This window comes from Pinus tabuliformis, chromosome 5_2 (genome assembly GCF_031772625.1).
Source record: "Pinus tabuliformis cultivar Carrire ecotype Pingquan chromosome 5_2, CPIR1, whole genome shotgun sequence".
NCBI classification, from domain to species: domain Eukaryota; kingdom Viridiplantae; phylum Streptophyta; class Pinopsida; order Pinales; family Pinaceae; genus Pinus; species Pinus tabuliformis.
The window spans coordinates 232,786,026-232,930,204 of record NC_142306.1 but is presented as its reverse complement, the minus strand read 5'-3'; the positions used below and the strand labels follow the sequence as shown (position 1 = coordinate 232,930,204).

At 37.9% G+C, this 144,179-nt stretch overlaps 1 long non-coding RNA gene across 1 annotated transcript; it reads right to left on the bottom strand.

The window, feature by feature from the left end:
* Positions 1–59,565: 59,565 nt before the first annotated feature.
* Positions 59,566–137,251, bottom strand: LOC149158388 (uncharacterized). The gene is made up of 3 exons (XR_016262035.1): positions 137,187–137,251; positions 108,238–108,376; positions 59,566–59,835 (listed from the first exon to the last, which is right to left on the bottom strand). It is a non-coding gene; the product is annotated as an uncharacterized LOC149158388 (long non-coding RNA).
* Between the last annotated feature and the right edge of the window lie 6,928 nt (positions 137,252–144,179).

Genomic DNA, 144,179 nt, shown 5'->3' with positions numbered 1-144,179 from the left:
GCACCCAAAGGCACAAAAGAAGACACCAAAGCTTGATAATGGAGTTCGTCCAATTCGGACTACATCTCTAGGCCCAGCTCAACAATGGGGAGGCCTTTATATTCAATGGCATGAAAGAATAGAATTACAATCATCAACTGTATATAAGAGGCTTATACCTCCAATCTGAAAGATGGTTGTGAAATGGATGCCTGAGATGGAGAGGTAAGCAGCACCAATGCGTCCATAGCAATGAAGGGGCTGGAGTCATGTAAAACTGTCCAAAACAAACAAATATGCGCTCTCGACCTCCTGCCAAATGAAACAGCGCGTTGCAAAATGCCTCCCCCCGCTCTTTCCATCGATCGTGTTTTTGTAATGTGTTTTTGGACAGAATCCCCTTTAAATCGGGGCTGTCTGGTTCACAATGGAGGCTGGTGGCATGGAAGGATCGGTGGGCGTAACCGCCTCTCAAAATGGCCTCCGATCGTTGAAATGAAAAATACCATAAAATCCCGAGAAACACTAAAATCTGGTGGAAAAACCATTTAACCGGACCTCAAAACTGGTTAAATCGGGCATATATCCCTTATCGGGTCCCAGCCCAAGGTCGCAATCGGCATATTGGTGTCTCTAAAGTCTTGTAACTGGGGAAATGCCGGAAATCACATCGGCATCCCACTCATATATCGCCCCTGTGTCCTGATAACAATCCTGCTGATCGTTCTATTGTCGATCACTCCGCCTGCGCCGATACCGCCGACATATATGTGTAGATGGCATTCCTCCGACCTAATGCCCTCCGATCCACTGATTTGATTTAATTGGAGATCAACGCTGGGGGGTTCCACTGTGCCTTTCTTAAGTCCACCTCCATGAATCCTCCGATTTCGATTTTGCCTTTAAGGCTTAAAACCCATTTTTAAAGGGAAATCCTCATTTTCTTAAGGAACATAGCATCCTTCTTTTTGTGATAACTTCATCATCCAGACTCAGATTGAAGTACCGTTCGTGTCGTTGGAATCAGGATGACGAGATCTACACTCTGCTCTTGAGTTAACTTCATTCTGAGCACTTTGATTTTGAGTTTTTCCATGCCATTGTATCTAAAGATCCACCTGGATCAATCATTCCCATTGAGGAGCTTTTGGACCGCCAAAAGCTTTTCATTAGTCAATTGTCAAGTGAGGGATTTTTTCCCTCACTTTCTCTTTCTCCATCCACCTAGATTTGCTAGGGTGCATTCCCTTGAAACCAACTCGAAGGTATTCTACATCTCCTTGCCATGAATTCCTGGTTCTTCTATCGAGGATGATGTCTTCGGGAAACTCATCGAGATATTCTGGTGCAAAATCATTGACTGTAGGAATTGTGCCCACCTCATCAGTGTCCATGATTAACAGTGGTTCATACAGCTTTAGGTTCTCCACAGCCACTACTGAGTACATCTGCATATATATCGACAAGTCAAGACGAAGGGCATTGTTCCCAATCTTCTCCAAAATGGTGAATGGTCCATACCGGATTGGTCGCAAATTATTTCCTTCTCCCTTCATCCTGTCTTTGCTGATGTGGAACCACACTTTGTCACCCACTTGGAATTGATGGTCGACTCGATGTTTATCATGTCGAGCCTTGTAACGAGCTTTAATTTTCTCCAACTGCTCTTGTACTGCTTGGTGAATCAATTAGATTCGCTAAATGAACTGCTAAGCTTTGTCCCTATCATTACGTCCACTGGAGCCATCTTCCCTTCCAAAGACCATATCAAAAGGGTCCTTTGGTAGGTAACCAAAACATGTCTTGAATGGTGAACGCTGTGTAGATGAATGCACTGCTTGGTTGTAGGAATGTTGTACATAGGGGAGATGCTCATCCCACAACTTGGGATGTTTCCCACAATGGCCTCGTAATGAGTGTACCACGGTACGGTTTACAACCTCTGTCTGTCCATCAGTCTGCGGGTGAAATGCCGTGCTTATTTTCAATTTGGTGGCCATCATCCTCCACAAGCTGGTCCAGAACTCTCCAAGAAAGTGAGAGTCCCGATCTGACACAATTGACATGGTAATCCAAAGTGGATCCAAACATGCTGAAAGAAAAGAGAAGCAGTGTGCTCTGCAGTAATCTGCTTTTTACAAGGCATAAGAATACACATCTTGCTAAAACGGTCAACGACGACATACAAATAGTCGTGACCCTTCCTAAACAAAGGTAAACCTCCTACAAAGTTCATTGACACACTTTCCCATGGACGACTCAGAATAGGGAGTGGTGTGTAGAGCCAAAGTTTGCTATTAGAGGGCTTTGAAACAGAACACATCACACAATCCTTTACATAGCGAGTCACAATGTTTTTCATATGATGCCAAAAACAAAATCTTTGTACATAACATAAATTCTTTTCGACACCAAAGTGTCCAAACACGAGAGGTGTGGGCCTCTTGAATTACATGTACTCTTTCCCCTGTGGGAATACACAGTTTACCAAGATGATACAACAATTTCCCCTGCAAGTGATAGTTGTCCACCTGTGAGCCATGGGTTAGTTTTGCATAAACCTCCTTAAAGTCATCATCGTTAGCATATTGTTTAGCATAACTCTCAAAAGATAATGAAGCATTATGCAAAATAACAGAAGCAGAAATAGGAGGGCAAGATAGCATATCGGCCACTTTATTGCTAGTGCCCTTCTTATACTTTCTTACCAGATGAAACTATTGACGAAATCCCATCCACCTAAAATGACGAGATTGCTACAACTTAGTTTGTGACTGAAGGTACTGCAAGCGCTGATGATCTGTATGGATGATGGTCTCCTTGCCGATCAGGTAGTGTTTCCACTTTTTCACACTCTGCGCCAAGGCATAAAGTTCCTTGTCATAGGTGGGATAGTTTATCACAACTTGAGAAAATTTCTTAGAATGGTAACAAATTGGCTTCTTTTGCTGCATCAGTATATCTCCCATGGCATAACCGCTAGCATCGGTTTCGATCTCAAATGGCTGTTGGAGATCGGGTAAGGCTAAGACTGGCGCAATGCTGATCTTTTCCTTCAATGTTTCGAAGGATTTCTGCTGTCTTCCTCCCCATTGGAAGACCTATTTCACACTTGTCAAGGTGTGCAAAGGCATTGCAATAACAGAGAAATTATTAATAAATCTCCTCCAATACTGGACTGCGCCTAAAAAGCTACGGACCTCGGTTACACTAGTAGGCTTAGGCCAATTTACAATTGGTTCAACTTTAGAGGGATCAATTTTTAATTGACCATGACCAACCATATGACTTAGGTAACCCAAAGGGGTTTTCCCAAACTCACACTTTGGCAATTTTACAAAGAGTTTTTCCTTTTTCAGCACATCAAGCATTCTCTTTACATGACACACATGTTTAGACCAACTCTTACTAAAGACCAATATATCATCTAAATATACAAGAACAAAATCATTAATGAAACGCTGAAATATATCATTCATAACCCACATAAAGGTGGCTGGAGTGTTGCAAAGCCTGAATGGCATCACCATCCATTTGAACAACCCCTGCTTGGTTTTGAAAGCGGTTTTCCACACGTTCTGCTCCGCAATTCTGACCTAGTGATAGCCACTGCGCAAATCCAACTTTGTGAAATAAACAACACTTTTCAATTGGTCTAATAAATCATCTATGCGTGAGAGGGGATAGAGATTTTTCACTGTTATCTTATTGAGCGCGTGGTAATCCACGCACATCCTCTAGTTTCCGTATTTCTTTGGCACTAAAACAATCGGTGAATCGCACGGAGAGGTGCTTGGCCTGATGACGCCTTGATCCAGCAATTCCTGCACTTGTCTCTTGATTTCTTCCATTTCAATCGTCGACATCCTGTACATGCCAATATTTGGTAGAGGGGCATCATGTTGTAGATAGATTTCATGTTGGATTTCCCTCTTCGGAGGTAATCCCTTCGGTTCCTGAAACAACTCCTCATATTTATAAATCAATTCAGTCAATTCCTGTTTATGTTCCCGATCGCAGCTCTGGAATGCATCCGCGAGTTTCGCCTCTTTCTCCCTTGCAACCATAAGCATGCATCCTTTACTGGAATTCACTAGTCTTTTCATTTGTCCAACGCTTACAAGGCTGGCATTAATTTTATTTTGATGAGCCCTCACTATATATTTTATCCCATCCTTGGTGATTTGATATTTGTTCTTGTGACAGAAAAGGACTGCCTTTCTATCATATAGGTATGGGCTGCCTAACACCATGCCACAGATATCCAATGGTATTACATCCAACTCTACTTCGTCTACTAGCTTAGACGCAATCCCAAAATTAACCTTTCATTGCTGGGTTACATTCAATTTCGCTTTATCATGTATCCATCCCAGCAGGTAAGGTTTCGGGTGTGATTTTGTCTCTAAGCCAAGCTTCTTTACCAGGGATTTTGCAATTAAGTTTGCTTGGGACCCCGTATCAAATAGAGTTTCAAATTTGGTATGATTTACTACAACTCTGATATGAAATAATTCAATCCTTTTTCGATCATTCAAAATGGACATCTACAAAACTAGTTCCTTCATGAGATTTAGAATTAACAGGAGGTGTAAGAGTACCTTTTGTTCCTGCTGCTATGATCAGCGCTTCATCTCCTGAATCCGATCGAAGGTCTTGCTGTGCCGCTGCCACTGTTTTTTGCTTCCCTTTTCCTCCATACTTCTTTGGATGCTTTTCTAGGTGCTACTTCCAAAAGTGATCGTCATCGCGGCCTTCTTTCTTGCATTGATTGCAATAAGTCCACTCTCCTTCTCTGGATGTTGCTGTTTTCTTCTCCTTCCCTTTCCATTTCGTTTTGGATTTTCCATTGGGAGGTTTGAACGGTGGCTTTCTGGACTGATCATCTCTTTCATTCTTTCCCCTGTTCTCAATATGAATTTCTTTTACACTAGCTGCGTCAATAGTGGTTGGTTCAAACAACAATAATGAATGCCTAATATAGCTATGCAATGAGCCTATATACTTTGTCACAACTTCAGGTGTATCAAGTGCAATACCCAAATTCAGTGCTTGCTTCCTAAATTCTTCTGTAAAACTCTAAACATCCTGGCCTTTGCCTTGCCTTAAATCTTGCCAATTCATCAAAGCTTTTTGCTTGTATCCTAGGGGATAAAACTGTTCCTTTAATGCAGAAGTGAAATCAGGCCATGAGGAAAAGAGCTTACCCACCTTCTTACTGCTCTGCAATTTGCTCTCCCACCAAACGAGAGCGGTACTACTTAGCCGTAGAGAGGCCAGCTGGATCTTTGCCTCGTCCTCCATGATCTACTGAATCCTGCAGTAGACCTCAATCTTCCTAATCCAATTATTAATCTTTTCTGCATTACTTTCACCATTAAACATAGGAAGATCAAATTTAACATCCAATTTAAAGAAGGGTTTCTTGGATGCATCCTTTAAATTTCTACGATTATGGTGGTGAGAGGAAGAAGAACCTTCACTCCAAGAAGGAGAAGGAGGGGGTTCTTCTCCACCATCCCCATGTGATGAACCTTTTCCTTCTGGGTTCCTCTCTTCTGCTTTCTCCAGCCTTAAACCAGTTGACTGATATTCTCTGCCATTGAAGAAAGTCTTTCTGAAATTACGCTCCCCTTCAATTATGAGCTTCATCTTCAGCCATGTTTCTTCTCAGAGGTGAACACCTTGCCTCTGGATCAAAAGGTTCTAGTTCCCCTTTGCCTTTTTGAAGCCTTTTTCTTGTTAGCATGAAAACATGCAATTCACATCTAAAAAGCGCTGCTCTGATACCACTTGATCTAGGATACTTTCGCTTGTAGATGTATGGAAAGAATCACATGCAAAATTGTAGCTTAACACCGAAATTTAATGTACACTCAAGAAAAGAAGAAGAAAGCACACAAAGGCACAAAAGAAGACACCAAAGCTTGATACAGAGTTTTTCCAATTCGGACTACGTCTTCGAGCCTAACTCAACAATGGGGAGGCCTTTATTCAATGGCATGCAAGAATAGAATTACAATCATCAACTGTATACAAGAGGCTTATACCTCCAATCTGAAATATGGCTGTGAAATGGATACCAAGTAGCACTAATGCATCCGTAGCAATGAAGGGGCTGGAATCATGTAAAACTGTCCAAAACAGACAAATATGCTCTATTGGTGTCCTGCCAAACGAAACAATGTGCTGCAAAATGCCTCCTCCCGTGCTTTCATCGATCGTGTTTTTATAATGGGTTTTTGGATAGAATCCCATTTAAATCGGGGCTATCTGGTTCACAATGGAGGCCGGTGGCATGGAAGGATCGGTGGGCGTAACTGCCTCTTAAAATGGCCTCTGATCGTTGAAATGAACAATACCATAAAATCTCAAGAAACACTAAAATCTGGCGAAAAAACCATTTACCCGGACCTCAAAACTGGTTAAATCGGGCATATATCCCTTATCGGGTCCAAGCTCGAGGTGGCAATCGGCATATTGGTGTCTCTAAAGTCCTGTAACTGGGGAAATGCCGATCGCCGATATCGGCGTCGGCCGATCACATCGGCATCCAGCTCATATATCGCCCCTGTGTCCCAATAACGATCCCATCAATCGTTTTATTGCCGATTGCTCCGCCTGCGCCGATACCGCCGACATATATGTGTAGATGGTCTTCCTCCGACCCACTGCCCTCCAATCTGCTGATCTGATTTAATCGGGGATCGACGCTGGAGGGTTCCACTGCTCCTTTCTTAAGTCCACTTCCATGAATCCTCCGATTGCGATTTTTCCTTTAAGGCTTAAAACCCATTTTTAAAGGAAAATCCTCATTTTCTTAAGGAACATAGCATCCTTCTTTTTGCGATAACTTCATCATCCGGACTCGGATTTAAGTGTCGTTCACGCCGTTGGAATAAGGATGACGAGATATACACTCTGCTCCTGAGTTGACTTAATTTTCAGCACTTTGATTATGAGTTTTTCCATGCCATTGTATCTAAAGATCCACGTAGGTCACTAACCCTCGAACCCCCAAACTTGTTCAGGCCTAGGACCACATTCAGGCCTTTGGGCCATTAATTGCAACAACCATTCCTGAACTTTCCGACCCCTGATTTGGCTTAGACCCCACCACGTGTGCGCTAATTATTCTTATAAAGTTAACTCATGTAATTTAATATATAAATATTGCATGCCCCAAAGGGCCCCACACTAATGAATTATGATTAGAAATAATTAAATAATTAAGATACTAGTGATTGCCCCATTTCGACTTACTTGATATGAACAATTAAGATATATAAATAAACACGAACTTCAGGGCTTTTCCCTTATCTGATCAATCAGAGGAAAAACAACAAAGCTCCGGTCCATTTTCTATTATGTTTAGGAGCAAGGGATTTATCCCTAATTTAAACGCACTTAAGACTGCTTGAATCTCAACCCTTCTAAGTTATCAACAAATCATTATTAGACAGAGCGCACAAAGAACAACAAACATACATGGAAATTAAATACTTTTAAGGGTGTAATTATATAACAAGTATCAACATGCATTAAATCACACACTTAACGTATTTTAACAATACTAAACAAGTACAACAATGTTTGAATTTAGCATGCAATCCAAGCATGAAGCCAACTTAGAATTATGGAGCCTTGCATGGCCACATGCAACATATTATCTTTGTGCATTAAATATCAAGACACCTTTCTTATAATCACAAGTCATAATACTAAATTTAATTCATAGCACATTCAAGGCAGTTTTAGGCATGTTGCATTCATGCATCAATATCCTACAACCATGCAAGATTAATACCGAGCTATACATTAATTTCATAAAGAACCATTCAACAAGTTCACAACTCATAATCTATCAACACTTATTTGAAAGTATGTATAATGATGAATGAAACTAAAGGTGGGACCTCTATTTTGCACCCAACCATAGATTAATTGCATCCAATATTACTTATACCTGTCACCCCCGAGCTAGATGCACAATTCAAAGGGCTTTTCCTTCAGCAACTCCATGCTTAGTTCTAGGAGCATGTGAATTTTACATATACATGTGGTTTATCATCTAGGCAAGCACTGCAGAAATTTCACATGTTTGGGTGGTTTATCAGTTGTGAAAAGCACTCCGAGAGTGGTTTATTGACCCTCTCAACAAGCACCCTCTTGCCTTGTGGTTTATCAACCCTTCAACAAGCGCCTTGAGTGGTTTATCAACCCTCTATCAAGAACCCATCACCCATCTCCTAAGACTCTTTCCTTGAGCTTCTCAAGCTTGGACACACATAGTCCACAACTTCGCCACTGGGGAATTCCATTCCCTTAGCCTTAGTAGGCCAGACTGTTGAGAAATCTATAGGACTACAACTAAGATGATCTCTCTTAAACTTGATAACAACTTGTGATGTCTTTTTACTTTTCTTTAATTATTAGCTTCTTATCTTATGATTATGTTGTTCTTATCATAAAAATACTACAAAAAGAAAAAGATCAGAAGTACATAAGAACACAGGATGTAGGCTGCAAGCTAGGGCCAAAACCTCTGCATATGAGAGGAAAAACCACAAATCCATTCTCTTCTTATAGATTCTTCAAATGACGAATTCCAAGTCCTTTAGACCAAGACCAAGACCAAGCTAGACCTTCTTGATGATGTGATCCTTCTATCCAAGTCAAACCCAGTCAAATCTCTTCCAACCACATAACTTCAACTCCCAACTACAATATTTTGGCCTCGGTTGCAGGTTTGAAATTTTAGGCCCCTGCAACAACTACTGCTTCCACACGTGAGCAATTCTAGGGCTTCTAAATCTTCCTTTGATCTTCGCTTGGGTTGCTTCTCCTTCTAGGGCTTGTAGGTGACTTAATAGTCCTTTCTTCGACCTTCTTCCTGTATTTTCCTCAACTTCGACCTTGCAACATCAAAACCCTAGCCTTCCTTCTTTGCATATGTGAGATATAGGGAGAGAAATAACCCAAACCTTCATCCTTCGTCCTTCTTCCTTCTTCACTAGCCTTCTTCTGCTTCTCCTTCGCTTAGATGATGAGAAGTGAGTGAGTGTACATAGGAGGTCGATTTCCCTCCTATATATAGGATTCCAAGGAGGACAACATGCCGTAATGAGGCTGACTTCTCAGTTTCCAGGCCGACTTGGCCTTGGAGGGTATTTCAACACTTTTAAATATAAAAATAATTCTTTTGACATGTTACAATGTGCCCAATGGGGTCTTCTTCATATGACAATGACTCTATTGAATTCTTGGCCCTAGGACAAAACCTAGAAGCACTTAATGGGTGTTTGGCTTCTAAATAAAATGACCTTGAGCATGAAATCCATGTTACAAAAAATAACAATAATAATTTTATTTAATTTTACAATATACAAGAATTAATAGTACATTTCATATCTTATGAAGACTGAACCTAGTTACACATTTCAACACAGACTAGTGCTCAACCAACATTCAAAAATTTCTTTCTCAATGCAAAATTCCCATTCCTTCCAACATAGGACTAACAAGAGACAAACCCTCTCTTGTTGATCAAGTCCCTTTTAATATTTTTTTTTTGTTCCTTCGAGTTCCCAAGGGAATGTTTTTTTTCTTCTATTCTAGATCTTTCTTGCTAGTTGGATATTTAATTAAGAAATGTTTCCAATTGTCACCACTTGGATTCATCTTCTTCTTCTCTCTTAGATCATGGATATGTTGTCTCAAAATTTACACTATTCAATTAAGTTTATAATCATGCATAGTCAGAGTACAATTACATTACAAAAATCATGGGGAGCATACTAGGGGTATTGCAGGATCATTGTTAACCCTCTTAAGGTGGACGCTATTGTCAATCTGCCTCTTCCTGCATTGTTATTCAAGTTGATAGTTTTCAAGGAAAAATAAACTTTTTATGTCAATTCATTGCCAACTATGTTGAGGTCATAAAGGGTTTTATGTGCCTTCTTAAAAAGGATACACCATTTGTATGGGATGACCAAGCACAATGATCTTTTTATGCCTTGAAACATGCCTTGACGTTATCCCTAGGACTAAGCCCTCCTAACTATAGTTAGGACTTCATACTATATCTCACAACCTTTGATTCAACCCTTGAAATTGTTATTTTCCAATAGGATGAGGACCGCCACGAGCACATCATCTACTACATTAGTAGAGCATTAATAGCGGTGGAACTTAGCTATCCATACATTGAAAAGTTGGCTCTTATTGTTTTCTTCGTTATCCAATAGATTAAACATTACATTCTCTTGTGTAAGACCATTGTAGTCACTGGTTCCAACCCCATGTGCCATTTTCTTAGTTAAAAAGTGGTTGGGGGAAAGCACTCTAAATGGATAGTCATCTTGCACGAATTTGATCTCAAGTTTGTAGCCATGAAATCCTTGAAATATTTGGTTTTCTCAGAAATGTTATTTGACCTTCCACATGATTCTAACAAAACAAAGGTTACTAATTCCTTTCCTAATGAATCTTTGTTCCTCATTAGCACATCTAATCCTTGGTAAGGGGGTTAGCTTTCTCTATCTCCAGACTCAACAGTTCCAACCTTATTTGTCCTATGATTATCGTCAGTGCTTACGTCACAACTCCAAACAATACATCATCGTTGATGTACCCTTTATCACCATGGGAATGATTTGGTGTTATGCCGATGTCGCACTCACGAAGAGGCTAAACACGTTGCAAGGAAATGTAGAGCTTCTCTTGAAGTTATGCATTGTATGTTAAAATCCTTGATTTCAAGGACTTGACAAATGAGGCTTAGATTTTTAAGAATTATGTATATTGATTTGTTAGACTGGGATGATTGTAATCCTATACATTGTAATGTGTTTACTCTTATATTGACCCCATTAATCTATGTTGCAACAATGTTAATTAGATTTTTTTCCCTAGGGAAAAATTGAAATTTTCTATTATAGATGGAAAATTACATGCTGTAGATGCTAGTGGAATATGCTATACGGGTGACCATAGTCATCAAACTAGTATAAGTCTGTACATGTTACCCAAGTAGGGTGTACCTTCATATATCAGTATGTGTTTACAAAAAAATATTACAAAATTTCAAAATAGGTTATGTTATGTGAAATTTCTGATTATTGGTGTCGTGAAAAACAAAGATAGATTAGGGCCTATCAGCCCTTTGCTGCATCTGTTCTATATAAGGACTGTGGTAGTACTGGTAGGTATTTGTTCATGTATCATCCATTCACCTCTTGGTTGGTGCGCTGCCTCTTTTGAAAGCTGATCCACAGATTTGTTGCGCTCCCTGTAAATATGAGTACATGAAATCTGCTCAAATTGTGATTTTAAAGACAATGGATCATCCAAAATGTTCTTGAGTGAATGAACATGGCATGCAAATGTGCAGTTGAACCAATTTATGACAATCTTGGAGTCCCCAAAAACCAGTGATTGTCTATAGTTTTGGTTAAGTGCGAAATATAAAATATGGCGAAGCGATATGAGCTCAGCATAATTGTTTGTGCCTACCCCCAAGCCCATACAAATGTGGAAAAAATGTGAATCAGATAGATGGAGAAGGAGACCACCCCCACACCCTTGTTCTTGTGCTGAGCCATCAAAGTAGGCCCAGGGATGAGCATGATTTATTACTACAGGGGTGATAGATCGAGTCGATGTGGGAAGGTCCTCTTCTGGGATTTAGTTATAACAATTGCAAATTTTCAAGGTAATAAGAGGCAACCTGATTTGCATGCTTTTGAAAATGATATTGTTTCTACATAACCAGATATTCCAACACAGAATCAAAGGGAGGTTTTGGATTTTCATTGTGGGTGTTGTAGTCCACCAATTGTTCCATGCTTCCTTAATACAGTTCCCTTCCCATCGTAGGCTGATGTTTAGCATGGACAACACCTGTTCCCATGTTTGATGTGTGATAGTGCAGGTTAGAAATAAGTGCTCATTTGATTCCTCCTCCTGGCAGCATAAAACACACCAAGATGGACCCAGGAAAGATCTTTTCATAAGGTTTGTGCCAGTAGGATTCTTGTCCATGATCATATTCCACATGAATAGGCGCATGCGGGGTGGTGCCTTAAGTTTCCAGATCAATTGCCACTAGATTTCTAGAATATTGGGCTTATGAGCAGTGTGGATGATGGGGTAGCCATCCTTAGGTGTGTATGCCCCGTGCTTTGCCGGAGCTCAAATCAATTCATGCTTGTCATCCCTTAATTGCACATGTGATTTAGTTAATGAAGTTGTGTAATGCCTCCACTCCTGACTCCATCGATCCAGGATATCGAGATTAAATGCAGTCATCAAAGCTTGTTGAAATATAGTAGAATTCCCTCGATCCACTATGTGAGCTATAGTAACAATGCCTATGTTGTTAAGGAAAGCATTCAGTTTAGGGGGTAAGATGTACATGTTGCTGCATCCAATCCATGGATCAACCCCAATATGAACTGTTGTACCATTTCCAATTCGCCATGTAAGCCCACTCCTGATAGTGGGGAGAGTTTTTATGTCTTCTTTTCAAATAACCGAAATTCCTTGCTTGTTCCAAGATGGTAGTCGGACCCAATCCATGATATTCTGTGGCCAGATATATTTATGAGTGACAACTTCTGTCCATAAGCTTTTGGACTTCAAGAGTAGCCAACCCAATTTGGCAGCCAGTGCATGTGTGAAAGCCAAGAGATCCTTAAGGTCCCATCCCCCCCATATTTTAGGGACAACAATTCAGCTCCATTTGACCCAAGCAAAGGGTTTACCTTCCTTATGCCCCTTCCATAAGAAATTGCAACATATCCTTTATATCCTAGAGAGAATTCCTTGAGGAATCCAGGCTAGAGACACCCAACAGACTGGGGTTGCTTCGAGAATAGATTTAATAAGCACCAGGTGCCCTGCCCTAGACAAGAGCCGATGGCTCCAATTGTTCATCTTTTTTCCACCTTAGCTACCAACTAGGTCTAGTCAACAAATTTGTAACCATGAGGATTTATGTGGAAGCCCAGACAGTTCAATCCATCCTCCATCTGTAGACTCTAGTAGGGGAATATTTGATATGCATAACGAAGTTCCTATGGAGAGAGAGCCAAAAAAGTGATGGTGGATTTTGGTCGGTTGATTTCCATATCGGTGGCAGTACAAAACAATCAAAGAACCTCATCCAGATTGTTGAAATCTTGTATGCCTTCATTGAGGAAAATAAGAACATCATCCATGAAAAGGAGATGAGTAAGAATGCATTGGTCTATGATCTTGAGGCCTTGTAGCCTGCCATCCCTTCTTTCAAAAGAGATTAGTCTGCTTAAACCTTCCATGAAAATCAGGAAGAGAAGAGGGGAGACTGGGCATCCCTGTCGGAGTCCCCTCTGTACATGGAAGAAATGGGAAGCAGATCCATTTATGAGGACACTTAAAGAGACAGATGTAACGCAACACATAATCCATCGAATGAAGGAGGAAGGGAAGTCGAGGTGAGTTAAAATCATTCTAATGTATAACCAATTGACACGGTCAAAAGCCTTTGAGAGATTAATTTTAAGAATGGAACCTTTTAGATTCTTCAACTTGATAAAATGTAGGGCTTCCTAGGTAGTGCCTATGGCTTCACGGATTTGACGGTTGTGGAGAAAGGCGAATTGTTCAGAGGATATGTTATCGGATAAAATCATCTTGATACGGTTAACAATGATCTTAGCGATAATCTTGTACAGGCAGTTGCAGAGGGAGATGGGCTGAAAATCACAAAAGGATTGGGGGTAGTTTGATCTAGGGATAAGGGCAATGAATGTAGTGTTAATGGTGATGAGCCTCATAAATGGGTATTATATGGGCTCATTTTAACTCCTAACCTAGTCAAATCAACCATTCTATTAGCTTATTGTATGATTTTCTGATTATATTTATGCTTATAGAGTGAGTTGAGTTAGTTATGATGCCATGTGGTCTAACATGTATTTAATGCAGATTATTGATGGATTTCGAGGTCAAAGTCAAGGATCCATTGGTCAAATGGCAGCAATAACTTGAATTAGACAGAGGAGAGGACTTATAGGAGGGAATCCCCCTCATTTATTACTCCTTACTTCGAATTCCCCTTCATTTAGATCGGAGTACAAGCAGCCGAATCATGCACTAGAAGGCAGCCGAGCAAGTGGAGGATGACTGATAGTTATCTCGAGTTTTTGGAGTCAAGCTTCCCTAATTTTAAGGAAGCTATTGGTAGCTTCAGATGTATAAGTAGAGAGGCCTAGGGCCTCACTAGGGTCATATTTCTTTTTCTTATGTAAACTCTGTTCAAATTTCGAGCTTATTAGTTTGTGACAGTTTTATGTAATCTTGCTATTGTTTTGATAATGAAGATGGAATCCTTTTTGAACTAGCACTGAGTTACCTCAGAGGGCTGAAGCTCTTGGGTTAGGGCCCAATCCAAGCAGCCAATCTTCTCTTTAATTGTATTTGTATGCTTTACTTTAGTTTGTAGATTAATTTGCTGTTAGATGTATTTTTCTTTTATGGTTAAGAATAGGTTGCTTTTGGTGATTTAGTAGTTTGCTTTCATTTTTGCTTTTTGTAGCAGGTTAAGCAGTGATCAGAAAAGATCCAAAATGATAGCAACAGTGCCTTGGCCTCTCTTCCTCCCTCTAGGACCATGATTTGAGGCAAAGAGTCTCTTGCTGCCCCAAAAACATAGATTTTCCTCATTCATAGGACTTCTAGTGTTTGCAGCTCTCTAGTAGGTTGATAGTCCAGTTTTGCTTTGCTTTAGATCTTCTTCATCAAGTTCATTTCTTGATTTACAATAGTCCTCTTTCATGCTTTCCTTTCTTGCAGCATTTCCCAGCATTCCCTTCTATGCATCATAGTTTAGGCCATTTTAATGCAAAACTCTGTTTTTCCTAGAATGCATTCATTTCAATAATCGCTTGATTTTCTTGGTTTCTATGCAGTAGATCTATTCCATCAGTAGGCCAGCTTACCAACAATCACACCCTCCATTTGGTCCATGCCCTATAGGTCTCCCAAACCTCACCTCAATTCTGCCCCAGTTTCCTGCATTTTTCATAGAACTTCTCCCTCTCTCCTTGAGCAAACTCAATCATCTTTCTCTCTCCCGGTGATTCATGGTGGACCTTAGGCGCCTTAACACCTCATTCCAACCTTCATCCACCTTTTCCACCCATTCTCACACCATCAAAACAACGAAAATTTCTCTCCACCTCCTCTTGTAGGCTTCCTGTAGTTTCCTTGTTTTCCTCCTGTAGTTTCCCTGTGTCTTCCTGTAGGCCTTATTTTGAAGGCCGAGTGTGGGAAAATCCTCTAGAAGGCCACCTAAGACCTCCTAGGAGCCATCCACACCATCCTACATCATCCCAAGCTCCAAAACCACCCTCTAATGCCACTTGTTCGCCACACACAATAAATTAGATGTATGTTAAATTCACATAAAAACACATAAAAATCCAAAAATATGTTTTTTTCTTATTTAATTCTAGAAATAACATGGTTAGATGTTGTTTACTTCCTTGAGTAGGTAATGGCATTTCCTTCATGGTTTTCATAGTGTTTTTGGCAAAAGTAGAATTAGCTTGTTAATTAGGGTTTACTAGGTTTTGCTTTACATTCCAGTCTTTCTCCTTTATGCAATTAGAATAGCATCTGTAGAGTAATCTTTCTTTTCTTTCATCATACATAGAGCTTCTTCTGAAATCTATAGAAGTTGGCTTGAGCTCCTAGTGATCTTGCGTCGACTGACCAAGTGACAACGTGCAGTGAGAACTAGTACTTGTGCATACAACACCGACGCTTCCAAGTTTGTTGTGAACTACTGGGTTGATAAAAATAAAGTTGGCAGCCTAGTAGTTGCAACATTCTTGCTACAATACTGGTGCTCACCAATTTTTGGTGCCGTTGCCAGGGAAGCGTTAGAGTATTATGTGATTACTGCTTTCTTCTATTTCCTATTGCAACATTATGCTAATAGTTTATTTCGGCAAAAGTAGACTAGTCATTTTTCTTCTTTCAAGTTCTGCATTTCATTGCTTTCCTTTTCAATTCTGCAAATTCCATTTCAGCAAAAGTAGACTAATCATTTCTTTTCTTTCAGCTCTGCATTTCCTTGCTTTCCTTTTCAATTCTGCAAATTTCTATTCAGCAAGTTCATTTCAGCTAGTTGCAATTTGTTTTGTTCAATCACAATTTCAGTTTTTGCAGGTACTTTCAGTGTGGGGAAAAAGAAACAAAAACCAACCAAAAATATTTCCTTTCATGCCTCGTAGGAATAGAGATAACTCAAGAAATTTTTTTCCCAACACCCCCACTGCTTCACACAGCCAACCTTCTCTCTTCTTTGGTGGCTGTGATCAAGAAGAACCCTTAGGTGAATAGCTAGACATATTTGAAGAACCTATAGGGGAAGAAGAAGAAAACATTCCTCTGGAGCCAATGGATGAAAACAGAAATGCTAGGGGAAATGGAGAAAGAATAGAGGGTACCTTTCCCATTCGGGAGACCAATGGGGACACCAAAATGAAAAATATAAGTCCTTCAGCCCTACCTCACTTCCATGGCCTGACTACAGAAGATCCTGACACCTTCTTGTTTGAGTTTGCTGTCATTTGTCGAACTTATGACTATGCAGAAGACGAGCAAAAGTTGAAATTGTTCCCTTCTACTCTCAAGGATGCAACATTGCGCTGGTTCATGGGATTACCTGGCAATATCATCACAACTTGGGCTTAGATGCAGAAAGCCTTTAACAACAAGTATCGAGACTATTGTAGGACAAAAGATACTAAAGAAGAAATCTTCTGAATGACCATGGGAAGTGATGAGTCCCTGGAAGACTATGAAGAGAGGTTCCAGCTTAATTACAAAAGGGCCGGGTGTACACTTGACCCTGAGTCTCTGAAGTTGGTCCTGCTTAGGGGAATTCGGGAAGACCTTTTAGACACCCTCCATCTACTGGCTGGGGGAGACATCTACCAACTACCCTATGAGGATATAAAGACTGTTTTTAGAAACCATTCTAGAGCAGCTAGAAAGAAAAGTAGGGGGAGTCAACCCATAGCCAGTGCCTCTTCTTCCAATTCATCCATTAAAGGTGAAATTGGGAATATGCTAGAAGACTTCAAGAGTGAGATGTTGCAGACTCTTGCCATGCAAATGGATACCTTACATATCAAAAGAAAACAAGAGGAAGTAGAGAGGGCTTTGGCCATTTTTTGTCCTAGATGCACCAGGAGGCATCCTAGGAATGAATTCCCATTGAAATCTATAGAGGTTTGTTCAGTCTGTGAAGAAAATCATTCTACAGATAAGTGCCCTTTCTTGCCCGGACTTAAAGCTGTATACCAAAGGGCCGAAGGAGACACTGAATGTATCTATTACATAAACCAAAGGAGGCCACATGGACCTAGACCATACCAGCAAGGGATGCAAGGGACATCTCAGGCATACTACAACCCCAACCACGTCACCTCCATACCTTCTTGGGGCCACCCTACTCATCCTTCCCGGTCCACGCCTCCTCCTTGGTCCTTCGCATCTCAATATCATGCCCACTCATTCATTTCAACCCTATACTCAGCCGCAACCTCAGTGGAATGCACCTCATCAGGGGTGGAGGCCCCAATACAACTCTCTTCCTGCTCTTCTACCTCCACCACTTGCCCAACCACAACCGTTACCTTCTGCTCCACCAAGGCAACCCCAAATGCCTGCCCAGCCAAATCCAAACTCGAATAATAGACTAGCTCAATAAGTGTATAGCGGGGAACCATCATGCCCAACTTATGCTGTGGAGATTCAAGAAATTAACTTGCGATCTGGGAAAGTTTTCCCAGATAGCCAGCCTCCACCTAGGGAGGTTGAGGAAGATAAACAGGAAAGTGAACCTAAAGCAAATCCACCCTTTCCTGAGAGACTATCCATGACAATCCAACCTACCCTAGAAGAGACTGAACTCCTAGGAGAATTGAAACATTTATGTGTGAAGATACCACTTCTCCAAGCCATAAAAGATGTACTTATCTACAATAGGCTGATCAAAGAGAAGTGCTTTAGGCATCCAGGAAGGCACAAGAGAGATGCCCCAACTATCAATGTCATAGGACAACTGTCCGACTTGATGTTGGGGCAGATAATCTGTCCAAAATATCTGGATCCTGGAAGCCCAGTGGTTGATGTCCACATCAATGGCACTATGGTCCCACATACCTTGATCAGTATTGGAGCTGCCATTAATGTGATGACAAAAGACACAATGCTCAAACTTAACCTCTAGGTCTCCTTGAGGAAGACCACAACAATGCTGTAGCTAGCAGACCGCTCCACCGTGACCCTTGAGGGGATTGTGGAAGATGTGATGGTCTCCTTTGATTCTTGGGAGTAACCTGCTGATTTCTTAGTTCTCTAGCCAAACGCAAATCTCATTGGGTATCCTCTCATTCCGGGAAGACCCTGGTTGGCTACAACCAATGCCTACATCAGCTGCCGAGCTGGGAACATGATCATAAAGAACAGGCACATGTCCAAACAGTTAACTCTATATCCTCCTGCCCAACCCCTGCTAGAACATGATATACCTCTCTGGTTGGAGGAGGAGGATGAGGATGAAGTTTATTCTGCACCACTTTGTGCATTAGAACTCGCCATGGGGGGAAAATCGCAAGATGAGGATGATATGATTGAAAATTTGATTCAGAATCTATCTCCCAGTGCACCACCATTAAAAGACATAGTAAGAGAAACTCAAAACAACCCCTCAACTGATCTCTGTGTGGCCGAACCTATTTCTCTTCGTGTCAAAAATATAGAGTTCGGCCCAGAAATAACATTGAAAATCAATCCATCCCTATCTGCTTCCCAAGAGAAGGAGCTATGCAACCTACTGAGAAAACATCTAGATGCCTTCGCCTGGAGTTATAAGGAGATGAAGGGAGTGCACCCTTCAGTGTGTAATCATCATATATACATCAAGGAAGATTGCAAGCTAGTCAGGCAGCCTCAAAGGAGGATGAACCCAACACTTAAAGATATTGTTAAGGAAGAACTGCAGAAATGGCTTGATGCAGGGTTCATCTATCCCATCTTCGACAGTGAATGGGTCTCTCCTTTGGTGCTAGTGCCAAAGAAAAATGGTAATTAGAGAATCTGTGTTGATTATCGGGAATTGAACAAAGCCACTAAAAAGGACCATTTTCCTTTACCTTTCATAGATCAAGTGTTAGACGGTTTGGTAGGGAAAAAGTTTCTCTTTCCTAGATGGGTTTAGCAGGTACAATTAGATTCAAATCAGCTCAGAAGACCAAGATAAGATCACTTTCACTTGTCCTTGGGGTACCTTTGCATACCTGGTCCTTCCTTTTGGTTTGTGCAACACTCCAACCACTTTCCAAAGAGCAGTATTGAGTATATTTTCTGAACTAGTTCATGATGCAGTAGAAATATACATGGATGATTTTACTCCTTATGGCTCTGACTTTCAGGAAGCTTTATCTAACCTAGGAAAAGTTCTGGATAAGTGTATTGAGATGAACCTGTCGCTCAGTCTAGAAAAACGTGAATTCTTGATGACTGAAGGGACTGTGCTAGGTCATGCAATATCTCAACAAGGATTGCATTTGGACCCCAACAAAATTGCCATCATCCAAAGGGTCCCACCTCCTCAAAAGGTGAGAGATGTTAGAAGCTTCCTAGGCTTAGCTGGATATTACAGGAGATTCATTAAAGACTTCAACAAGATAGCCTCTCCTTTTTTTGGTCTCCTAGGCAAAGATGTTGAGTTCATATGGTTGGAAAACTGTTAAGAAGCCCTAGATACCTTGAAGAGCAAGCTAGTGACTGCCCCAATTCTCAAAGGCCCAAACTGGGCCCTACCGTTTCACATTCACACAGATGCCTCGAACAAACCAATAGGAGCAGCCTTAGGACAAATTGATGAAAATTTACCTAATGCCATATACTTTATAAGAAAAAACTTGTCAAACGCAAAGTTAAACTATACAGTGACCGAGAAGGAACTCCTAGCTGTCGTGCATTCCTTAAACAAATTTAGACATTATATCACAGGCTATCAAACCTTTGTGCACACTAATCATGCTGCAATTAGATATTTAATAAACAAACCAGATGTAAATGCTCGCATTATTAGATGGTTGCTTTTACTGTAGTAGTTTGATTTGACCATTATTGATAAGCCTGGTAAAGAGAATGTTGTTGCTGACTTATTGTCTAGAGTAAATTTGCCTATAGGTGAAGAAGGAATGGTGGATGACCAAATGCCAGATGAACACCTATTTGCTATATGAGTACTCTCTCCATGGTTTGCTGATACAACAAACTACTTGGTTTCAACATAGTTCCCACCACACCTATCCTCAAAGAGAAGAGAAAGATAGTAAGGAAAAATGCCCCTTTCACCTGGATTGGAGGCAATCTCTTCAAACTCGGCCCAGATCAGATCTTGAGAAGATGTGTCAGGGAGGAGGAAGTCTTTGACATCCTCCTGACCTGTCATGACGGGCCTTGTGGAAGTCATTTTGTAGCAAAAAGAACCGCCTTTAAGATATTGCAAGCATGCTACTACTGGCCCACTCTTCATCAGGATGTGAGGAGATATACAAGCCAGTGTGCTTGTTGTCAGAGGATGGGGAAACCACTCCAAGGGATGAAATGCCCATGCAACCTAAAGTGACTTTTGAGCCATTTGAGAAGTGGGGCATGGACTTTGTGGGGCGTATCAACTCCCCTTCAAAGCAGAAGCAGTACATCATTGTGTGCACCGACTACCTGACAAAATGGGTAGAGACAAAAGCAATCAAAGCAGTGAAAGAGGAAAAAGTAGCTGAGTTTTTGAGGGAAAACATATTCTACAAGTTCGGGTATCCGAGAGAGTTCGTCACAGACCAAGGCAGCCAGTTCACTTCTAACCTGATTGAAGACCTGCTCACACATCATAAGATCAAGCACAGGACTTCGACTCCTTACCATCCACAAGCCAATGGGCAAGTGGAGGTCACTAACAGAGCATTGGAAGGGATCATAACCAAGGTAGTGAGCAGTAGCAGAAAAGACTGGGCGAACAAATTAGTTGAGGCCACTTGGGCCTACAACACAACATGGAAGACCACCATCAGGTTCACACCCTATGAACTGGTTTATGGGAAGAAGGCTTTGCTATCAATAGGATTTGAATTCAATACCCTAAGGATGGCAGCTCAGCTGGACCTAGACCTCAGCCATGCATAGAAAGAGATATTACTTCAGCGCAATGGATTGGATGAATATAGATTGCAGACCCTTCTCCATACAGAGGTAGTTCAGCTTCAGAGAAAGATATGGCATGACAAAAACATCAGGGAGAAATAATTCCAAGAGGGAGATTGGGCACTACTCTATGATTCAAGATACAAGGATTTCAAAGGCAAGCTGAGGACAAGATGGATGGGACCCTACTCTGTGGAGAAATGCAATGACAATGGTTCAGTTCTGATCAGAACCATTGATGATGAAGCCATCCCCATGCTTGTCAATGGATATCGGTTGAAAGTCTACAAGAAACCCCTCTCCAAGCGAAAGTTTATTGAAGATTTGAATAAAACAGTGATGGTAGTGGAGCATGGCTGAGCTTCCACTTCACCCACTCACTAAAGAAAAGAAAAAATAAAAAATAAGGACTCAAGTGAAAACCTCCATGAGGCATTTGAGTCCCATCATTGGGTTGAAAACCTCTTTTGAGGCGGCCTAATGATATAAAAAAAAAAGGAAAAAGAATAAGATACCTGGGTGAAAACCTCCCTTGGAGGCGCCCAGGGCAGGCAATTAAGGTGAAAACCTCTTTGAGGTGCTCTAGTTGTTTTCAAAAAAAGAAAAGAAAAGAAAAGAAAAGAAAAGAAAAGAAAAGAAAAAATGAATATTTATTGAATTGTAGGTTTGCAGGAGGACTATAGGGAGCAGAAGAAGGTGCCAAGGGAACCCTGACATTCATACCAACACCCATCTCATCTTCTCCACACCTTCCTCCATCATTTTTGGCATCTCTTTCACCCCATTGCACCTTTTTCTTCCAAAACTGTGTTTTCTACAGGAGGCTCTTGTAGGAATTACAGAGAGCCAAAAGTGTCTATAGAAGGCAGTTTGAGGGACCAGGAGAGCTTCATGAGAAACTTTTCATCCCTCTTACCACCTTCAAGCCTTCTTGCCATCATTTCCAAGCCTGCATCACACCCCAAGCATCATTTTTTCCCTATCCAAGAAAAAACACAGGAAAAAATAGTTTTCCAATATTGAAAAAAAAAATAAAAAAAGGGAAAAGGCACCAATAACCTTACCTGAAGCTTACCTATTATCCCTCCATCATTCATGACACCTCTGGCATTATTCTTGAGCTCCAAGCATAGGGAAAAGCTAAAGTTTCCAGGGGAGAAGCAGCTACAGGAGTTCCTGTAGCAACTGATCCCATAGAAGTGCAGCACCAGCAGCAAGAGAGTGCACACATGAAGGTTGAAAAGGCACATGAAGCTTAGCTCTAGCAAGAGAAGAACCTGCACAAGCACACAACCACACATCAGCCAACAGAGAAAGCATGCATAAAGGGAAATGAAGACATGCAGCAGAGAGCCACAACACCTGACAACAAATACACTCGGATCACAGGTAAGTAACTAAGTCACTCCTCTATTTGCATTTGTGTAATTAAGAGTCATATGAAGGCAACGAGATGGCTGAGATTGAATGAGGGAAAGGTGGCTAGTTAAATTGGCCACCTTCATTTAGTTGACTCCGCTGATATGAGATGTCACCCACACATGCGCACAGTCAACTCAAGCACAAGATGCCAAGGACAGGTAGTGGGAGGAAGTGTGAACTCCGATGCAATAATGAGGGATGATTATGAGGAGGGGCCATGATGACCAAGCAGGTGGGGACCAACGGTCTGAATATGGCCAACGTACACCTTGCCAGCTAAACACTCATAACAAAAAATAGCCATAAAAAGCAATGAACACTCCTCCCCGTGCATTCTCACCACCTTTTCTTCATTTTATCCTCGTAACTCAGCCACAACAGTCTTCTTGTGCCCCCACAGCCTCGTAACCACCATCCTCCATCGATTTCCTCCCTATCTTTTCTCTCGGCGTTTTCTACAGGAGCACCTACAGGAAATCTACAGGAGGGACAACGGGCTTCTACAGGAGGGGCAGTGAGTCATTTTGAAGGGAGAAAACACAATTTTTAGCACGAATTTCAGTCTGAAGAGGTAGGGTTCATGCATGCCCCCTGTTGAATATCAATATATGAAAGAAGTGGTCTCAATTTGAGGATGAAATAAGTCTTTAGGAGGGCAGAAAATACATAAAAATTTTCTGTTTATTAAAAAAAAAACACAGTCTCCTTTGTTTTTTTTTATTTTTCTCAACCACCTCCATATTTGGGTTTTAAAAAAGTACAGGCAGTATGATAGGAGGGTTTATGAGAAAGGAGCCCACTAACTCCACTAGGCTCCATGCACATCCTCAAGTGGTGGACATATTCACAAGGGCAAACTGGATGAATTTCTTTGAGAAATTTCGAGGGTTTGATGATGAAATTGCCCAAGAATTTTCTCTCTCTCTGGTCCCTCACACAAGAACTCATGCTACTGTAACCATTAGAGGCCTCTCCATGGAAATAACCCCTGAATTCATCAGTAGGGTCACTACCCTTCCTCTTGGGCTGCCTTGGAGTAAAGATGAGAAACCAATTGGCCAGGTTGCCAAGAAGAAATTTTTCCAAAATAATGAAACCCCTGTTGAAGATAAAAATGGAATTAGAAGGGCTAGTATACCATATCCCTGGGATGAGGTTAGCTACCAAGTAATCAAATACATTTCCTGTGAGGGGAGGCACAACATTGTCTATGGATATCATTTCAGAATCCTCCATGACTTGAGGTATGGCATGGATACTCTAGCACCTCAAAAGCTCAGTATCCCTTACTTTCTCCTTCAGTCCCTCATTGACTCCAGCACCAAGGTACAAGCAGGAAATTCAGGGCAGTTAGCTCACCATGGCTTAATCAAAATCCTAGTAGAGGAAGCCCTCCATACCTTTACACTCCCTATAGCATGGGAAGTTTTCCAAAATATGACAGCTAAGGATGACATAAAAGCATTAACCTATGATGTCAGTCCTACTAGTAGTGAGGAGGAAGAACAATAAGGAGGAGAAGATGAAGCCAATGGTGACATAACAAAGCAAGAAAGGAAGGAGGAAGGAAAAGAAACAGAGGAGGGAAAAGTTGAAGAGACAGAAAAAGAGACAGAAGAAGGAGAAAAAGAGGCAGAGAAGGCAGAGCAAGGAGAAGAGTCCCCTGAGACTTTGGAAAGAGAGGCAACAACTGCCCTCACTGCCCTCAGTACACCAGTCAAGCCAAAGCAAAAGAGGAAAAGACAGACCTCCATGTATTTCAGGGCAAGGAAGAGCACAAGAATTAAAACAGGCAAACCTCAGCCCTCTTCAAAAGTTCCCATTACCATTGAAGATTCACCATCTGCCAAGGTGAAAGAATCTCCTTCCAAGACACCTATAACATATGAAAGGGGGACTCCAAGATCTTCTACATGGAAGGGAAAGGCAGTACTACAGGACCCAAAACCAGACCTATAGGAGGCTGAAACAGTCCTACAAGAGACACTGTCCAAACTACAGGAGACCCAAAAGCTTGAGGAAAGGATAGGAGGATAGCCAGAGGTGAAAGAGGAAGCACAAGGGCTACAAGAACCTGACCCCAACCTAGTCTGGCCTCCTATTACAATCTACTTGAGGGAGGCAGGATAATCCCATAGAAATTTGCAATTCCACTATTTTTCGAATTGGAGAAAGAAAGAGTGAGAACACATAGGTGGATGCAGATAGCCAAATCCAAAGGAGTTGATGATGTTGGCCATATGGGAAACAAACTCAGGGAAATGGGCAGAGAATTAAGTGCTCTCAGAGATAGAGAAGCCATCACAAGAAGCCACCTTGAAAACGAGAATGAAATCCTATGGAGGCAGCTGCAAGAGAAAGAGACTCAGGAGGCATACATGGGCAGCTTATCCATGGAAGCATTACAATGCAGAACGCCAGCCAAATCTGATGGCCTCTATCTGAAAGACCAATGGCTTTAATTCCAAATAAAGACTTTGGCACAAAGAGGCACGATGCCTTTCCAAGTCTACAAGCAGTTCATGGACCTGTCTGACCAAAGCACCTCGGAGGATAAAGTAAAGATGGCAGAGTTCTACCTACACAACATGGCCCTCATAGACATGAATGTGTGGGACCCCAATGCCAAGCTAGGGCACCTGCAATTAATGGCCATGGCCTTATGGATGAACCATGAAGAATTGATGGCAACAGAAATGAAAATATTGATGATAAAAGAGCAGAATGAGCCATTAATGATAAGAGTTAAGCCATCAGTTCTTATGGCACTCATCATCACGCACAACCTACTTGCTAATGACTCTCAGATTTCCCCTAAATATCTAACCAATCAGGCACAAGCCATTGCACACTTTGAAGATATGCAAAGGCTACTTGGGGATGACTGTGCCATACATGCATGAGAAGATGGAACACCTTACCTCAAAGTTTGCAGATCAGGGAATATCATTCCCCCATGAGGTTGAAGGAGGCATTGAAAAGAGTGCTAATGTACGAGCACTCCATGCAAAGGCTGAAGGTCAATTGGATTGGCCTCAAACTGAGCCCTCCACTCCTATTAGGCATTCTGGAAGGCAGAATAGAAGAAGAAGAGGAGGAGCAGTGGAAGGACATAGACAGAAAGGCAAGATTTTATGGAGAACACGAGCAGACCACAACAGAGGCCTGGGATGCTAGGGAGGCCACCAGGGCCATAAACGATGAGGAGGTTGACTAGGTTTCTCAGAGGATGAGCAACACCCTTAGTAAGGGGGTGATGATGAGCCTCATAAATGGGTAATTATATGGGCTCATTTTACCTCCTAACCTAGTCAAATCAACCATTCTCTTAGCTTATTGTATGATTTTCTGATTATATTTATGCTTATAGAGTGAGTTGAGTTAGTTATGATGCCATGTGGTCTAACATGTATTTAATGTAGATTATTGATGGATTTCGAGGTCAAAGTCAAGGATCTAGTGGTCAAATGGCAGTAATAACTTGAAGTAGACAGAGGAAAGGACTTATAGGAGGGAATCCCCCTCGTTTATTACTCCTTACTTCTAATTCCCCTTCATTCAGTTCAGAGTACAAGCAACCGAATCATGCACTAGAAGGCAGCTGAGAAAGTGGAGGATGACTGATAGTTATCTCGAGTTTTGGGAGCCAAGCCTCCCTGATTTTAAGGAAGCTATTGGTAGCTTCAGATGTATAAGTAGAGAGGCCTAGGGCCTCACTAGGGTCAGATTTTTTTTGCTTATGTAAACTCTGCTCAAATTTCGAGCTTATTATTTTGTGACAGTTTTATGTAATCTTGCTATTGTTTTGATAATGAAGATGGAATCCTTTTTGAGCTAGCATTGAGTTACCTCAAAGGGCTGAAGCTCTTGGGTTAGGGCCCAATCCAAGCAGCCAAGCTTCTCTTTACTTGTATTTGTATGCTTTACTTTAGTTTGTAGATTAATTTGCTGTTAGATGTATTTTTCTTTTATGGTTAAGAATAGGTTGCTTTTGGTGATTTAGTAGTTTGCTTTCATTTTTGCTTTTTGTAGCAGGTTAAGCAGTGATTAGAAAAGATTCAAAAGGCTATAAACAGTGCCTTGGCCTCTCTTTCTTCCTTTGGGACAATGATTTGAGGCAAAGACTCTCTTGCTACCCCAAAAACACAGATTTTCCTCATTCATAGGACTTCTAGTGTTTGTAGCTCTCTAGTAGGTTGATAGTCCAGTTTTGCTTTGCTTTAGATCTTCTTCATCAAGTTCATTTCCTGATTTACAATAGTCCTCTAGCATGCTTTCCTTTCTTGCAACATTTCCCAGCATTCCCTTCTATGCATCATAGTTTAGGCCATTTTAATGCAAAACTCTGTTTTTCCTAGAATGCATTCATTTCAATAATCGCTTGATTTTCTTGGTTTCTATGCAGCAGATCTCTTCCAACAGTAGGTCAACTTACCAACAATCACACTCTCCATTTGGTCCATGTCCTATAGGTCTCCCAAACGTCACCTCAATTCTGCCCTAGTTTCCTACATTTTTCATAGAAATTCTCCCTCTCTCCTTGAGCAAACCCAATCATCTTTCTCTCTCTTGGTGATTCATGGTGGACCTTAGGTGCCCTAACACCTCATTCTAACCTTCGTCCACCTTTTCCACCCACTCTGACACCCTCAAAATAGTAGAAATATCTCTCGCCCTCCTCCTGTAGGCCTTATTTTAAAGGCCGAGTGTGAGAAAAGCCTCCAAAAGGCCACCTAATACCTCCTAGGACCCATCCACACCATCCTACATCATCCCAAGCTCCAAAACCACCCTCTAATGCCACCTGTTCGCCACACACAATAAATTAGATGTATGTTAAATTCACATAAAAACACATAAAAATCCAAAAATATGTTTTTTGCTTATTTACTTCCAGAAATAGCATGGTTAGATGTTGTTTACTTCCTTGAGTAGGTAATGGCATTTCCTTCATGGTTTTCATAGTGTTTTTGGAAAAAGTAGAATTAGCTTGTTAATTAGGGTTTACTAGGTTTTGCTTTACATTCCAGTCTTTCTCCTTTCTGCAATTAGAATAACATCTGTAGAGTAATCTTTCTTTTCTTTCATCATACATAGAGCTTCTTCTGAAATCTATAGAAGTTGGCTTGAGCTCCTAGTGATCTTGCGCCGGCTGACCAAGTGACAACCTACAATGAGAACTAGTACTTGTGCATACAACACCGATGCTTTTAAGTTTGTTACGAACTACCGAGTTGATAAAAGTAAAGTTGGCAGCCTAGGAGTTGCAGCATTTTTGCTGCAATACTGGTGCTCACCAAATGGCCTCATACAGTCTCCCAAATTTTCTGCATTCCTCGATTACCTTGAGAAGATCCGGGCCAACGGTATTGAAGAAGGATGTATAGAACTCCACCAACCATCCATCTAGCCTCAAAATTTTATCCTTCTTGAACCATTTCAAAGTGCTCTCCAATTCCACCATTGATATAGGTTTGATAAGATCCTCCACAGAGTCAGGATCCACAAATATAGGGAAATGCCCAACAATTCGAATAATTTCTGCAAGTGTTGCTCCACGGGGAGCTTTAAAGAGCTTGCTAAAGTGAGTATTCCCCAAATGTGCCAGCTGATGAAAATATTGAACCATCTGCCCCTGTTCAGTTGGCATCTGCCATATGGTATTGCTGGCTCTCCTCCCTTTGGAAAAGTTATGAAAGAACTTTGTGTTGTCATCCCCTGCTTGCAGCTAGATAGCTCGGCTTCTGAGTCTCCATGTCTCTTCCCGATCCAATAGGATCCTGGATCTCTGGGCCTCCAAACCCGTCAATGTGGCCTTTGCTTCAATGGTGGTATAACCTCTGCCATGTTCATCAGTTAGATTGTCAATCTGGCGCTCAATGTCACTAAGGGTCTGTTCATCCCTGACCTTTTTGTCTTTTTCCCAATTTATGGAGAGTCTTTTAAGAGTCACTAGGTTCCGACAGAAACCTTCCGCCACACAGTGATCATTTGGTAGTGGGCGGGCTCTCAAAAACTCAGTAACTAATATGTGATATCAGGTCCTTTAACCAGGTCACATTAAATTTAAAAGGGGACCTGGGCATCTGTGATGATCCAGCCAGTTCTAAAAAGCTGGGGGAAGGATTCTAGATCCCACCAAAGCCCACCCACAACCTGTAATTTATGAAGGATGCTAACAGATCTTCATGAATGAGAAAACGATCCAATCTTTTGCCAAGAGCATCATCTCTAATCCTTCTGTTGTGCCAGGTGGGAAATTTTTTATTCATATGGATATCAATTAGGTGGTGCTGCTATGATAGTAGTTCTAGTTGGTCAGAAAGGGGGTCCAACTATGAGTGATGAACCTAGGATTATTCATGGCCAATTGTGAAATTTAAGTCTCCTCCTAAAATGGTAACGCTGTTGATCAGGGAGAGACCTAAGAGCCTGTGCCAGAAGTCTAGTCTATTGTGATTTGGAGCATATATATTAACAATGCGAATATTCCTGCCCAACTCCGTGGAGAATATGTCCATCCTGAGGAACCCATGGCCACCCCAAGCAGAGATAGGTTTAATGGAATGAGAGTTAACACCCAAAGTGATACCCCCCGATTGCCACAAGACATCTAAAGCATGAAAGCTCCATCCAAGATTCAGAGAATGAAGGATCCGGGTAATTTTATCAGCCACACCTAGGGTCTCTTGGAGAAAGATTATATCACAAGGTTTTGAATACAAAAGCCTCTTTAGTGCTAATTATTTGGAGGGACTAGCTAAACCCTTGCAATTAAAGGATATCCACTTCATGGGGGAACCCTAGCTAGGGTTTCCTAAGCTCTAAGTACCCTTTCATGGTGTTTTGTCTCCCAAGGGCCACATTGACCCTTGCTAGCTTGATAGCTTTAGAAATTTTGGAGGGTCGCCCCTAGGAGGGTTTGGTTTCCACAGTCGAAGATGAGATGCCTAATCCAATCGATTCAGGAAGTGCTGGGATATGAGAATGGAGGTTATATGAATACGATCAGGTGGAGATGGAGGGCGCAGATGGATCAGACTGTCCCGAAGAAACCACGATAGGTGGGGTGGTGGAAAATATAGCCAGAGGAGGGTCAAGTGAACAGTTGATAGGGGTGGAAATCATACAAGGGATGGGTGCAAATGTAGATAGAGAATGCAAGAAATTATTAAATTGCATAACAGAGGAAAAAAATGGAGGCACTGTACTCATGGATGGAGCGGCCGCCGCAACATTCTGGGATCTAGTCATCGGTGTGGAAATAGGCAGAACTTGGACTGAACAAGTTGGCCGAGCAATGTCCCCAACCGTATCCATCAAACTGACCAGACATGAAGGCTGATCTTCTAATTGAGGTTCATCAGAATGAATATGCTTCTTTCCCTTAGAAGATGGTGGAGATGGTAGCGGTATGAGCGGACATTCTTTATACAAATGCCCCACCTTGTGACATCTCCGGCACCAAAAGGGGACTCCTTCGTAATCAAGGATTTTCTTGTGTGAAAAATGTCTCCAGTGGAGGGTGATCTTCTCCTCCAATCCTTCCCTTGTATCAAGATGGACTAGGATTCGCGCTATGGACATGATGCCTGAAGATTCATATGTCTTGTCATGTTCTAGATAAGTTCCAGGGCATTGCTTATGCGGATGAAAACATCCTTCGACCAAAAGTGCATTGGAAACCCTAGAAGATGAAACATATCGACATTGCACCAAGTTGTTCCCTTTTTGGGTCGAAAAGGGGACTCCACCATTTTCACAGGACTGGGGCAAGTTCAATGCGCCAAAAACGCTAGAGGATCCAGTCTATGTACTCCTCCCTGTTGAATTTGAGAGCAAATCACCTACGAGTAAGGACAGTAATCGAGGGAAATTCGTTGAGGAGTGAACCCCAAATTTCCATGGTCTAGAGATGCAGATGCTCCTTGGATTAGTTTCTCCCTTGGACTCATCCCACTAGAACTCTATTGGCCGTGTATACAACCTCACCCATCGTAAGATCTTCTCATAGCGTGAGGTTAATGTCCTTGTTTTTAGCCTTTACACACCTCCCTTTCTTGACTTTGTTTGATCCTTGAGCTGTCGGATAGGCCTGGAAAGGACCCTTGCTGCCCTGTTGTGCCGCTTGAGGGGAATGAGGGGTGCTCTTAGGGTTGGGTACAGGAGTACTGAAACAACCCGAGGGTATGGGGAAAGAGAGTGGAGAACAATTAGGGTTAGGGTTGGTGATACTAGCCAGAGGGGAGAAACAGGGGGATGATATCACAGGCCGTGTGATTCTGGTAGAGGAGGGGGTGCCAGTGGGCGCAGTAGGGAGAGGGAGATTAGGGAGCGAGAAATCGAAAGTGGGGGAAGGTGGGATGCAGGCCGCAATAAGGTTGAAGATTGCAGGGGAGAGCAGAGGGAAATCCAGGCCTGAAGATGCGTCTAGGGATGCTAAATCAGGTAGGTGGGGCACAGATGGCCCAGGGCGGTCTGAGACAGGTATCAGTGTAGACAGCGGGCGAAGCGGCGAGCAGAAAGAGCCAAATCCTAACACAGCACGTGGGCGTGACCAAATCCCCTCGTAGGGATTTGGGTCAGCTGAATAGTCGACAACATCCGGTTCCATTTTGGCAGTCACGACAAGAGTCAATGGAGATGTAACGACTAAGAGTAAAGGGAGGACCCTGACTACACACTGTAATGGGGGGAGTCTGCAGGCAAAAATGGGTGCAAAGTGAAAGTGACTGCAGAGAGTCCACAAGGGTTACCCTAGACCCTGAGGCATGCCATCATGGAGGATTGAAGCCATCGTCCAAAAAAAATCATCATTGGTTATTCTACATTGTATTTCTAGAAAGGCATTATATTAGGCACAATAGCAGGAAGCCAAAGACATAAACAATTAACATTCCCATAATAATTTAACATATTTTAGAGGTGTGGGATAAAAAATAGGCTGAGGTCTAACTAGAAGTTGTGCAGTATGGTGGAACCATGTTCGAATATCATAAAATATACAAGTAGGAAAATAAACTTCTCAAACATCTCAAAGTAGTGTAATGATCATGTTAATTAGATTTATTGAAACTTAAGTTACATAAACTAAATTGACTTGGTGATATACTATTGAAATGGAGTTGGGGTTAATAGGTAAGATGCATCATAACACCGTGTGTTCCTATGTACCAACAAGGAAGTTATTGGTTGTGGATTTCTTTTTTTCTCTAGCCATAACCTTAAGCGAACCATTGGTATTCAGTAAAGTATCATTGTAATTAATTGGAGTTGGGGTTAATAGGTAAGATGTAACATAACACCTTGTGTTCCTATGTACGAACAAGGAAGTTATTGGTTGTGGATTTATTTATTCTCTATCCATAACCTTAGGCGAACCCCCACTGGTATTCAATAAAGTATTATTGTAATTATTTGGGCTTTCTTCTGTATTCAACTGGAAATGGTAAACAATTCATCGATTCCTTGGGCCTTGATTTAATAGATATGATGATAATAAAATAATACCATGTCAGATTTTCTTATACATATGAGGTTGTGGTAATTTGGTTTAGTGGTGGGGTTTACCAAATTATGGGCTAACCAAACAAAGTGGTACAACCAAATGTGCATAATAACAATTCAACTAGTACATGCTGCGAGATATGCAGAGCGTAGACCCAAATAAACCCGAGTTCAATCTAGTAAACCCTCAACACAACTCAAAAGTAAATCCTAAACTTTGTAATCAAAATTTTCATCAACCATCTCACTATAAGGATACCTCACTATTTAGAAGCTATCAAAGATCCCCTGACTTGTGTAGCATACAAAGGAGTTAATAAGCATAATATCGTGTCAATACTAGTTCAATGTTGGGTTACATTTGCTTGGGAATTAGAATGCAATGCTAATGGTATGTTTAACACTAGGGATACTCCATTCCAATCCTAGATATGCAAAGGTATTATATTAACTTTATAACTATTTGACGCCTATACCATGGTTGTACATTTACCACAACTGAATACAAAAATGTATGAAGTAATAACCAAGGAAAAAAATTGTGAATCTCATCAAGCTCCATAGTTGTTTAGACGTGGATTGTGTTGTGCAATGGGGAAAGGGACAACCCTATTCTGAAGAGATATCAATGATTGTGAGATACATAGTGACCTTTTGCCTCTAGGCACTAATTTATTACATTTTTTAATGACATAAATTTATTTCCTCATACCAGAAACTGTACCATGCTTAGTTTCCAAACTCCTATAAGTATCCTTGGTTTCTATTTGCTTAGTAACCTTCTCAATGATGTAATTGTCCAAGCTTAATATATTTCCTTACGCTCTTGTGATAACTATGGTGGTTGAGCACTTAAGTAGGCTCCTCGTACCTTTTATATTTCTTGGGGTATTTTTACATCAAAATTTATATAAGGGTTAATTAAACCATTATGGGTAGCTAAATGAGACATTGGTAGGCCATGAGTCACAATTGACCTAGGTAGAGAATTGATTCCCTAATGCGCATAATTAGATCTTTACTTGAAAAATCCACTTCCTTTCCGACACATCAATTGGACTATTGATGGGAGTAGAAGATAGTTCTCGTTAGATGATAGTAACCATAATGAGGCAAGAGACATATTCCTCACCATTAGGATTTGGGAATCCTTCATTGTCTATTAATCTCAATCTTAACTCTTGATTTCGTGGGGTCAATGGTTCTTAGCTTGAGTGGTTGAAATGGTGGTTTTCCATCCCATCCACCTGGGTTCAAGTCTCTAGTGAAATGTCCCGTCATAGTAAGGCTGAATGATAGGCGTCTCGTTGGAGTCTGGGATATCAAATCTAGTTTCTGATGGTCTCCTAAGGATATGTATTATTTATGTGCACGGTTGATGAAACTCCTTTGCCAGTTCAGAATGTATGCATTGATATTCATTGGGTTCTAATAAATAGTCCCTAAGGAATAAGTATAAGATATTGTTGTTATAAATTGTGCAAGAACTAAATCAACTATTGTAAATATGACATATTTTCTAAATTCCTTGCTCGATACCTTGCCTTAGTTGCTCCTATGCAGATGATCTCGTCTATCACCAATTGATCCATTGGTCCATTAACCCATGGGTAGTGCTATCTCCTTTGATTATAGACTCATATCGAAATAAAATATCACTTCTAACATAATATATTGCCTCTTTGGCAGTCTTGTCAGCACCTATTGATGCTGATAAAAAATTCTATCCCAATATTCACTCCCCTTATTTCACATGACTCAATGTCAAGTTTCCTTTCCAAAAGGCCATCTTAGAGGTCATGGATTCAATTCATAAGCCAAGTATGATATACCTCATGATGCCTCTTTTCTCCCTAATTTGGAAATGGCAGAGCTTGGAAAACAAAATCTTGAATCAAGCTAGGGAACATTTCTTAGGACATCTAAGGAAGTGCCACCCTTCTATTTCTAGTATCAAAATCGCCAACAAATTGTCTAATCCAAACCCCCCTATCAATGCGTCTCTTGATCCTCCATTGTTTCTTGATATTTATCATCAAGGAGTTGTACTAAATCATGAGACCACTTACTTAGTATGTCCTTGAGTAGTTTTCTTTAATGATATGATTCTAGGATTTCATTGAAATGAACAATGTTTAAGAACATGGAAATTTTATTATGTGTGGCGTGGCCTTGACATGGTGTGCCATATGATGTTAAAATTGACCCATGAGTTCATACACATTCATAAGAATCCTTGACATATGCCTAGTAGTGGGAACTACATCACATAATTGATTAGAATGTGTTGTGCCTTGTACATATGTATTTTAGTTTTGGTTTCAATTGTGTCATGCGAGCAATTTTTTTTTTGAGTGTGGGTTGTTTTGGTTCTATGCTTATCATGCTTGGTGCTTGATTTGCATTTGTTAGACACATACTCCTTGTCATAGGCACACCCATGGTAAAACCAATAGGTTACATACATTAGCCCTCTAGCTATGATGACATTTGTCACAAATTTGAGCATTTATATAAGCATGCATGTCCACAAAACATGGATTTTAAATCACATCATTTCAAATCATATAGAATACACTAAAATCAAAATAGAGAGTACATCATATCCAAAAATTCAAAAAATAAAATTAAAAAACAAACAATAAAATATATATGGTCTTGTTCCTACTTGATCCATGTTTAATTTCTTTCACTATATGATTTAACCATGGTTTTAATCTTCCTAGATGGTTTTTACAGGATAGGATGGCATTTTTATTGTGACATCCACTGGATCATAGGTGCATTTTATTTACCTTTTCATATAGGGGTAGGTATTTCTTGTATCTCTCCTTGCATTATTGACCATCTACATCATTTTATAGTATATCGAGTCTGATCTTGTTAAGTTGCAACGTTTCCCTCTTATTATTTGCATGCTATATCTTTAGCAGTAGAGCCTACTCTTCATGGATACTCTAAAATAACACCTAATTTTCGTTTTGGTGTCCATGTTGCAACTTTATCTAGGCTCAAGGTTCCTTCTATAAATATTCCATGACATGAATTGAACCTCATTTTTCTGTCTTCTAATCGATTCTGGCCATATCCCATGGAGGGTCCTAATCATATTAATGTTTCTTTACAATTGCCAATGTTTATTGCTACTACTATCTTATGCATATTGCTTAGCTACTATTTTCCCTCGCTTTGCTTACCACCATTTCAATCATATTTGACTCATTTCCATTTGCATGCTCACTTTCCTTTGCTTGGTGACGTTACCTTTCCTGAAGACTATTGCGATGAGTGGATTTACCTTGAAAACATTTTTGCTTCATCTTACTTAGAGAAATTTCACTAGCTCATAAATATAAGCTTTTTATCTATACCACTCATTTCTCTTGGACAAGTTTCCTTTGTGTTCTTCTCATGCTCATTAAAAATGAAAGATGACGATCTTACTCTTTTCCATCTCTCTCGATTTTAATGAGAAGGATACCAAACACATTTATACCTCTTCCTCAGCCTCATTAAAACATCATGAAGAGAGGTCCTATCAAGTATAATGTTATCTCTTTTTCAGGTTCATTAAAGCTGAAGAAAAAAGACACTATCGAGTGTACTTGTTTTTATATTTCATGCTCTTCAATCTATGAGGGAGATGTAGAAAGGAGGGGGGAAATTTTAAGTAATCCATTTCAAGAGAAAAATAATGACAACATCAGTCACATCACCCTTGAACATGTCACTTTTATGCATCATTATCCTATAGATGGTTTGTAACTTGCTTATGATCCGTACCATGTATATGAGTTTTTTACTCCTTTGGCAGGTTACTCTTCTAGTCATTATGGAATGTGCTTCATTGCCTTATGCTGTTTTTTTAAGATATCATGTAGTGCTCATTGTTGGTAAGTCTATTTTTTTTATGCCACTATATGTTCAAAGGAAGTATAAACCTAAATTAGCCATTTATAGTCCTCATTGACCTTTTGTGTTGAGTGTCTCTTTGTCATTTGTACTTAGTGGTCTCATTTTTCACATCATATCTTGGTATGTTTCATGGATATTTATGAGGGATATATTAAAGGGTCTTCTCTTATTGATGTCAACTCATTATCTAGGAGTGGGGTCTAAATACCAATAATACCTTAGAGGTTGCAGTCCTTAGTGGCAGGTTTCCTTGTGATTGACAATGGGTTTTCCTCATTGATACTTGATCGATTTAATCCATGAGTTTTTGAAATTAGCTTATTTATTCATGCTCAATGGATTGTGCTAGGTATCTTGGAGTGCACTTTCGTCATTGGTGGGTTGCCTTGTGTTTGTTAACAATATACCTTAATGACTGGTAATTAGGTGATTTATATCTTGCTCGACATGATCTCATTTATTTGCATAATGTAGATTCATATCATCAGGGTTGGGACAAAGAACTTTGGCTTAGGGACATCTCATTCTTATTTGATACCCATCCCAAGATGCGATGGAGTATGTGCCATATCATGTACTTGGAGGACTACTCCAGGGCACCTTTCCTTGATGTGTTTGATGTCCCACTGATGTATACTATGACATATATTCACAATGTTTTTTTTTTGGCTATGATCTCTTTATTGATGGCATGGATCTACTATTTATTCATTGCCATGTAATAGAATTTCATGTTATGGATCCACAATCTATAGTTTTGGCAACCATGTTTAGCTATCTCCTATACTAAGCATGGGTATTCCTCCCTCAGGAATGATCTATATATGATTGAGTATTGAATGTTTGGTAGGCCCTAATTGGTTCCTTGGATCTTGAATCCCTCGGACCCTTTCCTGACACACCATATTGTAACGTATTTCAACCATCAGTTATTGGTGACTGTGAGAGAATAGGGTACACAGTCCCACCGATACATGCGAATATGGGATTTGATTACGTGTAAGGTGGCACACTTGTAAGGTGAACAATTTTGATAATCTTCACAACTACAAGTGATATATGCACGATGATACCCATGTGCATAATATTTTAACAATTGCGGTGTTCATGCAATTGTTTAAGACATAGATGTGCAGACACCCACATAATTGTAATTGGTACAATTGCGTGGGTCCCCACGATTGTTGTAGGTACAATCACAATGATCTAATAGTTAGATGATTTTAGCTTTTTTTGACTCCTCTGTTCATGTAGATGGCGATTCATTAGCGTGAATGCGACTATGCAGAGATTCATGATGCAACAATAGACAATCCATAGGCATGAGCATACCTAGCACGATGGGGCCCGCTATAATACTTCTACTACCCATCAATCCACTCACATGAAGAGCTCTTATGATTTATGATAGGGATGTGGTCGCTGTAGCAAGAGTTATTTGACGTGCAAGGAAATGAAGTCATAATATCCATTGCAGTGGATATCTATTGAGTTATCCATTAAGTTATTCGATGTGAAAGTAAATGAACTCATAGGGGCATCTTATGGGTGGTAGAGGGAGATAAGGTGGTGCTCCAACACTACCTCTTCCCTAGATGTTGTATGTATTGATGTACCAGGGCAAGCACCCATTATGAGGATGCTCCCCATATTTTTGCTATTGCTCATTTTTTATGACAATAGCCCATGGATGTATGTAAATTGTATAGTTGATATATATGTTATCTATATTTGTGTGTGGGTGTGTGTGTGTGATGATTTTTTTGGCTCACATGATGTGTCGTATGATATGTTTATGTTTATTGATGTTATGATATGATGGATCTTTATTATTCCATGTATGTGTGACATGATTCTAGATGAAGTTTGTATGGTTAATGCGACGGTTTCCAGTATCACTGCTACACTTGTACATGTTGTTTTCTGATGTTGATCATGTCCTGACTATTGAAATTGTAACTAGGGTCGATCTTAATAAATATCATTTTACTTATAAAATATATATTTTATGTAAAAACACAAGAAGAAAAAATATTTTTACTTTTTAATATGTTCTTCATGCTTTGTTTTGGTCAAAATAAAATTTAAAAGGGAATGTTCTTCGTGACCCTTGTAAAAGAAGTAAATTTGAAATTTTGGAAGTGTCATTTGTCCCTCCATTTTTCCAAGTCGGCCCTCCAAGGAACAAGTCGACTTAGCCCTCAAGAGACACCCCTTCGCATGTATGGAAGGCTATAAATATCCCATGAGGTTCCTCCTAAAGCACACTTCAAATTGACTAATATATCTCTTTCTGTGGTAAGGCAAGGAGTTCAAAATATCTATCTCTGTGGCACAGAAATAATTCCAAAATATCTATCTCCATAGTAAGGAGTCTAAATTATCTCCCTATGGAAAGAAAAAAGTTGGAAACATATGTCTCTGTGCGGAAGGATGAGATTACCTCTCTGTGGTATGAAGTTCTGTCTCTGTGAAAACTATATATCCAAAATCCTATCTTTTTGGAAGCTACATGTATGAGGGTCTATCTCTGTGGAAGCCATACAATTTGAAGTTCTATCTTTGGGAAAAGATAAAATCAAAATTTCCATCTCTGGGAAGACATACAAGTCTGAATTTCTCTCTATCTACGGAAGCATCAAAATCCTGAGTTTATGGTTCTTCGTGGTTCGATATTTTGGCTCTCTGTAGTATATGAAATTATTCCTTCTTGTGGAAGCATCAAATGTCTGAGTTTCTTGCTCTGTGATCAAGCATGAAGATGCTCTTGTCTTTGTGCTAAGAGAAGAATTATTTGGCTGACTTGGTATATGAGGGATTAGCTATCATGCTTCTACTGGTCAGTTTGTATATGACTTATATAACGCTCATTTTGATATGATTTTATAAGGAAAGGATTTATTGGTTTTCCCCTTTATGGGTTTTGCCCTGGTCATTGACCTAAAATTTTGGTGTCTCTTTGTGTATTGTGATATCCATTTTCTTGTACTTGAATGGTTAAATTAATATTTGCTTGATGACACAACTAAATGAAGTGAATACCTAAAAGAAAAACAAATATATTAGTCACAAGTAATTACCATGATCAGAAATTCAACTTGCAATTAAATTTCAATATGGTATCTGAGCTAGTTTTGAAGGAGTTTTCCGGGGTTAGAATCCAAAGTACATATTGATGGGACAAATTCTCTATGATTTATCTTCGTGACAATTTTTTGCGTCCAAATTTGTCTAAGGGATGAGAAAAAATATCTGAGCATTTTTAATCAAGTCATTAACCTATTGAAGTAGTACAAATTGCATCTCTATGTTTCATGTAAGTTAAGTTTGTGGCATAATCTGAGTCTCTATCACTTTTGAAGAAGATCAAGACATAACTCAAGAAGGAAGATGGATCTACCTCTGTAATTGAAGCCAAGTCTACATAAAAATTAATGTAGAAATAGTTGAATTCGTGTGGTAGATCAACATCTAATGATATCAAACTTATCTATGCTATCATAATTATGTCTATAACCATGATCAAGTTCTATGAAACAAATCTGAATTCTATCTATGGTATTGCCATGAATATGTGGTATTGATTAGTGCATAATGATGATCCGAGAATATGGTATAATCTATTAATTTCAGATATTTCAAGACTCTTCTCTCTATGGATCAAGATTCAAGCATTCAATGAAGAAAATAATATCTGAGCTACATTAGTGTTGCAAACAATGCAAAATTTCATCATCTCTATGGTATAGAAAGGAAACAAATTCGAGCTACACTATGTTAAAGTCCGAGTTTATGGAAGAGTTACTAGGTGACAGTTTGAGGTTTGTCATTTCTATTCGAATTCTAAGGAAATGTTTGAAGTTTTTGCAGAGATTGAGCCTCCTCTATGTAATATCTCTGTAGACAATGCATGTATGAATTGTATGATCCAAGCTCCTTATCCAAGCTCCTTGATGATGATTAAGGATGGAAGTATCTAAGAAATCATGATGAAATAGAGCCTCAGTAAAAATATCATTATTCCAAATTCCAAACTTCCATGGACATTGGTGTTTAAAGTTCGAAATGTGGAAGAAATAGTTTGAGCCAAGGTATGCAGTAGGTTTGAGCTCGAGCATATTTCAATATTGTTTATAGAAACTAAAATAAAATAATTTTCAAATATCTAGCGCATCCAAATAAAATATAAAGGTGTGATTAAGTAAAAACAAATGAGATTGCAAGGAGTCAGCCTAATACCTCTTTGAAGGAACCTGAAGAAATTGTGATTGCACCAAGCACAAGTAAGGTTAAAGTACAAGAGGTGCATATAATCTTTTGTTCTTATAAATTGTAAGTCAATTTGAAAGTGATCATGCAACAAATGACTCCTAAGTTCATCAAAGGATGATCTTAGAAATCTATGTCAAGTATATTGCATGGAATGCTAAGTATACAAGGAAATAACATGAAGTGTAAGCTAACGATCTTGTGCTCCTTTGAAAGATATCAATGTATTATAAAAGGGTTTGTATAGATATATTGTTTAAGAGGCTGTGTCATCTCTCTTGAGGACAAAATACATAATCAATATGTTAGGTTCTACTCACATAAGTATTCAGATCCTTTCCTTGCATACGTTGACTAAGTTTTTGTGATCGAAATTAAAATGAAACATCAATGCTTGTCAATGGAATTTCTAGGGTTTGTAGCTAACATATTAGTATACATATAAAACTTGTAATTTGGAAGTCTTGAGGATCATAAATATTGAAGAATCTAGGGTTTGTAAACCTTACCCAAAAATTGAACTAAGAAAACCCTAGGACTAATCATTTCTATTGAAAGAAGGAGCTCTAGGTTTTGGGAGAGACATAAATGACATCATGATTAAGAATAAGGATGGTACAATTACAGGAAGTCCAAGATTAAGAGGGAGTTGATTCTCTCTTCAAAAATATAAGTATTTTATAACTCTTCTCTTTTACTATTGTTATTACCTTTGTAGTCTCTTGCCTATGATCTAGATTGGATCATTATATTCTTTTGTCATCCATCTCAATGTATTTGGAGTGGAAAAAGTGGAGGAATCAGCTCACGAGACCATTTTTACCGGTGAGACCCAGTTTCACAAAATGGGGTTTGAAACCTTCTAGGAGCATTTTGAGGCACCACATGATGATTTTTGGGGGAAAAAATTTGCTGCTTTAGTGCAATGCCATTCCATGATATTCTACACAAATATATTTCCAACGGTGCATGAAGTGTGCCAATCGAAGTTTGTATGCAAAATTTATGCCACTCAGAAGTTGACCTTCCTATTTTCACACCTATAGCTCGGGAGGATTTCACGTCAACACCCATTATTCATGGAAAAGGGGCTAACCATGTGATTATGATGTAAAATACTCTAGAAGAGTCGATATTGTAACTCTAGTTAAGAGTTGATGTAGTCAAAATTAACTGCTAGTAGGCTATTAGGTTGTGTTATAACCGGGCCACTAGGAGGAAGAGACATTCCATTCTTTCGAGAGCATTTTGTTCCATAGATGAGAAAAGATAGCTAGGAGAGATAGGAGGTAGAGCAAATAGAGAGGATATTTACACTTTAGTAGCCCACGGGCCACATGCATTACTTCTTTGTACTTGTACCCATATTTCCAGATAGAGAGAGAGCGAAGCGACCTCACCTTCTAGCTAGGTTTTCTTCCGAAAGGGTTTCCTAGAGAGCATATCTTGTGTATTATATGTGAGTGTGAGCTTATTTTTTCATTCCCTAATTTTCTGCATAATTTCCATCCACTTTCATGCACTAATTACAGTTAAATCTACATATATTAAAGTTTAATAAAACTGCAATAGTGTAAAATATTAGATTTTTAATATATTATTATCAAATCTGTTGTGACGAATTGTCCAGTGGAATACCCACAATAATTTACAGATCATTTGGTATCGAAGCAAGTTTCTTTGGGTATTTTTTGGAGATTGCAGGGATCGATATTGGCGAGGCTGAAAATTGTAAAAACCAAATCATGGCCGACAAATCTGTAAACAAACCTTGTGATCCTGCAGAGGTGAGGTTTACGTGGTTGGAACAAAAAATCACATATATCAATCACAATGTGAGTCTCCTCATGACGACCTTGAGTATAAAGTTGGGGATATTTGGAGAAGATGAGGGTTCGAATGTAGAGGACAAACCAGAATGAGGATTAAAATATTGGGGAGAAACAAAGAACCAATCGAAGAAAGGACCCGAAAAAGATCAACCCAGTCTGAGTGCCGTGAACCAATCATAGTCCTTGTTTAAAATGGAAGCAAAATTCGATATCAAATCATACCACGACGAGATCAACGCTCTGAAGCTGAACCACTGGAAGTTTATTTCAGTGTGAATTAGATCGAGGAAGGGCAAAATATCTCATTTGTGTGGTTGAAATTAGAGGTATATGCACTAACTTGGTGGGAGAGCCACACAAAAACCCTGAGGTTGGAGGGAGAACCTCAAGTGACTAAGTGAGAGGATTTCATAACCATCATTAAGTCACAATTTTATCCCATTGGGTATGTGGAGGACCCGTGGATCCGGTGGCATTACTTCAGGTAAAAGCCGAGCCAAAGCGTGCAGGAGTACACCACATAAATCAGGAAGGTGGCTATAATGTTGGGTATCTCTCCAAAGAACCCAAATGTACTCCTCAAGTATTTAGGGTGTCTGCACTGCCATCTGTGTGAGAAAGTGATGCTTTTCAAGCCTAAATCGATGGATGAGGCTTATGTACAAGCACAATACCTGGAAGACATAGGCCTAGAGAGAGTGCAATCAAGTAGATTGAAGAAGAAGGAGAAAAAATATGCTTCTAAGGAGAGAAAGAAGAAAAAAAAATGGGGAAAGATAAGAAGATGACAACCACAACACACCATTGCAAATATCCTAGCAACCACTGTAACATTGATGGCCATACAGAGGAAAAATGCTGGAAGTTGCATCCAGAGCTAAACCCTAAGAACAAGAAGAAGAATCTCATGGGCACTTATTTGAGCAACCAAGTTGAAAGAAAATTGGATGTGGATGACAAGATCGTCAATATGTCAATACTGAAGGAGGTGACTATGAGTAGCCTTCAACAAGAGGAAGAGAAATAAATGACCAAACTCTTCCATATAAATATATAGGTCAAGAAGACAAAGATTGATGCTCTATTTGACTCAGGATCACAGGCGAATATCATTGTAACAAATCTAGTCAAGAAGTTGGGGCTTGAAGTTCTTGATCATCCAAACCCATATCCATTGGGATGGGTAAAGAAAGATGCAGAGTTGAAGGTAAAAAAATAGTGTAAAATTAGATTTGCTGTCAGTGATGATTTTATTGATGAAGAATACCTAGATATGGTTCCCCTTGATGTATGTGGAGTTGTGTTTGGGAGTCTATACATGTACATGCGTGATGCAATATTCATGAGGAGAGCCAACAAGTATCAGATCATCAAGGATGGAAAATCGTTCATCATCAATGCGCACAAAGGCAAGTCGAAAATCTCATTGGTAAGTGCTAACCAAGCCAAGAAATTGACCAGTTCCAACAAGAAATATGTTTTATTGTTTTTAAGAGAAAGATAGTCTGAAGGGGAGTCAATAAGAGGCAAGGCATCCCTAGAGGGGTGTACTAAGTAACAAAAACAACAATTGGAGGAGTTGTTACAAGCATATAAGGACATGTTCCAAGAGCATAAGGGTTACCTACTCGTCCTTGGGAAAACATTTCCATGGACTTTGCGGGAGGTTTACCGACAACCAGGAAGGGACATGACTATCTGTTCATGGTATTTGATAGGTTGAACAAGATGTGTGTTCTGATGCCTTGTAAAAACACCATCATCGGGAAAGAAGCAACAAACTTGTTCTTTGGACAGGTCTAGGTGCACTATACCAAGGAGAATCATTTAAAACAGGTATACAAGATTTCTTAGTGCATTCTAGACTACATTGTGGGATAAGATGGACACAAAGTTGAAGAGATCTAAAACATTCCATCCAGAGATAGATGGGCATACATAAGTAGTCAACAGGAATTTGGTGAAACTTCTGAGGGGATACAACCAGAAGCATCTGAAGACCTGGGATGGAAATTTGGTATATATATAACATTCTTACAATGGAGTAGTCCACACTTCTACATGAAAGTCCCCATTTGAGACTTGTTTTGGATATTTTCCACCTTCACCTTTGGATATTGCATATGGACAACAAGGAGGAGTGAGGGAAGATCTTACAGGAGATGCTTTGAGGGCTGACAAATTTATAGAGAATATTAGGCAGATCTATCTATAGGTACAAGAAACACTACATAAGTCATAGGAGAAGTATAAGTCCAGACATGATCAACACATAATAGAGAAGTCATTCAAGGTTGGAGACAAAGTATGGTTATAGTTGAACAAGGAGAGGTTGCAAGGGCATGGTTAGAAAATCAAGACTCTGAGGCATGGTCCCTTTGAGATACTGAAAAAGGTGGGTGATAATGCCTATCAACTCATTTTACCACCATATATGCGCATTTAATCAATTGTGAATGTAGAGAATTTGAAACTCTATGAGCCTTCCATGCTAGATCAGGAAGAGGAACAAGTACTACCTTTTGTGGAGGATTTGGCACCAGATGCTGAGGAAGAGTTGACAAAAGATACAATTTTACAGAAGAGGTCCATTACTACAAGACATGGCAGCATGACCTTTGGCAGATTGGATTGAAGAGACAACTTCTAGGAAAAGCTAAATGGTACCCCAGAGAGAAAGTGGAGGAAAAATTTCCTCACCTCATTTAGTAGAAGCTTTAGGGGACCATAAGCCTCCCAAATTAAGGAGGTGTGATCCAGATTGGATCATTATATTTTTTTGTCATCCATCTTGATGCATTTGGAGTATAAAAAGTGGATGAATCAACTCATGGGACCATTTTTACTTATGAGACCCAGTTTTGAAAAATGAGGTAAGAAACCTTCTGGGAGCATTTTGAGGCATCAAATGATGTTTTTTGGGGTTAAAAATTTGTCTCTTTAGCTCAAAACTATTTAATGCGATTCTACACACAAAGATCTTTCCAGTGACGCATGAAGTGTGTCAATTAGAGTCCATATGCAAAAGTTATGCCACTCAGAAGTTGGCCTTCCTGTTTTCACACCCATAGTTTAGGAGGATGCCGCGTTAGCCCCCATTATTCATGGAAAAGGGGCTAGCCATGTGATTATGATGTAAAAGACTCTATATTGTAATTCTTGTTAAGAGTTGATGTAGTCAAAATTAACCACTAGTAGGCTATCAGGCTGTGTTATAACCAATCCACTAGGAGGAAGAGGCCTTCCATTCTTTCGAGAGAATTTTGTTCCATAACTGAGAAAAGGTAGCCAAGAGAGATAGAAAGTAGAGCACACATAGAGGATATGTTCACTGTAGCAACCCACGTGCCATATGAATTACTTCTTTGTACTTGCAGCCATATTTCCAGATAGAGAAAGAGAGCAAAGTGACCTCACCTTCTAGCTAGGGTTTACCCCGAAAGGGTGTTTCCCAGAGAGCATATCTTGTTTCTTACATGTGTATGTGATATTATTTTGTCGTTCTCTACTTTTTAGCATAATTTCCATTCACATGCATGTACTAATTACAATTAAATCTACAAATCTTAAAGTTTAATAAAACTGTACTAGTATAGAATATCAAATTTTTAATATATTATTATCAGATCTGTTGTGATGAACTGTCCAGTGGAATATCCATGACAATTTACGGATCAATCTATGTACTTTTATTAATTGTATTTGTTCTTCCATAGCCTATTAGTAGTCATTACAGGTCAATAGCAAGGGGTTAGGATTTGACAACAGATGAAAGAGTTGGAAGAACATAGTAAAGCAAGAGGACGTTCTTGAATATTGGAGGAGAAGGCAGAAATTAAGAAATAATATGCATTAGAAGGAAACATGAAATTAAGAAGGTTCTCCTAGTAAGAGGGAGAGGATCATGATAAGACATTTGTTTAAGTTGGAAAAACTACTCTTGGATTTGGTGAACACCTCATGATTAAAGAATGTTAGGGTTCAAGAGAAATAAATATAACAATCAAGAAACACACATTCAAACCATGTACACCATGATTATTTGGAAAACCCCAATTGGGGAAGAAACCAACCAACGATAGATCTATTATTGCCCTTGGCTAAAACACAGCCAAGCTGGCCAACAACCTGAGCTTTCATCGCTCAACCATGGCTCCCTACAATGGAGAATACACAAGCCTTTTAAGGGTTTCAGCTACATGTAATACCATAAGTGACCAATACTAGGTGCCCAAAACCACAACTGTTAACCATAACTATTGACATAACCTCAACTCCACCATAGGGTCAAGTTTATCTAACAATCCCCCCTTTAAACATGAATTTGGGTTTTCCTTGGCCAAATCTAGCCAAATCTGCCAAGTGAGCCAACCACGACTCACCTCCAGGCCCTACCCAGTCAATGTCAGGGTATTTGGTAATCTCACAAGCTGTCCTAGTTCAACATGCTTCATCATATGACCACATGCATCCCCATATCACTTAAGTGGACATTCAGACTTTACCAGTGATTTACTGGGGTACGCATGCCTTACCAGGTCTTACAGTCGTATACCCATTTACATGAAAATTTTCATTTTATTTTTATTTTTAGTAACAATAAATGATTCTCCCTTACAATAGTTCAGGCATTCATCAGTTTTATATGGGCCTCCTTAGTTACATAACTACTATTTTGGTATAAAACTAAATTGTCAATAACTAATACAATTTTACCCAAATTTACATTAATTAGTTGTCAATTTCCAACAAACCCCACCTTGACGACAACTTTCCTAATCCCTTGACAATGCCCATTCATCATCTCTTCTACAAGCCAAGAGAAGCTAAACACCATCGCAACTTCTCTACTGTAACTGGCTTTGTGAATATGTCTGCACAATTCTCTCGTGTATGGACCTTTTGAAGAGCTACTTTTCCGCCATCGATCACATGTCTCAAAAAATGATACGTTACATCAATGTGCTTGGTTCTGCTGTGATAAGCATGATTTGTAGATAAGTGAATAGCACTTTGACTGTCACAAAGTACATTCACTTTCTCCTACATCCTTCCAATCTCATCAAGTAGACCCTTTAACCAGATTGCTTCTTTACTGGCATCTGAAGCAGCTATATATTCTGTTTCGGTAGTGGACAACACAACTATTTCTTGAAGCTTTGACATACAACTAATTGCTCCACCTGCAAGAGTAAAGACATAACCTATAGTAGATATTCTTTTGTCCAAATCGCCTGCATAATCAACATCTACATATCCACAGAATGATCCTTGACTACCATTAAAGATGATGCAATGGTCACTTGTGCCTCTTAGATATCGAAGCACCCATTTCACTGCTCTCCAATGTTCTTCACCTGGATTTGCCATGAACCTGCTGACAAATCCAACTGCATGTGAAATGTCAGGGCTTGTAGATGCCATCACATACATTAAGTTGCCTACAACATTTTCATATGGTACATGAGACATATACTGCTTTTCTTCATCAGTTCTAGGACTCAAAACCAAAGAAAGCTTAAAATGGGAAGCTAATGGAACATTAACAGGTTTCACATTGTTCATACAGAACTTTTCAAATACTTTCTCCATGTACTTCTACTGTGATAACCAAAGCTTACCATTTTTCCTGTCTCTGTGTATCTCCATGCCCAAGATATGTTTTGCTGCTCCAAGATCCTTCATATCAAACGTCCTAGAGAGCTGAGCCTTTAACCTAGTGCTCTCTTCCATGCTTTTGCTTGCAATAAGCATATCATCAACATACAAAGCTAAGATAATGAATATGCCATTGAAACTCTTGAAGTATACACAATGATCATACTCACTTCTAATAAAGTTCTGGCTCACCATGAAGGAGTCAAACTTCTTGTACCATTGTTTGGGAGACTGCCTCAGACCATACAATGATTTCCTGAGCTTGCAAACTAATCTTCTGTTGCAACCTTGTACAAAACCTTCTGGTTGTTCCATATATAACTCTTCATTCAAATCACCATGTAGAAAAGCTGTTTTAACATCTAACTATTCTAACTGAAGGTTAAGTAATGTAGTTAGTTCCAACACTGTACGAATAGAAACAAGTTTTACAACTGGTGAAAAAATCTGATGAAAGTCGATACCTTCAACCTGAGAATACCCTTTTGCTACCAGTCTCGCCTTATACCTTTCGATACTTCCATCAACTTTCTGTTTCAGTTTGAAGACCCATTTGCATCCAACAACACTTCAAGAAGTTCTACAAGATCCCAGGTATTGTTCTTGGCTAAGGAATCCATTTCTTCTTCCATAGCCGTTTTCCATTTTTCACTATCCGTATCATCTACTACTTCCTGATTACAAGAAGTTTCCCCATATTCAGTAATCAAAGCAAAAAATGAAGCATAATCTTCATACCTTTTGGGAGTTTTTCTTTCCCTTGTAGACCTTCTTAGAGTGACTAGTTGCTGAACTGGTTCAGAAACTTCAACAGCTTCCTTTGTATCTTCAACACCTTTTTCTCCAAAAGTCTCTTCTTCCTTTTGACTATCACCGAAAGGTCTAGCTTCCAACTGAATTTGTTGATTTGGCGATACCTGTTCCTGTTCAATTATTTCAACATTTGATTGTAAAAAAGAAGATTCATCAAATGTTAAATCTCTACTAATGAATATCTTCTACGATGTAGGATCCCACAACCTGTATCCTTTCACTGCATAGTCATACCCAACAAAGACATAACATTTCGATTTTGGATTTAATTTTGTACACTGATTTTTAGGATTAAGAGCATAAGCATCACAACCAAATATCCTTAAATGTGAATAATCACAAGATTGACCTGACCAAACTTCTTTAGGAATTTTACAATTAATTGCTACTGAAGGTGATCTGTTAACTAAATAACAAGCAGTGGATACTGCTTCCGCCCACAACTCCTTTTGCAGGTTAGCATTACTGATCATGCTTCTGGCTCTTTCCATAAGAGTCCGATTCATACGTTCAGCAACACCATTTTGTTGAGGAGTATAAAAAATATTTTTGTGTTTAACAATTCCTTCATCCTTATAGTATTGTTCAAATTCTATTGAAGTAAAGTCACCACCATTGTTAGTTCTTAAACATTTAATTGATTTCCCTGTTCTTTTCTCTACCATTGCTTTAAATTGTTTAAAGATATTGAATACATCAACTTTCTTTTTTAGCATAAATACCCAAACTTTACGGGAGAAATCATCAATTAATGTTAAAAAATATAGAGCACCTCCATATGATACAATAGGAGGTGGTCCCCACAGATCAGAATGAATACAGTCTAAACTGTCTTTACTATTATGATTTCTAGTTTTAAATCTTTGTTTACATTGTTTTCCATACACACAACATTTACAGAAATCCAACTTCAAAGATTTTAGATCAGGAAGTGATTTACATTTCATCAGTACTTGAAGACCTTTCTCGCTCATGTGACCCAATCGCTGATGCCATAGGCGAGTACCTTCTTCTTATTTTTCTGACACAATCACTGCTTCACTGACTTGAGTACTTCCTTTGAGTTTGTAAATATTTCCAACCTTTTCTTCTTTTATAACAACTAGGGCGCCTTTAGAGACTTTCAACACTCCATTCTGACCTGTAAACTTATAACCATACGAATCCAACACTCCCAAAGAAATCAAAATTTTCTTCAATTTAGGTACATGTCTAACACTAGTTAATGTTCTAACTGTGTTATCATACATTTTAATCATGATATTTCCCATCCCAATAGTCTGACATGATACATTATTACCCATAAACACAGAACTACCATTTACATCTTCATATGAAGTAAACCAATTTCTGTGTGGACACATGTGATGAGAAGCACCAGAGTCTAACAACCAACTTTCAAAACCCTGAGAGACATTACATACAGGTAAAGTTTCATCTATCATACATAATTCTTTTGTAGATAAAACTTCATCTGTCATACCTGAATCAACCTGATTTGCTTCCTTCTTCAGGTTATCAGACTCTTTTCGTTTCCAACAATCTTTCTTAAGGTGTCCAATTTTGTTGCAGTGCCAACATTTTGCCTTACACTTCTTTCCCTTTGATTTAGATCTAGAAGACCCCCTTGTTTTTTCTCCTCTTTCCTTTGACCGTCCTCTAGCTATCATGGCTTCTGGTGCAGCTGTTTCAATACTGGATTTCCTTCGTACTTCTTCAGACAAGAGAGCTCCCACAACTGATTCAAATTTCAAAGAATCAGCGGTGCTCAAACTGATTAAAGTTACAAAGTGGTCCCATGAATAAGGCAGAGAACAAAACAAGGTCATAGCTTTGTCTTCTTCCTGAATTTTAACTTCCATATATGATAATTGGCATATAAGTGTATTAAAAACATTTAAATGCTCTGCAACTTTTGAACCCTCCTTCATTCAAAGACTGTACAATTGTCTTTCCAAATAAATTCTATTGGTTAACGACTTTGTCATATATATTTTTTCCATTTTTTCCCATAAGCCTGAAGCTGTACTCTCTTCAACAATGTTGAAGAGAACTTCATCCGCCAGGCATAACTTAATGCCACTGAGAGCTCGGGCATCCAAGTCCTCCTAGTCCGAATCTTTCATGCTAGCAGGTTTCTTATTTGCCCTGTCCAAAGCTTTGTACAACCCTTGTTGCACCAGCCAATCCCTAACTTTCAGTTTCCAAAGAGCAAAGTTGTTCTTGGCAGATGAATTTCTCCACCTTTCGTCATCTTGGCCATTTCTTTCCTCCTAGGGTTTTGGTCTTTCAACTAGGGTTTATTTAAAATTTTTTTATTTTGATTATCTTCTTCCAACAAAAGATTTTCCAAGTTCTTAATTTCTCCTACAATTTTCTGGAAAAATTTCACAAATTCCCCAACAAAAAAAAATTCAGATTTTTACTTTCCCAGTTTTTTTTTCAAATTTAATTAGAAAACCTACAACATATTTCTGAAAATTCCTTTTGTTTAATTTTAGTTTCCTAAAAGAAAAATCTTTTTTCTACAATTTAAAGAAACCCTTTAGGAAACCCTGAATTTATTCAAAAAATTTTGCAAAAAAAAGCCGGTCTTCCAAGATGATCAAGCAGAGGGTCCTCTTCAACGGGTAGTTTTCACGTAGCTTTCACCAATGTCTTCCTTCTTGGAAATTGTTTACACGCAGATGACACATTGGCTTCTTTGACCAGCACGCAGAGGCACTCTGAGTCTTCACGCAGAACAACTCAACGTCTCTGGTCCAGGCATACATAGAGATCAGAGAGCAAGCTCTGGCTTCACACATGCTATGTTGCTTCCTCGACAGACGAAAACAAGCAAAAAATTCTACAGGCACACCAGGCAACAAACAAAAATGGGCCTCCATGTAGGTTCTAGATAGGGGCGCGCAGAAACTAGACAGGGCCTCTTTGCTCCACGCAATGACGGCTCTTCCTCTGTTCCACGACGGGCAGGTTTTCACTCAGCGTCTCAGCAGTCAGGCAGAGGGTCCATGCAGTTCTCAGAGGGGCCTTTGGCTTCCTCGACGAATGTGGCAACTTTGGCTTCACTGCAAACACCTCCAAAGAAGCCACACGATCACGCAGGTTCTTTCACCACGCCTCCAAAAAAAAAAATCACACAGGGTTTTACGAAACCCTCTTTTCTTTCTTTCATAAGCATCTACCTCCAAACTTAACTCAACACCTCTGATACCACTTGTTAAGGTTCAAGAGAAATAAATATAACAATCAAGAAACACACATTCAAACCATGTACACCATGATTAGCTGGAAAACCCAAATTGGGGAAAAACCAACCAACAATAGATCTATTATTGTCCTTGGCTAAAACACACCCAAGCAGGCCAACAACCTGAGCTTTCACCACTCAACCATGGCTCCCTACAATGGAGAATACACAAGCCTTTTAAGGGCTTCAACTACATGTAACACCATGAGCTCAATACCATCAGTCACCAATACTAGGTGCCCAAAACCACAACTATTAACCATAACTATTGACATAACCTCAACTCTACCATAGGGTCAAGTTTATCTAACAAAGAAGATCTCGTTCTTTAGGATTGATTGAATGATTTAAGGACTTATGAGTTAGAGGAAAAGGTATCACCTTCAAAGGGAGTTGGAAGTGAAATTTGACATGTAGGACATTGGATTGATACACTGAAGTTTGGTAGAAAACTTGTGAAATATTCCTTGATCAAAGGAAGCATGTGATCAAGATCTTCCTAAAGTTTGGAATAATAATTGTTACATTGATTGGGTTGGAAGTGCTAATGATGAGAAAAGATACTACGGGTGGTTGTTTCTTTTTGGGATCTGGTATGGATTCTTGGAAGAAGCAGGATTTCATTGCACCAAGTGCTATAGAGGAAGAAGATATGAAAAGGTGTGTAGTTAGCTATGAAGTAGTTTGGATCCATAAAATCTTTATATGATGGAATGTTTGATGGCATTCTAGATTCAGCCGTGATAATTTGTAATGATCAACGCAGTATAAATACTTCTAGAGAACCTAATTTTTCACGAAAGGTCGAAACACGTTATTATTTGAGATATGGTGCAGATGGGAGCCGAAAAGCTACAATAGATCTCCAATAAGGAACATGTAGTTGTTGTAAGGGAATCTTGAGTACCTCTGAGACAATCTTGGGCTTGTGAATAACTCCTCCTAGTTTGAGAGGGAGTGAGGATGGACACTTATTTGCTCCCAATGTCATGTACTATGAATGATTAGGATTAACACACTAAGTCAAGTACATGGACCATGATAGGGATAATGGTAGATTGAATAAGCATAATGGAATAGCATTCTTGTGTCATGTACTGTGATTTATTAGGACTAACACCCTACATCAAATACATTGACCCAGTTTAAGAATGACCTGGTGGACCAAAATTTCCTTGTTCCAAGAACAATGGCATCGAATTAGGAAATGGTATTGTGTAGGACATACTCTGGTAAACCTAGGTGGAGTATGTGCCTTGGAGAGGCAGTTGTGTGGTGTCTTATTGAATTCCTTCCAACATTGTGCTCTGATCTAGTGGAGAGATAAAACTTACTTGTCAAGGCCTTGGTAATTTGACAATGTTGGTTATGATGATGTTATCATTGATGATTCTTATCAATTTGGATCCTTTCTTATAAAATATTTCAATTTGAGGATATCCTGATGAGTCATTATGAATACCTCCCTAGTTAAGAGGGCCGGTCTTCATAATTATCATTGTACTTGTAACAATATGTATTTTATGTAAGAACACAAGAAAAAATATTTTTACTATCTAGAATGTTCTTCATGCTTTGATTTGATTAAAAGAAAATGTAAAAGGGCATGTTCTTTGTGACCCTTGTAAAAGAAGTAAATTTGAATTTTTGGACGTGTTATTTGTCCCTCCAATTTCCCAAGTTAGCCCTCCAAGGAACAAGTCGGCTCAACCCTCAAGAGAAACCTATTCACATGCATGGAAGGTGTAGAATTTCCTGAAAATTCTCTACAAATCTACCTCTGAGATCTATGTAGAAAATATGACTGTAGATTAACCCGATAATGAAATATACCAAAGCAAAATACTATAATATACTTCTACTATCAATTTGCAGAAGATTAAAATTGAGCAAGATCGAGCTGAACACATATAACCAGAAGAAGAAGAATCAATGCACATGAAACACATAAAATACTTGGGGGAAAGCCTCATCTAAAAACCCCACTATCTATATTATCATACAAGGTGGAAATATATAAGAATAATACAAAGCCTTAGCTTTCATAGCTAGCCAGCTCTCAGTACAATCCTCCTGGATGCTCACAGGAAATCAAAGTTTCTCACACACCTTCTCCTCTGTCCTCCAAGCATCCTATTTCCTTGCGCTGTTTCTCCTGGGTGATCCTCCTGTTACCAAGTGTAACACTGAGCACTCACAATGATCTTACACCCTATAAAACTACGCAATCCTCAAGGAACCTTGTTCCTTCCGCATGGATGAGTTTCCTTTATAGGAAAACACATGCAACTGATAGTAACTTATCCTTGACATTTAGCTCAACTGGGTCTTTCTCTGAATAGACATGCATGAGTTTCTGATGAGAGAATCTTCAATTATCTAGAGTACATTAGTTGGATGCATGCATGCATTAACTGACTAAACTCACAATTAGTTCCTCAAACAGTTTGGAACTAATGTAACTGGACTTAACTCAGCAAACTGAGCTAACTAATTACAACTCAAATATAACTCAATCTTATCTCCTTAATTAAGGGATAATCTCCTTAATTTAAGGGATAACTCTTGCATGACTCTAGAAAGACTTCTAACTTGAATTTCTCCAATTAATTAATCCATAATGAATTAATTAATTATTTCCAAGCAGCTGGTGAGACTAAATTCGAATTTTAATTCAAGGACAAATTAAAATTGGAATATTCTGGATTCTATTTTTATCATTTCTTGTTGCTATTTTCAACAGAAGGCTATAAATAGCCCATGAGGTTCCTCTTAAAGCGCACTTCAAATTGGCTAATATATCTCTCTTTGTGGCAAGGAAAGGATTCCAAAATATTTGTCTCTGTGGCAAGGCAAGGAGTCCAAAATATATATCTTTGTGGAAAGGAAAGGAGTCCAAAATATCTCTCTATGGAAAACAAGAAGTCTGAAACATTTGTCTGACTGTGGAAGGCCGAGATTACCACTATGTGGTACACAATTTTGTCTATGTGAAAACTACAGATTTGAAATCCCGTCTCTATGAAAGCTACATGTATGAGGAGTCTGTTTCTGCAGAAGCCATACAATTCAAAGTTTTGTCTCTGGGAAGACAAACAGTCCAAAGTTTTGCCTATCAAAAGACATACAAGTCTGAAGTTCTATCTATCTATAGAAGCATTAAAAGTCTGAGTTTATGGTTATCTGTGGTTCAAGATTTTGGCTCTTTGTAGTCCAAAATTATTACTTCTTGTGGAAGCATAATATGTATGAGTTTCTTGATCTATGATCAAGTATGAATATGCTCGTCTTCGTGCTAAGAGAATAATTGTTTGGAGGGCTAACTTGGCATTTGAGGGATTAATTGTCAAGCTTGTACTAGTCAGTTTCTTTATGACTTAGATATTTCTCATTTTGATACGATTTTATAAGGAAAGGATTGTGGGGTTTTCCTCTTTGTGGGTTTTTCCCTCGTCATTGACCTAAAATTTTGGTGTCTTTTTGTGCATTGCGATCTCTATTTTCTTGTACTTGAATGGTTAAATTGATAATTACTTGATGACATAAGTAAATGAAGTGGATACTTAAAAGAAAAACATATATATTAGTCACAAGTAATTACCATGATTATAAATTGAACTTGCAATTGAATTTCAACATTAACATGTGCAATTGGGTGTATGATTTTCTGTGATAACATGTTTTATGTTTTTTTTATTAATTTTTAACATATATTTTTTGTTTTTTAAATTTTTGTACTTTTATTTTTTTTTGGTTGTCTTTTTTAATTTATCTTAACTTGCAATTGAATTTCAACACTGACATGTGCAATTGGGTGTATGATTTTCCGTGATAACATGTTCTATGCTTTTTTTATTAATTTTATTATATATTTTATGTTTTTTTTATTTTTTTTATTTTTTTACTTTTATTTTTTTTGGTTATCTTTTTTAATATATATATATATATATATATATATATATATATATATATATATATATATATATATATATATATATATATATATATATATGATATTATTTTATTTTCAAAATAAAAAATATTTATCTTTATTTTAAATATAAATTTTGAATTTTCTTTCCTTATATATTATTTTATTTTTTATAACTTTTATTTTTTGGAATCGACAACTAGATCAGGCTCATACTTGCATGGCACAAGGTCGATTTCAATTGTTACCACTAAATCTCTGGGCTCTAATAATTTCCTTTTTAAAAGTTTATGTATTTTAGATTTTCTTTTAAGTCATTTATTATTATTATTTTATTTTTTATTCGAGAAAATTATTTTTCTAAACTATTTAATTTCTGTGTTTTTTTTAAAGTTTAAAAATCTCTGTAATGTTGTTGTGGTTGTTGTTTTTTTTAATGGTGTTTCTTATAATTTTGTTCGCACTATCAATGATTTTATAGATCAGACTTAGAAAATGTTTCAAATTTTAGCACCCCATTAAAAAGGGGGTCAAGTTCCTTAATTTGGCTTGGGGTTTTACACCAAGATTCATTATTTGGAATGTATGGAAAGAAAGGAACAAAAGAATTTTCAAGGATGAAAAGACTATCCCTCACTGCCTGTTTGAACTGATCTTGAAATAGCTTAAGGAGACAGCTAGCACCACAATTCGCAATCACTCCAAGAATCCCCCCTCAGAGTCGGAGTTGAGAACTCTCAGGCATCTGGGAATGCAAGGGATTATTCACCAAGGCTTAAACAAGAAGGAAATCGCAATGGAAACGGAGAAGGATTTCTGGCATACTCCACTGAAAGGCTATATGAAATATAACATTGATAGTGCTTCAAAAGGCAACCCGGGAACCGCCGGTTTTGGAGGGGTGTTAAGAGATGAAGAATGAGACATTATCTTTATCTTTCAACACCATTTAGGAAGAGCCACCAACAATATGGATGAATTAATGGCATTGGAGCAATGCCTAGAGTTTCTGAAGCAGGACCATGGCTCAAATGTCATTATAGAAGCAGACTCAGAGATAACCATAAACTCTGTGAAAAGAATCAATTGTGGAACTGGGTCGAAGAAAGTCTCAAATCATTAGAAACTAATCCAGGTTTACCAAAGAATACAAAGAAATCTCCAGGGACTTCGAACTGTTAGTTTCAACCATGTTCGATGAAAAGCCAATAAACTAGTAGATATCCTGGCCAACCAAGGTGTGAACAATTCAGAATGCAGGATTGCGAAGAAGTGGCAGGAGATGCCCCAGAACAGATTAAAAGCTCTCTGCGACGAGTAAGCGGTTGAGGACAGAGAAGTATTTCGAAACCATGCTAGGGTGACAAGCACGGAATGAATTTTATCAGCAAGGTCAACCTCTGTATTTTAGTATGTACCTTGGAGGAGGGCATGCAAAGATAGGCCTCATAACACCCCAGTGTAAGATGACCGGTTTCCTCAGTTTTTCGGGTGGCAAAATGTGGTTCGGATCACAGTTAGCCACAGTATCTGGTTCCGGTTCCGTTGAAAGAATGCGCAGGAAGGGAGGTTTGTTTTTACCGACAACAGTAATTTCCCCGCTTTCCATTTTCAAGAAGGAAAACTGAGCCCAAGATGGTTTTCAGGTGATTGCACCGCTCTAGAGCGGAAAACGGTTTTGGAGATTTGGAAGCGATTCCATTTGGCTTCCAACATGTGGTAGGGGGTGGTATCATATACCGCCCTCCATTGCACACTAACATTCGGTCATCTTAGGTTGTGCGATATTGCTCCTGGTCATTGGATCCCGTCGCCTGGATCTATGGTCAGGAATGACCGGGCTGTTTTGTGGGGCCAAGTCGTCTTTCTCCACAAGTCTTGTCGGGGCATTTGTTCCTGTCACTGTTTGTTTATGCGAAAAGCTAACTATTGTAGCTTTTTCGGGAAGTAGGTGTGTGGGAGTTTCCGGAGTTTTTGTTGTAGTTGGGGGATCATTTTGCCCAACATAGTGTGTATTTTGAGGGTTTGGTGACAACTGGTGTAGGGCTGGGGGTCTTGTCTTCGGCAGGTTGCCCTTTTTTCCCGAGTCCTTGAAGATGGAAGGCTCATTGTATATTATGTAACATATTTTTTGGCTTAATGGAATAGAAGGAACGTCTCTTGCTTCAGCAAAAAAAAAAGTGGGTCAAGTTGTTTTAGGTAGGATTTCAAATGAGATATAATATTATTTTTAAAAATAATAAATTACTCTTATTGGAACCACTCTCTAATTCAGGTGTTGAATTTTAAAGTTTTTCTTAGTCATGATATTTGGTCTTTAATGTCATGTTTAAAAAATATTGAAATTTTAATCTTAAAAAATGGTGATATTGTGTCACGATTTTTGCATTTTGGGGTGGTTTTTTCATGTCTTTCATAGTCATGATATTTGGTTTTAATAACATGGTTGAATTATGTTGGAATTTTAAATTTGAAATAAAAGAAGGGTGATGTTGCATCACCACTTATGCATTTTAGGGTGTTTCTCATGTCTTTTACACAAAAATATGGATTTTAGGAAAAAGTTCTTGTTTTGAGGTTACATTTTTCGTTAAATTGGTAACTTTGTTATTTATTGCAATTGGAATGTCAACGAGATGCCAAGCTTCATTCTTGTCGAGGATTTCCAGACCATGGCCTTTTTCTAGAGCTTACCATCCTTTGAATTCACTAACTCCCTAATATTTCTAGGATCATCATCATTAATAGACATAGAAAAATAATGTCATGTGGAGTAGACCTTATGGTTCCCTTTTTAATGAATTGATCTCAATTCTAGAGCATATGGTTTTTCTTCTTCTGAATCATGTTCTTCTATTGGGTCATATTCTTCATCCTCTAACTCAAACTACACTACCTTTGGTTCCATTTCCTTTAGTGGGACTTCCTATTTTGCAACATCCTTGACCTATCTAAAGACAAAATCTTGGAGGTAAAAATATTCTTAGTTTTTGGGTTCCAAAGCTTATAAAATTTTAAACCATCTTTATAACTAATGAAGATGCAATTTTCAACTTTATTGTCCAACTTATTCATATTTTCATTTGGAATGTGTATATAAACATCACAACCAAAAACTCTGAGATGTTTTAGAGAGGGTTTCTTACTATTCCATGCCTCATATGGAGTCTTATCAAGCAATGCAGACGAGGGTGATCAATTTACCTGATAATACATAGTCTTAACTCAACACCACTAAGCATGCTCCTTGTTTTCTCCATCATCATCCTATTCATCCTTTTTGCAACTCCATTCTATTAAGGCATGTATGATATAGTATTATTTCTTTCTAATATTAGTTTTAACCTTGTATATTTAATTGTTGCAAGTATATACTTGATAAAAATAGAAAATATGCAATGATACACACATATTAACACAAATATTCTACTTGGAAACCCAAAACTAGGAAAACCAACAAGATTTTTCAATATATTTTTTGTTTTTGAGACATGTTTTCGACGATAATCACATCAAAATTCATTTGTTGCAATGCAATATGTATATCACGTAGTATCCATAGACCTCGAAACATAAGCCCTAGATTAGAATACAATCATAGTTCCTTAACTATATTAAAAAAGCATTGGTTGAACCATCATGTGACACATATTTAGTACAAGTGAAAAATGTGTGTCGAAAACAATCAAAACTAGATACAAAATACTGTCAGATTTTTTTTTCGAGGTGTTGCACCTAACAAAATTAATCACATATAATAATAGTCATGCAAAGAATATTATACATACATAATATTCTCCCTCTTTTTGTTTTATTTGCATTCAAGGGCTCATAGGAGTACATGATCAACAATCTAGGGCAATAATAAATATTGTTTCTCTACATTGGGAGAAATTCTCATTGCTCACAAATTTTGTTAATTGTAGTATGGTATTTGTTGAATAGTTGATCCAAATCCCAAATTTAATGAAGGTAGTTGCAACCTAAAAAACACAATAGAAGTGGTTAGTGACAAAAATAAAACATAAACACAATCCACTGAACTCAAAATTTAGTTTGTTAATTGTGGTATGGTATTTGTTGAATTGTTGATATGAATCCCAATTTTTATGAAGGTAGTTTCAATATAAAATACAAATAGAAGTGGTTAGTGAAAAAAATAAAACATAAACACAATCTATTGAACTCAAACATGGATGAATTAACATACAAAAGAATAAACACACAAGAAACACAAGATAAAATTAGAAGCAAAGCTCTTTATTAATGATGGTGTAAGGAAATAGTGGCCTACAAAGTGAGATGCTAATGAGGCTTATGTTAGGGTAAGGGAGCCTTCTCTAATCCTCCAAATCAAGGTCACATTCTCTCCCTTTGTTGGTTCCCTCTCTCCTTCTCAAGAAATATCCAAACTCTTTCAATGGTGAAGGCTTGCTAATGGGTAGTGTTTAAAAAAAGAGCTTGAGAGTTTGAAGGAACTCTAACAAGATTTGGGTAGCATAACACTACTTTTCTTCTTTCATTCAAAAGGTTTCCCAAGGCTGATATTTATAGGATTTCTTCAAGCTCTCTTAGATCTAGTTCATGGTGTGAATGGAGCTAGATTCCATTGCGAGCTTCCCATGATTAAGGAGAAGTTGATGGAGACGGTAGAGTGTCCAAGTATTTATCCTTAAATGTTCTAGATCGCAAAATTAACTTGTTCTATCTTAGTACTTTCCCACTAAATGAATTTGCATGGTTTCTCACGCCGTTCATAAAGGAAGTGCCACTTTCTATGGATACACACAACTTTCAAAGTTATAGTTGCATGGATTACAAAAATCCTGAACTGTGAGTTTGTGTGAATGGAAAAATCCCCATTTTGTAAAGCTTTATCAACTATTAATGGTATAATAATTAATTCCCTTAGGTAAATTTTGTCTTGATGAATTACATAAGTTTTTTGGTAATCGCCTGTAACTTTGTGAGAGAAAATTATAGGTGATAATAGTTGTCCCCAAATTTATGAGGTAAGGAGTAGAGATATAGCCAAAATACATGATAATTTTCTTGACTATATAATTGCTGAATGATGTTGTTATGAAGAAAGAGATTATAGACAGAGAAGGATGTTCTATAGGGGATGAAGAATGAACTTCTTACAAAACACACATCCTTAAGAGAGGCATTTATAATATACAAATGATATGGGTATATCCCATGCTTGTGATGATGATTGATAAAGATGACTACAATAATGGATGATATATTGAATGATATTTTCTAAGATGTTGAAGGGCATAGTAGCTAATGTATACTAAAATAGATATATACATCACCCTTAGATGCACTAGTAAACATAGAAGATGGCTTTAAAGAGAATATTCCCAAGACCTTGACATGAACAAAAATGTGCAACCTGTAATCTAATGACCACTGGTCAAGTCTAGGTGTCTTCAATAAAAACTAGAAATTGCGACCGTTGTAAGATAAGATCCACCTTGTTGTGAATAGGTGCTAAAGTCGAAAATTATTGGGGGAAATGGTTAAAAACAGAAATTATGATTATCTCTATTCCATATAATGTTCGAAATTATGAAGAAGAATTAGAACCAATATATGGTTTCATTCATGGAATTTGTGAATTAAAGTCAACAAGAAGGAAGACACGATGACCAATTGAAGAGAACCCTTGGAAATCAAACTGCAGTTGAGCTAGACACCAAATTATGATGGGACAATCTTTTTTCATGATGGATGAAGTAAAATGGAAATTGTGGACCTCCCATGGGTGGAGTACAATTCAAAACCAAGCAGGATGTCATAGCCAAATTCAGGAGGACCACTAGATAAGGGACTTAACGGGTTCATGTTTTGACTATGAGCTTTGGTATGTGCAATAACACAGGAAGTGGTGAAACACAAATATGGGATTGGGAAAATGAATCAAATTTGTTGCAGGGTTCCAAGTAGACGCTAACAAATTGTAAATTATTTGAGAAAAGGTGACTAGCACTACAACTAATAAAAAAATGAGAAAGTGACGTGATGATGGAGGAGTTTTGATTTTGAAAAAATATCTCTTTGTATACTTTCCAATGAATGAAAAAATAATGGGGGGAATGTACAAACATGGAGACAAGTTCCCAATGTAAAAGGTAAATTGCTTGATGGTGTAAAAGAAACGTTTCATAGGATTGGTGAATTCAGATTGATCTCCACGTGGGTTGGTGAATGTAGATAATCTATTGATTATGGGGGAAAGAGGCCAAATGGAAATGCATTGGCACATTAATGAAAATCAATTCAATTGTCACTTGGGAGTTCAAGGGAATGAGTCAACAATATGATGAGAGAGAAGCATGAGGTTGATTATCAAGTGATGCAAAAAAACAAGCTCCTCATACTAAGGATGTTGCAACATGGATGCTGATAATGCAAGGGGTGTTTTTTAATGAGGTGATCCATATAGATTGAAAAAGTACTGATTGGATGCAACCATATAGAAAGAGAGGGTAATATAAACATATGACATTAAACAAAGGTGAACCTAAGGTTAGCTTAAGGGGTGTAAATTGGTAAATGTAAGGAGCTCAAAGAGAGTACCCAGTATGCTAGTTTGAATAATTACATACCCTTTTTATCAAATGTTGTTCCCTATTTCATGTGGCTTAGGGATATAGAATGAGTGATACATGGAGTTCTATGCACATAGAACAAATAGCCCCATTTGAAATCATTGATTCTATAAAGGTACAATAATGGAAACACATGAAGGATTGAAATAATATTTTAACATACTTATGTAGAGGCATGTTGAGGTAAGTGTCATATGTTGTTGTGATGTTTGATGATGGTGAGGTTGAGAACAATAATTTTTTCGTATGATTGGGTGAAGATATCTCTAAACTCTTGAAAGAGAAATTTGTAGGAAAGTACTTCTTGTGGGGAACAAGTTGCTATTAATGTTATTTATTCCACCATACCTAGATTTATGGATTTATCCACCTTGATGGTAGGGGAGATGTTGACCATGTTTCCTTCATTAAAGGCATCGTGTATTAGGATTTTCTTCTTGAACCAATTGACATGGCTAAAAGGAATGAAATATTGGCTTTTATTACAAATCAGGGTGTTTGTGAGTTAGTGGAGTTTAGGCTTCTGTGATCCATATCAAGTTTACAAAAAATATTTTTCGGCGAAGATCACATGAGACATCATTTGTCGACGCGTTTCGAACCAACCAGTGTGGTTCATCGTCAGGACAAGTTGAAGAAACAGATCTAGCTTAGCATGTTAAATAGACCGAGCAGAGACTCCAACGGCTAATTTGACCAACCGCTAATATTGACTATTGGACCGGGATCAAAACTTTTTTAATAATAAAAAAAAGAGATAAGTTAAACAGGGGACCAATCCCTTAATAAATAAATAAAATAATTTAAATTAGTGATAATAGTTAGTTAAAAGTTATTAAAAATAGTTAAAAATTATAGGTTAATTATTATTTAAAAGGAAATTAGTTGTAAAGGACCTCGCCTATGAATAAATTAATTGTGAATACAAGTTAATATATATATATATATATATATATATATAAATAAAAATAAAATAAAAATAAAAATAAAAATAAAAATAAATAAAAATAATAATAATAAATAAATAAATAAATAAATAAATAAATAAATAAATAAATAAATAAATAAAATAATAAATAAATAATAATAATAATAATAATAATAATAATAATAATAATAATAAAATAAATAAATAAATAAATAAATAAATAAATAAATAAATAAATAAATAAATAATAATAATAATAATAATAATAATAATAATAATAATAATAAGAATTAAAAATAAAATAAAAATAAACAATAAATAAATAAATAAATAAAGATATTATTATTATTATTATTTTTATTTTAATTAATTATTTATTTATATTGTTATTTAATTTATTTTTATTATTATTATTATTATTAAAAATGAGTAAAAAATTTTAAATGAATAAATAAATAATTAAAAAAAAAACGAGGATTAGGACGAGAGTGCTGGGACCCAACATCGACTGATTTTCCAGCCATCATCTCTATTGAGATTACACGGCCTCTTTTCAATCTCAAGCGCCTCCCTAAATTTCCGATGATGGAAGTGCGAAACTTTAGCAATAACACTAGTTTGTATTGAGGAAGCTAGTGTTATTGCTAAAGTTTCACACTTCCATCATCGGAAATTTAGGGAGGCGCTTGAGATTGAAAAGAGGCCGTGTAATCTCAATAGAGATGATGGCTGGAAAATCAGTCGATGTTGGGTCGCAGCACTCTCGTCCTAATCCTCGTTTTTTTTTTTTTTTTAATTAATTATTTATTCATTTAAATTTTTTTACTCATGTTTAATAATAATAATAATAAAAATAAATTAAATAACAATATAAATAAATAAATAACAAAAATAAAAATAAAAATAATATCTTTATTTATTTATTGTTTATTGTTTATTTTATTTTTAATTATTATTATTATTTATTTATTTATTTATTTTATTGTTATTTCTATTATTATTATTATTATTATTATTTATTTATTTATTTTATTATTATTATTATTATTATTATTTTTATTTTTATTTTGATTTATTTATTTATTTATATATATATATTTTAACTTGTATTCACAATTAATTTATTCATAGGCGAGGTCCTTTACAACTAATTTCCTTTTAAATAATAATTAACCTATAATTTTTAACTATTTTTAATAACTTTTAACTAACTATTATCACTAATTTAAATTATTTTATTTATTTATTAAGGGATTGGTCCCCTGTATAACTTATCTCTTTTTTTTTATTATTAAAAAAGTTTTGATCCCGATCCAATAGTCAATATTAGCGGTTGGTCAAATTAGCCGTTGGAGGCTCTGCTTGGTCTATTTAACATGCTAAGCTAGATTTGTTTCTTCAACTTGTCCTGACGATGAACCACACTGGTTGGTTCGAAACGCGTTGACAAATGATGTCTTAAGTGATCTTCGCCGAAAAATATTGTTTGTGTTTGTGAGTTGTTGAAATGTATCTTGTGGAATAAATAAGGAGCGGTCATTCATTGGGTCCTAAGGGTAATCTAGTGCCATCATGACCTCCAATATTTATTCCTTTAGGTTGGTGCCTACAAACAAGTGGGGATTGGTGTCTCTAGCAAGTTGGTGCCTGCAAAGAAAGGGGGGATTGGTCTCTTATAGATTGGTGTCTACAAAGCTAAGATGTGTCTATTCTTCAATACATTTGCTAAGTTTTCAACATTGTAGGTTGTGTGACGTTAGGTGAGGGAACATGGTTATATTTGTTAGTTTTAATGGTCATTCTTCTAGTATCCATAATTTTACTTTCAACATTCTTATACACTCTAAAATCATGTTTTATGGATTTTCATTTGATTTGTAAACTGCCATGGATATTCCAATGAATAGTTTGTCATAATAGATATGATAAAATTATATTTAAAAATATGAAATCTATATTGCAAGGGTTAATTTTCCTTAGAATTTTGGATTTGTTAAGTTACTATTTTATGATGCAATACTTAAAATTCAAAAAATAGAGAAAAAAGAAAAAATAAAATCACTCACAACCATAAGGACACAAATACACCTTGTGAAACCCTTTTGGGAGAAAACCTAGCTAGAAGGTGAAACTACTCTTCTCTCTCTTTTTCTAAATGGAAGTGGATTCAAGTACAAAGAAGTAAGACCTGTGGCCCATGGGATGCTACAATACACAATTCCTTTATGTTTTCTCTCTCTATACATTCTCATCTATTATACAAAATGCACTCCAATAGAATATAAATCCTTTTTCTCTTAGTGGTATGGTTATAGTGACAACTAGATAACCTACTAGTGGTTAGGTTTAATTCTTTAAAATTTAAATATAGTTACAATATTAACCCTTATAGAGTATTCTTCATCATGATCACATGGATAACCCATTTTTAATGAATAAAGGGGCCTAACCTAACATCCTCTAGAATTATAGTGATAAATTTTGATGGGCTAACTTGTAGGAGGCATCAATTTCTTATACAAGCTCTCATTGAGGCAGTTATTATGCCATTGGAAAGATATCAGTGTGTGGATTATATAATCTAGGTCCATAGTAAGGATGAGACCATAAAAGTGTTCATTTAAGGACTTAAAATGGACCTTGAAGTTTTTGACCTAGAATTTTTCAATATGGGACCCACTCGTAAAAATGGTCATGTTCATTGATTCCTCTAATTTTCCCACTATGAAAGCATAAAGATAGGTGAAAAATAAATTAATGATCCAATGTGAAGCTTTTGGTCCCCAAACAATTCTATTGAATGAGGTGAATACATTTTTCCTCCTCCTTCTCTCAAGTTACCATTTAGATTTGCCTGGAAGCTATCTTTTCAACCCAATCTACCAAAGGTCACGTTTCCCCTCTCTTCTAGTTCTAGACCTTTCAACTCTACCTAATCATCTAGTGCTAAATTATTTATAAAAGGGAGACCTATTCGTCTTCCTAGTCTAGCATGGAATACTCAAAGAGTTTTAGGTTCTTTCATTCACCATTTAGTAAATGCACATGTATGGGGTTATATTGAGTCTATAGGAATTGTCTCCAACCTTTTTGAGTATCTCAAAGGGACCATATTGCAGAGCCTTGATTTTCTTTTGAGGACCCTGTAGCCTCTCCTTGTTCAGTTGCAACCATGCTTTGCCTCCCACCTTGAATGAATTCTCTATTTTGTGCTGATCATGCTTGGCCTTGTATATTTCCTGTGACTTTTGCAACATCTCCTGTATCTCTATATGGATCTACTTAATTTTCCAAACAATTTTGTATACCCTTAGGGAATCCCTTGTAAGATCCTCCCTCACTCCTCCTTTCTACCCATATGTAATATCCAGAGGTGAAGGTGGAAAATATCCAAAATGTTTTTCAAATGGGGACTTACCAATAGAATTATGGGCTGTTATGCTATAAAAGCATTGTATATACACCAAATTTTCATCCCAAGTATATGAATGCTTTTGATTGTAACCCCTCAATAGGTGCACCAAATTCTTGTTAGATACTTTTGTTTTCCCATTTATTTGTGGATGGAATGTTGTCAACCTCTTCAACTTCATGTCCATATTCATGCATAATGCAATAAAAAATGTGTTGAGAAATCATGTGTCCCTCTCTTAAATGATGATTCCAATGGTGTCCGAAAGTGTACCCAAACCTATCCAAAGAACAAACTCATTGCTTCTTACCATATAATCATCTTTTTACAGGGAATTAATACACACATCTTTATGAACATTTCAACTACCATGAATAGGTAGCCATGTCCATTCCTAGTTGTTGGTAAACTTCCCACAAAGTCCATGGAAATTCTTTCTTAAGAGGTGGCCATAGGAAAGGGATGATATAGACCTTGTTTACTATTACTAGGTTTGTTGGTACAACAAAGCATGCATCCTCTTATGAACCTAGCTACCTCTTCTTTCATCCTGAGTCAGTATGCATATCTCTACAAGTTGGCCATTCTCTTCCCTACGCTAAAGCATCCTGCAACCTTGGAGGTATGAGACTCTCTGACTAGCTACAATCGGTCACCTTTAGGAACACATAGCTTATCTAACATGTAGAGTGACCCATTCTAGAGATGGTAGTCAACTATGTTGTCAGCATCGTGCACATGACTTTAGCTCTACAACTACTAAAAAAACTCCTTGAAGTCCTCATACTCTCCATATGCTTCTATGTATGTATCATGGGTGAATGGATCCACGTGCATCAAAGTTACCAAAGCTGTGATCTTTGATGTGGGTGGCCATAAATGCACGTCAACCAACTTGTTATTACTACCCTTCTTGTACTTTATTATTAAATGAAATTGCTATAGAAACCCCATCCACTTGTAATTCATGGTATGTTTTAGCTTACTTAGGGAATGTAGGTATTTTCGTGGTTGGTAATTTGTGTATATTTCTGTCTCCTTTCCCATTAGATAGTGTTTCTTTTCCACTTCTTCATAGCTTGCACCAAGGCATATAAATCCTTGTCATAGGTGGGATAGTTGAGAACTAATCCATGAAATACTTGATAATGGTAGCATATAGGCCATCCTCCTTGCACCAAGATTGCACTTCGAAGGGTTGCTGCAAGCTTGGTAATTCCAGAACTAGTGCTTGACTAATATTCTTCTTCAACTCCTCTAATGAATTTTGCTGACCCTTTTCCCACTGGAAACTATTGCCACTCACTATTATGACATGGATTTGTTCTACTACTACCAAAAATGAGGTTATGAATTTCCTCATGTATTGTGCTATACAATTGAAATTCCTAATCTAAGAAATATTAGTAGGAATCAACCACTTCATGATGGCCTCCATCTTGGCAAGATCTATCTTCAACTCTCCTCCACCTATCACATATCCCAGATACACCAAGGGTTGTTTTTCAAACTCACTTATTGAGATTTGCATGCAGGTGATACTTCTGTAATGGCTCTAACACCTACGTCACATGTGATATGTGTTGTAAAATGTAACTAGGTTTGGTCTTCAGAATGACATGTAATTATGATATTTTTAAATGATGAAATGAAGAGAATACAATTATTTTTGTAATGTCTTGCTTCATGGGTTTCATGAGTAAGAGATTTTATTTAGATGGCTCCCATTGAGAGCCTTAGGATTTTTCATTTTTCATTAGAGTCAAAGAGTCAATTTGATGTATGAAGTACCCTTCTTGGCAATATAAAAATGTCTACGAGTCTATGAAAATGTCTAGAAGCCCTCCAACGACAAGCACTAGTCTTGCTCTTGAAGTCGGCCTCCAAATGAAGTAAAAGATCAAGTCGGCTTACCTATTTAAGAGACACATCCCTTCGTCAAGGTTATGTCAGCTTATTGATATGCATCAACAACTATAAATAGGCATGAAGGCTCCTCACATTGACATAATTCAAAATTAGAATTCTTCTGAGATTTCGTTGGTAGCTACAATCATCAGTTCAAATATTTTCGGTTGGAGAGGACAGTGATGAGTTCAGACTTCTAGCACAATCATCCAACAATTCAGATCTCTGGTTTTGATGGATAGTTTCAGATGTCATTACAGGAATAGGAATTCAGATCCTTCTGAAGACCAAGTATAGTGACAAAGAAGATTGCAGTAAGAAAAGAATAGTTAGGTGTCATGGTTATGAAAGAGTTGCAACTCAGTGATTCGATGGAATTTTAGTTGAAGGTCTCGGTGCCATATAAAGGAAGGACATCAAGGGAAGAGATCGTTGCCATCACAGAAGTAAGATGACAACACAAAGGTCTCATAGAAAGAATATCTCAATATGAATAAGAGCTCGGTGGTGATGTGTGTCTCAATAATAACAAGATCAAAGATGAAGAGAAGAGGAGAAGACTGTCAAGAGAACTAGTGTCTTTGCCTTAGAGTGGCTAATAGGTCAAAGGTATTGGTCTTAGTGTTCATCAATTGGAATCTCTAGAAGTAGAATTTGTGTGTGTTTTCCTCTCAAATAGTGAGAGGTTTTGGCCCTGGCTCATAGCCTACTGTTAAGAAATTTACTACATAACATAAATAATTACTGAGAGGAATAAATATAAAAATAACTAGCAACAACCATAAACACATAAACACAAATGTTTATCCGGGAAAACCCCAAATCCGGGGAAAAACCCAACCTAATAAGATCTCATTAGCATTGGCCAAAACCCTGGCCAATCCGACTAAGTGAGCCTTCACCGCTCACCTCCAGGTCTTGCATTACAATGAAGTCCTTCCAGCCTTTGATAAGCTCCATTACATATAATACCACGGGCAGAATAATATGAGTGCACAATACCATGTGCCCCAAAACCATCACTGTTTAACCTGGTCAACTTTGACTCTATCCTGAGTCAAGTTTACCTAATAATTCCCCCCTTAAACTTGACTTGGGGTTCCTTGACTAACTCCAGCGAAGCCTGTTAAGTGAGACAATCCCGTTCACTGTAGCTCTTACCCCCCTCAAAGTTTTTACCCGGGGTATTGTTAACCCGACATCCCCCCTATCACCTAGGTCTAACCCAGACTTTACCGGTGATCACTGAGGGGTACACATGCCTTACCAGGTCTTACAGTAGTATGCCCATTTACATGTGATAATTTTGACTTCATTTTTTTTTGTAGCCGCTATGATTCTGGTCCATCCTCTCTCAATTTGATTTGCTCAAAAACTTCTATCAAACCGCTCCAACTGTGAGCCATTCCAGCACCGGTGGCCTCACGTAGCAGAAAATGAACAATTTTCATAGCTGCATGAACAATTTTCTTCTGCTGACCTGCATGCGGCCCACGCCTACTCCATCTTTCAGCACGACATAGAAAACACAGGAAATATCCCTTATCGATTCCCTACGAAAAAAGCTCCGAACAAAATCAGCTGTTACGGTGCTATCTTCCGCACATTCTCCTCGAGGTTCTTCCACGTATGATTGCTCCACCATTATTTTCCAGACCCAGATCTGAAAAAAACTGCATTGATCTCATTAGGCACTATAAACCCCTGGCATCAAAGAATCCCTTTGAAGCCAATATCTGGCTCCGATACCAGTTGTTAAGAAATTTACTACATAACATAAATAATTATTGAGAGGAATAAATATAAAAATAACTAGCAACAACCATAAACACATAAACACAAATGTTTATTCGGGAAAACCCCAAATCCGGGGAAAAACCCAACCTAATAAGATCTCATTAACATTGGCCAAAACCCTGGCCAATCCGACCAAGTGAGCCTTCACCGCTCACCTCCAGGTCTTGCATTACAATGAAGTCCTTCCAGCCTTTTATAAGCTCCATTACATATAATACCACGGGCAGAATACTATGAGTGCACAATACCATGTGCCCCAAAACCATCACTGTTTAACCTGGTCAACTTTGACTCTATCCTGAGTCAAGTTTACCTAACACCTACATGCTGTGTCTCTTGTCTATTTATGTTCATGCATTGGTCATTGTTTGATGAAGAAGAACACTAATAATCTAACAAGAAGAATATCCTAATCGAAAAACAAGTAAAAGGCATTCACAAGCAGTCACTAATAGAAGAGATATCACCTAATGCTAATGTCCTATATTTCTCAACATGGTATCAGAGCTGAGGTGTCAAAGTAAAGAAAAGGGCATGCAATCATAGAGACACTCAAGGATCGAGTTTTTAAGAAAGGCATCAAATCAAGTTGGAGGGTACCAAAGCGAAAGTTCAAGATCTACATTGAAGAATCAAACCTTAGATCAAAGAAAAAGCCTACACTAGGGAAAGTTTGGGATCCTCTAATTCATAATTAAAAGATGAAAAAGACCCTCATCAAGTCAAAGAGATATACAAAGCAAGGTAGCTCGAAGTACTTAAATGATGAAGATCACATCATCTTGGAGAAATTCGAAACCCTAGAAGCATTTCTGATCTACACTCATTCACGACCAAAGAAGTCGAAGTATCTTGAAGACAAGAAGGAATTATTAAAATCTATAAGAAACTCCATATCATTGCAACAAGGATATTTGCCTTATCCTTGAATAAGATCATCCGAGGAAGCATCAAAACATCCTCATCAATCACCATCAACAAAGGAAGCTATATGTAAAGGCATTGACATCATAAAAGGAGGAATCTCCTTTATTAAAGAAGGGATTTTCATTTGGAAGAAGATCATCCAAAAGGAGCACTAACACATCTTCTTCAACCACCATCAAAGTGATCAAGTTGAAGATTTCATCTTCACTTGTCAAGTAAGTATATATCATTCTATAATCAAATATGGTATAATTAATTCATTTTGTAAGGAGATCTATAAGCTGGTTGGGTCATTGAAATTCCTTGCATGGAAAAGGATGATAGACATAGTCCTCGAAGAAAGTGAAGTCATTAAACATATCAATGAAAAGGTATCCTCTGAATACATGGAAAGGGATTCTTATGAAAGATCCCCTCATATAGCAGTTTTGGAGACATTAAAGAGATATATATGATAAGCCAATAAACTATTCTCTAAAGATGCGATAAAGAAGGTCACATCACTTAGATCTAATCTACACAAATTGAAGGTATCAAAGGATAAATGGTTATCTTCATAAGATCTCAATTGCAAGATTTGGGAGAGATAATCCTCATTTTTCTAAATGCACTAAATGATGAACAAGGTAACAATGTCTATGAGGATAAGAAGGCTATCCCATTCAACAACTAGTGGTTTCTATGCAAGATAGAAGAAGATAGGTTGAGGGAAAAAGTATTCAGACATTTGTCAAAAGGAAAAGAAGAACATAGCTAAGATTCAATGCTATGAGAACTACAGGAAAGATTGTCCTAAGTTCAAGGGCAATAAAAAAGAGAATAAAGAAGTCCATTTCACCGAAGAAGTGGAGGAAGATGAAAAAAGGAAGTCTAAGGAAGAGGAAAAGAATTAGAAGTAAGAAACATGAAGGATGTCTGATAATCAACTATGAGGGATATAGCTCTCGGGAACCTCATTGGAAACTTAATGAAAGGAAGAAGTCCTTCAAGACAAGTCTCACCATACATCAAGTCAAAGGGAAACATCTGCTGGATAGGGATATGCGATATTCTCTGATGGAATTCTCATCGAAGGATTCACTAATCTAGAGAGGAAGCTAGTGTTTTCATGAGGAACTCCAACTTGTGGAATTCATGGGATGATGGTAGGATTCCATAAGAGATGAAGCAAATCAGAGGGTTGAAGCTCTTTTCAATCAAGGAAGCTGTTGAAAGAAGCCTAGATGACTTAAAGATAAATTAGGTATGTATGCTTATATTCAATTTTATAAAGTCATGTTGTATGGTTGCAGGTAACTTGGATCACTGCTTTATCTTGAGAAGCATGATCAAAGGAAAGGAATATCCTCCTACGAAAGGATGTCGAAAGGCATGGTTCATACTAGATGAAATGAACATAATATGTCCTCATATGAAGTATGAGGTGGTTGTGTACAATTAAGGAACTTTTTTTGGAAACTCTTGGGAAAGAAACATGTGAAGAAAGGGAGGAAGAAATTGTGAGATGTGAAACCATGGTAAAGGAAATCAACACCTGAAAGACCAAGAATATTTGACTAGGAAATCTCTTGGAAAGATAGGAAGACTTTGATGGAATTCTGGAAAAGATGGAGACCCTTGACAATGGATATCTTTGGGAGATGTGTCAACATGTTTGCAAGATGATGATACCTACAGGAAGATGTCATGATAAAATACCATCAAAAAGGTAATTTTGATTTAAGTGTTCATTTCTTATTTTTGAACAAGTATCTAGATGGCCTTATGCAAGAATAGAAAAAGAACTATGAATGTCTTCCATGAAGAACCTTGTAGAAGGATGCAAGAACATTCTGGAAAACAAAGCCTGATGAAGGTAATAGAACATGAAGCAATGCTAGATGAAGACTGATGGATCACTTTTCGATGAAATGAACGATGCCATGAATAATGGATGAAAGTGATGGATGTCCTGTGCCCTATGAAGAAGTCCCTAGAAGATGAAGACTCTACAACAAAGAAAAAATTCATGACATCGAAGAAAGGAGTTCTCCAAGCAGCCAATTTCCCCATCATCTCCACTTGAGAATCTGTTGAAGGTCCCTATTTTGAGAGGGAGACTGGAAGTTTCTTACTTGGAAGAAACTTGGAAATTCTTGAGCCAAGAGGGAGCTTAGGTACATTCCTTGTGTAGGGATGAGTAAATTCCTTTATGGAATAGATATGTCCTCCCTAATTGAGAGGGAGAGATAGACACATCATTCTGGTCTTCACCTGGGAAGACAAAATGAGAGGATTGGGTAATAATTTGGCATCTGATACTCTTTGAGGATGATATAGGGCATCCAATATAAGAGTAGTCATGGAGGACCAATATTCTTTGAGGGTTGGGGAGTCCAAGATAAGAATAGTCCTCATGGGACATATCTTGAGGACCCGGGTAGGGTATGTTCCAAGAGAGACAATGATGAGAGTTTCTATAAATCATTGATATCACCATCATTTAGCTCAGATCTTTTGGAGAGATAGAGCTGTTAGTCAAGGCCTTGTAATGTAATAATGTTGGTTGATATGTCCTTGCAATGTTACAATGCTGGTTGATATGATGCTAAACAAATGGGTTACCAATCCTATTCTTCTTATGAGAAATTCTTCAGATTGAGAATGACCAAGTACCATTATGAATACCTCCCTAGTTGAGAGGGAGTGTTGTAAAATGTAGCTAGGTTCAATCTTCATAATGAAATTTAATTATGATCTTTGTAAATGATGAAATGAAGAGAATACAATTATTTTTGTAATGCCTTGCTTCATGGGTTTCATGAGTAAGAGATTTTATTTAGATGGCTCCCATTGAGAGCCTTAGGATTTTTCATTAGAGTCAAAGAGTCAATTTCATGTATGAAGAAATCTTCATGGGGATATAACAATGTATATGAGTCTATGAAAATGTCTAGAAGCCCTCCAATGACAAGCACTAGTCTTGCTCTTGAAGTAAACCTCCAAATGAAGTAAAAGATCAAGTCGACTTACCTATTTAAGAGACACATCCCTTCGCCAAGAATATTTCAGCTTATTAATATGCATCAACAACTATAAATAAGTGTGAAGGGTCCTCACATTGATACAATTTAGAATTTGTATTCTTCTGAGATTTTCGGTGGTAGATACAATCAACAGTTCATATATTTTTGGTTGGAGAGGACAATGATGACATTAGACTTCTAGCATAGTCATCCAAAAATTCAGATCTCTGGTTTTGATGTCATTACAGGAATAGGAATTCAGATCCTTCTGAATACCAAGTACAGTGACAAAGAAGATTACAGTAAGCAAAGAACAGTTAGGTGCCATGGTTATGAAAGAGATGGAATTAAGTGATTTAGAGGAACTTCAGTTGAAGGTCTCGGTGCCATCTAAAGGAAGGAAATCAAGGGAAGAGATCAATGCCATCAAAAAAGTAAGATGACATCAAGGAGGTATCACAGAAAGAAGATCTCAATATGAGAAGATTTCGGTGGTGACGCGTGTCTCAATAATAAGAAGATCGAAGAGGAAGAGAAGAAGAGAAGACTGTCAATAGAACTAGTGTCTTGGTCTTGGAGTGGCTAATAGGTCAAGGATCTTGATCTTGGTATTGATCAATTGGAATCTCTATAAGAAGAATTTGTTGTTAGGATATTCTGACACATAGGAAATAGTTAAGTATAACTTGGTCTAGTGTAGAGATAGGTAAAGTGTGTTTCTTTACTATGTACTTTTGTAACTTACAATCCGACGGCCACGATATGTAGTGATCAGAAAGTTCATTCTCTCCTCGGTATTATTGACACTTGATCTGTGGATTAACACCCAATTGGTCCATGATCTCTATTTAAAGAGCATGGAGGGTCATTTGTAGGGTAACCATTAATGAGAGAAGCTTATGTAAATTTTCATTATTTTATTAATAAATTGCCTGAAGTGGCAGCATTGGCTCAGGTCGTGGACTGTTTCCCTCTTTGAGGGTTTTAACCACGTCAATAATGCTGGTGTATTGATCTGTGATCTGTTTGTGAGCGGTGTCCTTTGGTGTTATGTCTGAGGAACTTACCCTGTAAATTCCTACATGGTATTAAGGACCTAAGAGATCCTAGACAGATTTTAGCTACTGGCATTGCTGATGATTCTAAAGGTTGTATAAGTTTAACAAATTTGGGTCATCAAATATTCCCTCCGTATTTGTTGTTCATAATGATGAAGTGAGAAAAATTTGGCTTGAGTGATTTGGTCACTTAAACTATCGCTCCCTTCAGAATCTATGTAAAGAAAATATGGTGACAGGTCTTCCAATGGTATCTTGCAAAGATGGTGTTTGTTCTGTATGTGTACTCAGAAAACATCATCGGGATAGTTTTGAAAAACACGCCTCTTGACACGCCTCAACCCCTTTACAACTTGTGCATAATGATTTATGTGGTCCACTTCTAGTTGTTTCATTCTCTGGCTACAAGTATTTCTTAACTTTCATTGATGATTTCTCCAGACGCACTTGGGTATACTTCTTAAAACTAAAGAGTGAAGTATTTAACATGTTCTTGGCATTTAAGGCCTTTGTTGAAAAACAATTTGGACATCAAATTTTTAAGCTAAGATCTGATAATGGCGGAGAATATGTTAATAACAAATTCATCAACTTTTGCACTGAGAATGGAATTCAAATGCAACATACTGTTCCATACACTCCACAACAAAATGTTGTAGCTGAAAGGAAGAATTGCACCTTAAAGGAAATGGCTAATTGTATGCTTCAATCTAAAGGACTTAGTCTTAATTTTTGGGCAGAAGCAATTAACTGTGAAAATTACATAATAAATCACTTTCCTACCAAGGTTTTAAAGAATATCACTCCAGAAGAAGCATGGAGCTCAATTAAACCAAATGTAAGTCACTTTTGTGTTTTTGGAAGTGAAGCATGGGCCCATATTCCAGATGAGAAACATAAAGCTTTAGACCCTAAGATTGAAAAATGTATTTTTTTTGGATATTCTGAAGATGTCAAAGGATATATACTTATTCCACTTAGGTCCAAAATGTTATCATTAGAAGAGATGTAAAGTTTGCTGAAAATATGTCGGCCTACGAGCCTAGTTCGGCAGATGTGCCACCTCTCTCTATCTCTTCTACTTTTGAAAATATTTCTTCTTCTGATGATGAAAGCGAGGATGACAATCCTCCCCCACCTTCTGAGGATCCTCCTTCAGCTCCTTAGCTTCCAAAATGGGTCCGTGCTACTCAGGATGCAGCAGGCGCTCTTGCCGGTGATCCGACAGATCAACGACGTACACGTTCTCAGTTCGATAGAGCCTCTTCTTTACTAGCACAAGATTCAGAGAATTATGATCCTGACACCTTTGCAGAAGCTTCAGGCCATCCAGATTGGGACGCAGCTATGAATGAAGAATATCGTTCATTATTGGAAAATGATACATGGGATCTGGTTCCTCTACCAAAGGGACAAAAACTTGTTAGATGCAAATGGGTTTACAGAACCAAGTATGGACCAGATGGAAAAGTTGATAAACATAAAGTTCGTCTTGTTGCTAAGGGTTTTTCACAAGTTGAAGGCATTGACTATATTGAAACCTTCTACCCTATTTCCAAAATGAACTCTATTTGCCTTGTTCTTTCCCTTGCTGCGTCTTTCAAATGGGAAGTACATTAGATGGATGTTAGATCTGCCTTCTTGCATGGGGACTTGCATGAAGAAATCTATATGGAACAACCTACTGGATTTATACAAAAAAACTCCAGCCTTGTATGTCAGCTTAAGAAATCCCTTTATGGTCTCAAGCAAGCTCCTCGGGCTTGGTATGCCAAAATGGATAGCTTTCTTTTAGAAACTGGATTTTCTAGGTGTCATTCTGACAATACTGTCTACACCTAGAAAGTGGGCAAGTATCTTATCATTCTTGTTCTTTATGTTTATGATCTTATCCTTACTGGTAGTGATCCAAACCTTTTAAACCATGTGAAGTCTAGCCTTAAAAGGAAGTTTGAAATGATAGACTTAGGACACTTACATTATTTTCTTGGTCTTCAAGTCTTGCAATCCAAGGAAGGTATTTCCCATTCCCAGTCCAAGTATGCATGTCATCTTCTATGCCATTTTCACATGGAAGACTGTAAGCCAACCCCTTCCTCCCTTTCAGTATGGAGCCAAACTTTCAGTCACTTGTACTTCCCTTGAAGTTAATGCTACCTTATATCAACTTGTAGGAAAACTTTTGTATCTGACCCATAATCGTCCTAACCTTTCCTTTGATATTGGCCTTATTGCTTAGTTTATGCAAAACCCACATGAAAGTCATTGGAAAGAAGCTAAAAGAATACTTCGTTATGTTCGAGGTACAGTTTAGTTTGGGATTCATTACAGTGCAGAAGCATCTCCTCTATTAGTTGATTTCACTGATTCTGATTGGGCTGGTGACCCTGATGATCGGAAGTCTACTGCAGGTTATGTGTTCACTCTTAGTTCAAGACCTATTACATGGGCTTGCAAGAAACAAAGTGCAATTTCTCTTTCTTCAGCAGAAGCAAAGTATCATGGTGCCATAGAATCTAGTAAGGAAGCCCTGTGGCTTCGTCAGATCCTGTCAGAGTTTGGTTTTCAGCAGTAGCATTCGACTACACTTTGGTGTGATAATCAAAGTGCCATTCAACTCTGCAAAGATCCAATCCAACATTAGCGCAACAAACACATTAAACTGCACATGCACTTCATTAGAAAGCTCATTCATGACCATGTTCTTGAAGTGAAATATTGTTCAACAGATGATCAATTTGCAGACATCTTTACAAAGGCTTTCACAGAGGTGAAGTTTATTAAACTTTGATTTGTGGTTGGAGTTCAGGAAGTTGTCACTAAGGGGGGATAGGTTCTAATGCCTCCTTCCTTCTCCTATTGTGTCATATTTGTACATCCTTCAATCCTATCCCAAGTTGTTCTTAAGGGGGGATGTTAGGATATTCCGACACATAGGAAATAGTTAAGTATAACTTGGTCTAGTGTAGAGTTAGGTAAAGTGTGTTTCTTTACTATGTACTTTTGTAACTTACAATCCGATGGTTCATTCTCTCCTCGGTATTACCGACACTTGATTCGTGGCTTAACACCTGATTGGTCCATGATCTCTATTTAAAGAGCATGGAGGGTCATTTTTAGGGTAATCGTTAATGAGAGAAGCTTATGTAAATTTTCATTCTTTTATTAATAAATTGCCTGAAGTGGCCACGTTGGTTCAGGCCGTGGACTATTTCCCTCTTTGAGGGTTTTAACCACGTCAATAATACTGGTGTATTGATCTGTGATCTGTTTATGAGCGGTGTCCTTTGGTGTTCTGTCTGAGGAACTTACCCTGTAAATTCCTACATTTGTGCGGGTTTTCCTCTCAAAGAGTGAGAGGTTTTGGTTGTGTATCTTGTCTATTTATGTTCATGCATTGGTCACTGTTTGATGAAGAAGAACAATAATAATCTAACAAGAAGAAGATCCTAATCTAAAAACAAGTAAAAAACGTTCACAAAAGTCACTAATAGAAGAGAAATCACCTAATGCTAATGCCCTAGATTTCTCAACAAGATGTGCCCCTCCAAGGTAGAACTATATACCAATGTATCATCCAAATAGACAATAAAAAATGAATCTATAAAAGGGCACAATATATCATTCATTAACCTCATAAACATAGTTGGTGCATTGCGTAAGCGAAATGGCATACCTAACCACTCATACAAACCCTGTATGGTTTTTAAGGCGGTCTTCTAGGTATCCTCCCCCTTGACTTGATCCTAGTGATAATTTGACTTTAAGTCTAGATTGGTGATGTATTTGGCTGGCTACAACTGATCTAGCATATCATCTATCTTGGGTAGGGGGTACTTATTCTTGAGTGTGATTTTTTTAATGCCATATAATCAATACACATTTTCCAAGTCCCACCCTCCTTTGGCACAATGATGATGTGTGACACACATGGTGATGTATTTGGTTGATTAACACCTTGTTTTAGTAACTGTTGGAACTATTTATTCACCTCACTTGCTTCTATTATATACTAAGTATACAACCCAATGTTTGGAAATGGATAATCCAACAATATTTGGATCTCATGCTCCACTTACCTCTTAGGAAGTATCCCTTTAACCTCCTAGAACACACCCCTATATTCCCATAAAACCTCTTCTAGTTGTTGTTTCTGTTTCTTGCTACAACCCTCTAGGGATGACTTTGCGCACTAACTTTTCTATAAATTAATTTTCTCTTAAAAACAATAAAACATATTGCCAAAACTAATTAGTTTCTTGGCTTGGTTGGCACTTACCAACAAAATTTTGGACCTGCCCTTGTGCACATTGATGGTAAGGGACTTTCCATCCTTGATAAGGCAATATTGGTTGGATCTCTGCATGAAGATTGCATCCCACATGTACACATATAGACTTCCAAATTGTTAGTATGAAAATTCTTAATATGTGTACCAAAAAGTTTCACTTAAGTCACTGGTGAATAATGACCCTAACAATAGAATAGGGATGTCTATGCTTCAAATCTGCAATAAAGAAGAAAGAAAAACCCTACAACACAACATATCTTGCAAACTAAAACATATAAAAACAAGAAATTAAAGTGCAAGAACCCAATGGAGGACTTAATCAAATAATAATTTTATTAAAACACCTAGTGAAGAGGAATTAAAACACGGGTCTGTAATTCCTCCTCCATGGGATGGGTCCTTCTCTTGTCCTTGTGCTTCAACTGTGTGCTTTTCTCTCAACTTGCAATGGACATAAAACAAAAAGATGGTTTGAACTCAAGTGGGAGCTCAAATGTAATGAGACGATAGTGGTGAATATGAAAATGGTCATGGTGAAGAATGAATAGAAACCCCCCTATATTTATAACAAAGTATTGAGCCAAATTAGAAATTAAAAAATAATAAAATATTATTGACTAAATCAAAATCTAGTTGTTTAGAATACTTTATTATATTTTTTGAGAAGGAAAAGATATATATATATTTTGTAGGTAAGAACCCACGGGGGATTTGAACCAGTGACCTATCACAAGGAGTGCCTTAACAGGGCACCCATTCACCGTCAATCCAAAGCCCCGTGGGCAAGAGGGAAAAGATATTCAAAATGGTAAAATATATTTATTTAGAAAGTGGTTAAAGTAATTAACAAACAAAAATGATTTATTAATCACTTTGTAAGAATTAAGAAAGAAATAATTATTAAATAATGGTTTAATAATTATCTTGTTAGGGTCCTATATTATAGGGATCTTAGTCATTTCAGTCTTTCTATGCACTTGAGGTCAATTTGTAAATGTCAGTCCCGATTTCATGAGTATTATGGTTCAAAGGGGTCATTGGTCATGTCATGAAAGATTTTGTCATCATGAGTTAGTTAAGGTGAGTCATGTCAGTTATAGGGAATCAATCATGGTAAGTCACATCTTGTTCCAATCATTTCAACAAATGCCACTTCATTTTGAAATGGGTCATCATTAACATAAAGGAACGCTGCTATCTGCCATTATAGTTTGCTGCACAAATGAGGGTCTTGCTGCGCATTTCAAGAAGTCATCAATCCAGTTACGAGTAAGAACTTTTCTCACTTCTCTGAGCTTATTGATGTTTTAGAGGACCTAATATACCCTAGTAAGTTGATCAAAAGCCTCAAGAATCCCTCCAATCATCAAGAACTACCACTGTTGTGTTTTCTGTTGCACAAGCTCTTGCTGCCTACCGCTGTGCATGAAACATGTTCCTCAGTTACATTGAGTGTTGCTTTGAACCCTACATATCTCTATTTGGAACTTCAGTTGAGTATCATTGATCATCCCCTTGTTTGGATGCCTCTCTCAAAGACCCTTATTCACACCTGCAACACGTCTTCCCTATATCCACTGTGCTGCAAAGTTTACCTTTGAAAGCCACCTTACATTGCTTTTAAGAAGACTGTAAATATTGCACATATCATGATGGATACTCTAGAGATGAAGAGGAAGGTTAAGGGAGGATTGTGCAGGAAGAAGATCAAACATGGTCAAATTTTGAGAACACTATAGGTGGTGCATAAGTCTGCGATGCGTTTGATAAGGGAGTTAGATGATCAGGGGGTGTGCACTTAGTTCGAAAGTTGCTTTAGGAGTTCATAATCATATTAGACACATTTCAAGCCAACCCATCAGTTTCATTTTCTCAAAGCAAGGCTGCAAGTATACATAACTTGGAATGCTGCACAAGTTGCTGCAAAATTGTCAGAAGCATTAGGGTTTAATTAAAAATCAAATTTTTGGCATTATTTTTGTGTGTGGGAAATTAAAAGATGTTTACAAGGGTGGAAACATCATCAATCATCCATTTTTGCTCAACCAAAGTTCAAGCATGTGATTAAGGTCATGCAAAGACAACTCACTGCACAAGTGTGCAACACAAACATATTTTCACCATATCTCTTAAAGAATGTATCCATTTTCCTTGAATTTTTACAGTAGATGCATGGGGGTGAGATGAATAAACTCAATTAATCTGAGATCAAATGCTTTACGGTTTTCAAGAAACAAGCTACTGTCACCTATAGCCATTTTTGGATTTTCTTGAGATCCGTGAGTCAGATTTGGCTCAAAAAGTTTGTGGAGATGAGGTATGATTATAGTAACTTTCTGTCAAAATTTCAGCGCCATCAGACTAACCGTTTGGGAGATATTCACAAAATACAGTCTGCTGCGCAAGTTGCTACAAAATTGGTAGATATGCTGTGTTTTTAGACAATCAACCTTTTGACCAATGAATTCGACTCCAAAACTTCTACAGATGGTTTTTATGACTATGACAACTGTTCTTACCAATTTAGACATTCATGAATCATCTTTTGGGAGTGATTTAATGCATTTTGTTCAAAAAATCCCATGTAATTAATGAGTCAAAACAATTTTCTGTTTTTTAGGGAAGTAGTTTGTTATCATTTCTATTTTGATGTAATTAGTTTTATCTATTGGGGGAATAGGTGGATTTCGACCCCCTTTGACTTAGGAAGAGAATATTTTATATAATTTGTGAATCTAAATCTATAAGGGATTGGATTCAGGAGTGAATAGAGTGTATCTTTTGAAAACTTTGTTAACAATGGAGAAAGTTTTTAAACAGTGATCAATACATCAATACATAGACAATTTTGTTCTAGGATTCTTTTGTCAAACATAATGGTGATGTGCCTCTCTTTGTGATTTGTCTTTCCTTCTAGTTTTCACATGTACTTTCTTCTTAATTGTTTGAAAGAAAATTATGTTACATAATTTACATTGGTACTTTACTTAGGCTTGTCAAACAATTTCAATGTTTTCTTCTGAATTTAGATATACAAATCATCTATACATGCTTTATATGTAATGGATCTTTACTCTCATTTAATCCCAACCACACTACATTAAATTTTGTAGATCTAGGAGTCTGCCTAGCTCACCCTTGTTCAAATTGCTCTGTTGATTGTGATTGGTTATTGAACATTATTTTGACTCCATTCCCAATGGACCTCTCTTTCACCCTGTAGCCAATTTTTTTGTTTTTTTGTTTTTTGTTTTCACCTTGACGATTCTGATAACTAGCCTAAGATCATAAATCATTTAGTCATCTAATTTACTAAGAAAACCTTAGTGAGAGAGCCCTCTCCGAGGCTAGACGGGCTAGATTCTAGTGTAAAAGTGGTATGTGGTTACCTTTGTAATCCTTTCTCAACATAAAGGAAATTATAGAGTGCTAACATTTTGGCGTCATTGCCAGGGAATGAAAGGTTCTATCTTCTCTGGGTAAGATCATCAAAGTTTCAGATTTGGTTGCTGATGGTGGAAAACAATCAGACACATGAAGGCTCAACCATTCACCTGGCGACTCCAATTAATTTTCAACCTAATCCGAAGACTCCATTGGCAGCCGGATTCCAAAAATTAGGGTTTCAATAGCGATTCTATTGGCTCAATATGGATCACAAATTTGCAAGGTATGCCCCTATGCAACACATTCATATTCCAGGTTTTCCCAACAGCGTTTCTTGTGTAGATTGACAGACTTATTTGCTAAAATTAAGAGATCAGGTACGAGATGATGTTACTTTTCATTTGGTTAAGTTCCACATGCATGTGCGTAGACTTAAGGTTCAATTTCAGGAATATTGTTTGATGAAGATGTTTATGGTTACTCTGGAAGGAAAGTCAAGATCATGGTATGAACAATTACCAACTGCTAATTTATGTTCTATAGAGAATTTTCATACAATATTTTTTGAAAATTGTAAAGGATCTTATCCATCACTTCTACTAGTTCAAAATTGTTGTGACCATTTTGAGGATTACATTCAAAATTTAGAAAATTCTTATGGCAATGAAGAGTTCATGGATGAAGAAATCCTAGAAGCTTTGTATGAGAACCATTTTCATCACCAAGAAGAAATGGTAGCCTTTCTCTTGGATGAAAATGAAACCGAGCAGGATTTTAATTATGACAGTCATGTTCCATATTCTTAGTTTGAAGAAAATTTGCAGTAGTCTTGTCATTTTTAAAGTAATCAAGAGGAATAATGAGTAGACTTTAGCAGCCTTGATACACAAGAAAATTTCCAGAAAACAATGTTTTCTTCCTTGACTGAAAACTAATCTGATTTGCATGATGAAAGCCATGTTACATCCAATGATTTTAATGATGATTTGCAGCAAGATTTTCAGTTTTCATGTGACCAAAACGGGGTTGAAGACATTTTTTCAAATTTTCCTTCATGTCATTCCTTTGTTGAATTTTTGTCTCATGAAAAATTCTACAAAAATCAGATCTATGAAATTGTTTGCATGGAAAATTTACGCAGTGAACGAGTCCTTGTTGGTAGTTTCTTATATATGCAGGAGGATCATGTGAAAGAACTTGTTTCTCTTCACTCCTTTGAAAGTCAAAATGAACAGTCTACTGATATATTTGAGAGTAATTTTGAAACTAAAACATAGAAAAACCAACAATAATATATGAAGCTTCTCTTACTGTCTTTGTTCATCAAGAAGAAATGACTTGCATATTCTTCAAGATTCTTTTTCTAGCCTATTTGAATCATCAATGAAGTTATATTTTGTGTTATTTATAGAGCATGGGTTTCAGTTGCCATTGTGTATCATTGTTTGTTTGCTTACAGAGGGTGTGAGAAAAATTCCAGTGAGTGGCCATCTCCTTGCTTGGCTTCACTGGAAATTCAGTATCACTTGAGTGAGAAGGTTATTCAACAATTTAGTGTAGATAGAAGTGTGAATAAGCTCAATGGTTTGAGCATCTTTTTCAGTACTTTTCATATTTCCATTTCAGCAGTGTGCCAGTTTCTAGTAGTTTGTTTTGGCATATTTGTATTACTTTTCAACATTCATTTTCAGTTTGCAGTTGTGTGTTGAAGATTTTGAAGAGAGAATATTATAAGCTACAGTTGGAAAATCGAGTTTGGGATCAGCCCAATGGTTTGAGGCATGGTATACGATGTTCTTGGCACCTCACATGGAGGATGCCATCCCCATTGGAGCCAATTTTATGGTCATATATTATAGGGATCTTAGTCATTTCAGTCTTTCTATGCACTTGAGATAAATTTGTAAATCTTAGTCTTGATTTCATGAGTATTATGGTTCAAAGGGGTCATTGGTCGTGTCATGAAATATTTGGTCATCATGAGTTAGTTAAGGTGTCATGTCAATTATAGGGAATCAATTATGGTAAGCCACATCATGTTCCAATTCTTTCAACAAATTCCACTTCGTTTTGAAATGGATCATCATTAACATAAAGGAACACTACTATCTGCGATTGGACTTTGCTGCACAACTGAGGGTCTTGCTACGCATTTCAAGAAGTCATCAATCCAGTTACGAGTAAGCACTTTTCTCACTTCTCTGAGCTTATTGATGTTTTAGAGGACCTAATATACCCTAGTAAGCTGATTAGAAGCCTCAAGAATCCATCCAACCATCAAGAACTACCACTGTTGTGTTTTCTACTGCGTAAGATCTTGCTGCCTACCGTCGTGCATGAAATCCATTCCTATGCTACATTTAGTGTTGCTTTGAACCCTACATATATCTATTTGGAACTTTAGTTGAGTATCATTGTTCATCTCCCTATTTGGTTTCCTCTCTCAAAGAATCCTAGTCACACCTACTGCGCATCTACCCTGTCTTTACTGTGTTGTAAAGTTTACCTTTGAAAGCCACCTTACATTGTTTTGAAGAAGATTGTAAAGATTGCACATATAATGATGGATATCCCAAAGATGAGGAAGAAGGTCAATGGAGATTATGCAGGAAGAAGATAAAACATGGTCAAATTTTTAGAACGCTACATGTGTTGCACAACTTTGTTGCGCATTTGCTGCAGAAGGCAGTTAGATAATCAGGGGGTGTGCACTCAGTTTGAAAACTATTTTAGGAGTTCACAACCATCTCAGACACATTTCAAGCCAACCCATCAGTTTCATTTTCTCAGAGCAAGGTGCAATTATACAAAACTTGGAAAGCTGCACAAGTTGCTACGAAACTGTCAAAAGCTTTAGGGTTTAATTAAAAATCAAATTTTTGGCATATTTTTTATGTGTGGGAACTTAAAGAGGTTTACAAGGGTGGAAACATCAACAATCATCCATTTTTGCAGCCAAAGTTCAAGCATGTGATTAAAGCCATGTAAAAGACAGCTCGCTGCACAAGTGTGATGCGCAAACATATTTTCACCATATCTCTTAAACCCTGTATTGATTTGCCCTAATTTTTTTATAGTAGATGCATGAGGGTGAGATGAATAAAATAAATTAATTTTAACCCAAAATGCTTCACGGTTTTCAAGAAACAAGCTACTGTCACCTACATCCATTTTTGGATTTTCTCGAGATCCATGAGTCAGATTTGGCTCAACATTTTTGTGGAGATGAGGTATGATGATAGTAACTTGCTATCAACATTTCAGCTCCATCGAAATCACCATTGGGATATATTCACAAAACACATTCTACTGTGCAAGTTGCTGCGAAACTGATAGATATGCTACATTTCTAGACAGTCAACCTTTTGACCAATGAATTCGACTCCAAAAAAATTCTACAGTTGGCTTTTATGACTATGAAAATTGTTCTTACGAATTTAGAAATTCATGAATAATCTTCTGGTGTTATTTAATGCATTTTGTTAAAAAAATCCCATGTAATTAATGAGTCAAAACAATTTTTTGCTTTTTAGGGAAGTAGTTTGTTATCATTTCTATTTTGATGTAATTAGTTTTATCTATTGGGGTAATTGGTGGATTTCAACTCCCTTTGACTTAGGAAGAGAATATTGTATATAATTCGTGAATATGAATGTAGAAGGGGTTGGATTCATGAGTGATTAGAGCACATCTTTTGAAAACTTTGTAAACAATGGAGAAAGTTTTTAAAGAATGATCAATACATCAATACAGAGACAATTTTTTTCCAGGATTCTTGTGCCAGACATAATGGTGATATGCCTCTGTTTTTGATTTGTCTTTCCTTCTAGTTTTCACATGTACTTTGCTTCTTAATTGTTTGAAAGAAAATTATGTTGCAGAATTTACATTGGTACTCTATAAGGCTTGACAAACAATTTCAATGTTTTCTTCTAAAGTTAGATATAGGATTCATCTATACATGTTGTATATTTAATGGATCTTTACTCCCATTTCATACTAGCCACACTACAACAATTTTTGTAGATCTAGGAGTCTGCCTAGCTCACCCTCGTTCAAACTGCTCTGTTGATTGTGATTGGTTATTGAACATTATTTTGACTCCATGCCCAATGGACCTCTCTTTCACCTTGATGATCCTCATAACTAGCCTAAGATCAGAAATTGTTCATTCATTTATTTGACAGAGAAAACCTTAGTGAGAGAGCCTTCTCTAAGGTTAGAAGGGCTAGATTCTAGCCTAAAAGTGGTCTATGGTTACATTTGTAGTCCTTTCTCAGCCAAAAGGAAACTACAGAGTGCTAATATATTTCATAAGAAAAAGAGGGGATAAATAAGGAATAATAAATAAATAATGGTTTATTTAATTATTCCAAGGTGATTGAGTCAAAAGAGATGAGAAATAATTTAGAAAAATGGTTTACTAAATTATTTCCTGTGTTGAAGGTGGGTTTTACCATGGTAAAATTAATCCTACATGGTGTATTTTGATCCACCTAGTAAGAAATGACCATTTTTTGGGTGATAAAAGATTCCCCCTCCCCAACGTAAGAGTGTTAAGAGCAAATTGTATGACCAAAATACATTGCAGGTTTCACTTTTACGAGACATTGAAGGGAAGTTAGAGAGAGAGAGAAACGAAGCAAGGAAAGGAAGGAACGAGGATGGAGGGGGGGACCTATTTAGCTTATAGAAGTCTCCTTTTATTTGTAAGTACATAATCTCAAATGAGGTTGGGGAGGCATTCCCATACCCGTCAAGATAATTGAGTACAAATAATAATGATGTGCCCATAAATGTGGGCATGAGAAACAATGTACATGATATGTGATATACTGGTATCAATGGGCGAAAAAGTGATATAATGTTACAATGAGTCCCATATACATAATGTGAATGGAAAACAAAGGCTAGGAATGAATACAATAACATCTACTGATTTGAGTACATGAGACATAATGTCCCCCTAAACTAGGAGGAGGGGGGATGTCACAACCGAAGAAGCCTCGTTGAACAATAAAGGGATCTTAAGATATGAATGGAATATCTGAAGGAGACATGCATGCTGTGGGCATTGCAAGTGGTGGAAATCGAGCCAATAAAATCTACAAAGTTGCGTATGAGGATGGATCAGAATATGTTGACATATGGGCATGTAGGGGGATACATGAAGGGCCACCCCCTTGTGAGGTCTAGAAAAACTCACACATACCCATGAAATTATGGTACAATTTGTTAGATCATTAGACCATCAAGTGTATGATTCTCGATCGTACGATAATGGGCTGGAGTCGACCACGTGAGAAACAACCAAGTCATAGGTAAACGATGATTCCCATTACTTGATGAGAGGTACCAAACAATGATGAAGGCTAGAACCAATGTACACCACCCTCTAAACCACTCTCCTAGATTAAATGTGCTGAAGTCGACAGAAGAGGGCCGACCAGAGTTGATGAAATGTTGATTCCTCAACAAAGGCATGAAGATCATAGTATTGTGAAGAATATGCTAACACTAGTGATGATGATGAAGGAATAAGATGATCAGTGGACTAACAACTTCCCTTGTCAGAGCATAATATGCATGGTTGACCTATCAACGACTGACTTGATTCTAGAGGGTATGGTTAGTTACTCAGACGAAGGCTTTTTAAAGAAAGGTCAGTATAGTTGGAGGCCAAATGAGAGAGAAATGGGATGAATGCGATGCAAAGATGGATGATATACTATAATAGGATTTAGTGGGACTCTTAGTAGACTCCACAGATGCAAGGTTGACACATATTTGATGCTCTAAACAAGGGTGACCCTATGATGTTTCCACATGGGAGAGCCCCAAAGGGGACCATAAAAACATGTGTAAAAAAATGGTTACCCATGAGGAAACTCAACGCATAGGTTAACAAGTGAAAAAGAAAAGTGGTACCAGAGTACAAGAAACTCATGGGAAGAGATTCAATTTTGAGAGGTGGAAAAATGAGACCTCATGGAAAAATGGCTTCCTGGAGAAGTTTTAAATTACCAAAAACAAAGAGAGACCCATTATAGAGCTCGGTGAGAGCTTTCCAATGGTGTTGATAGTTTGTCAATCTGAGCTACAGTTTGCTCGTAATGGTCAACATAAAAACTAGGGGTTTCCTTATTAAAGGGTTTCTTGCCCCCAAATCCAATTCATTTACATAGGGGGTTGTTGGAAAATTTGGAGAGGAGGAGAAGGCCCTAAATCTTAGTGAGATTGTAGTGGAAAAACTGACCATCAAAATCTGGATCTGTGACTTTTAGGTAGGTGGCCTTACTTCTATAAATATGGCCTTAATGCTTCTAGGAAGGATGGTTTCTGGTGAAGAATTAAGGAAAGAAGAATGAGGGAGTGAACTAGTAGAGAAGGTCTAGGATTATCCCTACCCACTAAGTCAGACATGGGGACTGAGTGGTAAGTGTGGTATCACATAGAGTAGAATATTTGAATATATGGTATCAAGCATCTATAATATGCGATGTGTATATCGCTTGCTGGAGAGACCAGTTGGAAAAACTATCCAAGATATGAAAGGATAAGTGACCATAACTAGATCATTGGTGACTAGGCTGAGACTTATGCTAATTAGGTGGGAAGGTGTCGAGGGATGCCATCATGCCCCCAAGCATGAGATATTGCCCCCCCAACATATGTTGATGGAGGGGACTTATCTGGTATGTAAAGGTGGGAATAATGTCCCTAGCTGGATAAGTTTGTGGAGTGCCATTATGTTCCAAGTGCTCAAATAAGGGATTCGAGCATTCAACCCTACTAGCACAAGATCTTGTAGAGGATAATGAGTAGATGTAGGGGCATAGGTTCCTACCAGATTGGTATGTACGTTTGTAGCATGTTATGGACATGTTAGATGTATTTAGAATAGTGGGCTCTAAACACATGTAAGGAAGTACATAATATGGTTATGCACATTGTGGTGTCGTCACTATTTGTTTTTTTACGGTTGTCTTCTTATGGGAAGAATGGATAGATGCAGTAGGAGAAAGGAAATGGTGGATTACCAATCTCACATTGGCACTGCATATATGAGTCAAAGGAAATTAATTTATGGGTTGACATACATGTTGCACCATACCAAAGAGTGACTTTGAATATAATGAACTAATGCTCACCTATACGACATTATGGTTGACCAACAACAATGTCTAAGGGATTTGGTTGTTGATTGAAGATGGAGGGATGATTAAGTGGATCATGGCCATGGTGATCTAGAGTGATATGGGACTCTAGAGGTTCTTCATCATGGGGAAGAAGGATGGGACTAGAGTCGACACTACTAGATGCACTAGGCTGGTTGGGGAGAATTTCTTCTCGTAGACTCTCAAGAATGGATGCCCCCTTACACAAAGATTGTGTGGAAATGTAATGGATACAAGTTGGATGTGGTTCAAATTCATGGGTTTGAAGTAAGGGGTGTTTGAATGAATCATCATCATCGAAGACATGGTTCAAATGTGTATTGTCAAAAGGGTTGGATAGATGGCTAGTAGATGTGACATCTATCGATGTTGAGACTGAAGTGTCCTCCAAAGAAGGTTTGAAAGAAGCACAATAGGAAACTCCTAAAGAGTCCAAATATATCGATCCCATGGATGATGACTAATAGAGAATAGGGGTTGAAATATCTGTCATCTCGACATCAGGAGGGGGAATCACAATGGTGGGTTGAGAAACCTCCTGTCTTGGCGAAGTATTGGGGCTAAGACCCATAGGTAGAGGGGAAGTGGAATCACTACGAGCGACATATAAATCGTGAAGCACTTGAAGTGTATCACAAAAATATTTGAGACAAGGACAATGATGGGAATAATGTCCATACTTATCACACAAAGTACAAGGGTGATTCGTGCGTAAGGTTTTGTTCTTCTTGGCGGAATTGGGTAAGGTAACATGGACCTTAGGAATGTTAGGTTTGGGAAAAGTATCAGAGACCACATTCTTAATATGAGGGAGCTCAGGACAATTATTGGTGGCATGCCCAAAAACATCACACAAATCACATGGAGGAGAAGGCTTTGGAGGTTTAGGAGGAGTGGGAGTTGTTTGGGGTGCCTTGTCTTTGTTTCCCTTTTTATGGGATTTGCCCCCTCACTAGATGCTTTCGCAATAGGAGTGGCTTCTTGTTGAGGTTGTTGTGGAAATGAAGCAAAGGAAGGGGAGGGAACAACAGGTTGAACCAGAGTCAAAGCTGTATAAGGTTTGAGTTGGTTGGGAGGAGTGTTTGTAGGAGGATCAATGTACCATATTGGGATCCCCAAAGTGATGTTAGGAAGACTCAACATATCCATTACAGGGGTAGAAAATATTCCTGGTGGTGAGAATAAGAAAGGTATTTGACTGGCAGGGTAATGACCTGGGGGAATTGCTCTTGGGTGGTTAGGACCTGGAAGAACAGTGCCTGGTTGGAAGGGCCTAGGGGAGATATAGTAGAAGGGATCTGGCCTGGAGGGATTGTACTTGAATGATGAGTTGAGTCTGGAGAAGGGGGTTGTGAAGGATATGGCTACTAGGAAGATGTACAAGGCTGCTTGCCAATGACTCGTGATGCTTGAAGCATGCAAACACTCAAAGAGCTAGGCTTTGAAGGGGTAAGCGGTGGCCCATAATAAGCCCTAAGCAATGTGGAATATTTATAGACCCCAGGGGAAACATCGATTAGGGTATGGGTGGTATTATTTCTAGTCATCCATGAGATAATGGACTGAGGAGAAGTCTGCGACTAGGGTGCATAGTAAGTCAAATGATTGATAATGACAATCTTTCAATTGTGAGAAAAGCACATCTTGCGAAAGACAGAGGATACGACAACTGACATGGAATATGTGTAACTATGACCCAACAAGATATAATCTAAAGGGGCTTCAATGACTTTGAAATCAATCAAGACCATCTTGCCAACAATAGTGATGGGAAAGTTGCAATATAAACTGAGGGGCTGTGAGGGGTGACCATCCCAAGCTTTAAGAGTGATAGTGGATGGTGATAGGTCAGGGGAACCAAGTTGCTTCCAGAAAATGGAGGCCATCACATATGTGGAGGTGCCTTCGTCTATTATACACCTCTGAACAATGAAGTTTTTTATGGAGACTAGTATCTGAAAGGCAATGGATGAAGGAAGGGGGGGATGTTTCGCTTTATCAACATCAAAGAAAATCAAATGATTATCAAAAGTATCCACAACACCCATAGTAGATAGTAGATATTTCCTTTTGGATGGGCATGTTTGGAGGACTTCCAACATTGACATGGCAGTAGGAGACTGCACCAAGTCATCTACTGTACTATATGTATGGGTGGATTTAAAAGAAGCAACATTTTGATGCAATGGACCTTTGGTGATCTTGGTGTGAACCTCTACCTTAGGTAGAGGGATCTTTAAGGTACTATTTGGTGATAACATGGGCTTAGTGGAAAATTTTGGTTGGAAATCAGTCACTGAATTATCAAGAGGTTTGTCAAATTGGCATGACCGAGTCTGGAGGTTTATTTATTTGGAATCCATCATGAGGATATGGTAATTTTTTGCCAGATTGTGAAGGATGGGGGGCGACAACACTCTAGGTGTGTTTGCAAACTACATATCCTTGATGAGGAAATGGATTGGTAAGCACTGCCGACTATGACAAAGAGGGAGGAGGAGGTGGAGCCATAGGCTGAGGTCCTCTAGAGGCAACTACTTGAGCTTCCCATGCCTGATGCATTTGAGGTAAAAGGGGACATTCATGAGTATAATGACCAAAAAATTCACAAGAACAAGGTTTATTGGTTCAAGAGCCTTGTTCTGCTTGGGCTATCTGCCTTGTTGCTGGGTTGCGAGATTAGTCTAGTCACCCTTAGGGGCACTAGGTTGTTGACCTTGATTTCCTTGGTTACCTTGAGATTGCTGATTCTAGTTACCCTTCCCCTTATTCCTTCTCTTAGGGTTGGGGGGATTGGCAGTACTTTGATGAGCATATGTTTGATTATGTGGAGGTGGTTGTTGTTGTGGATGAGGAGGTAGAGGCGTGGGAGGTTGAGGCATGAGTGCTGGTGGGGATAGAGCACTAGGCGGTGCAAAGGATAGTAGGGATTGGCGGCAACATTTGGATAAGCAAGTTGAGCAACAGTTGGCCCTGACATCGACTGATGTGGATGGGGATATGCATATGACGTGCTTGTACCTTGGTAAGAGTTGACACATGAAGGATCAGGAGGGAGATATGTGTAAGCATAATTTGTCCCCCCTGGGGTTGACTATAAATCATGGGAGGTTGAGGATATGGTCGTGGTTGAGGGTGGGAAAGAGATCCAAAACCTGGCTAGGAATATATCAGGTCATATTTTAAGGCTATCTAGAGAGATTCTTCGTCAGTCTGAGGGAATTAAGAGGCACAATATTTACCTATGGGGCCAAAAGAGTTCTTAAAAACCAATCCATATATACTTGGTCTTCAAACTCATGGGCTATACACATGCTCCTTCTTCCACACTATTCTTGAACATGGTTAAAAAAGAGGCCAAGAGTTAGGTGCCCATGTCATATTAGAGAGGTAACTGTAAATATGAAAGAAAATATTTGGCGAGAGTCGCAAAGGTAGAATGGGAGACATGCTATTGGTCCACATACCATTTGGAAACAACTCTAGTTAGGGTGCACTGGAAGAGATGAAGATGAATGGAGTCTTCAATAATGGAATTTTATGAACACCACATGTGAAAAGAGCGAACATGATTGGTGGGGTCTTATTCAGGACTACCTTCAAACTTGGGAATGTTAGAAGGAAGTTTGGTGGGCACGAGAGGCCAATTTGGGTTATCGAGAAGAGGATCGTTAATAAGATGGCTGAAATAAGGGAGGCTCAAACTAGACATATAGGAAAGAAAGGGTGGATTAGTGGCCATACCTGAAGAGGTTCCACCTGGGGGGTTACCTTGGTTAAGACCTTGGTTAAGACCTTGGTTACCACTTAGGTTTCCACCACCCATAGTGGTGCCTGAAATGGTGGTGGTGCAGGGTTGGGAAGATGCATAATTAGAGGAAGAACTCGAAGAATAAGAAGAAGTAGAGTTAGTATGGGGACTCAATGAAGGACTAGGAGGATGGGTCCAAACTCAACGAGCATGAGTAAGATGTCCTAAAGGAAACTGGGGGCGAAGGCCATGAAGTCTCTGTAACAAGCACCTAGGGGGTATAATGGTGTCAAGACAAAGATGACTCAATAGACTAAAGGGGGATGATAGAAGAAAAGAGTAACAAACAACAAGAAAATATCTAGTGCATTGGTACCAAGTGTAAACTAAATATAATGATATTCTACTCTAATTCAAGCAAACACGTCCTATTAAATAAAAAACAAACTCTAGCCTAAAGGTGATCTAAATCCTCAAACAAGTCCTAGTTCTACTATTTAGAATATCTTTCCAAAAGACTCCTTACTTATGAAATCTGATCCTCGCAAGAAGAGATGTCTAGAGAGAGGTGGGGTAGAGGACCAACTACTTTCCCACAACCAGTCCTATAAGATGCTTTCCTAAGATTGGCCACTAAGGTTACCTTCGTCCCACTGGGGCATTCAAGTCTTGAGCTTCTTAGTAATCAACCACGATAGTATATTCCCTACCATGAGTTGGGTAGCCTTGAGGAGAACTGATTGCATCATGATCTAGCCTAACCCCCTCCGGATCAGGTTTTTGATGTGCTCCAGCTTTGGAACGTCATATAGTGAAGGATTTTAAGCTCCCTAGTATGTCAACTTTCTATGTCTCAATGGAAACAATCAATGGGTGTTATTGGAAGCCTATACCACTATTCCTACAATTAACTACAAATATTGTTTTGGCCCTAGTGCCCAAGTGGGTTTAATCTATCTGATTTAAGTTATTAAGGTGGATTGTTTCAAGTATTGTGATCTGAAATGATCATATGTTAAAACTGAAGTAGAATTGATTATGCCATTAATGAATTGAATGTTAACTGAAAATGCAGATACCGAGAGAATTTCTTGAGAAGAAAGACTTTACGATAACTGATAAAACATAAGTAAGATGCAAAACAGTAATGAAAACAAAAAATACACAGTGATACCATACAACAAGATTGATTATGGAGTTCGTCCCTGATGGACTACGTCTCTGGGTTTGCTTTCAAGATGGGTAATTGCTTTATTAGGATTGAAATCGAGGAGATAGATTACACAGAGAATTGACCAGACTGAATGTGCATGTAGGCACTTCTGATCACTGTCATAAGGAAGCTCTCTGAACCATCTTTCCAACGCCTGTCATGGTTCCCAATTCCAACTCCCGATGCTCCTGTTACACTAAAAACAAAACAACCTCTAACCTCTAGAATTTGCATACAAAACTTCAAAACCACTCTAATGCACTTCAATGAGCAAACTGCCTTTTTAAAAGCTTGCAAGTACACTCAAACCTCCTCAGGCTAAATTCGGGATGAACGAGCTACAATATGGGGTTGTTTGGGTCTCAGTCTAGTCATGAAATGACACCTAGGATAAGGTTGTTTGGTCATCACATTAGTTATTGCTACCAAAACTACAATAAAACCCAAAATAAACCATATATTAAAACAGAAACCACTGGCGACTTGCTGACTGGGCAGAGGAGGTTGACTGCCCGCATGTGAATAAGGCGGTCTAACCATTGTTAGACACCATGTGGTTTATCCGCTCGACGGTTATGGTATTGCGGTTAACTCTGTCGGTTTCGGTTATGAATTGTTCACATGTTTTGAACCATTCCCTGCGCAGTTACGATTACAGTTTCCCATTCTGTGACAGTTATTTGTTAACCTCGACGGCTAACATCTGACTCTGCTCACATGTCAAATGCCCCGTGGTCTTCTCCGTAGTTTCCAAGCCCGACGGCTTATTCCTCTATGGTTATCATTTTCTCTGTTCACATGACCATTGCCACAGTCATCTCCCTGCGCGGTCAAGGCCCGCGACTATGACTGTTATGGTTTATTTTTTTAATGTTTTATGTTTATATAGTTTTGAATAGGTCGACAATTGTTTTAACCATAGGTTTATGTGTTTAATACATAGAAATGTAATATAGTTTTAGGAGTTAGGTGTATATGTATTTTTTAATACATTTAGGGTTGTAATATGGCTTAGAACTTAGGTTTAGGGGTTTGAATGCATGGATTTGGGTGTATTAAGGTTTAGTCTTAGGTTTTTGACATTTTAATGCATGGTTATGGTTTTAGGTCTTTACATCAAATAGAAAAACCCATTTACCACCAAATGTCACAAAGCGACATTAACAACATTTGTCTCATGATGACGACAACCAAACCATATAAAATGAATGACAAAACCCACACCAACACCAAATCCTGCAAAGCAGACGACAAACCTCATGTTGACACCAAATCCTACAAAGTGGACAAAAAACCTCATGTCAACGACCAAATTCTGGTGGAATTGGCGACAATCAACATGTCGACAGCTAAGTACAAAACATATCACCATGAAAACCATGAAAAACCATAGACATCCCTTGAACAACCTAAACCATAAACAACATTATCAAAAATGAACAACACCGGATTGAATGCTGATGACGAAACTGAAACTGTGTAACTGATCTGACGAGTTCCTCATGGATCAATCCTCTCCACTTGAAATCTTTTGGACCACAAAAGTTTGACTTACATAAATAGTCGATGAGGGTAGAGCTCCCTCACTTTCCACCTTGACCTGATGATGTACCAACACATTCAATCAATCACCTGCAAATGATGACCCTGATGATGCTGATCATGGCACATTTTAAATCAGTGACCTGTTCCCTCCATCTGCAATATGTACAACTTGCAACGATGGTCAAAAAACTTGTTATGAACATGGCAATATATTTCTTTCCACGAAATACCATGAGTTAGTGATTCATAATCATCTTTGAAAACAATCTATATAGGATATTGTTCAATACCATTGACATGTATTAACAATCTATTTTGTGGAATGATAGAGACAATCAAAGACATTTTTGACTTCAAACCAGCTACTTGACTTGTGATACTTTCCCGATTCCTGATTACTAAGTGAACTTGCTGCAATAAACCCACCAAACTGTAATTTGAAAACTGTTGCAACTTAGTTTGTCTTTGAAAGTATTGAATTAGCTGTTGATTTGTTTGAATCACTTTTTCCTTATTCCTTAAATGATGTTTCCATTGATTAGCACTTCCCCCTGATGCATAATTTTCCCTTAGACATTTTGACACTACTTTAGAAAAGGCTTTGAAATGAAAACAAATGGGCTTCCTCTCCACTTCAAAAGAGGCTTCCAAACTGTTCGAAACATGAAATGGTGACACAATACAAGAGAAATGTAACATCGACCTTCTCCAATATTGCATCCTTGTAACTGTTAATTTCCAAACTTCTACTGAATTGATTCCTTCTGACATTAGGAAGAGGAGCTTTAGGCAAAAACTATAATTCATGTTGTATTCCCTTCTTATGAGTAAGATGTTTGGTTTCTTTAAATAGAACTGTAAAAGTTTCTGCCTTTTTGATCAAACTATCTTGAAGCTGAGACTCAAAACTTGAACAAACATCATGTCAATTCTTATGTTTTTCCTTAACACACATGATTAAAAATCTTTTATTTGAAATTATTAATCGCTTCATCTGATTAGCAACAATATTCAAGTGATTTTTGTTTTGATGTGTCCTGACAATAAATTCGACGCCATCTTTCTTAAGGTGATATTTATGCTCTCTCCTGTAAAATACTGCATCACGATCATAAAGATAAGGACTTCCTAAGACAACTCCACATATGTCTACTGGAACCACATCTAACTCCACTTCATCAATGTAATTAGCTAGAATGGAAAATCTTAATCGACATTGTTTTGTGACTTTTGTCAGAGTTGGTTTATTTAGCCATCCTAATGGGTAAGGTCTTGGATGGTTCCGTGTCTCCAAACCCAAATTCTTAACTAAATATTCAGATATTAAATTTTCCTGTGATCCACTGTCAAACATTGTATCTATCTTTATGTGCTTAGAAGTTATTCTTATGTTAAATGATTCAACTCTTTTATCCTCATTTGAAGGATTTATGTTTGATGAAGATGCAATAGTATTCTGTTAAAATTGGCAACCAGGGAAAAACTTCATGTGGGTCATCTTATTCATGGATGATAATATTTTTATTAGATTCCTTTCATCGAGATGTGTAGGATTGATATAAATATCATCCGATTCCTATAAGTATTCATGAAGATATGAATTTATTTTGATTATGGAATTATTATCAAGCCAACCTACAACTCATGTAGGCTCAGAAGCCCAACAGTCACATCTATTCAAACACCAACATTGTGTATAAATACAGGAGGACTTTTCCTCATTTGGACTCACTCATCTCATCATATCTCTTTCTCTCTATTGCATAGAAAAGAGTCTCTACTCTACTGCGCAAAAAAGGGTCTCTCCCTCACACATGTGAATCCGGAAGCTGCTAAAACTGAAGCTGCAACTGCAGAAGTAAAGATTGACCTACGTGGACTAGAAGATATCCTCATTTGAAATACACTGTAGGTTCATCTGAACCTCCTCTGAAAGCTGCAACTTTTGGTGGTGGAATCAAGTCAATCCGACGAACGGTTTGCAAGATATCGACTTCCCTAGTTTGAAGCCGGAAGTTGCCGAAACTGAAGCTGTAACTGCAGAAGTAAAGTTTTACATGCGTGTTCTAGAAGATCTCCTCATCTAAACTACACTATAGGTTCATCTGAACCTCCTCTAGAAGTCACAACTTTTGGTGGTGGAATCAAGTCGATCCGATGGTTGGTTTGTGAGATGTCGTTTGCCCTAGTTTGATGATGAAGTCGCTAATGCTGACGCTGCTGATCTAGGGTTTGCTACTGCTGATATGAATCAGATTTATTGTACTATCTCTCTACTGAATTATTGAAGATAAAAGAATATTTGATCAAAGGGTTCCCCACACATTGTGGGGTTTGTCCCTGGCTAGCTGCCACATCTTGTGTCTCTTGTCTTGGCTTGTTTTTTATCGAACGTTTAATGTTCTATCTGCACTTTACTTTATGTACATGTGATTGATAATCTGTGGAATATAATAAGGAAAAGAAGTAAACTATTATAAGCATAGAACATACTATAACTTAACATGGTATTAGAGCTGAGGTGAAGACAAAGCCCGAACAAGAGCAAGAGCAATCATTGAAGAGAAGATTCGCAAGGCTATCCTAAAAGAACGATGGGGTCCTCAACGCTCTTTCCTGCTGAAGACAAGCTCCATGAGAAAGCTGACTTTGACGGATGGAAGATGTCTATTGATCTAACCCTTGAGGATCAAGGAGTGTTGGGTCATGTGAGAGGAAATATTGTTGAGCCTCCATAGAATGCACCTCCTACTGCCAGGAACAAATGGAAAAACGGAGAATTCAAAACAAAGAAGATCATTTGGGACTATCGACAAGCACTTGGTGGCCTACATCTCTGAACTGGACACCTCCGAGGAAATATACGATAGACTGGTGAATATATTTAAAGTTAATGATGCAAATCAAGTTTTGTTTCTTAGAAATAAACTGAGGGAAATCAAGAAGGGTAAAGATGAGAGTATGCAAGCATACTTCTTAAGAATCACTGAGATTAAGAACGATCGCCTATCTATTGGGGAGACTATTACTGACAGAGAAATGGAACTTACAACTCTTGGAGGATTACCAACTACTCTTTTGAACAATAATGCAATTCCTGGTTTCGAGGAATTAATGGCTAGATGCATTCAAGAAGAAACAAATGGCAAGGTATGTATATGGAAAAATAATGTTAAAGATGCTTTCACTCTTGGGTTTCGAGTTGATTCTTTATATCAGGTCGGTGGAAGTCCACTAGGTGTCATGTCTTGTGACACAACTCTTCAGTCCGAACTTTGGCATCGGAGGTTTGCCCACCTTCATTACAAAGCTCTACACGATGTAAGATAGATGGTAATAGGGATGCCCAAATTACGAGTAGAGAAAGAAGGTGTATGTCCAGGATGTGTTGAAGGAAAGCTCAAAAGGGTGCCATTCCGATCAAGCCAAAGCAAGACCTTTGATATATTACAGTTGGTTCACTCAAGAATATCTGAGGCTGGCATTAAGAGGGAGGCTAATACACCACATACTCCTAAGCAGAATGGTGTGGCGGAAAGGAAAAAGCATACAATTGTGGAAGCTGTCTCTATGGGTAGATGTTGTAACAATGCCTGATGTGGAGGAACCTATGGATCCGATTGATCCTCCTCCACATGAGCCTTCCTCTTCTAGGAAGAGGCCTTCATGGCTTAGGGGGCTACTTGATGATGCTGAAGGACATGCTGCACCCCGAGGAACCTTTCATGAAAGTAAGAAACCTAATAGGTATCAGGGATACCTGACCATCATGAGCACGATCATAAAAAATGAGCCTTCATCATTCTCAGATGCCGTCAAGCATCAAGTATGGAAGGATGATATGACCATTATGGAGAATGATGTCTGGGAAGTAGTTCCGAGACCATAGGACAAGACAATTGTTACTTCAAAATGGATTTACAAGATAAAGCTATAGTAGATGGAAGTATGAAATAGTATAAGGCTCGTTTTGTTTCTCGTGGTTTCTCCCAGAAGGAAGGTATAGACTATGACATGATATTTGCACCTGTTTCCAGATATACGACCATCCGCTTGATCATATCCCTTGTGGCTTCACAAGGATGGAACCTACATCAGATGGATGTCAAGACTGCGTTCTTGCACGGTTCGATCAAAGAAGAGGTCTACATGGAGCAACCCGAAGGATTTGAGATTTATGATCAAAAATCTCATGTATGCAGGTTGAAGAAGGCTCTCTATGGGCTGAAGCAAGCACCCAGAGCATGGTATGAGAGGATCGATAACTACTTGATGAAGCTGGGATTCACTAGGAGTGAAGCCGATCCTAACCTTTACTTTAAGGTTGAAGATGAAAAGCCTCTCATACTGGTGCTGTATATGGATGACCTCTTTCTAACAGGTGAAGACCCTCTCATTCACAAATGTAAGAGGGAGTTGGTTCTGAATTTGGAATGAAGGACCAAGGACTTGAAGTGTGGTAGAATCCAAGGGAAATTTTCCTATCTCAAGGAAAATATGTGTAAAGATATTGGAAAGATTCGATATGATGGACTGTAAGCCTGTGACTACCTCGAGGATCTTAACTTTTAGAATTTATATGGTAGTGATGTTGGATCAGATTTGGGAAATGCCTCTGAGTTTTAAAAACTCATTCGCATTGATGTTCTTGGTGAACCTTCGTCCGAACATATGTTTTGCAGTTAGCATTGTGAGCTCATATTTGGTTGAGCCTCACTAGATTGGTGCCAAGAATATTCTGAGATGTCTTCAGGACAAAATCTCTCATGGATTGAGATACACTGCCGAAAATATGAAACTACATGATTATTTGAATGCTGATTAGGAAGGTAGTGTGGAGGATCAGTGGAGCACTTTTTAGTGCTGTTTCTATTTGGATTCTGCTTCGATATAATGGATGAGCAAGAAGTAGAAGTCGATTGCCATAACCGCCACCAAGACCAGATACATATCTACGAGTATGATCTCATATGAATATGCCTAGTTGGGGAAGCTCTTCAGTGAGTTGTTTGAACACATACCACTTTGATTCTCTATAACAACCAGAGGTGGGATTCAATTATTGAGGAATCCCGTATTCGTCGATTGCTCCAATAGATAGACATCATATGGGATATGGTAAGTCCATGAGCAAGGAGGCTCCATCGCATTAAGATGATGTACAGGTCGATACACCTTTTCAAAGCCCCAAGGAAATATCTAATTTGTGATTTTCCCAAATGACTTGGAGTCGTCAAGAAACCCTTGTACAAGGGTCTTGCAGGTTGCATACATTGAGATCTTGGAGCTCTGAGGGCTTGCGGTTATTACTGGAGCAACATACGACCACAGGGTGACTCACCCTCCCCTGGCGGTGCACACTGGGATAAGATGATTCGCTCTCTTGTGGAACAGGATGATTCGCTCTCCTGTGTAGCAGGATGATTAGTTCTCCTGTGAGGCCTGGATTGATGTGTTCTCCATGGCGATTGTAGCAGGATTGATGTGTTCTCCTATGAGGCCTAGATTGATGTGTTCTCTATGGAGATTGTAGCAGGATTGATGTGTTCTCCTGTGAGGCCTGGATTGATGTGTTCTCCATGGTGATTGTAGCAGGATTGATGTGTTCTCCTATGAGGCCTGGATTGATGTGTTCTCCATGGTGGCCTGGATTGATGTGTTCTCCATGGTGGCCTGGATTGATGTGTTCTCCATGGCGATTGTAGTAGGATTTATGTGTTCTCTTGTGAGGACATGATTGATTAGTTCTCCTGTCGAGGCATCCTACCCATGTAGTCTGGGACTCATGGGAAGTACCTCTCATCTGATCAATGAGCAGGGAAATGAAGTTAGGGACCATAGTAGTACCAATGGATGCATTTTTGTATCTACCATACTCCCTATGCTAGGATGACCTCCATTGATCTGGGATCAATGATACTGGTTTGGGACCAGTGGTAGGAGTTGTACCATATTATGAAACTGACTTCGGGTTGGTTGAGACTGGTCTGGGACCAGTGGTACATACTCTGAGACTGACTTCATGTCAGTGCAGTACTGGTCTGGGACCAGTGAGAGTGGTACATACTATGACGCTGACTTCAGGTCGGTTGAGATTTGTCTAGGACCAGTGGTACACTCTCTGAGGCTGCGATACTGGTTTGGGACTAGTGGTAGGAGTGGTACTTACTATGAAGCTAACTTCGGGTCGTTTGAGACTGGTCTGGGACCAGTGGTACGCACTCTGAGACTGACTTTGTGTCACTGGAGAATGATACTGGTCTGGGACCAGTGGAGTTGTACTCACTATGACGTTGACTTCGAGTTGGTTGAGACTGGTCTAGGACCAGTGGTACATACTCTGAGTCTAACTTTGAGTCAATATGATACATGGTCGATCATTTCTTCTTCTTCATAATTCGGACAAAAGCAGAGCATAACAGAATAATGCAAGAGCAGAGCAGAATAGAGCAGAACAATACAGATCAATACAGGGCAGAAAAAGACAAAGCAGAACAGGCAGAATAGAGCAGAGCAAGGCAAGGGAGAGGTTGTACATGGTAGTGCATTTGATGGATGAATAGTAACGACCGATAGACAAATTTCAGATGAAGTTCTCCCTACTTGAGAGGGAGTGTTAAAATTGGAAACTAGGGAAAAACTTCATGTGGGTCATCTTATTCATGGCTGATAAAATTTTTATTAAATTCCTCTCGTCAGAGATGTAGGATTGATATAGAGATCATCCTATTCCGATAAGTATTCATGGAGATATGAATTTATTTTGATTATGGAATTATTATCAAGCCAACCTACAACTCATGTAGGCTCAGAAGCCCAATAGTCACATCTATTCAAACACCAACATTGTGTATAAATACAGGAGGACTTTTCCTCATTCAGACTCACTCATCTCATCACATCTCTCTCTCTCTCTACTGTGCAGAAAAGAGTCTATTCTCTACTGCACAGAAAAGGGTCTCTCCCTCACACATGTGAAGCCGAAAGCTGCTGAAACTGAAGCTGCAATTGCATAAGTAAATATTGACCTGTGTGGACTAGAAGATCTCCTCATCTAAACTGTGTTGTAGGTTCATCTGAACTTCCTCTGAAAGCCGCAACTTTTGGTGGTGGAATCAAGTCAATTTGACGAACGGTTTTCAAGATATCGACTGCCCTAGTTTGAAGCCGGAAGTTGCCGAAATTGAAGCTGCAACTGCAGAAGTAAAGTTTGACCTGCATGGTCTAGAAGATCTCCTCATCTGAATTATGTTGTAGGTTCATTTGAACCTCCTCTGGAAGCCGCAAATTTTGGTGGTGGAATCAAGCCGATCCGACGGTCGGTTTGTGAGATATCGTCTGCCCTAGTTTGATGATGAAGCCGCTAACGCTGATGCTGCTGATCTAGGGTTTGCAACTACTGATATGAATCAGATTTATTGTACTAATTATCTCTTTTGAATTATTGAAGATAAAAGAAGATTTTATCAAAGGGTTTCCCCACACATTGTGGGGTTTTTCCTTGGTTAGCTGCCACATCTTGTGTCTCTTGTCTTGGGTTGTTTTCTGTCGATCGTTTAATGTTCTATCTGCACTTTACTTTATGTACATGTGATTTATAATATGTGGAATATAATAAGGAAAAGAAGTAAACTATTATAAGCATAGAACATACCATAACTTAACATATTCAAACTTGAACCAATGTCAAAAGTTTTACCTGTCGTAACCACAACAATTATCCTCCTTTCATCACCTGAATCTGAACTTAGATCTTGCTGGACTACTACAATTGCCTTATTTTCATCCTTCTCCTTCAGGAAATTTTTGGGCTTAAGTTCTGGATGAAGTTTCAAACACTTAGATTCATCATGACTGATTCTTTGGCAATGAGAACAAGTAGGTCTTTCCTTCTGAGCTATCACTGATTTCTTTCTCTTTGAATTTTTCTTCCCCTTACTGTCATTGGAATATTTGATTTCCAGCTCTTTTGATGATTGCAATGAAAAATTGAATGGTTTTCCACCTGAGTTATATGTATGGCCTGAACACACACTTCATCAAAATCTTCAGGATTAAACATCAATAATGTACGCTGCAAATATGAATGTAAAATGCCGATATATTTTATTAAAGTTTCACGTGTATCAAATGAAATACCAAGCGCCAATGCTTTCTTTCTGCCGTTTACCTTGCCTCAAATGCTACCAATCAATAACATCTTGCTTTATGTATCCTAAAGGATATAATTGTTTCCTAAGAGCTTTTAAAAACTTAGACCATGAAGAGATGACTTTTCCTTTTCGTTTTACATCTATCTGAGTTTTACTTTCCCACCAGATTAACGCTATTCCCCCCATTCTAAGTGTAGCTAACTGAATTTTCGTTTTATCATCAGAAATGTTCTGAATGCGACAATACACTTCTAACTACTTAATCTAGTTATCTAGATTTTTAGGATTCATTTCGCCATCATAAATAGGTAACTCAAATTTTACATCAAGTTTCAAAAGAGATTTTTTCTTAGGTTTCTTTTCTGTTTTAGATTCTGCACTGGAAGAAGAAGAAGAAGATGATGATGGAGATGATGGAGGTGAAGGTGGTTTATCAGCCTTGCTTTTACCTTTTTCCTTCTTCGATGTCTTTGAAGAAGAAGCTGCATCTCTCGCCTTCTTGTTTTCATAGAGTTCTCCCAACATCTATTGCATAGTCAAGAATGCTTGCTGAAACTATTCATCACTCATCTTAGTTTCAGTGTTTTCACCTGCACCAGATTGTATCATGGTCGACTTATGAATGACTTGTCGCTTTCCAATCTCTGGATCAATCTGCTCGAGGATTCCTTCTCCATGTTGCGACTTTGACCTGGTTAACATTAAATGTAAAATTCTGCAAATGCAACTTGCTCTGATACCAAATTATATGATCTAAAATGATCATATGTTAAAACTGAAGTAGAATTGATTATGCCATTAATGAATTGAATTTTAACTGAAAGTGCAGAAACCGAGAGAACTGCTTAAGAAGAAAGAATTTACGAAAACTGATAAAACATAAGTAAGATGCAAAATAGTAATGAAAACAACAAATACACAGCAATACTAGACAACAAGATTGATTACGGAGTTCGTCCTTGATGGACTACGTCTCTGGGTCCACTTTTAAGATGGGCGACTGCTTTATTAGGATTGAAACTGAGGAGATCGATTACACAAACAATTGACCAAAATGAATGTGCATGTAGGCACTTCTTATCACTATCATAAGAAGCTCTCTGAACCATCTTTCCAATGCCTATCACGGCTCCCAATTCTGACTCCCGATGCTCTTGTTACACTAAAAACAAAAACGATTATAACCTCCAGAATCTGCATACAAAACTTCAAAACCACTCTAATGCACTTCAATGAGAAAACTACCTTTTTAAAAGCCTGCAAGTACACTCAAACCTCCTCAGGCTGAATTTGGGATGAACGAACTGCAATCTGGGGTTGTTTGGGTCTCGGTCTAGTCATGAAATGACACCTAGGATAAGGTTGTTTGGTCATTGCATTAGTTGTTGCACCCAAAACTGCAATAAAACCCAAAATAAACCATATATTAAAATAGAAACTGCTGGCGGCTTGCTTACCGGGCAGAGGAGGTTGACTGCCCGCATGTGAAAAAGGTGGTCTAGCCATTGTTAGACACCTGGTGGTTTATCCGCCCGACGGTTATGGTATTGCAGTTAACTCCGACAGTTCCGATTATGAACTGTTCACTTGTTTTGAACCATTCCCCGCACAGTTACCGTTACGGTTTCCCATTCTGTAACAGTTAATTGTTAACCCCGACGACTAACATCTGATTCCGCTCACATGTCAACTGCCCCACGGTCTTCTCTACAGTTTCCAAGCCCGATGTCTTATTCCACTACAGTTATCATTTGCTCTGTTCACATGACCACTACCACAATCGTCTCCCTGCACGGTCAAGGCCCGCGGTTGTGACTGTTATGGTTTATTTTTGTACTATTTTATGCTTATATAGTTTTGAATAGGGCAAGAGTTGTTTTAAACATAGGTTTATGTGTTTAATATATAGAAATGTAATATATGTTTAGGACTTATGTGTATATGTATTTTTTAATACATTTAGGGTTGTAATATGGCTTAGAACTTAGGTTTAGGGGTTTAAATGCATGGATTTAGGTGTATTAGGGTTTAGTCTTAGGTTTTTGACATTTTAATGCATGGTTAGGGTTTTAGGTCTTTACATCAAATAGAAAAACCCATTTACCACCAAATGTCACAAAGCGACAATAGAAACATTTATCTCATGATGATGACAACCAAACCTTGTAAAATGAATGACAAAACCCACGTCGACACCAAATCCTGCAAAGTGGATGAAAAACCTCATGTTGACACCAAATCCTGCAAAGTGGATGACAAACCTCATGTTGACAACCAAATTCTAGCGAAATTGATGACAACCAACATGTCGACAGCCAAGTACAAAACCATATCACCATGAAAACCATGAAAAACCATAGACATCACCTGAACAACCTGAACCATAAACAACATTGTCGAAACTGAACGACACCAGACTGAATGCTGATGACGAAACTAAAACTGTGTAACTGATCTGACGAGATACTCCTGGATCATATTGACTTAGCAGCGTTAACCAAGTTCACGTTTTCTTAGGGTGTGCATGTGTGACAAATGCGTCAAGTGGATGAGTTAATTGAGCATTTTTTATGATGCAAATGCTGCTAAAAATAAAGTGCATAAACTATAAATAATACTGAAAATGGATAGTAAAATAACAATAAATTGAAGCACACAACCCCCAACCCAAGAAGACAATCAAGCAACAAAAAATAAGAGCTAAAAAGAAAATCAAGGACACATAAAATGACCAAAATATCTAATGTCTAAGAGACTTGGATCTAAAGGCAAAAATCTACTCAAAATAGTGTAGAAAACCAACAAACAACGGAGGTGAAAATGCTAGAGAAAGATAGCAAAAAATCTCTAAAAGTAAGGATACACAAGGGGATCCTAAGGGGGAAAGACAACACAATATTCAAAATGGAATAAAGTGTTGTAAAAAACTATCTAAAATGACTGCAAAATAGTGGTCAAAACACTGAAAAACAACGGCTAAAAATGTTGCACACTAGACTCCTCAACTCAGTCATGCTCTTCCTAAATGATGGAGGTGTACTCTAAAACCTAGGTGGATTTTTCCTTCCTCAATGAGAAACTAATAAGTGGACATAGGTCTAGAGGTGACTTCGGAAATTGCATAAACCCTTCCCGACACACACAAAACAGTTGCAGCTAAAATTGGAAAATATGAAAATTTTTCCGAAAAATTGCGGAGTGCAGAAACTGACCTGAAAAGTGTGCTTGGCGCAGTTTCTGGATTGAAAAGTGCATTGGGCATAGTTAATGGTCTAAAAAGTGCGCTTTGTTCTCTCCTTTATTGCTCGCCAGATCTAACCCAGATTGCGTCGTCTCCTACTCGGCTGGTACCTGTGACCCACAGAAAGATACAAAACCCCAACATAAATGAATTTTTTTCCAGAAAATAGAAGAGATCTAAAAATAGAAATTGAGAGGAATGAAAATTATGAAGAAACACTGAAAATAACTAAAACAACAGTCACCAAGGTTTTGAATTACTACACCAGTGGAGTCACCGTTTGCTGACTACTAAAGTTCTAAAGACACATTAAAGTCGCCATTTGTTAAATTGAAAATTCTTAGTATGTGTACCAAAAATGCTTCACTTAAGTTGTTATCACTGAAAATGCTATTGTAAAAATTTTTGGTCTAGCTCAAAGAGTGGGTGTTTTCGCAGTGCCTGAATTATTTTTAGCAGTTTCGTAGCGCTACCTGTTTGCGTGGTTTCGTAGCGTGCTACGAAATTGGGAATTGGTTCAAGTTTTCAGCGAAGGTCTAAATCCTAACATGCCTATTGTATAGAGTTTTGTTTCCCTCCAGGGATGTTGATGAGGGCAGTGACAGTGTGTCCAAGGAGGCACCCTATGATGATGCAGCTATTGTGGGTTTGGCATCAAGTACATTAAGGGAGTTATCTCTGAAGTCTGGTTCATGGGTGATTGTGAAAGATGTACATACTAATGTGGGAGACTTGCAGGAGATTTTGTGTTGAATCCTCCAGACAAAGAATCTATTAAATTCCATAAAACATAGAGTGTTTGATATTTGGGATTGTCTTTTCACAATCTGTAACTTCTTTCACAAAACAGGGCGCCACAATGGATTGAAAGATTTGAGAAATATTTATGATAAAGTTCATATTCACACCTTGTTCAAGGATAAAGATAAGGATACTTCGGCTTTTCAATCTGAGGATGATTGATTTTTCGATCATAAGTGACCTCTAAGGAAGATTGTCTAAAGCAGAGGTTTGATCGTTTTGTTGTTGCATTGGAAGATGTTTCCAAAGATGCGCTACTTTTCTTAAAAGACAAAGCCTTGAAACTCTTGAATTCCTTGTTTCTGTTTCACTGCAAAATATGGTACCCAAGGTTAAATGTTTTTCCTATATATTGCGCTCGGTCTTTTTCCAATGGATACCTTACACTTTGTAAAGTCACTGTTACACAGAAAAAGATATATGGGAACTGAAAGATCTAGGACATCAAACAGCTCAGAGGATGGTTCTGGTTTCTGGTCCATTGCATTCTGTGCGAGAAATAAACCAAAATCTTCCAAATTTGGTTTCGTTTTGTCTCGAATGAAGCTTAATCAGTTAATCAAAGATGAAATTATTACCAGTTAGCGCATGGTACCTTCAGGAAAATCCCTGATAGAAATAAATGGAGATTTAGCAAACGTCGAGAGCATTGATCTTTTCTCGTTGAGAGGATTGGTTCGTGGTGAATTGTCATTGGCAGACCAAGTAGCAAGGTTGAAAGTTCTGCGAAAGGTAATGAAGAGGTTTCTATATACACCTGCGCCATCCGAACAGGGTTCTTTTCGTTCAAGACTTCCGTTCTATCCTCGTAAACTATCTGAGCAATCTTAGGATAAAAGTTAAATGTAATTTAATGTGGACATCATGCACTTTTAAAGAAGAACGAAATTTTAGGTCATTGGTTTGGCACCGACGTGAATCATCATACAGATGGCGCTGAAGGAGTTAGGTTTAGCCTTTTGGCTGATCTATATACGTCCACGTCATCGGTATCATGCTAAATCGAATCCTCATGACCGTGAATGATGTTAAGGGGCGCATAAGAAAGGGCCTACAATTTATTTCTCCGGAGCCTACAGAATCGAGACAATTAGATGGCGGAGAATTCAAGTAGCAGACAACAAAACCAGTGAATCTCCATCTGGCGGTTCGTTTGCAACTCGTACCTAACCTCATGATATCTTCCAAGCAGTAAATACTTTATCTGATGTGTTTTCTCAGAAGGGGAGTTCATTTGTTCGTAATATATTACAGAGAAGATCTAGGTTGCTTCCAGAAGAAACAGATGGATCCTCGGCTTTACTTAATTCACCGGTTCATATCACAGCTCTGAAATTTGAGAATTAAATTAACCAAGTTCTTCATGGCCTAAAAAAACAGAGTCTCAAGAAGCAGAATATAAGTTTGCCCATGAAGAACTATATTTCCTCTGTTACTTACAATACCTTGTTGCTGGGAGAATTCATACATCCAGCAGTTGAATGCCATGGTGCTGCACGAATAGTCAGAGGCTGTGCAATTTATGTCAGAGAAACTGGAGCACCTTGCCAAATAGTGGTGACCGGAATATACTCTTTAAATGTTTTCCTTTCTGCGCCAGTTATGATTCTTTTATTTAAATTCATATTACAGTTTCAGGTGAAGATGATTTTTAGAGTTGGAAAGGGCTATTTTGTATACAGTAAGTCGAAGGTCTTAGCTGCGCTAAATGGTATGAGGATGGAAAACTCAAACAAACTGGAAACGATCTATGGGCACTGGGTTGCACTTTGTATCAGAGGCTGTCTGACATATCACCTTTTAAAGATGGCAGTGAGTGGCTCACATTCCAAAGGATCACCTCATTTGAAGATTTGAAGGCAGCAAGGAATACTACAGTGAATTTATGTTCCAGTTGGGATTTATGAAGCTTTTTATTGGTTTGATGCTAATCAAGTTGGCTGTGATATGTAATGACAGAAGCAAGCTTCATCTTCTTAAAACTATTTAGGTTCCTAATAGCTGTGCAAATGTCTGAAGAGATCATGAATCTGAGCAGAAAACGCTTCAAAGATACATAGGTTCTGTTTTGACATCTACAGCAGTTTCGTAGCGCGCTACGAAACTGCTGTAGAATGCTGTTTTATGGAAAAACAATGAATTTTGATGATGAGGTTAGTTAATGGTAAAAGAAGGTCTCAAACTCAGGCAGGGAGATCATACATGGGTTTCATAACAACTCAAACAGTGACAGGTGTAGCTCTTGAAGAGAAAATAAAATATTTTGTTTATTTTCATAAAGTTTTCTCAAAGGCAATTTATGACCGAGCTACTAGCGTATTGGTGGGGTTACCAGAATCTTCGGTTGATACACCTGTTGGTCCTTGAAGTATCCAGATCATATAGCATATGGTGGTTATGAGTTGATTAATTGAAGGTTCAAAGAACTTGGAGTGTGGTTTTTAAATGATGAAGAGGAATGGAAGACAGGGGACCGTGGATATAGGGTGATTAATTTTATCAATTAATAAGCTGTCTTACAGCTAGCATCCGAGACCAGCTTGCTCGGTGAATGCTCCCTTAACATATTTTAGTTATAATGGAAATCATACAGCTGTCCAGCATCCAAGAGCAATCAAGCATACGAGGAGAAAGGAATTAATGTTTTAGTTTGATTAGGATTATGTGCAATTACATTTCAACACTTTGTAATAAATGCATTAGTTAAGAGCATGTAGGAGTAGTTAATAGCCAACTTCGAGGCTCCCCTCGTGCTGGAGGAGGAAGCTCGAGGTGTTGGAGTTTGCTTGCCTATATATGGGCCAAGGTTAGATGTAGAAAGGGTTGGATATTTTATGAAAACAGAGTGCTATTTTGGCTTGTGTAAAGAACAGTTTGCAGTAATATAAGATATATGCCTTTCTTCTCAGGATTCATACAGCATTTCCATGTTCAAGATGTATTGTTTTACTTTGTCCTTCATGTCTTTTTTCAGTTGCTTAGAGGAGTAATCACTCAGAATTCACATATGTTGCTCTGACTTCCTGTACTCTTCTATGAACTGTGGTTTTATAAGAGTTATATTTTGAACATTTAAATGTCACATGCCCTGACTTCTATGTAGAGGAAATATCATTGTTTGTTGTAGCATGTTTGACTCCATAAGCCCAATGGATGTATTTGTATATTTGTCCAGCCAGCAAGTTCATTAAATCTATTGTACAAGAGTTAGCCCTCTTATCAACATTCAAAATCAATAACTTTTTCTTGAGAGAGCCCTCTCAGGCTAGGGAGGCTAATCCTTAGTCAAAAGCTTGGTCTGAAACAGTTACACAGAGTCTACCTGATCAGCAGCCCTTCAGTGCTTGATTTTGTGATAACATAAGTCATTGGTGACTAATGACCCTAACGACATAATATGGTTGTCTATGCTTTATATATACAATAAAAAACAAAGAAAAACCATGCAACACAACAAATCTTGCAAACCAAAACATATAACAACAAGAAATTAGAGTGCAATAACCCAATGGAGGACTTAATCAAATAATAATTTTATTAAAACACTTGGTGAAGAGGAATTACAACATGGGTCTATAATTCCCCCTCTGTGGGATGGGTCATTCTCTTGTCCTTGTGCTTCAACTAGGTGATTCTATCTCAACTTGTAATGGGAAAAAAACAAAAAGATGGTTTAAACTCAAGTGGGAGCTCAAATGTAATGAGATGATAATGGCGACGATGAAAATGGTCATGGTGAAGAATGAATAGAAAACCCACTATTCATAACAAAGTATTGAGCCAAATTAGGAATTGGAAAATAATAAAATATCATTGATTAAATCAAAATCTAGGCGTTGAGAATGCTTTATTATATTTTTTGAAAGGGAAAATATATTCAAAATGGTCAAATATATTTATTTAGAAACTAGTTGAAGTAATTAACAAATAAAAATGATTTATTAATCACTATGTGAGATTAAGAAATAAATAATTATTAAATAATGGTTTAATAATTATCTCATAAGGAAAATAGGGGATAAATAAGGAATAATAAATAAATAATGGTTTATTTAATTATTCCAAGGTGATTAAGTCAAAAGTGATAAGAAATAATTATCAAATAATGATTTAATAATTATTTCTAGAGAATATTGAATAAATAATGATTTGTTTAATTATTCTCGTGGAGTTTTTGTGTTTTAATGAGAAATAATTTAGAAAAATGGTTTACTAAATTATTTCCTATGGTTAAGGTGGGTTTTACCATGGTAAAATTAATCCTACATGGTGTATTTCGATCCACCCAGTAAGAAATGACTAGGTGAATATTTTTTTGGTGATAACACAAACACTAATCTTGATACATCAAAGGGATCTACATCTAGTTCTACTTCATCAATAAAATCAACAATGATAGTAAATATGGTTTTGCACTTTTTGGTTGCCTTTATTTCCTCATCCTTATTTACTCATCCCAATGGATATGGGATAGGATGATCACTAACTTCCAATCCTAATTTGTTGACCAACTTTGCTACAACGAGATTCACTTGTGATCTTGAGTTGAACAAAGCATCAAATTTTTATCTTCTTGACCTATATATTTATGTGGAGGAGTTTGGTCATTTCATGCTCTTACAGTTGCTAAAGGATATTTAGATTCACCCCGTTTTGCACTGATGTACAAACAATCTTCTCATCCACGTCGAAACTGCTTTTCGCTTGATTACCTGAATCTATGGCCATGAGATTCTTCTTTTTAGTAATCTTCTTTCAGTTCTTTGGGTTGAGATTTGGATGTGACTTTAAACAATTTTCATCTGTATGACCATCAATTTTAGAATGGTTCTCAGGATATTTACACTAATGTTGTGTGCCTGTTATCTTTTTTCTTTTCCCACTTTCCACTTCTTCTTCCCCTCTCCCTGGTGCTTCTTCTGCTTTGAGCCACTTGATTTCCCTTTCTTCAAGCCTATGTTCTTTAGGTATTGTTCCTATACCAATTCCTTCTCCAACCATTCTAGATTTGAAAAACATCACTTTCTTCCACAAATGGCTATGTATACTCCCCAGATACTTGAGGAGTATGCGCGGGTTTTTTGGGGATATACCCAACATTATGACCATATTTATAAATTCGGTGGTCTACTCTTGTACACTCTACCCATGATTTTTCCTAAAGTAATGCCAATGGATCTACCAGTCTTCTACATATTTGATAGGGTAAAACTGTGACTTTATGAAAGTTTTGAAATCCTCCCATTTAGTCACTAGAGGATCTCCCTCAAAACTTAGGGTCTCCATGTGGATTTCCCACTAGGTTATGGCATGACCCTCTAATTTCTGTCAAGCAAATGAAATATTCTATTCTTCCTCTATATGATCAACAATAAAATAAAATCTTAACTACTACAACCAATGATTTAGCTTTTGAGCATGAATCTCACCTTGATACAACTTGATTTCAACCTTCAATTTCATTTTGAATAAGGACTATGAATGGTTCATGGCATTCAAATTAAGTTTTTCATTTTCAAGTTCTTTCTTAGATTCTCTCTTCGGTTCTTCTTTATTTTCCAATTTCCCCTCAAATCCAACCTCCACGTTAGAATGTATATCTTCTCCAAATAGTTTAAGCTTATTGGTTAAGTTTGTGATGAGAAGACTCGCATTATGTTTATATCTGCAACTTGTGCTTTAAGTTGCACAAACCTCTCCTCCACAAGTCTTAAGGGTTATTAATAGATTCTTTGGCCATGGTTGGGGTTTTATGACTTTCAACTTAATCGATATGGATCCCCATACATCTCCATAATATATCTAAAGAACCCTACTATGATATTAATATAGTTCATAAATGCTGTGGATATTCCACTAGATAGTTTTTCACAACAAATATGATAAAAATATACTTAAAAATATAAAATCTATACTGTGAGGGTTATTTTTCCTTATACTTTAGGATTTATTAAGTTATTATTTTATACATGCAACATGTAAAATGTGGAAAAGAGAGAATAGAAAAAAATACAATCACCCACAACCATAAAAATGAAAGATATACCATGGGAAACCCTTTCGGGAAAAAATTTAGTTGGAATGTGAGGCTACTCTCTCTCTCTTTCTCTGAATGGAAATGGATGCAAGTACAAATAAGTAAGACTCGTGGCCTATGGGATGATATAGTACTGGGATGCTACAATTCATAAACTCTCTCTGTTTATTCTCTGTCTATCCACTCTTAGCTACTCCACTGATCTATGGAACAAAATCCACTCGAAAAGAATGTAACCACTTTTCTTCTTAGTGGCCCAGTTATAACACTACTCGATAGTCCACTAGTGGTTAGTTTTGACTCCTTCAACCATTAATATAGTTACAATATTGACTATTCTAGAATTTTATTCATCATGATCACATCACTAATCCATTTTCAATGAACAATGGGGAAGTGAGGTGACATCCTCTTGTATTATGGTGGTAAAATTTTGATAGGCCAACTTCTGGGAGGCATAAATTTCTCATACAAGCTTCGATTGAGGTGATTCTTATTCCATTCGAAAGGTGTTATCATGTATATTATGCCATCTAGGTCAATAGTAAGGTTAATACTACAAAAAGTGTTCATTTAAGGTTTCAAAATGCTCCAGAAGTTTTTGACAAAACATTTTCCAAACTAGGATTGCTGGTAAAAATGGTTTTGTGAGTAGATCCCTCTCTGAAAGCATTAAGATTGATGAAAATTAAGATAAAATGTAGATAAATATTCCAAGATAAACACCTAATATTGAATTTTCTTCTCTAAAGTGCCCATAACAAGATCCAACAAATTATCTTCTAGAATGTTCCTTCCTCTTAGAATTAGCTTCTAAAATTGATAAATGTGCTTTATAATTGGACCTCTTTGCTAGATATTTATCAATTGGAGAACATGTTCCTATTAGTATCTCATATCATGCTAAGAATTTCTCCATAAAAGTGAACTAGGAGACAATATAATGCTTCTTACTTTTTAAATTTTTTGGTATCACAAAATTTGATCAAGTTCTAATTAGAAGAATGTGATTGTTACCTTTTGTGAAGTTGGAACTTGGTGGAGATCAAAGAATTTACCCATGTATAATATTCATATTATAGGATATTTATCATCAAGCTTATTCGTCTCAATATTAGGAATGAAGTAGTTCCTTGGTGTCAAATTAAATCTCTAATGATGTGGATATTGGAGTGATGAATGATTAAGATTTTGGGACTCAATTTTTGTGTCCTCCAATGTGTTAAAATTCCCCGTATGTTACTAAGATTCAACAATGTTATCATCCTTAATTTTCTTTATTTCATTGGGTCATATTATTACTTTTAGAGAGTCTCTCATGTAACGTAGTAAGAGCATGAATTCCATGGAAATTTCTAATCATTCCATCATTTGATCTATCAACGTTTTCATATTATCTTCCATTTTCCTAATAAGGTGTTATTATGAATGTGTCAAATTGACCGTTTTTCAACATGTTCTCACACACGTTTTTAAAATGGTTTCCCAATAGGGATACCTAATACTCTAAGTCTTCAAATTATTTAAGAGCCATGGATGAGTTCTTTGAAAGTTTAGCAGGTGTAAACTTTTTACAACACCTCTTTCCATGCAAGCCACAAATAACAACTTCCTACATTTCTCCTCTATTTTCACTTTAACACACATTTTGAATCACTTTAGATATATCCTCTAATATAAAATTATGAAAAGTTTCAAGTTACATATCTTTTAAAACTGATTTGGAGACTATTTGATAGGCCTACCTTGCACGAAATCTAACTCCAAATCTTCTACATGTTGAATTTTGTAACTATTGTCAGTCTTCATAATGAATATTCCCCCCCTTGATGTATTTATATTGATTATTGTAAAGCATGTTATTCATGCTAGAGTCAAAGGAAAATTATATTTTTGTGTCATTCCCTTTTGAACTTTTAAAAGAAGAATTTTGAATTTTTGAATAGCAAGTTTTTGGCTCCAAGTTTCTCAAGTCGGCCTCCCTCCAAGTCAAGTTGGCACAGGTAGTGTCACACCCATTCAACCTGGCCAGTTCACTATATAAAGGCCACTTGACCTCCTCCTCAAGGCAGTAATCTAAGTATCTTATGGAAAAGAAAGCGAAGGAAAAGAAGGAAATCTCTTTATCTCTCTCTCAAGCTCGCATGTGTGGCAAGAATATCTCTCTATTAGTTCATATATATTTTGGGCAATTTCTATTGTAGGGGATGAAATTCTTAGGGAAACTACACAGGATGAAATTCTCAGGGAAACTACACAGGATGAAATTCTTAGGGCAGAATAAGGAGGCTGAAATTTGACCTAGGGCAGATCAAAAGGTAGTCACTACTAGATTAGAGGGGAAGGATTGACTTGGAGGGTTTGACCATAGATTTGTTGAAGGTCAGTTTGACCTAGTTGATCACTAGAAGGTGTAGGTGTGTCTCTTGTTGAACAAAAAAAATTATCTATTGAAAAGGTTGTTAGGTTTTTCCCATTAGTGGGTTTTCCTAGGTAAATATGGTTCTCTCTTTGTGAATTATGATCTCTACTATTCTAATACTCTTGCATGGGTGAATTTATGAAGTATAATTTGTAACACCCTCCTCCCACATCTACCCAAGTAACCAGCCAACCAGGGTAAACATGTGACAAGAGGCTACTATGATATGATTCAAACTCCTAGGTGACCTTAAGGAAATGGAATCAACAGAAACACATCATACAAACCTTACACATAAGCGACATGACCCATGAGAACCATCCCAACACTTCTGGTAACCAACCCTTGGGTTCCACTAAGGTTTTAGACCTCTTGACCTCTGGACACTCCCATGTTATGGGCATGACCTCGTCCAAGAAGCTCTGGACACTCTCATGACATGGCATGCCAATGTCCAGAGACTATTTTTCTCATTGCCGTGCCAGCATCCCTACGATTCGAGCCAATTTTTCAAGCCCAAAGCCCAGGTCACTACCCATAATTTAATGACACCTTCAAAATAGAAAGATACCAATGAAACAATGATGCAAATCCAAATACTTGAACAAGCCCTTGACTGGACCCCTATTATCCAAGACATGCATTATGTCAAACATATCAAAAATATGTAATCTACAGGTGTAAACAAAAGATATAAGCATAGGGGTCTCATACTCATTTGAGAATCACTAAGAAGCATTAATGGGTCTCATACACATTAGCCGCAGTTTCATCCATTAGGTCATAGATACATTGTTCATTTAGTTACAAGTAAAAAAATGATGAGAGCCATACAAAACTATTGTCATAAAACATATACAAACCAACATAATATAAACAAAAATACCCAGGAAATTACAACCATATGATCCACATATAAGCCAATATAATACTCATAGAAATACAAGGAGAAATAATATCATATTGATGATTCAAAATCAAAACCCAGGATGGGACTACCATGTTCTACCCGACCATAGAATGGCTGAGCCAAATCTCTCTTCAACCATTCACCCCCATGCCATATTCCAAGCATGAATGTGGGATCTCATAAAACACATCAATCCAAAACCATCTAGGGATTCCAGAGGCTAACCACCTCAACCCATAAAATAGTGATTCTACCTCACAATTGGACATCACAAAACCATCATCAGATTGGTATCCATCCAAGACTTTAAGGGCTCTAGAGCATTTGTTCCAACCAAGGCCAAGATTAGTAACTCAACCCACAAATTATACTGAGCTCCAGAGCATTTGTCCAACCAAGGCTCCAGGACTAGTAACTCAACCCACCTAGGGCTCTAAAGAATTTGTCCAACCAAGGCTCCAGGACTAGTAACTCAACCCAAGTTGTTACAGGGCTCCAGAGGATTTAGCCAACCAAGGCTCTAGGACTAGTAACTTAACCCAAGCTAAGGAAACATGAGAACCAACAAAAAAAAAACAAGGAAATAAATCCACAATCACCATGGCTATCCAAGAAATGTCAAGGTTAGGGAAATCCACTGTCAATGTAGGAAATCCTCAATGCCAATGATAGATCATGACCAATAAATCACATGCATATGCCATGCATGCAAAAATTGGTGAGGAAACATAAATGCAACTTGGTACCTGCAAGAAAAACCTGTTGTAGCTGCTGATCTCGATGTACTCTTGCGCTTTCCTGCTCTTTGTTTGCCTTCTTACTCCAAAACTCCAAGTATGCGACACCCTCTAAGAATTCTCCAAGAAAACTTTAAGTGTTTCTTAGTGTATCTGCCTAATCGGAAGGATTCCCAACACCATGTTGCTTATTTGATCCACAAGGAGAGTATTTGTAGTCTACTATCTTGCTAGCCATTTGATATTCTTCCTGTAAGGTATATCATGTCAGCTAAACCAAATCACAATAAATCAATGTACCTTAGTATATTTTGGGGATGATACCTCTTCTGCAAGATCAACAAATCAACGTAATACATGTATAACATACTCATGACAACATATAGAAACATAACACATAAGCATATAACCATGTACCCATCATTCTAGCTAGAGTCCAGTCATCAATGAATGACCATGTCAACTACACATACCACAACCTCATGCATGACAACAACCACCACATCACCATGCACTTGACCACATGTGAACATTAGCATGCATAAGAAATGCATAATCAACCATACACTCATGTCGAAACCCTCCACAACAACACCATCAACTTCCCATGACGACACCACTACAACCATGATCCATACCATACAAATGCAACAAGCACATGGTCCTACAACACAAGAAACACATGCAATTGACATGAATGCATAACCAACACACAACCCATCCATTTTTAGGGGTAAACCATGCTTTGATACCACTATGTAACACCCTCCTCCCACATCTACCCAAATAACTGACCAACTGGGGTAAACATGTGATGAGAGGCTACTATGATATGATTCAACCTCTTTGGTGGCCTTAAGGAAATGGAATCAATGGAAACACATCATACAAACCTTCCACATAAGCTATAGGACCCATGAGAACCATCCCAACACTTATGGTAACCAACCCCTGGGTCCCACTGAGGTTTTAGACCTCTTAACCTCTGGACGCTCCCATGTTATGGGCATGAAAACATCCAAGAGGATCTGGACACTCTCATGGCAAGGCATGCTAATGTCTAGGGACTATTTTTCTCATTTTCGTGCCAGCGTCACTGCGATTCGAGCCACTTTTTCAAGCCCAAAGCCCAGGTCACTACCCATAATTGAATGAAACCTTCAGAATAGAAAGATAATAATGAAATAATGATGAAAATTCAAATAATTGAATAAGCCCTTGACTGGACCCCTACTAGCTAAGACATGCATTTCGTAAACATATCACAAATATGTAATCTACAGGTGTAAACAACAGATCTAAGCATAGGGGTCTCATACTTATCTGAGAATTAATAAGAAGCATTAATGCCTCAACATATTAGCTACAGTTTCATCCATTAGGTCATAGATACATTTTTTATTCAGTTACAAGTAAAAACATGATGAGATCCATACACAACTACTGTCATAAAACATAGACATAACCAACATAATATCAACATAAATACCCAGGAAATCACAACCATATGATCCACATATAAACCAATATAATACTCATAGAAATACAAGGAGAAATAAGCTCATATTGATGATGCAAAATCAAAACCCGAGATGGGACTACCACGTTCCACCTAACCATAGAATGGCTGAGCCAAATATATCTTCAGCCATTCACCTTGGTGCCATATTCCAAGCATGAATGCGGGATCTCATAAAACACATCAATCCAAAACCATCCAGGGCTTCCAGGGCCAACCACCTCAACCCATAAAACAATGGTTCCACTTCATAGTCGGACATCACAAAACCATCATCATATTGGTTTTTATCCAAGTCTTTTAGGGCTCTAGAGCGTTTGTTCCAACCAAGGCTCTAGGATTAGTAACTCAATCGACAACTTATACCAGGCTCTAGAGAATTTGTCCAACCAAGGCTACAGGGCTAGTAACTCAACCCACTTAGGGATCTAAAATATTTGTCCAACCAAGTCTCCAGGACTAGTCACTCAACCCAAGTTGTTACAAGGCTCCAGAGCGTTTGTCTAACCAAGGCTCCAGGACTAGTAACTTAACCCAAGCTAAGGAAACATGAGAACCAGCCAAAACAAAACAAGGAAATAAATCCACAATCACCATGGCTATATAGGAAATGATAAGGCTAGGCAAATCCACTGTCAATCCAAGAAATCCTCCATGCCAGTGATAGATTGTGACCAATAAACCATATGCATATGCCATGCATGCCAAAACTAGTGAGGAAACATACATGCAACTTGGTACCTGCAAGTAAAATCTGTTGTAGCTGCCGATCTCGATGTCCTCTTCTGATTTCCTTCTCTTCCTTTGCCTTCTTGCTCCAAAAATACAATTATGCCACACCCTCCAAGAGTGCTCCAAGAAAACTCTAAGTGTCCAAGAGTGAGAGAGAGAGAGAATAATGAGAGAGCTCCAAAACTAAACTGACAAAAGGTTACCCACTGATTCTCAAAAGGATTTTTATCAATGAGGCTTCTATTTTCTTCATTTTCCATTATTTTCCTTCATTTTCCTCCTCACATGAAACATGTGACCTCTCACCTCCCTTTTCTCCTAATTTCCATTATTTTCATAAACAAATGTGCCAAAAATGCAAATTTTCCTTTGCCAATTTCCTTAGCCATATTAACTGAAAATGAACACTCACACTAGGATGTCTTGCCCAAAATTCAACTTGGAATAAGTGTCTCATCAATCATGGTTATTATTTTTCCTTTTATTAACTTTTATTACATGGAATTTTCAGCAGGGCTGTTACATAGTTACTTAAAGATATATTGGAAAAATTAAAAGAAGATCAACATGATTAGAAGTAATTATTGATTATTAGAAATATTGTGCTTGTATCTATTGTTCTAGAAAAATCAACATGGTATCAAATCTTTGGTGAAGAAGGGAACACTGAGATCACTCTTAAAGAAACCCTAGATTGAGATCACTATTTAGTTGAGTCCTTGTTGATATATACGTCCATGGATTATTATATGAAATCAGAGAATAATTTAGAAGGATCCTCAATTTTCAGAGCTTGGAAAACTAGGATTGATCTTATTCTTGCAAGGAACATAATTTTGGATATTGTGACAGGGAAGGTCATAAAACCAACAAATGTTGTAGGAAAAGAAAAGTTCAAGGAGGATGACTTCAATTCCATGAGCCTTATTGTGGGTTCCATTAGAGATCATATGATCCCCTATATTTAAAAGCTTGATACGTCCAAGAAGATGCATGATGCCTTAACTAATCTATTTACTGTCAAAAACATTGGTCAAGGTATGAGCTTGAAGAATGAGCTTCGTGATATAAGGATGACAAGTGATGAAGCCGTGTATTCATATTTTGTAAGAATATCTTAAATAAAGACCAAATTCAAGCAATTGATGAAACTGTTTCTAAGAAGGAACTTGTGACTACAACACTCAATGGACTACCTAGATCATGGGATGTATTTGCAACATGAATAAGTGGCATGATAGAAGTTCCTTGATTTGAATAATTATGGACCTCTTGTAATCAAGAAGAATCAAGGCTTATATCAATATATATGAAGGAAGACGCTTCTCAAGCATTTGCTGCTCGTTTCAAGAAGAAGAAAGGAGGAAAAAAGAAGCTTGGTTTCCAAAATAAAAAACCGAAAGGAAGACCCTCTCCACAAGGAAGGAAGGATATGTTGAAGATTCAATGTTATCGTTGTCACATATTTGGTCACTATAATAACCAATGTCCTAAAGGAGAGTGATAGAAAGATAAAATGAAACCAACATGCTTCTGCAACTGAAATTGATAATGAACACCTAAAGAAGTCTAGAGGTGATAAATATTTCTTTTACTTTTATGCTATAATACGTTTTATTGTATATGACGCTGATATGTGGCTTATGGATAGTGGATCTTCAAGAAATATGGTAGGAGATCATTTAAATATCACTAGAATCATGAAAAGAAGACTATATCGAAGGGTAGAGCTTGGATACAACCACAACTGTGAAATCAAAGGAGTTGGAGAGACATCCTTTGAGCTAGAATCTAGTAACAATTTCCATCTCAACAATGTTCTATATGTGCCAGGTTTGAAAAAGATCTTAGTCTCTATTTCATGTTTGGAGGATAAAGAGGATAGAGTAGCATTTGTGAATGGAAAATTACTTGCATTTCCTAAGGTATCTAGTATAGATGATGCTAGAATTATTGGAATTCGTGAAGGAAGAGTGTATAGGCTCGTGGGTCAACCATCTCAAGCTATACTACATGTTGAAATTAATCCATGTGAAATATGTCATAGGAGATATGATCACGTTCATTATAGAGCATTGCCTAAGTTGAATCAAATAGTCTTAGGAGTTATTGAATTGCAGATATATCATAAAGGTGTATGTAAAGGTTGTGCACTTGGAAATAATATTTAAAATACATTTCCAAGTAGTGACAATAGATCTAAAGAAGTTTTGGATTTGATGCATTTTGATGTATGTGGTCTTATGCCTATGAGATCACTTAGAGGTTCATTATATTATGTGATATTGATGAATTATCTCGTAATATGTGGATCTATCTCATGAAGATCAAGGATGAAGTCTTCATCAAGTTTCAAGAATTCAAAGCTTAAGTGGAAAACTTGACTGTTAAGAAGATCGAGATTTTGAGATCTGACAATGGAGGATAATACACCTCGAAAGAACTTGTTTCTTTCTACAAGAAAGCTGGGATTAAGAGGGAGTTGATTGTTCCCTATAATCCTCAACGTAATGACGTGGAAGAAAGAAAGAATAGGTCTATTGAAGAATCTATCAAGGCTATGATGCATGATCAAGAACTTCCAATGTTCTTATGGGGGGGAATCATCCTTAACAGTTATATACATTCTGAATAGAAGCCCTCATCAAATTTTGGAAGACATGACTCCTAAAGAAGCATTCACTAAATGAAAGCGAGATGTTCGGCATACAAGAATCTTTGGTTTCCCTATTTACATCCATGTTCCTAAGTATAAAAGGAAGAAGCTAGAACCTTCAAGAAAGAAAGGACTATCTATCGATTACAATGAATCATTAAAGGCATACAAAATCTACATTCCAGAGCAACGATGGATTGAAGTTAGCCGAGAAGTCACCTTTGATGAGAAGGTTGTGTATTGGAAGTCTAAAGAAGTTTCCATGGACTCCCAAAATGAAGTAAAGCATGAGGCTTCTAAGGAAAAATGTTCAAGTTCTACAGAATGTCCTAAAGAGACAGACGGGCCTTGTGGACCAGTAGAACTAGTTATTGTTCCTTAAATAAGAATGAGACCATCATGGCTTAGATATACCTTGGAAGAATTAGAAGGACATGCAAATCCAGATGGGACATCTAGAGAGAGTAAGAAACCTAAAAGGTTTTCTAGTTATGTAAATCTTATAACTAACATTATTGATCCAAAATCTTCAAAGCATGAAGAAGCAGTTAGACAAGAAGTGTGGAAGGGGTCCATTGATGAAGAATACTAATCCGTCATGAAGAATGATGTCTAAGGGATTGTGCCAAGACCTGAAGGGAAGTCAGTGGTGACTTCCAAGTGGATATACAATATCAAGCATGCTGCATATGGAAATATTGGCAAATACAAGACACAATTAGTGGCTAGAGGGTTCCCCCAGTAAACGAGAGAAGAATGTGATGAGAACTTTGCTCCAATATCCAGGTACACCTCCAATAGATCCATTATTTTTGTTGCTACTTTTTTGGGATGGAATTTACATCAGATGAATGTAAATATTAATTTTCTCAATGGTTTAATTGAAGAAGAGGTGTACATAGAGAAACCTAAAGGTTTTTGAGGTGCATGGGAAGGAATCTCACATTTGCAGATTAAATAAGGCCTTCTATGGACTCAAACAAGCTCCAAGATCTTGGTATGCTTGAATTGATAACTACCCAATGAGACTTGGATTTACTAAGAGTGATGTTGATCCAAAGCTATACTTCAAGCTTGTGAAGAATGCACCTATGATTTTATTGCTATATTGTTTGTGACAAGTGTTGAGTCTCTCATCATTCAGTCTAAGAAGCAGTTGGATTTTGAGTTTGATATGAAGGATATTAGCTTAATGCATTATTATCTAGGGCTAGAAGTATGTTATAAGCCTGACGAAGTCTTCCTTGGTCAAGGAAAGTATGTTATTGAGATCCTTGAGATATTTGGCATGATGGATTGTAAATCCATGACAACTCACATGGTAACTAACTTAAAGAATTTGAGAGGCTCTAAGTACAACTTGGTAGATCCATCTATGTATGGACGATTAATTGGATCGTTGATGTATTTGGTTAACATTAGGCTAAACATTTTATTTGTAGTGAACTTGTTGAGCCAGTTCCAGGTGGAACCAAGACATGATCATTGGATTGCAAGAAATGTATTTTGATATATCTAAGTTAATGTGGACTATGGTTTGATATATGTCTCAAATAGTGATGTACAACTGCATGGTTATACAAATTCTAATTGGGAAGGGAGTGCAGATGTCAGGAGGAGTACTTCAAGAGTATGCTTCAGTTTGGGCTCTGATATGATTTCTTGGATGAGCAAGAAGCAAAGATATATCACACTTAGAATTGTAGGAGCATAGTACATCGCAACCAATGAAGCATGTATTGAATCAGTGTGGCTTCATAAGTTGTTTGCAGGACTATTCGACTAGGATCTGGAATTGACATTGATATATTGTGAGAATAAAAGCTGTGTGAAGGTTTCAAAGAATTCTATGTTCCATGACAAGTTGAATCATATTGAAATCAAGAACCATTACATCCATGACATGGTGTAGAGGAGAGTAGTAAGGCTTGAGTACATCTCCACTGGTGAGTAAGCAATTGATATTTTGATGAAACCATTGTCTAGAGAGAAGTTTGTTTACTTTAGGTAAAAGCTAGGGCTTGTGGAGATTACCCCTCTCGTTGAAGGTAATGTTGATTTGATAGAATCAGATATAAACATTATTCCTATGTTAGACATGACTAGATTAGGGAGAATGGTCCAACAAAGGACAATCATTCTTCTTGTATCAAGGGTGAAAACATGAAAATGGGAATCAATTTTTGGTATGGAAGAATAAATCACATTGTTTTTATGAGTTTCTCAGTTGAGAAAAAAAGTCAACAAATTTTCTCGTTCAAGAGTTGAAAAATTTCTTGGATTAAAGTCTTACAATGTTTCTTTTGAGAGTTTGGTCGTGTTAAATCCAAGGTTAAATACTCTCGGACGAGAGTTTGAAAAGTTTTTGACCGAGAAGTTTGGGAAAATTTTTGCTTGGACACAAACTTTCGATCAAGCGTTTAGATTGTATTTAAAACTCTTGACCAAGAGTTTAGATTCCATTTAAAAGTCTCATATGAGAGTTTAGATTCCATTTAAAACTCTTGTATGAGAGTTTATATTCTATTCAAAACTCTCATATACGATTTTAGATCTATTTTAAACTCTCGGCCTAGAGTTTAGATTCTCGTATGAGAGTTTACATTCCATTCAAAATTATCATATAAGAGTTTAGATTCTCATCTAAGAGTTTATATTCTTGTATTAGAGTTTCGATTCCATTTAAAACTCGTATGAGAGTTTAGATTCTATATAAAACTCTCGATCGAGACTTTAGATTCCACTTTAAACTCTCGACTGAGAATCTAGATTTTAATTAAAACTAGAAGTATGTTGACCATATTAGGAAGAATGGTCCTTGAGGCATAGAATTACTTAGTTGAGTGGGTTCCTTTCAACATTAGGCTCAATTTACTCTCCAGATAGGTTGAGTGAGCCCATTTAGCATAATGGCCCAAAATTACTTAGGTAGAGTATGGCATTTGGACTTGGAACAATATTACTCAAATGAATTGAGTTTGTTCCTAGGGTTTCACCACGAGTCATAGTTGTTGACCAAGATGATGGTGAAATAGGACTAGTCAATAACCATGGGCCAATAACCATGGGTTAGAGGCATCGACCAAAAGCATGGTGACTAATTGATGCTAAAGATGCACTGGGTGTCATAATTGGTGACCATGTTATGGTAACTTGATGATGCTTATGTAAGAGATGCTAACAAGATGATGAAGATGTTAGAGATTTTAACGAGATGATGACTACATTTTTTTATAACCTTTTCATAGAGAAATTTGTCAACTTGAGAACACCTTTGACAATCATTAGTAATACCTCCTTAGTTAAGAGGGAGTGTTGAATTTTGTAACTATGGTCGATTTTCATAATGTATATTTTGGACCTTGATGTATTTATATTGATTATTTTCAAGCATGTTCTTCATGCCAAGTCAAAAGAAAAACTAATTTTTTGAGTCATGTCCTTTTCAACTTTTAAAAGAAGAAAATTTAAAATTTTGAATTTGAAGTTTTTGCCTCCAAGTTTTTCATTCGTCCTCCCTCCAATTCAAGTCGTCCTAGGAAACATAACACCCATTCGACCTAGCTAGTTCACTATATAAAGGCAACTCAACCTCCCTCTCAACAATTCACATCTCTCTCATCAAGTATCTTCTGGGAAAGAAAGCAAAGGACAAGAAGGATAAGGAGGAGGAAAAAAGGACAAAATTCGTCTCTCTCTCTTTCTCTAACAAGCTCACATGTGTGACAAGACTCTCTCTCTCACAGTTCACATATTTTCTGGGCAGTTTCTATTACAGGGGTTGAAATTTTTTGGGCAACTACAGGGACCAAAATTCTGGGTAGAACAAGGAGGTCGAAATTCGACCTAGGGCAGATTAGAAGGAAATGTTTCTGGACCAGAGTGGAAGGCTTGACTTGGAGGGTTTGATTAGGTTTGACCATAGATTTGTTGAAGGTCAGTTTGACCTAGTTGATGACTAGAAGGTCTAGGTGTGTCTCTTGTTGAACAAAAGAATTTCTCTATTGAAAAGGTTGTTGGGTTTTTCCCCTTAGTGGGTTTTCCCAGGGTAAATCTCATTCTCTATTTGTGCATTGTGATCTCTACTGTTATGTTATTATTGTATGGTTGAATTTCTGAAGTATAATTTCTTAATGGTATCCCAGAAAAATTAAAAGAAGATCAACATCATTAAAAGTAATTATCAACTTTCAAAAATATTGTGCTTGTATCTATTGTACTAGAAAAATCAACACTACATTTTTAAATCTAAACTTTTTCCCTGTAGTATCTTGGTATATCTTCTCTAAAATATCATAAATCCTACTGAATTCCCACGTGCTTAAGAAAAACTATGATAACTTTATCCACACTTTCTGATTTTGATTCCTTTTAGGAGAGTGAATTTGTATAGTTTTTCACAAGTTCACTTTTGCAAATATGATTTTAAGATTTAGTACAAAAGAATAATGGCCCATTGTATTTCTAATCCCTCATGGGAATCGATTTGGATCTTACTGGCTTCAGATATGATAATTTTACAAAAAATACATGTTTTATACTAGTTTTCGGACTAGTTGAGAACCCTGACTTATACACTTTGTCAACTAAAAATTATAACAAGCTAGAATAGGAAATTTTGCTACAATGTCCTTAGATATGTTTTCTCAATATATAGAAAATACTTTAAAAAATGAGATGATCTTTAAAACTAGTGTCCTTGGTATATATAGGAGACAAAAGGTACAATTATAATTAAGAGGTCAAACCAACTATTAAAAATTCTAGCCAATAAATAAAGACAACACAAGTATATGTAAATCTAATACCTTAATATTTAGGTATTAAAAGTGTTTGTAAAGCATGCGCACATTCTATAATGTGTCTGGGTTATTTCAAATTCCATTATTTTTCTATAATAAAGTTTTTCTATTGATCAATATTCACTCAAATGGTTGCTTCAAATTTCCCTTTTAAGGTTAAAAAAACATCATAACCCTCACCTTTTTGTTAGTAATATTAGAAAATTGCAAAATTATCACTAGTCTTTGCTTAACAAAATCATCATGTATGTTATATTTTGTAAAAAATAACAATATCCATATAAATTAAATGGATGGAAACATCTAAAGTCATCAATCCATGATAAGCATCAAAACAATTATGATACATTCGACATTGTTAAAACAACAAAAGAAAAAGGATAAAAATTAACGAAATTATAACTTTATTTAAATTATTATTATTATTATTAATTATAAAAAGAAATATATAAATTAAATAATTCTACATTTAACAAAATCCATGTAAGAAGATTCTTAACTATGGAGGTTCACCCTCACTTATGACCTCGAGATTCTGGGAAAGGGGGGAGTCTACTCCTTGAGCCAAGATTATAGCAGGGCATATAATCAATGAAATTTGAACAAAAATTTAGGATTAAACCATATATCACTGTATAATACAATGACTTATTACCCGTCACTTTACCATAGATATTCTTAATCTTAAATGGGCTTTGTTATAATACAATGACTTATAAATACTACATGCCCGAAAAACCATAACTCATTTTATATAACATTTTTTTAATTAATCAATTTAATTAAAAACACCATAACTACTTTGAAGATAAATCTTAATCTTTAATTTATATATACTCTTAGTAATATCATAAAATATTCTATTCACCTAATAATTTTTCATAATTAAATTAAAATTCTGAAAACTCTATTCCAAAATAAACACATATTAACATAATTATAAAAATAATTTTTTTTTTTTTTTTTTCATTTAACTAAAAACAATAAAATATTACCATACCAGTGAAACTAAATTCTTTCCATATAAAAGCAAAATATCTTATATATATTATTAAAACTAAAAAATAATTATAAAATATCTAAATCAATATATTCTTATTCACCCACTATATATATCACTTGCACTCGCCCATAAACCATTAAAGTGGCAACTATCCTAAGTAAAGACGGAATCACTAATATTTTGTCAATAATAAAATAATATATTAATATTATAAAATGGGATTTTCACATAGCCATTTAAATGTTTATAAAAGAAATATATTTGATAATTTTTTTTGGGTTTTCATTTTATATTAAAAATGGTTGCAAAATATTTAAATCTACTTAGTAATTTCTTTCATATTTGCATTCTCTCACCAACTAACTAACTAAATAAATATATTATATATATTTATTTTTGCACTCTCCCATAAACCATTAAACTTGCAACAGGCATTGAATTTTTTTTTGTAGAGCACCAACAAAATCCAAAATGTATCATGACTTCTTAAAATAAATTCTAATGACAGACGACACAACAACCTTTATAGTTCATCCTAGCCAAATAATTTCTAATGACAGACAACACCACAACCTTCATAGTTCATCCTAGCCAAATAACAACCTTAATAAGACGTTCCATGCAGTGAATCCTATCCCATTAACTAGTTTCACACTCTCTCAATTCTGATGTTAACAGTTAAACTACTTGACTCTGGCCTAACCTAATGCATGTCCTAGCTGATGCTCTGTTTATTTTCATGGACATCAGTCTACATTTCCACGTTCTGTTGGATTGTTAGAATTTGTTTGGTCTCCATTGCTTTTCTCTTTCTATCCAATTTCTAGATCAAGTCGGTCCAGTGTTCTCTTGTCTTCAAGGCCTGGTAGCTTCCGATACATACAAAATAGCACAATATGACCCATTCCCAATGGTACACCAACCATGTTTGGAGACTGCATTGACCACAACGCAGTATGAAACGTAGTTTTTATACATATTTTTAGTTACGATTCCTTGAAAAACATAACAAACATATAGAAAAAGGCTGTGGTATTTTTTTTTCAGAGAGAAAATCGACATGATATTATATTAAGGAGATATAATAGGCATAATACAATTATCAGACCATATGATCTAACCAAAAAGCATAGGCCAGAAATAGACAGATGCTGAGCAGATATGGGAAGATACATGCCAGATGAGCAGATAAATACACCGAAGAGACATAACAGTCCATCATAACAGTCCCTCATAAGAGGTCCATGGAAAAGCATCAGAATCAAAACGAGCAGATCGTATATACAGAAGACCCATAACAGCCAAATCAAAAAGAGATCCCTGAAGGACGGCAGCATATAACCATCAGAATCAAAACTGTTCAGACAAAGCAGAAATAAGGATCGGAATGGAGGAAATGGGAGTCTTTGAATCCTGAAAAATGCGCGCGTTCCGCCATTTCCATAAGAGCCAGCACGTGTAGATGAAAAGCGATCTCCATTCTGATCGTTGAACGGACCACCATCTGAAACCATCCTGGACAGAAGCGAACACCTGGTAAGGAAAACCAAAAGAAAGGGAAAGATCATACCAGACTTGGGATGATGCCGAACATTGGAAGAACATATGGAGATTTGTTTCAGATGCCTGGCAGCACATGGTGCATCTACCGGGCCCCATCCATCCCTTTCTCTGAAGAACTTCCCAAGACAGGTTCCTGTTAGAGAAAACCAACCATGAAAATAAAATCGCCTTTAGCTGACAGGAAGATTTCCAGAAAATGGAGGGGAAGGATGGGCCGGGAAGCGGCGGAAGAAGGGATGAGGCAGCCGTGTATAAGTCCTTGACCCTTGCAGTCTGTTTGAAGAGCCCCATCGACCATACTAACTCATCAATTGAGCCTGTTTGAGTGATGCCTTTCCCATCAAAACAATTTACAGCCAAATCCCATGTCGGCCGCAGATGAGGGGGCAAACCAAGTTCATCGCTATCCTTCCAAATTGGCGCAGAAGACGACCATGTACTGATCAGTTTATTCCAAGTGAAGATCCCTTTGGTGTGAAAATAAGCTATGAGGTCAGGAGACAGCGAGGATTCCAGCCCATAAATGGTAGAGTCAATACCGAGAAGAACGTTGGAACCAGAGGAGAAGCGCCATTTTAAGAAGCCTAGAAAGAGCGCCTGTACCTTTTTGAGGCTGAGCCAGATGGCAGAACCCCTCTCCGAACCCAGGGAATTCCTCCTATACCAGTGAACCATCGGTTTTCCCTTCAGATATTTATGTTTAATAATAGAGCTCCAAATGCCATCTCCGTAGATGCCTCTGTGCAGAGACTTGCATAGGAGGGCCAAGCCGAAAGACCGCATGTGAAGAAGGCCCCAACCGCCTTCCCTCTTCGGACGAGAGATGGCGTCCATTTTGACCAGATGAATCTTAGCTTGATGCGTTCTTCCGCCCCATAGAAAATTAGCAGTCAAAGAAACTATCTTTTTAATGATGGAAGCCGGAAGAAAATAAAGATGAGCCCAGTAAACGACAAGGTGGGAAAGGACCGATTGGACCAGTATTAGTCTGCCTCCCAGGGAGAGAAAGCGCATCTCCCACTTTGAGATTTTGCTATAGAACCGATCAATTAACCAAAGCCAGTCCGATTTGCGATTCCCTTTTGGTTTGAGGGGAAAGCCCAAATATTTAAATCCTTCGTTTATAGGTGCCAGATTAATACCAAAAACCTCAGCAATCCATTGAACTAGCGCCTGGTTAGTGCAATTGTGATAGAGCATGGATTTGATTTTATTTATGACCAGTCCCGTAGCAGATTGAAACTTGAGAAAGATCTCATTAAGACAGAGCCAGGTAGATTTATGAAGCATGGCGCAGATAAGAATGTCGTCCACAAAGAGGTTGTGGGAAAGAAATGTCTTCTTACAGATCTTGATCGGAAGACAACGCCGGTCAGCAACCGCTTTATTAATCCGAGTGCTAAGAGAGTTCATGACAAGGATAAAGAGCAGGGGAGAGAGGGGACAGCCCTGCCGCAACCCTCTTTCAGCCTGAAAGAAGGATGATGGGATGCCGTTGATGATAACAGAGTATGAGACGTTTTCGACACATGCCATCACCCAATTGATTCCCTGTGCCCTCAGACCAATTTTTGCAAGGAGAATTCTGAGAAATCCCCAATCAACACAGTCGTAAGCCTTTTCCAGATCTATCTTTAGGATAGCAGCATCAGTGTTTTTGGTTAGGACTGAAAATAAACACTCCTGTGTCGTGGCGACTGCATCAAGAATATTCCTACCTGATAAAAAGGCATGTTGGTCCCTGGAGATGTAGGCACTGAGAACAGGTTTCATTCTCTCAGCAATAATTTTTGATATGACTTTGAAAAGGATGTTACATAATGCAATGGGCCTGAAGTCTGCCAATGATTCCGATCGCTCCTTTTTGGGAATTAATGCAATGAAGGTGGCAGTGAGAGCACTGTTTATGTTGCCTGACAGCCGAGTGGCATCCACCATCCCCAGCAAATCTTCTTTAAACATATCATAAAAGTGCAAGAAGAACTCGATCGGCCAGCCATCTGGTCCAGGACATTTGTCCTTTTTGAACTTCTTGATAGCTTTCTGTAGTTCCTCTTCCGAAACGGGCTTGAAAAACTCCGAGTTCGCATCATCATCAAACATGACTGGCACTTGTTCAACCACCCAAAAGACATCAGATATGTCATTCATCCGCCGCTGATATTGTTTTTGAAAAAACCTTGAAGCTTCCATCGATATGTCCTGCTGAGAAAAGAAATAGCCCCCATTTCCATCTTCGATCCTCCAAATGGCATTTTTACTTCTCCTTGAATTTGCGAAATGGTGGAAAAATTTTGTATTTCGGTCGCCTTCTTTGAGCCAGAGTGCTCTACTTTTGAGTCGCCAGGTTGACTCCTCCTTTTGCAGTATCTCCTGTTTCCTCTTTTCCAAAGATCTGAAATGGATTTTTTGTTCAAAAGACAGGCTGTCGAAATTAATAGTATCAGAGAAGATACTAAGTTCCTTTTTAATGTCCTCCAGTTCCTGTTTATCCTTCTTCTTTTGTCTGATAGACCAGTCCTTGGCCACCTCCCTCAATGATTGGATCTTTTCACGAAAAGAGGAAAGAAAAATCGTCTGAGACTGCTTTAATTCCTGCCATTTTTTTGAAATGGCTTCATTAAAAGATTTGTCAGTCAGATAGGTCCTGTTGAACTTAAAAGAGTAGCCCAGCGTATATTGAGATTCCTGCCAATCAAGAAATATGGGACGGTGATCCGATGTGTGATCCATACCAGTTCTGGCCACTGGCATACCCCAATCCGCAATAACTCTGGCATTTAAAATAAAGCGATCAAGTCGCTTAGCAATAAAAGCCGAACCAGATCTGTTGTTGTCCCAGGTTGGGGATAATTTACGAGGGACAACATCAACCAGATCCCTGTGCAAGAATTCCGAGCGGAGCCTGTCAGCAATGGGATCATTCTTCCTGCAGTTGCCCCAGCATTCATTTGAATTTAGAGTGGCATTGAGGTCCCCCGCGATCAGCAACGATTGGATATCTAGAATTTCGGAGGCAAACAACGCATCCCAGAAGGAGGATCGATTTCTGTATGGCGCATATATGTTCAAGATGTTTAGGAGCTTTGACTGTCCTCTGATATGAGCTGTGATTAATATTCCTGCACAACACTTGAAAGCTTTAGCTTTGACCCAAGTCGGATCCCACATCACAACCAGACCACCCGACAAACCTTCAGCATCGGACGCCACCATATGCCAGGACGGAAACATCCTGCGAAAAAAGGCGAGGGATACTTTGCTAGAGTGCATTGTTTCCTGAATGAAGATGATATGAGAATGGGCTGCTGCAAAAATCTCCTTAAGCGCCAAAAATTTGGGGAGGGCGCCCAATCCCCTGATGTTTAAAGAGGTCAGGAACGTCATTTAGAAGATTGACCAGCCATACATGCTCTAAGCGGCTGGGGATCAGGAGAGACTGTGACTGGAACCTCGACAAGGGAAAGATTTGTGATGCCGTAGTCAGAAGCAATGGTTCGACCTCTGAAGTGACGGCTACCACCTTTGTGCTTTTTCCGGACGGTAATGTTTTTTGCAGAATTGGGACTGATGGATGGAAAAGAAGGCTTGTGGATGGTTAAAGGTTCCAGAACTGGAGGGTTCTTCTGTAGAAGGATGTCGATATCACTGTCATATTTATTGGCCGGTGATTCCGACTGGGATAAATTAGTCGACGGGGATGGTAATGGCTGCTTACCTTTAGATATGACTGCAGAGGGTGACACCGGAGAGAGCGACGACGAGCTAAGAATAATGGGATGAGAACCCACCACGAATTCACCCTTATTCATGGGAGAAGGAGAGGGCACCGGGTTATCCACTGGGGGCTCGGGAATATAGGGGCAGCGAAGGTCCGGCGAGGGCGAGGCCTCGGGCCGCTCCTGCGAATAGAGCTGAGGAGATGAAGAGACTTTTTCTTTTGGAGGAGCATGGTCATGGATACCTGTATCTTCAGACATAGAGTCCGCACCCATTAATCTGCCTCTATGAAGTGGACGCCGTTTAGACTTACGATTAAACCTGAGGCTGCAGTTTTTGATAAGGTGACCAGTGCGGTGGCATTGAGAACAGCGAAAGGGTATGCCCCAGAAGTCGAGTCTTTGACAAATTGAAGTCCCTTCCCATGTTATCACTATATGATCCGGATAGCCACCTTTGAAAGGCTTCTCAATCAATATCCAGGCAATCCTCTTGTCTTTTTCCCCCCTGACCCAAGGATCGACGTAAATGAATTTACCAACAGCATTGCCAATCTCCATGAGGGTTTCAACAGACCATAATTCCAGTGGCAGATTGGGGAGCTTGACCCAAATCATGGAGTTCGATGGCGTGTTTTTAAGAGGGTCGAAACCCACGTACCATCGGGACAATGACAAAAAACTCCTGCCAAACACCCAAGGCTTATTTAGAATCATTTCAAGATCCTCAGGGTTTAGAAAGTGGAATGAAAACCAGTCTTTCATAAGCCGAGAAATGACTGGAGAGTATCCAATCAAAGAAGTCCACTTCGATGACAGCCAGGATCTCATTTCATCCTCTGACATTTGTGGAAAATGCCATTTACCGACGAGAGCGAGCTTTTGTAGGCTGTCAATGCGGTCCACCAAAATAGCACTGGAGACAGAGACCGCCTTTGGAGGAGGGACAGTTTTAACCGGGTGCCAGGTTTTTTTAGGTCGCTCTACCTTATCCCGATCACAGCTAAATTTGGGGGGGGCCATATCTTTTTTGTTCAAATCAGGGAAGGAGAAAGCCTGTGAGGGAGACGGAAGCATCTCTTCCACCGTGGCATGCCAGGTGGTGTCTTGGATGGCAGCTTCACGTGCCCTTTCCGCCTCTATGGCAGCTCTAAAGAGGGCCTGAGTGGACGGTGAGTCACTGTCAGCCGACATTCTGTGCAGATAGAATGTTCAGGAGGATCTGAGGATGAAGGACTGCACGGGGATGAGTGAGAAGATAGTCATAAAGTGATCAGATCGCAAATGGAGCCTGGATGATGAGATCCCTAGAGAGAAAAAAACTAGGAAAAGTACAGAAGTGTGGGGATCCTTGGATTTTGTCAGAAGGGCTAGATATGGAACTTAATGGTACCAGCAGAGGAGTGGTACTGTAACCATCAGAAAGGAAGCTGGTAGGACTGATGATTACGTTCTAGTGTCATGTAGAATTTAATTTGCAAGGCAGAGATTGACCAGAACTCCACCGCCAAATGACAATTTGAAATGAAAAAGGAGCTTTAGACAGCCATCATATTAATGAAGCTGCACAGACGCCGGAAAAAGATTTGAATTGTGGAAACCGGCCTATAACCGATGAGAAAAAACGGCAATCCTCATCCGTTGAATGCCTTGAGAGCCCAGGGGAGTCGAAACCGGGCAAAAGACCAGGGAAATTTCATCTGTCTATGCTACTGGTTCGTTATGGCAATCTATACAACAACAGTATATGTGAAAGACACACCACCATCTTCCTATGCGGCACCTTATATCAGAGCATGGACTGTATATAAATATTGATGCCTTAATCTTATTTAAAATCGCTTTCAACATGATATAACACGAAATATAGCGAATACTAGAGAGCAGTGAAACAAAAACTAAACAGTGGCTAAACCAGAAAAATAAAACATTGTCCAGTAACAATTCTATCGAAAGTTCTAATATTATCGTAAGGAGCCTAATAAAAGGAAAAACCAGCAGGGTGAGCAGGGAACAGACCTGTTAGAGGAGTCCGTAGCGCATCCTGAAACTGAGGAGCCATGTCAAGGAGCCAAAGCGTAATAAAACAACTGAGAATAACGAAGAAGGATTGGAAGTGAAATTCTGATACCGTGCCTCTGGCCGGGCCGGCCAGAGAGGAGAAAAGGAAGGAAATCGAAAGGGAATGAGATATATAGTTGCTGTAGAGAAGGCTAGTGACGATGAAGAGACCAGGTGTTTCCCTGCATGGCCTGGCACCTGTATGCTGATCCCATGTAGCGTGTCCGGCACGAGAAAATGGTAGCCATGCACCCGAGCTGATGGCCTTCGCTGGTTGGGTGATGACTGGAGCAGTAAAAAGACAAGAGCTTATTGGATGAGTGTTGTGGAAGACAGCTGCTGGCAGGCTATGGCACTGTGTTCATGGCATGCCCTGTCCCGACGCACTCCGGAGCTCCTCCAACCTCTCCCAAAAAGGCTGTGGTATAGGTATTGATGTTACCGCCAACATGAGGTTTTGGTCGATAAGGAAATATGTCATCCATAAACAGCCGTTAATAAATGCGAAAAGGCAGAAATAGAAGGGCATAAACTCCACACTCTTAGTCCGTATCACCAATTTCTGTCCACGTTAAAAAATAGAGTATTAGTAAAGGCTTATTTGATTCAAATATCATGATTTTTTTTATATGGTAGATTTTGACATAATCTGAAAATTTGATGAAAAGAAGTATCAGAAATTAACTGGTCCACTCTGCTCTCTTGTTCCAAAATATTCTAAAATTTATAATTGAAATCAGGTTAAGTATTTTTAGGTGGATTATAAATTTAAGAAATCAACAATTGGCCTATCGATTCCAAAATATTCATAAAATCTGCCATGAACTTAGTAAATATCACAACCCATCAAATATTTACTAACTCATAAAATATACCTACACTGATGGAAAGTGGCGAAGCATACATAATCACGCTGACGATCATTGCTGAAGTCCCTGCCAGCAATTTTCTATCGTTCTGATCATGGAGTCCAAGCAGAGAAACTACTCCGATAGATGCAAAAACCGTCACCACACCCACAACTATTTTCACCATTGCCGACTGGTCCAAAAAGAAATCAATTCAATAGATTCATGTAAGTCTATGCCTGCAACGCGCAACAATACAAAGTTATATGAACAGTATAATATTTTGAGCTGCAGATTAATCAGCACATGCGAATTCCTCCATGAAACAAGCTGCTGGAGCTTTTTGTTCGACAGTTAGCAGTCCTCTGTTATATCCTGATAAGTTTTCGGGGAAGCTGTAAGATCATTAGTTCAAAGCACGTAGTAAAATTGATTGACAATCTTAGCTTATGGTTATCACTATTGAATTGAACTGATAAGAGAATGCAAGAATTGAAACTACCTTGGATTTGGGTGGAGCGAATTTCAGATACATGGAAACGAACAGAAGCCCGAGACCGATTCCCACGCCATTGATAGTCACAACCAAGATGTGTTCGGAGCCATTGCTGATGAGGGGCGAGCCATACCATGTGTAGAGGAGAGAATTTAACAGAGCTATTGCATAAGGGAAGCCTGAAAAATCCTCAGTCGATCCTTTTTTAACGTAACTCTGCATAAAACCAGTTTAGTTAGCATTATAATTTATAATTCAATATAGACGACCACATTAGTTGATCTCGTCGAAATTTTTCTGCAAAGAGATACTTATAAAACGGATACATCTTAAGTTGGCGCTCCATACAACAGCAACGAAGCTACGTTTCCTGAAATTGGAAAACAGTACAAAGCATTAGGATTTTCAGCCATTGTTCGATCAATAAACAACCAGTTAAGGTCAAATCTATGCAAGGGATAAGAGCATAACAAACGAGCTGAATCCTAAATTGCAGCGAATGGAAGTGTTTGCATGGGTAAAAACATATTAAGAATGAACAAGAGGGGCAAGCACTTAGGACGCCAGCCACAAAACGTACGTGGTTTCTCATGTTTTCTCTATGAAAAATCAGAGAGAACCAAAACCCTAAGTACTAAGAACGTTGAATGAAGAAAGTTGTGGGACTGAGAGAGGCCAGAATGATGGCGTTTGTGACCTCTGAATGGTGCAGATCTCAAAGGGGTTCAAGGAATATATATAGGCATGAGGCACACGCCCGGTCTGTTTCATCACCTTGCACATGGGGTATTATAGGCTGAAGCTCGTGGAATGCAAGAAAGCTTGCGTTAGCTTTTCATGTCTGTGCGAGACAGTACAAGCGCGTTTATGCACGTATGCCATCTATCATTACCTTGACTAATTGAGGCGTGAGTCGTGGCATATGTAGCCTAACAAAACAAAAATTACCGACATGACCAGGCGGGCTACACCTAGAACGATGCTGTTACATGATCTAATCGATTTTCAAATCCATGTCGAATGGAAGAGTCTCCAGCAACCGGGTGGAATAAGTTTCTCCGGACGGGGTATATGAATTTTATCTGTTTATTTTTTAAATAACTGTGAAGTGGATCCTTGCGTGCGAAGTCAACTTGGACCTGCCCTACCCGCATGCTTTGGAAAGCTTCAATCGACATGAAAGTTGAAACAGGTGAATTAGAGCACACCGTATATTGTGGTATGATTATAACCTTACTAGTGATCTCAGCTAAGTTCACTCTTAAATTCGATGCATTGTATTTGGATAATGTTAATATAAACGAATTGGGAAGTCAACTTGATCATACCGCCAATTTCTTCTTGTTTAGGACATAGAACTTTAAATCCCTACCCGCATGCTTTGGAAAGCTTCAATCGACATGAAAGTTGAAACAGGTGAATTAGAGCACACCGTATATTGTGGTATGATTATAACCTTACTAGTGATCTCAGCTAAGTTCACTCTTAAATTCGATGCATTGTATTTGGATAATGTTAATATAAACGAATTGGGAAGTCAACTTGATCATACCGCCAATTTCTTCTTGTTTAGGACATAGAACTTTAAATCAATTTGTGGATTCTGATTAAACCAGTGAGAACAAGGTTGGTTGTCTTTTGAATAGCTGGGCCTTCTTAAGGCTTTCCGGGTCAATGGAACAATTTTACTAATGCCTTAAGAAGAGCACATATTAAAATATCTCATGAATTTGATGAATGAGTATGGTCTCATGATCTTAGTGACAATATACTACTGAAAAGCAGGTTATTTGGTTTTGATGGTTGATAGAATCCAAGTTGTTCTGAGAAACTAGTGGAAACTAATATAAAAATTGAGTAAAAACAATTTTTTTAGATTTTTTATGTGGTTTGTTTTTCTAACAAAGTTCCCACAATAAACAATTTGATCAAAAGAAGTCTTTATGGGCCAAATAGGTGTCCACTATGTAGAAAACAATAAAAATATATAAATCACTTATTTTTACAATTTAGATTTTAAAGGGCTGTTTGGCAAGTTCTTCCTAATAGATATGAAGAAAACTATTTATCACTAATTTTTACAATGTAGATTTTAAAGGGCTGTTTGGCAAGTTCTTCCCAATAGATTTGAAGAAAACTATTTATGACATGGTGAAGTGCTAATGGAAGCTATTTATGACATGGTGAAGTGTTAATGGAAGTTTAATTTTAGTGGATTTATCTAAAGGGAGTGAAGCCTTATATTGTTATCCCTTTACTTTTTTGCTGGAGCATTTGGTTAATTAGAAACAATGTCATTTTTCATTATAGTCGAGTTCTTGTTCATATTGCGCTCATATCATAAATATATTTGAACTTTTTCTTAAGAAAATTCAGCAACAAAACCAAAGATAAATTAACCCGATCAATAGAAATAGGGATAAGCTTTGGGCTTATTTTGACTAGGCATCTTAGAGGGAGCCAAATTTATGTGGTGGGGGAGCCAAATTATTCTTATGTGAAAGTCATTTTTTTTTGTGGTGGGCTTGGAGCTTGATCTAATAACTATGCAGAATTAAAGGCTTTAAATTTACTAATGAAGGTTGCCATAGAAAAAATAGTTCAACAAATTCAGATATTTGGTGATTCATTTCTAATTATCAACTAGATTAAAGGTCTTTATAGATGTCACCATATAATTCTCATTCTGTGGCTAGATGAAGTTATTAGATTAAAAGATGTCTTTAATCTCTTCAATATTACTCATATTTAAAGGGAGCTCAATGGAGATGTCGACAATCTTTTCTAAAAATGCTTGCAGGTGGGTTATGGTCCCTCGCTGATTGAAGGGCAACGCAATGACCAATTCTATGAGTTCTATCATCACCCTTTCATTGAGCAAAAACAACACTTTTTAAGTACTATGACCATTTATTTTACAACATTGATCTATATAAATATGTATTTCAATGTAAACTACTGCCTATGGTGGTTTATCATTGACTTGTCCTTTTTTGAATGTGTACTCTAAATTTTTTTATATGACTTATTGCAATTTCCAGAGATCAAATCCTTTTTATGGATCTTAATTTGGAATGCATGCTAGACAGATATGTACAAAAGGTGATTTTATACTTAAATAAAATTATGCTCTTCTCTTTTGGAAAAAAATGTGAATGGTTGGAATAATTTGGACAGTCTCAAGATAAATCTGGTAATAATTGCTAGAGTAATTTAAGAAGTCTTGAGATTAAATATAACATTATGCAATTTTTTAAAATCATTTAAAATAATTTTAATCTAATAACATACATTAGGTAATTCTTTAAAATCATTTAAATGAAGTTAAATATAAAACCTACTAACTATCATTATAATATAAAAAATATATCCAATAAATTTTTACCAAAATTTATGACTTTGTTGAAATATTAATTTCCAACTGCAGCGTACTATTTCACAAAACCGCCAGTCTTCCATCGCACTGCTTTTCATGAGACGGTGGTATTTTCTGAGGGGCAGCGATAACACCCAGTAGTAGACATGTGGACAACAGTTTTGTCAGAGCAGTTTTCCCCGGAGCATAAAGATCGGCAAGAAGGTCCGTGCGATATTGATTGCAACTGTTCGATTGATAACAAGGTTGACCATCGTCGATTGAAACCAAAGTTGCGTACAGGCCTGCAGCAAATGAATTTGACGTGAAGTAAAATTTTTTTGTTTGACCGCCAGTTTCAGTGAAGTAATTAATGGAATTTACAATGGTTGGTAAATGTAGGTGAAAAGTCTTTAATTTTATTAATTAAAGGTGTATGGCATAGGAAAACGTATTGTTATGTTTTGTTTTGTTGTCATGAAGCATGTAATATGTAGTAGCATAGAAACAGAGTCGTAGTAGTGTTAATACCTCTGCATTATAGCGCAACAGTGCCCGAATGTAATTTCTGTTGTTGAAAAGGGAATACACAGCAACGTAAATATATCATGTTTTGTTTGTTGAATATCTAATGTAATATGTAAGGGGAAGCACACAACAGCGCGAAGTTTTTTTTTGTGTGGTTGTTTTGTTGAGAAAACAAAAGGCAATACACAGCAGTGCGTATGTACTAAGTGAATGTAATGTTTTGTTAAAAGACAGAGTTTGTAATGCATAGTAGTGAAGAGATATTACAGCCTGAGCGCCATTGTGAAGAGCAGCGCGAGCATAGGGAGCACACAACAGCATGAATATAATGATTGTTGTTGTCCGTTGAGAAATGTAAGTGAGGTGCAGTAGTGCAATAGCAAGAAAGAGAAGAAATTCTTTTTACGCACAGCAGTGCAAGAGTAAAAGGAAGAAGAAGTGAAATGTTTTTCACACAACAGTAAACGTAAGAAATTTTTATACATAATAGTGTAAAATTTCAAAACTGAGACAGAGTAAATTTGCAAGGAGAGACAGAGTATTTTTTTTGTATTGCAAAGCAGTGCAGAAATGATCTAAAGTTTTTTGTTGTTGTTTTTATTTAGAAGAATCCATCTGGAAGAGGAAGATTTTTTTTTGTAACAGGCAGTCGATTAATTAATACAAAGTTTTTTATGTGTGTGAAAAACTTTGTTCTTCTTCAACAAAAATTTTTAAGCTTCCCTGTGTTAAGATCCTGTGTTAAAACAGAGCATTTTTCCTCTGTTCAGTTTTTTTTTAGAATTAAATAGAAAATTACCAACATGGTATCAGAGCTTGTCCAGGCTCTTTGAAGGTGTCAAAGAAGCTGAAGGAAGGATTTTTTGTTGCAGCCGCTTCTCCAGCAGAGTGAAGACTCAGTCAAAAAATCCAAGGTATTTCTCAAGTTAATCTTTGTGTTACTGTTGAAGAGAGTCAGTTATTTTAAATACACAGTCAAGTATCTTGTAGCACAGTTAAGAGTGCAAGAATAGCTGTAGCCCGGTTCCTTCATTCAAAGCTTAACAACTTGAAGGTCGAAATTTAGAACACAAATGGTGAGGTCAAGGAAGAAAGTCTCCAATCCTCCTAAGGATGTGTCTCCCTGTACTACTAAAATAGAAGACAATCAATTTGATGAGGCTCCAAGGCTCAATGGGAACTTTAATATATGGGAAGAAAAAATGAGGAATTTCTTAAAGTCTCAAGGGATTGAAATTTGGGAATCAGTGATTGATGATAGCATGATGGATAGAGAATCCAAGGAGTACATGCAAAAGTGTTGATGGGAAAGGTATCCATTCGGAATCCCCCTATCCCACTCTAAGGTGTGATAGTGCCTTAGCAACAAACAAGGAAAACTATCTGAGTATTCTTCTTTATGAAATGTAAATGGAGAAGAAGGATGTAACTAACCTGTGTCTTTCGCTAGCTTGTTGATCCAATCACTCTCCTCTTTTGCTTGTTTCCCGCTGCCTGCTCCTTCACTGGTCCAGCTTCACCAAGTTCCTGCAAGATCACAAGAGAGGAAAACTACACAAAAGACATAGATTTACATTCATAACTAGTTTAGGATCAGATATAAACTAAATATGCAAATATAACAAAACATCATTGATATACAAGCACATAGGAGAAACTCAAATAGCTTTATTGATATGATAAGAAAGTCCAAGAGGAGATACAACCAAGTGAGTCCCGATCCA